The following is a 144,179-nucleotide window of genomic DNA, read 5'->3' on the forward strand; positions in this document are numbered from 1 at the left end:
GAGAGAGAGAACCCTTTTTGCTTTATATTAGGCAAGGGTTCAGAGAGAGAGGAAAAGCCTCTTTTGCTTTATTTTCAAAGTTTTTAATTTTCAGCTTTTGGGGGCTCTGCTTTTAGCATCCCTTTGTAACCTTTAAATACGCGGGTTGGCCTCTCACAACTCAGAGCATCTGGACGCAGAGTGTGAATGTGAGCGCCTGCCCGCACTCTTGTACTTTGAACATAGATTATTACAAAAAGAAATACCGAAAGGGGTGCTAGTCTTTGGGGCCAATATCTCTAGGCACGGAACTCCGCCGGGCCAGTGTCGAATCAATAAGTGAACTGTGAAGTGATTATTTATGGTGTCGCGGTAGATTCTTGACTTGGAGTATCCAAGTCTGTTCTGTGGTATCAGAGCGTGGCCGATTTTTCTCCTACAGGAAATCCGATCCTTTTTACACGGCACCTATGGCTTCAGGAAAAGATCAATCGACTCCCTCTACATCCGGAGATGCGGGAAGGGATCACAACAAAGATTCACGCAAGGAGTACGACCCACCTTGGCCTACTTAGGCGGAGCGTCAAGAGATGGAGCGTCGACAATTGATCGGCGATGCAACAAAGATGATGCTTAATTTTGCCAAGGACCTGAAATTGGCAAAATATATGAACCAGACTTCTTTCAATGAGGTGCACACACAGTGGCAGAAGACCACAAAACCACCCCAAAAACCCGCTCTCAAGAAACCTCCTACTCCCAAGAAGTATACAGAGAAAGAATTATAAGAGTTGGTTGATGCACGAATTGCTCAGCTTTTCGACGCGCAGAACAAAGCTAAAAAGCATGACAAGAAGTAGAAGAAAGACACGGACTTCCTGGGTTATTTGGGTCATCAATCTACTTTTGAGAAGGCAAGAAAGCAGAAGAAGCGTGTTCAATTTGAAGGAGTACCCAGTTCTTCTTCTTCTTCTGACAGTTCTTCTAGCTCATCTGACTCGAGCGAAGAAGACAGAAAAGGCAAAAAGCGAAGCAAAAAAGCAACGCTTCGAAAAGGGCAAGAAAAAGGCAAGAAGTGTAAATCTCGCCCCGTGGTTGACAGTTCTATAGAGTACTCGTTTAGTTCGGACTCGGATGACAGTAGCTTTACGCAAAGAAGAAGAATTTTTACAAAGCCAACGTTGGAGAGGGGGAATGGGGAACACACCCGACACACAAGCAATGGCCCCTATATAGCTCAGGGTATTCACAACATCCGTGTCCTCTCAAAAACACCTTCAAAAAAACCAACTCACACTAGCAGGGCCTCGCCTGCACTTCGCCCAACGCACCAGCGCTCTGCACAATCCTCCGACAGAGATCACACTGATATTGCCCGCTTTCAGCTCTTCCACAATTGAACACCTCTCTCTCTCTCTCACACACACACACACATAGGGGCCCGGGGGGCGCACACGCTCACACACGCATCGGCACCACACACCTTGGAGACGAGCAAAGAAGAAAGGGGGGAAGGGAGAGAGATGACGCCAAAACCAGTTGTGAAAGCTTCTCTTTCAAAAGAAAACACCATGTACAAACTCCATGAACCGTGCTCAAAGCTACACCACGGCCATCGCTGCTTCATACAGAGAGGCACACACCTCCCTTGACAAACCAAATCCGTCGGCACAAACCTCGACGGCAAAATTCACCTCTAGCTTTGCTCCGGCAATTGCTTTTCCTCTTGGTAGCCTTCACTGGCACATTCTCCTGCAAAGCCCTTGCTCTTCCGAGCCTCTTCGTGAACAACGCGTTCCGACCTTGATCGCCGAGTGCACGAAAAAACTCCTCCCTCTCCCACTTCACCTCCTTTTCCAAGCCAAAGAAAAAAACCCTTCCTTCGAAAACCGCAGCCTCCCTTTTCTTTTTACCTTTTCTCTTTCTAAATGAAACTTCTCCAGCAATAGCGCCGGCGCTGTTGCCTTTTGTAGCTCCTCATAGTTTTTTTTCTTAACTTTTGTAACTTGGCCATGGGTTTTGAAGCTTAACCTTCCTTTCCTTTCTTTTTCCAACTCCAGCCAAGCTTTTTGCTTTGAATTTGTAACCAGGGGGCTCGTAACACCCATTTCCTATGCAGTCGGTGCTTACAACACACACAAGGCTTGCCATATAGACTTTTCGACCATGTTGCATCGGAGCTCCACTTGAGGTGTTATTTGTTCTTCTTTCTTCGTGTTTGTTAAAACATTTACGCTTTGTTGTTCAATGTTACTGTCTTTTTACATTGCTTGTGCAAGAGGGTTTTTTTGATGAGTAGGACATTAAGCTTCTAAACCCACTCATCATTGAATTTATTGCTGCTATGTTGTGATTGCATTTTTGCTCTTACTTTAGACCGAGGATCAATTTAAGTTACTGCGACTTAAGAGTTTGCTGTTATGCTCACCTGTTAGTTTTTGGTGGATTGACCAGGGGCTTAGTGGAAGATAAAGACACTCTTGGCCCTCTGTCCTTGCAGGTACTGTTCAAGATGCCAGTAATGTGTCAGTTGATTAAGACTCGAGACTGATCATGTGGTGCGTTGTGCAAGCAATTCAGGCATTATGATGGTAAAGCTGCAGCAGTTGAGAAAGGCTTTTGGAATTGTCCTTGTGTGTGGATGCATGAAAGGTGAGTTTGGTTACCATCTCAGAAATGTCTTTATGTTCGTATTGATGGTCGGTCTGACTAGTTTTAGTCTTAAGCTTTGCAAGTACATGCAGCATGCTGCATGTTGTATCAAGTACCCGATATCTAGGGTAAAGGTTTAGCCTCACTGTGGTCTAATTTGCCAACGACTGTGCGTTGTCTCTTGCCCTCATCGCCTGCTTTGTATGTGCAAGAGCAGTTTTAATTTTGTGTTCTATGGTCTGCCTTCTATGAATAGACACTGTAGTTCTGGTGGGCAGCTTAAGTGCATGCCAGGTGTGGTAACCATGCAAGGCACGGTGGCTAGGAGGTCGAGGAGTTGTAAACATTTCACACTTAGTTTGTCAGCATCATGCACAGTCTGAGTCGAAGAATAACATGTCTGCACTTGAATTTCACATCCCTGAGATGTGTCTCGGCATTAAGGTAGGGTCAGCCTATGGCATTTAGCGAAGAAACCTATCGACCTAGATAAGGCACTCTCTTTGTTGCAGTATAGCCTAGGCCACGTTCATTCGTAGATTGTACAGTTTTAGAGCAGCAGACTGGAACAAGTTTAGCAAGTAGTTGTGTGACCACAGCTTGCAAGAAAGCCGTTGGTTCTCTTTTAGCACTAATAGTTTGATCTTAGCTTGTGGGCATGCTCTTCAACAACGTCTTGGCATCTTCTTCATACCGTCGGTGAACTTTGCCCATTTCGTTTTTTTTGCAGGAAAAGCATAACCAATGATAATGACTGGGCTGGTGAAGAACAGGTGTTGTTAGCTGGAGCTTTCTCTTCCGTGACTTGAGTTCTCTTTACTCTTGCAAGGTACTGATCATGGTTTGTCGATGCCATTTGCATGTGCAGACAATCTCCCTCGATGAAGTCAAGGAGTTAGTCCCTGTGAGTGGACAAGTGTGGGTTGTTTGCAGTGCATGACGTTGAGAGGTGCAAATGATACTGCGACATTTGCTTGCTGGAACTGTACGTCTTTGGGAACATGGCAGCTGCCGAATGTAGGATGCATGAGTTGCTTTATCTTGATCGAGCAGCTCCGGGGAAGTGATTCTTCCGTATTCCTTGCATTGAAAGCCTCCTTGGATGTGGCTTTTCGGTAGCCTGGATATATTCTTTGTGTTTTCGTTCCCCCCATTGACACTAAGCAGCGTTAAGTTATGCTACACAGGCTTCTCTTTCAAGTTTCCTCGCAGAAGGACAAGTCATTCACCAATACCTCACAGCTGGGTTTGCCTCTTGCAGCCAAAGAGTTGTCTTAACACCTATGCAGACATATATAGGTGTATCCTCGTCACTATGTGGCACGGCTCCAGCTAGGGGGGATCGATGGTGGGAAAGAGGGAATCGCAATGCAATCTCAGCCGTCCGTCGACACGGTGAACTAGGGGTGAACTAAGGGTGAACTCGGGGCAAAAATGGCGCCCCGAGTTTACCCCTAGTTCACTCGCCTCGTGGGGTGTGGGTCGATCTCGGTTGCCACACTAATGCCCTACCACCACGTTAGCGTGTGTCGCTGCCCATGTTGGCATGGCACATGATCACACCCTAGTTCACCGGCCCCTAATTCACCCCTAGTTCACCCCCAGTTCACTGCATGATCCGACGGCTAAGATTAAAGCCGCGTCGCCCCCCCAAATTTGGGCCCTAGATCCCTCTGAGCCTAGAGCCGTGCCAAATAGTGACGAGGATGTAAGTGCATGATTGTGTGTATGCGCGCACTTCGGTTGCTTTTTCCTTCCGGCACTTTTCACAGACGCTTTTGGCTTTTTGGGGTGCTCCAATCACCGCAATCTCAATTTGCGTTGTTCTTTACTTGATCAGATTGTGTTCTTTACTTGGTCAGATTTTGGACTCTGTGGGCCATCTAGCACCATAGGAACTCCTTAATGTTCCAAGGCACTTATGTTGACCCCTTTCCCTATTTCAAATTATCTCTTGGTCGAGCATTGCATTTCGCTCATGATGCTGGGGACATCACTCTTGATGCCTACAGGATTTACTTTGATTGTTTCTAGCCTTCGGAGCCTCATAGTGCTCCGCTTTTTGTATCCCTTTCTTTTTAAAAATCACATGATGGGACTAGATGGTTTGTAATTTTAAAAAGCTTGTGAAGCTCACCATTTTTATGAGAGTTTTGGTGTTTGATATGACTATTGGATACCTAAGTTGTTATTGCATAGTGTATTGAGGTGCGCTATTCCTTGATCAAAGATGATATATGTTTTTATCTAGTGATTGTGAGACCGAGGAACACAAAGTAATGGATGAGATCTTTCTATTTAAGTAATAATCTTTGAAGAAGTTATTGTAGTTCTTTATCTTTGTGGTGTGCTAGAGGTTTAGCCTCTAGCCACCATATTTCTATCGAGAAAAGTAACATGGTGAAGTAATGAAGCCAAAAAGGCCAACCAAAAAGCTGGCAACAAGAACGCTTGATCAATGAAAAGTAGTGGGATGTGGGGTTAGTCATTGACTATTATTTAACATAATATTATCATTGAATGAATTCCAAAAGATTATAAGTTCTCCCTCCTCTTGAAACTTTCCTAACTCTCCTATCATGGTGGTTAGCATTGAAGATGATTTTCACCCTTGGCCATTGGACACGTTCAAGAAGAATGAGGCTATGATATGTTTTCAATACGTTTTTGAGCTTTGTTCCTACCTTAGAAAGTATACCATCTTCTCCAAGAGCCAAGCTTGCACAAGGAAACTCTTTGGTAGCAAGGAGCAATTGCTTGAAAGCACATGTGTCACTAACTTGTTGCACGATAGCTTGTTCATTGGTAAGGCATATTTCCTCATTGCCATGGCAAATCTTTGATTATTCTTGAAATTAAACTTAGTACATGAAAAAGACCCTTCTAAATTGATCCTTGATTGTTTCACGACATGAAGAACCTCTAAGAGCATAAACTGACATTGCACAAAAGTGCATCTTGCATTGATTATAAATTGCGTCACTTGAAGGAACCTCGGAGTAATGCTATCCCTCTCAACCAAATCAATTATTAGGGAAGTGTCAAAAGAACACCACAATTTGTACAAAATCATTAACATCCCGGGAATCTTCATTCACATATGGCCAATTGTCTAAGTCTTGGAAACATCACCCAAGCTTGCAATCATAAATAATGTATAATGATGAACTACTTGCCTCCACACATTAGCCCACATCCACGAAAACTTGTTTGTTCATGTGTGGCATATATATATATAGCTTGCATTTATATAGGACATCCATATAAAAATGAGTCGAAGGCTTGAAAGAATAAAACACAAACTAGTCATATCAAATATGTAAAAAAAGAGTGACAAACATTTAAGCATGTACATTAGGCACGAACAAACCAATAACTACATAGTGATCATGTATAAAAATATGCTAATTCATCTCAAAACTTCAGTAAATATGCAGTTCACTCTTAAAATAGTTAAGCCTAACAAACATTTGTAGGCACTACAATAAAAACCTATCCGATTTGAAGTAGGAGTAGCAAATGTTAAAATCTCTCTCTTTCTCTCTCTCTCTCTCTCTCTCTCTCTCTCTCTCTCTCACTCACACACACACACACATATGCGCACACACATAACCACATAAGGAAGAAACACTCAAAGTAGATAGAGCCACATAGCTTGGACAATGGATAGAGGCGAGTCAACACACATGAAAGAAAACATGTGCCATGGGTAACTAAGGCACGACATTCTAAGCGTTTGAAACTTGAATTGCTCGAGATATGTCTTTCATCTAACGGCTAATTAAATGTCCACCCAATTCAGCCAAACCTCTACAATCGTGTGTGGCCACAAAGAGACAGCTATAAAAAAAAAATACATCTGATAAATGCGACTTTTCAACTTGAAAATTAGTGGAAATAACACTCCAAATCCAAAGAAAAGTTTGATAAAGTAGGTAGTCTGTAGGTACATGAAATTACAAAATCATATACAATAATCAAGTTCTCATAATCTAAATTACATGTAAGATTCAATGAATATACAATTAAGCTTAGCATACTTAACTACGTGGGCTCAAGGAACAATAATAAAGAAGCTAGGAAAATCATTGGTTTGAAAATCCTGAAAAAGAAGGAGTCACTATTTGAATAAAAAATGATAAGCACTTCAACTTGTAGATCGTGTAGCTGCATAAAAGTCACGAAAATGGAGCACTACGTGCCAGTGGAAAAGAACAAATTTAACAACTTTAAGCACTTTAAATAACATCTGAACTGAAAGAGATGCACGACACACGAGACAGGGAGTGGCAGAGTTCCACCCCCTGAGAGCACTAGCCCCAAACCTTGGTGTCCCTTTTGGTATTTCTTTATATTGTTTGAACTCAATACAATGCTGATACTCCATCCTCTGCTCTACGTCGGAGAGTGCCAGAGAATGAGCCCTTGGCTCATATTTAGAGGTCCTTGTCCATGAAAATCAGTTACATGAAAAGCTTCAAGTTCTAAAAGCATTTGGCCCATTGTAAATGCAAAAATCCATACACTTGTCACTCCAATAGTCTAGTGTAAAAAGAAAAATTTCGTACAGGCTACCATAAGTCATTGCAAAATGCGAAACGTTCGTACTGGCTTGCCACATCATCTGATGGGCACGCATGTCTTTTGTGTATATGCTGCTTTATTTAATTTAGCTCTAGGAACTTGGGCCCCATCGGACGAGGTCTTATAAGTTTGTGGGAACTCTTCTTTAAAAAATAGAAAACTCGACAAGACTTTGCAAGTTGGTAAAACTTCTTCTTCTTAGGGTTTAGGCCCCTTGGCCAGGATCTACAAGTTGGCTCTGTTCTTCGGGGGCTTGACACATGAACATTTTGTGACATCCCCCCTTCTTGAAAAAAGTAATCGTCCGCGATTATCGTATATCTACAAAACAACTCAAGTTAGCTCAAAAATTTCCGAGGGTCATTCTGAGGGACAATCCGAGACTGCAGCCTGCATCGCTTGAAGTTTTCAAGTATACAACAAAACGCTCCCGAGACATTTCATTTGTGTCGTTCAGAGGTTTCAAACATACAAACAAATGCTCCCCAGACATCCCATATGTGTCGTTTGGAGGTTTTAATTATACAACAAAACGCTCCCCATGCATACCGACCTGAAAGACATTGGTCTTGAAGTATGTCAGCATAGGATACCACTGAAGCCTGATGCCAGACAAGTAAGACTGCAGAGATATATAATGAATCCCAACTATGCTAAAAGTTCAAGGAAGGGTTTATCACTGAGGTTGCAAGCAGTGACTCGCTATTTTTTGTAATGGGAAGTTAAGGGTATGTGTAGATTACAAAAAATATTAATTCTTAGATAATTATGGATCCCTTTCCACTCCCATTTCTAGATATGCTACTTGATGAGATTACAAGACACGAGATTTATAACTTCATGGATGGATATAGTGGCTATAATCAGCTGAAAATCACACCTGAGAACATGGAGTTCATTAATGTGATCACAAACACATCTTGAAGTATGCCAGCATAGGATATCATTGAAGCCTAATGCCAGAACTGTAAGACTGCAGAGATATATAATGAATCCCAACTATGCTAAAAAGTTCAAGGAAACCTTCTCAAGGCAGGGTTTATCACTGAGGTTGCAAGTAGTGACTTGCTATTTCTTGTAATTTAAAACATGTGATCACGTTAAATTTTCACATGACCTTCCTAAACCTGCAAAAACTGTCAAAAAGGGTAATCCTTCCGGGCTTTTTCCACATCCTAGTAGGCCTAATGGTAGTTTTTTGCCATATCCCAGCAAGCCCACTGCAAAAAAAATAATAGCAAGATGGGTTTTTGGTGGGTTATCAGGTCACCATTTATTGGCTTAAATATGATCCTAGAAAGTGTAATTATGTAAATATGATAATAATACATGGTAATTACAAAAATTTTACGTGATCACATGAATCAATTATTAAATCTCTACCTGAGAATAGGACCAAGACAATGTTTATCACGGGATGAGGAGTATTCATGTACCTAGTCATGCCATATGGACTCTGTAATCCATCTACGTTTCAAAGGTGTATGATAGTGATATTTAGCCAATTCTTGCGCAAATTTTTGACAATCTTTATGGATGATTTTACTATCTTCTCCAATGAGGAAATTCCTGCTTTTCTTAGAAATAGTCTTTGTCATAAAATCTAATATCTAACTAACCCAAATGATTTTCTCATATTAAATTGATCACTTAATGTGGGAGAATAAATGGGAACAAGTGTTAAGATATAGGTATGTGCTTATAGATCTATCTCAACACGGGGCCAATGGTAAAGGGGCCCAAAAGGGAGATGGTCTATCAAAGAGCAAGGCTAACCAATGGAGCATAAGACCTTAGGGTTAGCTTCATTGAAGACCTCCAATAAATGTGTGTAAAAGTCCTTTGACCTTAAGTAAGCTAGGGCTGAGCTTGAGGTGGGAACCCGGCCCAAGCTCGAGGTGCTTGTCCTGCTTGAGGTGCTTGTCATGCTTGAGGTGTTTTTCATGATTGAGGTGCTTGATTAAGATGCTTGAGGTGCTTGACTGGCTCCATGCTTGAGGTGCTTGACTTGCTGCATGATTAAAGTACTTGAGGTGCCTTGAGAAGCTTGCCTGAGATGCTTGTGGGAACACCCCCTAGTTCAAGGGCTTTGTCATGCTTGGTGAGTAAGGTGCTTGATCACCTAAAAGTCAAAAGCATTCCTACAAGAGGGGGGGCGAGCCCTTTTCCTAGGGGCTAGAGAGAGAACACCCACTCACACACACAAGGGAAGCCCAACTTGAAGAGGCAGCAAGGACACATGTCAGGCCCCTACCCATGTTACCTTCATGTGTTGCTTGAAGCCTATTGGCTAGGCTTCAAAGGGGTCCAATGATAAATTACATGAATTATCTAATTGTTTTAGCATTTATCAAGTCCTCTCTCTCAAAGGGGAAAGGGGGACACTTGTCCCAAGGCTACCCATGTTGCTTGTAATGGCTCCTGCTTGTGATTGGCTAGGCCTGGAGGGGTCCAATGAGCTTCAGGCATGAGCTACAAGGGGGGGTCGACCCAAGCAAGCTAGGGGGGTGCCTAGGGGGTATACTCACCCACACACACTGACAAGCACTCTCATTGTGTGATATGCAAAGTGCAAGAGCTCCCTCTCCAAGCAAGTAGAGGTTGAGAGCCTACACCAACACTCTTGGCTATGGAGTGCAAATCCAACCAAGAGCCATGCTTCAATGCTTAAGCTTGCCATCTCCTTCTTCTTCATTACTATGCTATTATGTATGCTAGCAACAAGAGTATGATAAGTGAGGAACTAATTCTTTCTCCTACGAAATGTTTCTTCTTCCTCTTCCCTACCCTCATTCCCTGCTAGCTCTCTCCACCTTCGAAGGTGTTTGAGGTCTTGGGACTGAGGCTTGGGATAGTTAAAGCTTTCTTCAAGTTTATGTTATGTTTGTGGTGCATGAAGCCTTCCATCTTCATGGCATCACCTAGGTCACAAGGAACACAAAGACTGTATTGTAACAAGTCTCTCTTTATGGGAGAAATCATAATACAAATGCTTATTGGAGGGGGGACCGGCTCCACATAAATCCGGTCCTCAATTGTTGTCATGTTCTCTAAACTCTCTCTCTTGCAAAAGTATTGTCTATGCCAAGTTAACTAATTGCTATGATTATGTTGCTATCTTCAATTATGTCTACCCGCTATGCTCACAAAATCATTTCTTGAAAGTACTCTCATTAAATTCCGCTATTCTCAAATTGAATAGGAAAATTCCATTACATTGGTATTAGAGCATTTGGTTTCTCTTTTCTTGCTTAAGAAGAGAGGTCCTTAAGTAGCCTATAAATGGTTGATGTTGTTAATTATAATAGAGTAAGTGGAACTGGGATCTAATACCGGTTTTGTTAAGCCCACTATGTGGGGGATGGTGCACACCTCGGGAGCTTTGGACTTAATAATGGAGTCTTTTTAGACTTTCCTACGGCTTTACCATTATTGAGCCATAAGAAGTCCGAAAGGAGCTAGCCCTTGGCAACTCTGCTATGTTAGACCTACTCCTCTACTCTCTATAATTAACCACTTTGAGCCGTGGGTGTAGATACTTAAGAGCCGATTTTCAAAGGCTAAGAGGAGTGGCAACTAAGGTTTTGAATTGCCAAAGCATACACTAAGTACATACATAAAATTTTGTTAACATGGCTGACAATAATCAAGAGAGTAGAATGAACATTGATAGCTTTGACTTTGCACATGAAGGTGCTAATGATGATGCTCCCATGTTTGTGAATTATCTTGTGACTAGGTTGCAACAAGCTATGGGCAACCCTACCTTGCAAGCCGAAGTTACTCAACAACTTCGTGCCTATGGAATTTCCCTTCCTCTCCAAGAGGAGAGAGAGCTTAGGAGGCCTCTTGAAGAGACCCCCAAAAGAATACTCTCTCCCATTCGAGAGGAGGAATCCAAAGAGAAAGAAAGCAATGAAAGTCTAAGTTCTTCTGAAGATGTGGCTCCACGAAGAAGGCGGTCTAGACGATCACCTACTCCTCCCAAGAGGAAAAGAGCAACCCATAGTCCTTCTCCTCATCATTCTCAAAGGCAAGAGAGGAAACAAAGGAAGAAAAGGGCTAGGAAGAGGTCACCCTCTTCTCCTTCTTCTTCACCTTCCTTCTCTTCCGATGAAAGTTATGGCTATTCTCCTAGAGAATACAAGAGGGGAGGACATCGCAAATCATTTCCTGCATGGCGAAGGTCACAAAAGCTAAAGAAGTTCAAGGAGGGAGGAAAGAGTATCTCTTTTCTCACCTACGATGGCACCTTTGGTGCTACCGACAAAGTGTTGGCCTTCATCCAGCAATTTGATGCGGCCTTTGGGGACGAGGGCTTCACAGAGTCCTCCAAGCTACGCCATGTAGCTATGCACTTCCAAAAATCAGCTCTTCAATGGTGGGCTAGCCTTCGTGGCAATGGAGAAGCCCCAAAGACATGGAAAACTCTACGAGTTTCCATCATGAAGCAATTTCTTCCAAGCGATACTAAAGATAAAGTTCTTACCGAATGGTGCGGCTTGAAGCTCCTCTCTCATGAGTCTATCAACAAGTATGTAGATAAGTTTTGGGATTTACATCTCAAAGCTACTGTCTTTCAAAAGATAGACTTTGCCGAGCAAAGACAGCAATTCTGTGCGGGATTACCTGAAGAGATGGCCGAATATATCAACTCTCAACGGCCCGGTACTATTACCGAAGTAATCCACCACACCATGGTTGCTTCACGCATCAATTTCCATCAAGGGGCTAGACGTAATGTCAAGCCCATGGAAAACAAAGATAAAAATGATGCAAAGGGGAAATCCAATGCTCAAAATAATTCCCAAGGCACTTCCAACAACAACAACAACAACAATCGGTCCAAGGAGAAGGGAGTTTACAAAGGTAAAAACAAACTCTCTCCTGAAGAGCTTGAAGCTTTTCGCAAGGACCATAAGTGTTTCAAGTGTGGGGAGCAAGGACATGGCTATCGTTCTTGCCCCAAGAAGAATACTCGCAATGAGACTCCTAGGGCTTCCACCATCGAAGCTCCAAAAGAGGATGCTCATTGCAAAGGATCATCACTCTCCTATACTTGGGGAAAGGTAAGAGAGCATGATGCCTTCATCTTGTTTGACCCTGGCTCTACTCTCAACTTCATATCAATAGAGTTGGCCACCAAGTTGGGCATTCAAGCTTTTGAGATGGATGATATAGTAACAGCTGATGCAGCTTTCAAGGGACAACAAGCCTCCGTTACTCCCTTGATTGGGAAGTTGAGGCTTCATGTCCAAAGCTATGTCGACAAAGAAGACTTCTTCATCTCTCCCCTCCAACATCAGGATGTTATCCTAGGGGCACCATGGTTTGATCGCATGGCTGCCAACATGAAGTTCCCTGAAAGGAGAATTTACTTCACCTACAGGGGAAAGAACATGTATATAGATGCTAGTGAGCGTGGTCGCACTATTCCACTTGTAAATCCTCTTTCTTTTGATAAATCAATGAAGAGCTCAGTTTCTGCGTACATGATTTATGTCAAAGAGTCTCTAAAAGCTAATAATGTTTTATCAAATGAAAATGATAGGAATCAAGAAGAGTTAGACTTGTCTACTTTTCTAAAAGGATTCCAAGATGTGTTCATCGATGATATCCCTATGGACCTACCTCCAAAACGAGGGGATGATGACCATCGTATTGAGCTCCTTCCAGGAAGCTCACCGCCTAACAAACCTCCTTATCGAGTCTCACAAGCTCAACATGAGGAGATCATGAGGCAAGTACAAGAGCGGGTAGACAAAGGGATGGTGAGGCCTAGTTCCTCTCCCTTTTGTTCTCCAGTCCTTTTAGTGCAAAAGAAAAATGGTACATACCGTATGTGTGTGGACTATCGAGCACTAAACCATATCACTATCAAAAACAGATTTCCCGTACCTCGGGTAGAAGATCTGTTTGATAAGCTACAAGGCTCTACCTACTTTAGTAGGATTGACCTTAAGAGTGGCTATCATCAAATAAGGATAGTGGATGAGGATATCTTAAAGACCGCGTTTCGCACAACATTTGGTCTTTATGAATATCTAGTCATGCCTTTTGGCTTGACTAATGCACCAGCTACGTTCAATCGTTTGATGGAGAAACTTTTTAGACCATATCGAAAATTCACTGGAGTGTTCTTCGATGATATCATCATCTACTCCAAGTCTTTGGAGGAACATAAGCAACATCTCCAAGTGATTTTTCAAGCCTTGAGGGAGAACAAACTTTTTCTCAACCAAAAGAAAAGTGAATTCTTCCTTCAAGAGATTCAATATCTAGGCCATATTATCTCTCACGATGGTATTCGTATGGATCCATCAAAGTTAGAGGTAATAAAATCATGGCCTAACCCAAGGAATCTACATGAACTAAGAAGCTTTATTGGTATGTGTGCATACTATAGACGCTTCATAGCAAAATTCTCTGAAGTAGCAGGACCACTACACGACTTAACCAAAAAGAACGTTAAGTTTGTATGGACTACTAAGGAGCAAAATGCTTTTGAAAAACTCAAAGAGAAGCTTACTTCCCAACCAGTCCTCGTGCTTCCGGATATCTCAAAGCCATTTGAGGTCCAATGTGATGCTTGTGGTGATTGCCTTGGAGCGGTTTTGCTTCAAGAAGGGCATGCCATAGCATATGAGAGCCGAAGGCTCAATGGTGATGAACGAGTCTTGGGCATTTATGAGAAAGAGCTTTTAGCTGTTCTACATGCCCTAGACACATGGAAGCACTACCTATTGGGGACTCCATTTATCCTACGAACCGACCGCCAAAGTCTCAAGTATTTCATGACGTAAACCAAGCTTTCCGACAAACAAATGAGGTGGGCAAATTTTCTTTCGCAATTTAATTTCCATATTGCTCACATAGCTGGTAAGCACAATCAAGTTGCCGATGCACTTTCACGACGACCAAAAGTTAATGCGGTGTCTATAGCTACTCACAATGATCTATCCTCTATGATAGATGAGTATGCTACTGACCCTGACTTTAGAGACATAATGTCAGCCCTTGCTTTGGGGAAGAAAGAGGAACCATTCACCTTGCAGGATGGTTATCTTCTCCACGGCAATAGGCTATGTGTTACCCATTCCCTTCGTGAAAAGGTTATGTATGAATCCCATGCTCCCCCATATGCAGGGCATAGAGGTATTCAACCTACTCTCCGAGGAGTAGAGACGTATTTCTATTGGCCTACCATGAAAGTGGACATACAAGAGTATGTTTCAAAATGTGTAGTATGCCAAAATACCAAGTATGATAGAGGGACGCAACCTGGATTACTCCAGCCATTGCCTATTCCAAATTCACCATGGGAGAGTATATCCATGGATTTCATCTTTGGATTACCCAAGTCTATCCATGGGAATACAGGAATATGGACAATAGTCGACAGGTTTAGCAAGCAAGCACATTTTATTCCTGTCAAAAAGACTATTAAGGCACATCAAATGGCAACTCTCTTCATATCTCAGATTTTCAAACACCATGGATTACCCACATCCATCGTGTCAAATAGAGATCCTAGAATGACCAATAATTTCTGGAAAGGTCTCTTTGAAAATCTAGGAACAAGATTGAATTTCTCTTCGGCCTATCACCCACAAATGGATGGCCAAAGTGAGATAGCCAATCTTACGATACTCGATCTACTCAAGACTTATGTTACCGAAGTAGATCAACGATCACAATGGGAAAAGTATTTACCGCTAGTAGAGTATGCCTACAATAATACTGTACATACTTCTACGGGCAAAGCACCTTTCGAGATCATAGAAGGAAGACCTAAAAGTCCCTTGCTACTGAAAGTACATGGGAAGATCTTCGCCGCCGATGAGTATAGCCGTGACCTACAAGAATCTTTTCAAAAGATTAAGGAGGCTATAGCCATCTCTCAACAAAGGCAAAAAGCTGCTGCTAATAAGCACAGAAGAGCCTTAATGTTCAAAGAAAATGATTGGGTCTTACTCAAGTTTCCTAAGGCTCGATTAAGGCAAATGACGGGCAAAAATCCTACGGGCCATCAAAAGTATTATGCTAAACTAGCAAAAAGATACTATGGTCCTTTCCAAATCTTGAAGCCTATCAATGAGACGGCTTATCAACTCAAGTTGCCCAACCATTGGCTTATACACAATGCCTTTCATGTAAGCTTACTTAAGCCCTACAAAGGAGAGCCACCAGTTGAACCAATTATTGAAGACCCTCCCGAAGTTGAAGACCAAGAAGAGGTGCTACAACCCGAAGCTATCCTTCGGCATGAAGACAAGGTACTACGACATGGTAAGATTATCCGACGGTATCTTATTAAGTTCAAAAATTATCCTTTTGAAGATGCTAAATGGATGCAAGGAGTACAACTTAAGGGTAGTATGAACCTTGTCAATGCTTACAATGCTACATTAGAGTAAGCAAATGTACAAATTTCTTTTAAATAACTCATGTTTTTGTCTTATATGACTAGTCCTCTTTTTAATTGTGCACAAATTTAACTAGTATGCATGCTTAGAATCATGTTTGTGATGACGTCGTCTCTCAAACACCAAGTAGAATTTGTCACTCTACTTTGGGAGAACGAAATGGACTAAAGAGTAGACATGCTTGCGGCAGCTATGTCTCCCAAGCACCAAATGGATTAGTCATCCATCTTGGAAAGATGTCGTAGGGTAAAAAGGAATCCTTTACCCGCTAAGTACGATTGACTAATGAGTTAGACTTTATCTCTTCTACCTCATAGTCGAGGACGACTATGATTTCAAGAGAGAGGTAATGTCATAAAATCTAATATCTAACTAACCCAAATGATTTTATCATATTAAATTGATCACTTAATGTGGGAGAATAAATGGGAACAAGTGTTAAGATATAGGTATGTGCTTATAGATCTATCTCAACACGGGGCCAATGGTAAAGGGGCCCAAAAGGGAGATGGTCTATCAAAGAGCAAGGCTAACCAATGGAGCATAAGACCTTAGGGTTAGCTTCATTGAAGACCTCCAATAAATGTGTGTAAAAGTCCTTTGACCTTAAGTAAGCTAGGGCTGAGCTTGAGGTGGGAACCCGGCCCAAGCTCGAGGTGCTTGTCCTGCTTGAGGTGCTTGTCATGCTTGAGGTGTTTTTCATGCTTGAGGTGCTTGATTAAGATGCTTGAGGTGCTTGACTGGCTCCATGCTTGAGGTGCTTGACTTGCTGCATGATTAAAGTACTTGAGGTGCCTTGAGAAGCTTGCCTGAGATGCTTGTGGGAACACCCCCTAGTTCAAGTGCTTTGTCATGCTTGGTGAGTAAGGTGCTTGATCACCTAAAAGTCAAAAGCATTCCTACAAGAGGGGGGGCGAGCCCTTTTCCTAGGGGCTAGAGAGAGAACACCCACTCACACACACAAGGGAAGCCCAACTTGAAGAGGCAGCAAGGACACATGTCAGGCCCCTATCCATGTTACCTTCATGTGTTGCTTGAAGCCTATTGGCTAGGCTTCAAAGGGGTCCAATGATAAATTACATGAATTATCTAATTGTTTTAGCATTTATCAAGTCCTCTCTCTCAAAGGGGAAAGGGGGACACTTGTCCCAAGGCTACCCATGTTGCTTGTAATGGCTCCTGCTTGTGATTGGCTAGGCCTGGAGGGGTCCAATGAGCTTCAGGCATGAGCTACAAGGGGGGGTCGACCCAAGCAATCTAGGGGGGTGCCTAGGGGGTATACTCACCCACACACACTGACAAGCACTCTCATTGTGTGATATGCAAAGTGCAAGAGCTCCCTCTCCAAGCAAGTAGAGGTTGAGAGCCTACACCAACACTCTTGGCTATGGAGTGCAAATCCAACCAAGAGCCATGCTTCAATGCTTAAGCTTGCCATCTCCTTCTTCTTCATTACTATGCTATTATGTATGCTAGCAACAAGAGTATGATAAGTGAGGAACTAATTCTTTCTCCTACGAAATGTTTCTTCTTCCTCTTCCCTACCCTCATTCCCTGCTAGCTCTCTCCACCTTCGAAGGTGTTTGAGGTCTTGGGACTGAGGCTTGGGATAGTTAAAGCTTTCTTCAAGTTTATGTTATGTTTGTGGTGCATGAAGCCTTCCATCTTAATGGCATCACCTAGGTCACAAGGAACACAAAGACTGTATTGTAACAAGTCTCTCTTTATGGGAGAAATCATAATACAAATGCCTATTGGAGGGGGGACCGGCTCCACATAAATCCGGTCCTCAATTGTTGTCATGTTCTCTAAACTCTCTCTCTTGCAAAAGTATTGTCTATGCCAAGTTAACTAATTGCTATGATTATGTTGCTATCTTCAATTATGTCTACCCGCTATGCTCACAAAATCATTTCTTGAAAGTACTCTCATTAAATTCCGCTATTCTCAAATTGAATAGGAAAATTCCATTACAGTCTTTGGGAGATGCAATGCTTGAGCTCATTCAGATTGGTTTTCATGGTATGGAAAAGCCAGTTTTTGGGACACACTATTTTTAAAAATGGTATTGACATGGACAATGATAAGATTAAGTGTGTTCAGCAAGCTAGAGCTTCGACAAATATATCTGAACTGAGTTCCTTTTTGGGATATGTAAATTTCTATGGAAGGTTTATTCATATGTTTGCAACTAAAGCCCTTTCCTTATATGAGCTAACTAGAAAAGGGAATAAGTTTATTTAGACTGATGTGAGCAGAGTTTCTAGTGCTTAAAGGAGGCAATGAGCAAGAAGCAAGTTCTTCGTCAACCAGACTGGTATGTAATCTTTCATGTACATGTAGATGCATCTAGAATGGTGATGGGATCTAGATGGGAAGATATATTATCCAGTCTACTTTACCAATCATTGATTCAGTTCAGTTGAACAAGGGTATTCCACTATAGAGAGGGAAGCACTGGGAATGGTGTTCAGTGCCATAAAGTTTAGACATTATTTGTTGGGGAAGGTGTTTCACTTTTGTGTGGATCATCAACATACACTCCTCTTTCTAATCAACAAAATGATTATTCAAGGTAGGTTAATTGAAAGGATGATTTTCTTGATGGAATTTGGATTCAAAATCTTCCATAAGCCAGGAAAAACCCTTTGTGGTGTTGATTTCCTTTCAAGAAGCACAGAGGGTAGCTCAAAAACATCATCAAGAGATGAATTAGTTGATGTTGAACTTTTTCTTTGCCTAGGACCAATCCTTTGAAGATCCTCCCAATTGAAGGAAGTCATACACGTCTTGCCATTCAAGAATATATCTATAAAAGGACCATATCTTGAATGGCAAGACGTGTATGACTTCCTTCAATTGGGAGGATCTTCAAAGGATTGGTCCTAGGCAAAGAAAAAGGAATTGATAATAAAAAGCCTGAAGTTTACAATCATTGGAGGAGCTCTCTATAGGTTGGGTAATTATGGTGTACTTTGAAGATTTGTGCCTATGAAAGAGAGGATGCAAGTAATTAGAAAGGCTCATAGTGGATATGTAGGTGGACATTTCTCTACTGACATTACCTATTAGAAAATCTTGCAAGAAAGTCTCTAGTAGCAAACAATGACGGCAGATGTCAGAGCATTTTTCAAAACTTGTGACATTCGTTAGTGAGTGGGAAGACCAACAACAGACATAACACCTCTGACTCTAGTTCAACCACTACGAGTATTTATGAAATGGGATTAGACTTTATGGGGCCATTAAAAAAGATTACTCCTAGGAAAAACAGGTACATCATAATGGCTACCTGTTATGTGAGCAAGTGGGTTGAAGCCAAGTCCCTACTAGATAATACTGCCAGATCAACAACAATATTCTTGTATGAAAATATCATTTGTAGATATGGATGTCCTATTGAGATTGTCTCAGATCAGTGTACACACTTCATGAATGAAACAATTCGGATATTGATTGAGTTATTTTCAATTAAGCACCAAAAATCCATGCCATATTATCTGCGGTGCAATGGCCAGGCAGAGAGCAGCAACAAGACAATAAAAACCATTTTGACTAAAATAGTCTAGAAAGAGTGACATCAATGGGATGCAAAACTCCAAAAAACATTATGGGCTTATAGGACTACCTACAAGCTCACTATTAGAATGACATCCTTTAGAATGGTAAATGGCATAGAGGTAGTGGTTTCACTAAAGTTTGCCATCTCAAGCCTTCAACTAGCAGTAGAACATGGAATGGATTTCAATAAGAATCTGAAACAGTGGTTGAATAAAATAATTACGGTTGGATGGGATTAGGCAACATGCTATGCTAGAACAAGAGGTAGTCCAAAAAAGAAGGAAACTTGTCATGATAGTAAAATTAACGTTAGGGAGTTCAAGAAAGGTGATGTGGTACTAATATACTAGTCAAATCCTGGACCAAAGAAACCTTATTTAAAGATAGCATGGTCTCGACCCTATGAGGTTGACTGGGTATTCTCTAATGTCACATAGAAAGATTAAGAGATTTATCAAGATTATTGTTGCCCGAAGTCTATAATGGGGCCAAGATTAAATTTTATTATGTTCGGCCAGATGAGATCTCAACAACACCAGTACCAAAAACACATTTTGAGTCAGATTATAAACCCCTTGACTTGTTTTATATCAGACCAGTGGAGGAAGGGGACCATGGTTTGCTAGAATGAGTGGAGTGTTTGGAAGTAATTCTAGATCATCTCAGATACATATACAACCATACAATCTGTAACATTTAATGGCCTAAAATCTTATGTGTAGCGGAAATTAGCATGAATATAGTGGGCATTTCATTAGAATAGATTCCTAATGAGAACTACAAGAGTGCTTGGGTGGAGAGAGCAACAAAAAGCATAACACCTAGTTAGATAGCATCGACAATACTTTCAAAAGAGAGAGCAATTAAGCTATTGACAACAGTTGAGGACCGGATTTGCATGGAGCCGGTCCCCCCTCCAAAAGGCTTTGTATTATGGTTTCTCCCATCAAGAGAGACATTGTACAATACAATTCTTTGTGTTCCTTCAAGACTAGCTAGTGCAATGAAGATGGAAGCTTCATACACCAAGCAAAACACTTAATCAAACACAAATTGAATTATCCCCGTTCTCAGACCCAAGACCTCACACACCTTCGAAGATGGTGAGAGCTAGCAGGGTATGAGAGTAGATTGAGAAGAAAAAGAAGTATCTTACGAGAAAGATGTACATCTCCTCACATAATCACTCATATTAGCATAGCTTAGCTTAGTAATTAGCTTGGTAGAGAAGATGAGCATGCATTGAAGCTTGGCTCTTGGTTGGATTTGCATCCATATGCCAAGAGAGTGTTGATGTAGGCTTCTATCTCACAAGCTTGGAGTAGGTGATGAGCTCTCCATTAAAGCTTGGGAGGAGATAGAGTATTCTTCCTTCACACATGGTCAAGTGTGAGTGTGTGTGTGTCAATGCCAAGCAAAAATCAGCCCCCCCTCTCTCTTGGGCGAGCCCTAGCTGCTAATTAGGTCTGGCTTTTGCCTCATTGGACCTCCCCAGGTCAAGCCAATAGGAATTAAGCAGCATAAGTGATAGCCTTCTGACGTGTGTCCCCCTTTCCCCTTTTGTGAGAGCTTTAGGTAATTAAATAATTAAACTAAACTCTCATTGGACCCCTTTGCCTCCTGGCCAATAGGAATCAAGCAAGCCATGGGGCTCCTGAATGCTCATTGGACCCCTTGGGAGACTGCCCAATAGTCTTCTAGGAGACTTAATTCTCATTGGTTTCTTTTATTAAATGTTTTTAAATTAATTAAACTAGATTTACTCTAGCTTAATTCTCATTGGTCCACTTCAAGGGTCTTCCAATAGGAATTGGGCACACCTTGTGGGCATCTGGCCTAGGGAGCTGACATGTGTCCCTCATTCCCTTTGTGTAAAGGGAGCCTGTGTGTGTGTGTGTGGCTTTCTCTCTCATCCCCTAGCTTTGGGGCTCGCCCCCTCCCATGTAGGGATGTGCAAAGACTTTTTAGGGCACACACTAAGCATCCAATTTTCCCTAGGGTTGACCTTTGGACACAACCTTTGAATTTTGGAACCTTAGCATTTTGGAAGTCTTAATGGGCTGAACCTTAGGGTCTTTTTGGCCCATTGTTTCACATGGCTCTTTTGCAGATGACCCCTCCTTTGGATCCCTATTTTCCCTCCTTTGGATCCCTACTGTGGCCGGTCTGCTAGCTTAACCAATATTCTAGCTTTTTCTCCCTTGGCACTTCCCCACATTAAATGATCAGTTTAATATGAGAAAATCATTTAGGAGAATTAGATATTGATTATTATGACACAATCTAACATAATTAACGATCTCGTGTAACATGTAATTAAGGGAAAAATCTGGCACGTAATAAGTGGACAGCTAGACCAACATACATCACGCAACATATTAGATGGTAGAACAGGTTGAAAAAGTTGAACGGTTATGTTTAGTGCTCCATAACAACATAGGAGAATATGTCCTCCGTCTCAATGAAAGGATACTTTTGAAGTAGTGGGACTTAGAAGTTGTTTTGGAGGCAACCAAATGGACTGTGGTGCAAGAATCGTCCAGTAGGTAGTGGACACCTTTGACCTAGATAGATTAATGGAAGAGAAGTTCAAGCCACAGTAGAAGCTCTTGGCCATGTGTTGAGGTTTCCATATAATGTTAAGGCCAAAACTTGTTCATTTGAAGAAGCTAGCAAGCATCTAAAGGAGGATGTAGTCTACCAAGAAAAGGAAGAGGGGAGATCATGAAGTCCTAGTGGCCGCTTTGCAGTGTAAAACAGTGCACAAAATCATTGTGTAGAGGCTAACAACCTAAAAAAAAATCCTATCTATGTTGCTAAGAAGTTATTTGGGATGTTACTGGTCCGACTCAAAGATCCCAAGGAAAAGATTAATTTGGCCACATTTTTGCATAACAACATGATTCATCAGATAGCTAAGGTGAACACCCAACACTAGCATGTTTTCAAAGCTTGGTATGCATGGCAATTTTTGTACTGGGCAACATGTATTCCAACACACCCAATGAAAATAAAGTTTGGGATAAAGCTACAGGGAAAGTGGTCAGCACCAATCAAGTTACTAAGCAATAGGACACCGAAGGTCAAAAGATAGAGTAGGACATTGCTTGTGAAAGCACTGATTTAGCTATCGTCACTTATAGGAGCAATGCAGAGAATAGCACAAGCAAAAGTTAGCACATCTAGAGCTAATACCAGTGACAACACCAAGCCTCCAGGAAAGAAGTAGAAGAAAATTGCTTTTCTAAACCAATCAAAACTGAAATAGATGACTCCAGGTAAGACTGGTGTAGAGGTACAAAGTAAGGGTGATTCAATAGATCAGCCTATTGAAGTGGCTCAGACCTCGCCCGCATCAACTGAGAAATAGAAGACTACTAAAGTTGAGCAAGCTCCACCAAATGACACTTAGAGCAACGATACGTCACAATCCCAATTAGCTTTGGTTGTCCCTCCTCTAGTACAACAAACTCGAGTGGACAAACTATATAGGCTCCAAAAGAAACCCCTTCATCGGAGAATGATTACTTAGCATGCAAATAAGGCACTTTTACCTTATTCCACCCCTTTTGTTGTATATGAAACCTCTCAAACTATTGTTGATAACATCATAGACATATGTATAGGAACAATGATGTTTGGATTGAACACCATTGTAAACACCATGGGATAGATGATAGAAACTCACCGAGCAGCTCCTAGTTTGGTAGTAACATCCCTATAGATAGAACTTCAAGTAACCAAAATAGAGTTGGAAAAGGAAAAGAGAGAAATGGAGCAACTCACGACCAAAATGGTGGAACTATCCATCGAGAATAACAAAGATGCAAGGGTAATGGCTTCACAAAAACCACAAATAGAAGCCCTCAAGAATGAAAACAAAGTACCGATGGAGGAGAAGAAAGTTGCAAAAGAGGCAAAGGAGGAGCTTCAAGGGAGGTTGGATGAAAGGAAAACTTCTTTGAAATGATTATACTTTCCAATCATAACACCCTGAAGCAGGTTATGACAAAGAAGCATATCTATCAATCCCTCGTAGATATTGTTGATTTTAATGGCAACCTTACTTTGAATATAGAGGATAACAAAACTTAGTGGAAACAATGAAATCTAGTCTTGAAGATAAATTTGAACAATACACAATAGCCTTGGTAAATCAACTACTGGTGGAATATATAAAGAACCAGGATGTTGATGATGATGAGGAAGAGAATGATCACAACCAGGAGTAGGAGTATGACACTGGAGCATGCCAAGAAGTGATGATAATGATGATGATAAATCAACCTTCTCCAGGCTCATCAAGACTGGTGGGTACCAAGCAAACACTAGCACTAGATCAGACATCCAAGATAATCAACCTAGTAGCTAGACTCAACAGCACAATGAGATCCAATCGGGTGAAGTTCAACAGTAGCAACAAGAACAGACTCGGTCTAGAGAACATATACAATTTGGCTCCCTTAGTAGCATGCACAACATGCTATTATTTCATACAAGCCAGGAATCAACTTCAAGATAAGGGTAAAGACATTAGGTTTGACTCTAGCCGGATTTGGATTCGGATATAGACCCACATCACTCTAATGCCGTGCTAGCATTAAACAACAATTTGAGGAGGCAAAAGGCTCTTCAAATTCAAAAATCTCTCCATGATAAATAGTATATACAGATTTTAGAGAGATTTTAGGTGTTGTTTGTAGGAGCTTGTGGAATGGTTCAAGACAAAAAAATGATAAAATACCATGATCAACATGTCTGCAAATTACCACCTCATCCTAGTTGTGTCCAAGTTTTGGACTGGGTACCTAAATGAGTTCTAACAATTGAAGACATTATGGTCATGGATGAGCTAAGGGAATGGTATGAAGGAGCTATGATCGATGAATGGATCAAGTAGATGATTTGTTCAAAACATCAAGCTGAGAATGGGACAATGGTGCATTTAGATTTTCCAGGTCATAAAAAGATAACTAATTAGCTTCTTCAGCTCACTAGTGAAGCCTCCAAAATCCCAAAAAGGAGCTAGCCAATAGAGCATCCTCTGAACCTCAATTCAAGGAAACTGGCTAAAATCCTCTTTGAAGTCAGAGTCAACTGCAATCAACCACTTCTTAATTGTGGATCTTCCAATTAGATGGTAGATCTAATCGGAAGGTCACACCATTCACTTGGTCAATTATCTTAAATGGCCCATAATAACGGTTAGAAAGTTTTACCATCTTCCCTTTATGGGTCACTTGTTTCTTTAGTCTTGTCTTCTCAAACTTGAGTAAGACTAATGGATCAACTATTAAGTCCAAGTTCCTTCTATGCTTGTCCGCAGCTTTCTTACATTTTTCCTGAGAGCGCAAGATTGCTCTCTTAACTTGAATGTAGGCCGTGTCCAAATCTCGGACAAACTCATCTGCTGCAAAAATCTTATCCTTAGTGACAAGGATCGGTGGAAGAAAGGGATTACCATAAAGAATCTTGAAAGGTGCTTTCCCCATAGATGAATGTATATTATTGTTATATGCGTACTTGACAAGGGGCAAATACTTCTCCCAATCAAACTTACTTTTTGACACTTAAGATTTCAACATATCCAATACTATGGAATTATCGATCTCACTCTGCCCATCCGTTTGAAGATGATATGCATAAGAAAAATTCAACTTTGTGCCAAGGTTATCAAACAAGGCATGGAAAAAGTTTTCTTGTCATGCAAGGACAATCACTCACAATAGACTTGGGCATGCATCCCATCATGCTTAAAGATCTGTGCTAGAAGATCCTAGCCATATGATCTAATTTGATTGTTTTCTTGATTCGAATAAAGCAAGCTTGCTTGATAAATTTTTCCACAATGGTACATATCGCATCATTTCTAGTTTGAGTCTTTGGGAGATCTATAATGAAATCCATCGCAACACTCTCCCAAGGTTGATCAAACACAGGCAACGGCTGGAGTAACCTAGGTGTCTTATGTTGATTATACTTTACCTTTTGGCAAACCAGACATTCCCTGACATATTGATCAATGTCTGCTTTAAGGCTTGGCCAAAAGAAATACCTTTCCAATGTTAAAGTTGTAGGGAGAGTTCGCTCATGACCCGCATAAGGCGAAGCTTGTGCTTCTTCCATGATTTTCTTGCTCAATGGTTCTGCCACATAAATTGGTGGTGATAGAGGTAACCGTTGCAAATGGAATAGGGATATTCATTCTCTCCATTTTGTAACTTACTCCAAATGAGGAGAAGTGTGGGTCATTTGGATGCAACCTGCAATTCACCCTAGGCCGTCTAGACAGCCACATTCTTACTTCCAACCGTATGAAGGATCTGCAAGTGAAACATGGACAAAAAGTTAGCCCATCTCATCTGATTCTCAAATAATTTATGTTGCGTAAGGAAATATCACACACTCTGATGATCAATTTTGATCACAAAATTCGCTCCTAGAAGGTAATGCTTCTAGGTAGACAAGGCGTGAATCACATGCATAAGCTCCTTCTTTTAGATCAAGGCATACGATTCTACATCCTTAAGTCATTTACTTTCATAAGCCATTGTATGGGCTTTTTTGTTAATCACTACATTGATCCAATCACCTGAAGTATCACAATGGACCCGGAATGGTTTTCGTAGGTCTGACACTATCAAAATAGGTCCATGGCTTAATAGATACTTAAGCCTCCCGAGAATTTGTTCTTTGTTACCGAGAGTTTTGGTTAGTGGTCGGAGTTGCTTCTGTGGTAAACTCCAGCTTTCCCTTCACCAGTTTGTAGGCAAATGCGGTGTGGTCGATAAGCTCTTGCATGGTTGAGCCTTGCTTGGACAAACAATATTCTTGCACTGGTGATGGTAGTCCAATGGTGTATCTGTTGCATTGGTCCTCCAAGGAAATGAACTTAAACAAGGACACCCGAGGTAGACGTCAAGAAACCTTTGGTTATAGTTTTCCATGGTCTCTGTGGCAATCATTTTCAAGGTGCCCCATTCTTCCAAAATTCGGACTTCAAAGAGAGAAGTCATATAATTGTGTGCAAATATTGTCTTGAAAGCTTGCTATGTCCTTGGAGCATACGGTTCAGTCGCAATTGAACTCCACCACTGCATAACATTATCTTTAAGAAATCCCCCTGCTCAAGAAATCTTGGATTCTTATGTAAAGTTTTCCAAAGCATAGATGTTGTCGAATTGTTGTAGGAATTGCAATGCTTTCTCCCAATCTTTTACCCCAAAAACAATGAAAAATTTGATTGTCGTACCGCCATCCTTGAAATATTTATTGGTTAGTCTCGTGTATCCGTCGGGGTACAGATAATAAGAGTATCCATATGGGCTCCAACCATTGTAGCGTGGTGGCGGTGGTGGTGGTGGGGGCAACGGTGGTGGCAAAGGCGGTTGCACTGGATCAGGGTCAAATGGTTGCACCTTATTCTGGAAGACTCCCTTGATCAAAACAAAAGGATGGGAAGGTTGCTGGTTGGAAGCTCTCGTACTTTTTGGTGCTGAAGAGGAGGAGGTATCACCTGGGGCATCAACAAATTGGCCAGGGCTAGACTCACCAGAGGAAAGAGGACCTTGATGTAGAACCCTGAACTTCCCTAATATGGTATGAGTTTGAAATGAAAATGGAGTGCAAGCACGAACTAGAGCAGGAGGCTCTCTACCATTTGATCTAGAAAAAAAATTAAAGGGGTTCCAACGTGCCACCAAAAGTGCTTTACAGGCCTCCAAAGAAGAAGGCTCTTGACAAATGGAAGAAAGTCAGTTGGACTGACACTCCTTGACTGATCAAAGAACTTTACTTTATTTTGAAAACATTTCAAAATTCAAAGAAAGGGGGGAAGGAAATGTAAATGGTGGGAAAAGACTCTAAACGAAGATTCAGATGGGCGGTTGAGTTGGTTGTCTTAGTAATTACCAAGGCCAATTATTGTGATAATTGATACAATGCATAGTCAATCAGAGGCCTAGTCTGAAGGCTATAAATTGGACACATTGCTCAATTTAATGGGGATCTCTGATCAGTAGGAATTCTCACTATCACTGTTTTGTATCTTCGAGTTCTTTATGCTTTTGTATCTTGTAACTCTAATTAAGCTCAGAGCTGACTTGGCTCACATTGGTGTACTTGCTACACTAATCAGAATCTATTCTAGTTTCATTCTCTATTTCTAGTGTTTAGTCTCAATTTCTAGTTTAGTCTTTTCATTTCATTCTAGTTTTTTTTAATCTAAAGCTGTCACTGACCTAAACTAACTCTAACCAACCAACCTAGAATAGTTGTCGCATAAGTGTTCAGCTCATTACATCCCTATTGTTGAACCCACATGATAATCAATTTTCTTATCATAGTGACCCCCAAAGGAGTCAATGACCCCTACAATTTTTTTGATTAAAACCAAGGAGCACAAATATAGAATTTGAGTTATCAATAGTCAAGATGGTAAGTTGACACTACATGCAACCAATTGATATGCTCTGAGGAAAAGTAGTGGTCATTTCAGGGTTTCTTTTGAATTTTATAAAGGTTATGATATTGAAACTTCAAGCGAGGCGATGCAAACATATGTATTAAGGGTGCCACAAAAACTATGCACAATTGAAAAGCGGTTCATGTTATTTTTGAAAAAGAAGAAAATTGTCTAGTTGCATGAGAATACATAGGCATTCAATGTTCTGATGGTCAACTTGGGCAATCATGTAGCAAGAATGAAGAAGACGCATTGTTGGGTGATGTGAGTGGATATCAACAGATGCATAGCTTTTGGTCACACATTGTTGGATGATGTGGTTGAGCATGAGATATAAAAATCTTTGGATGTATTCTCACACTTTAGGCATACACGCATAGCAAAAGAGTATCTCTAGTATGTCTGGTATATGGCCTTTGGCATGTGCACCAACATATGGTGTGTACCTTGCCTTGTTTTTTCACTAGCTTGTGTGACTTGTCACACGACTTCCATGTGATGTGTATGAAGTGTACTATCATCTGAATGAGTTGTAAATAGATTGAAACCAACTCCCTAGTCCCATGGGTTTCTCTCACATTTATATGGCTGATATGGGTTGCTTCTTAGGGCCAAATGCATTGGTACTACTAAATTATACTACACTAGCTACATTTATAGGGCTGATTTGGGTTGCCAAGATTCATTGGTACTACTACATTGTCCTATGCTAGCTACTTCTATCTAAGTAGCCCATATAGTACACACTTTTTGTGTGTGTGTTTATGGTCAATACTTAGCTCTCTACATCTTGTGTGTTGTGCCATTGATCATTGGTTAATTACCATTATCAATACTTCACTTATCAACCCACCCTAATTCTTACATTTGGCACCATGAGAAGTAGTTAAATTTTGATGCTTGTAGCATTCTAATTCCTTGTCACTCTCACTAAAAAAATACATGATTAATCATGTGTAGCATGCCGTTGGAAGACCCAAGTGACCCACTACCATCCATGGTTAATTAACGATTGATCAAGAAGAACATGGGCACATAATCTAGTAGGAATTTTGCATGTTTGCATGTGCCAACAATCCCATTGGCTAATTCATCAATTAACATGGACCAATTCATTCCACCTACTTCGGTTTGGAATGGAAAAATGGATGGTATAATTATTTGATGACATCTTTGAAGGATTAGAGTTTCTCTTTAAGCATACATAGCACCATTTTTCTTGATCTTGCATCCAAAACCAATTTTTTTGACATTATTATCACCATGTATTGCTCACATCACTCGGGGGGGGCGGGGGCGTGGGGGGTCACTATGTGTAAAACTACCATACCATGTGCATTCAAAACATGTTTGTAAAAACCCTTTATCTATGAATTTTTTTAGGAATATAATGTACCCTTTTCTTTCAAAATTTGTAAGTTTTTTTTCAAATTTGAAAAAAAAAGCATCATGATGTATATATATTTTTGTAAGTTTTAAGAACATTGAATACCCTTCTATTGAACTCACGTGATAGGTTACATTTTTCTTAGGTGACCTCTTCGAGTCACATCATTTTGAAGCTCTTCTTGCAATCTCTCCAAAGAAGCGCCAATCTAACCATTTGAGCATCATGAGACCGGTTAATTAACTTATAATCCTCTTGCTAAAATAAGGTGTGTACACACACACACACACACACACACACACACACACACACACACACACACACACACACACACACACACACACACACACACACACACACACACACACTTGGTCATGGCATTGGAACTATGCTGCTTCATCCAACTATACACACACACACACACACTCTTACTTGATTAGATTTATCTGATAGTGATTGATGCATCTAGCTACACTGATACTTATTCTTAAGCTATTGTTGTACCTTTGATGGCTGTGTTATCTTTTGGATAATTACCTCAAATAGTTATTCTCGCTCCATGGGTTATTTTGGCTCATGGTGTATTGGAGCTGATAATATAAGAGGCTGATGTGGTTCACCATGCTTCCTTACCATTTAAAGATAAAATGGTCAGGGATTACTCTAATTTATGCTTATAGTTCCCTCTCCAATGCGGGGTTAATGCACGCCTCTATCGAGACCGGTCAATTTCCCCTTTCACTCATGGCTACTTCACAATATCTATTGCTTGGCTTGATTGTGGGCGGATGTGCGCAACATTAAGCCCTTCCATTTCTTGATGTCATATTGCTGCGCTCCAGTAGACTGACAAGTTGATGGGACAATATGGGGTCACATCTCTAGGCTACAACTCTACATACTGGCATGCTACTTATATAGGTGAGTGCTTTATGCCCCCTCACTTAGACTTGGGTTTGGTTTGTTTCAAAACAGAGTGGAGAGATTGGAAAAAGAATTTTCTCTGCATTAATCTACTTCTGCTTCATGACTGATTAGTGGGAAGGCTTCTACTTCATAGGTGTTATATTTTGATGTCCATTGGCTTTTGATCTGACTTGATCTTTTTCCTTTTAATCTACCAATAAAAGAAGAATTGGTTGATGTTTTGTTGCATAGTGTTAATGAAATAACTCACTTTATGACAGTGAAGATTTGAAAATTCTATTTTGGTTATGAATTTCATTAAGAGTACGTTTTGTAGATAATACCATGATTAACTGTCTATTATCTGATTTACTCTCTTCACTATGGTGGTAGAAGTAATGGACACCAAGTGTTAAAAAAAAAGGGGGTAGCTCTAATATATGGTCCTAACACACGAGGGCTCCTCATACATGATCTCTGATTTTCAGCTTGGGTACCATACTGGCCGACTTTGGTTATACATTAATGGGAAGACTTGGACACAAAACTGGATGAGGTTTTTCATTGGCTATTGCTAGTCTCTTGACTAATAAGGTTGTTATTTGTTACTGTGAACGCCTGGCATGTTCACTTTACTGAGCTTGAGAGTTTTTGGGGGAATTGGGCTATTGGTATACTAGTCTAAATCTTTGTATTACCTTATGGTTATCATTAAAGATTTTGGTTGCTTTTTGTGGGTGCTTATGGAGAAGAAGAGGGTGGATTCTAGCAGTAGATTTTTCGGTTTGGATTTTTTCTCTACTACCTGGGATTTGGCATGAGTAAGACAAAAAATGGGTTAAGAGGATTCGATATGGGAGTTGTGATATTTTGGACAAAACCCTTATGTTTACATGAAGCCTACTTCAGATATAAATATTGCTCTCCCTAGTTGGGGTTTGATATTTAAAGGATTTCTCGGTATGATGGTGGCTCATTGGGATTTGATCTTTTCTTGTGTTTCATTAACTTGTAAATTATGTTGGCTGTGGTCTTGATTGGAGGTTTGGTTTACAGCTTATTTGTTGGTTGTTTAGTCACTGTCTATGGCTGTTGGTGGTCTTTTTTGGCTAGTCTTTCTGCTGGGACTGAACTCTATTTGTTTGCTGGTTAGAAGAATTAATTTTTGAGCTTATTTAACACCACCTAATTATGGATCTGCTAGTTTTTTACTTATAATATTGTTCATTGAAAAGTCTTGATGGGTCCTCTATGTGGCAGTCCTTATTCTGACAGTTTGGAGTTAAACTTGGCTAATCCTAGGTGATCTTGGCTTTGTTCACTATCTTGCTGGCTTGGTGTGCTGACTTGGCTGGTAATTTGCTGGCTTTGATAACTTTTAGGCTAGCCTAGCTCTTTTGACAACTATAGATGGTCCAACATTGTTCTTTTGTTGTATCTGGATGATGTTATTCTAGTGTTCTGATCAAACAAGATAGACCTTGGAGGAATTCCATAATGGCTTTTTGGTAATTTGGGTCTTGACAACTAATTGTCAAAAATTTTGAATTGGTGTTAAGCTAACCTTAATTTGTTGTGGTCTATACTTCTTACTGCTAGGGTATAACCCTACTGGTTACCGGTCTTTGATTTTGGGATACTTTCACTTGTTTGGCAGAGTTTGGTTCATCTAGTTAAAGGGTTCGACTTTGAGCCATACAAAGCGTTTCTAAACACTTTGAAGATGTAATTACATATCTAGGTTTAAATTAGGGATGATTGAACAAGTTGAAACTCTTTGATATGGTAAACGGCTCTTGTAAAGGTTGGAGCATAGAGTGCTACTCTGAGGATGAGGTTTTGATGAGGATATTTTTTCAAAACAATATGAAAAAATTAGAAATTACCAGTTTTTTTTCTAATCAAGTACTATAAAGAAATACTTTTCAATAAGCATGGATAAACTACTTAGAGTTTGCAAGTCTTTGCTTGGACATTACAATTTGGAATGAAGAAGAAATCTTAATTTTACTTGCTTATATGTTTACATTTTTAGCACTATTTAAGATGATATTTAGGCATATTTGTTATCTTACTATATGGATGCAGGTGAGAATTCTATCTTGACTTAAAAAGGTTTAGAATGTTGGAGTCCGACTCTGAAGACCATACCTCAATAGTTTTACTACTTTTGGTATAAAATCATTAGAATGATACCTCTTTCTTATTATGTTGTACATTAATGAATCAAAGAGTGAGTCATTTTTGTACAAGTCCTTGCCTAGTCATCTAAAGACAATCGTCTTTTGAACGTATGTTCCTTTGTGCATATGTATTTAATTTAATACTACAACACACATGTCATGTACATAAGGCCATGAGTGCAGTCTTCCTTAAAGACTCTATCAGATATTGTGTGGAAAAAACTTGTTTTACTTTCTTCAGGAGCATTCGGATGGGGTACATCTCCGCTAAAATTCATACTTGACTATTTTACTCTCATCAACCTAATGAGGCAGTAGGCCCATACCCAATGGGCCTATTGCCTTAACATTAAGTATGGTGCCTTGATATGGGTGGGCACACACACACACTTGGTCACTGCATTCGACTTGGGCTGCTTCATTCAACTATACACACACACACACTTGATAAGTTTTATATGATAGTGATTGATGCATCTAGCTGCTCTGATACTTACTCTTAAGCTATTGTTGTAGTTGATGATTGTGTTATCTTATGGGTAATTACCTCGGACATTCATTCTCGCTCCATGGGTTATTTTGGCTCATGGTGTAATGGAGCTGATAATATAAGAGGCTGATGTTGTTCACCATTATTCCTTACCATTTAAAGATATGATGGTCAGGGATTAGTGTAAATTTTTATGCTTATAATAAACATTGTTGGTAATATTCTGTACTTGAGGAGGTCCACCATGAAGATTATATCATGTAATTACCTCATAGGGGAATTTTTGAATGGATTTGAGTTACCTACTATTTCTTATAGTGCAGTCCTTGTAAGTGATGTGGTCTTGATTTGAGATCTGGTCTATGGCTTATTTACTGGTCGTTTAGTCCTAGTCTCTAGCTGTTGCTGTTTTTTTTTGGCTAATCTTTCTGCTAGGATTGGACTCTATTCTCATGACCTGATTATTTTTGGGTATGTTCTACTGGTTAGAAGAATTAATTTTGAGCTTTTTTAAAACCATCTAATTATGGATCTGCTAGTTTTTTACTTATAATATTGTTCATTGAAAAGTCTCGCTAGGTCCTCTATGTGGCAGTGCTTATTCTGATAGTTTGGAGCTAAACTTGGCTAATCCTAGGTGATTTGGGCTTTTTTCACTGTCTTGCTGGCTTGGTGTGCTGACTTGGATGGTTATTTGCTGGCTTTGATCACTTTTAGGCTAGCTTGACTCTTTTGACAACTACATGTGGTTTAGCAATGTTATTTTGATGTACCTAGTTGATGTTATTCTAGTGTTCTGATCAAACAAGATAGACCTTGGAGGAATTCCATAATGGCTTTTTAGTACTTTGGGTCTTGAAAACTGATTGTCAAAATTTTTGGATTGGTGCTAAGCTAACCCTGATTTGTTATGGTCTATACTTTTTACTGCTAGGGTATAACACTACTGGTGGTTACTGGTCTTTGACTTTGGAATACTCTCACTTGTTTGATAGAGCTTGGTTCATCTAGTTAAAGGGTTTGACTTTGAGCCATACAACATGATTGTTGTTACTATACAAAGAGTTTCTAAACACTTTGAAGTTGTAATTACATATCTAGGTTTAAACTAGGGATGCTTGGACAAGTTGAAGCTCTTTAATATGGTAAACAATTACTATAAAGGTTGGAGCATATAATGATACTCTGAGGATGAGGTTTTGACAGGGATATTTTGTAAAAAGAAAATCAAAAAATTAGAAATTATTGGGTTTTTTCAAATTAAGTACTATAAAAAAATACTTTTCAAAAAGCATGTATAAACTACTTAGAGTTTTCAAGTCTTTGCTTGGACATTACAATTTGGAAAGAATTATAAACATTTAAGTTCACTTGTAACATTTAATGGCCTAAAATCTTATGTGTAGCGGAAATTAGCATGAATATAGTGGGCATTTCATTAGAATAGATTCCTAATGAGAACTACAAGAGTGCTTGGGTGGAGAGAGCAACAAAAAGCATAACACCTAGTTAGATAGCATCGACAATACTTTCAAAAGAGAGAGCAATTAAGCTATTGACAACAGTTGAGGACCGGATTTGCATGGAGCCGGTCCCCCCTCCAAAAGGCTTTGTATTATGGTTTCTCCCATCAAGAGAGACATTGTACAATACAATTCTTTGTGTTCCTTCAAGACTAGCTAGTGCAATGAAGATGGAAGCTTCATACACCAAGCAAAACACTTAATCAAACACAAATTGAATTATCCCCGTTCTCAGACCCAAGACCTCACACACCTTCGAAGATGGTGAGAGCTAGCAGGGTATGAGAGTAGATTGAGAAGAAAAAGAAGTATCTTACGAGAAAGATGTACATCTCCTCACATAATCACTCATATTAGCATAGCTTAGCTTAGTAATTAGCTTGGTAGAGAAGATGAGCATGCATTGAAGCTTGGCTCTTGGTTGGATTTGCATCCATATGCCAAGAGAGTGTTGATGTAGGCTTCTATCTCACAAGCTTGGAGTAGGTGATGAGCTCTCCATTAAAGCTTGGGAGGAGATAGAGTATTCTTCCTTCACACATGGTCAAGTGTGAGTGTGTGTGTGTCAATGCCAAGCAAAAATCAGCCCCCCCTCTCTCTTGGGCGAGCCCTAGCTGCTAAGTTAGGCTGGCTTTTGCCTCATTGGACCTCCTCAGGTCAAGCCAATAGGGATTAAGCAGCATAAGTGATAGCCTTCTGACATGTGTCCCCCTTTCCCCTTTTGTGAGAGCTTTAGATAATTAAATAATTAAACTAAACTCTCATTGGATCCCTTTGCCTCCTGGCCAATAGGAATCAGGCAAGCCATGGGGCTCCTGAATGCTCATTGGACCCCTTGGGAGACTGCCCAATAGTCTTCTAGGACACTTAATTCTTATTGGTTTCTTTTATTAAATGTTTTTAAATTAATTAAACTAGATTTACTCTAGCCTAATTCTCATTGGTCCACTTCAAGGGTCTTCCAATAGGAATTGGGTATACCTTGTGGGCATCTGGAATAGGGAGCTGACATGTGTCCCTCATTCCCTTTGTGTAAAGGGAGCCTGTGTGTGTGTGTGTGGTTTTCTCTCTCATCCCCTAGCTTTGGGGCTCGCCCCCTCCCATGTAGGGATGCAGAAAGACTTTTTGGGTACACACTAAGCATCCAATTTTCCCTAAGGTTAACCTTTGGACACAACCTTTGAATTTTGGAACCTTAGCATTTTGGAAGTCTTAATGGGCTGAACCTTAGGGTCTTTTTAGCCCGTTGTTTCACATGGCTCTTTTGCAGATGGCCCCCCCTTTGGATCCCTATTTTCCCTCCTTTGGATCCCTACTGTGGCCGGTCTGCTAACTTAACCAATATTCTAGCTTTTTCTCCCTTGGCACTTCCCCACATTAAATGATCAGTTTAATATGAGAAAATCATTTAGGAGAATTAGATATTGATTATTATGACATTACCTCTCTCTTGAAATCATAGTCGTCCTCGACTATGGTGTAGAGAAGATAAAGCATATGCATGAGTCCTTTTCTTAGCGGGTAGAGGATCCCTATGTTACCCTACGACATCATTCCATAATGGATGACTAGTCCATTTGGCGCTTGAGAGCCTGAGGCTGCCGCAAGCATGTCTGCACATTAGTCCTATCAATCTTCCATAGTAGAGTGACAAGCTCTACTTGGTGTTCGGGAGACGTCGTCTCTGCAAACTTGATCTAAGCATGCATACTACTTCATTTTTGTGCACAAATAAAGAAAAAGAGAGTCTTATAAGACAAAAATTTTTGTTCATTTTTAACATTTTGTACATTTGCTTACTCTTGGGAAGCATTGTAAGCATTGACAAGGTTTAGGTTATCCTTTAATTGTATGCCTTGCATCCATCTAGCATCTTCAAAAGGATAATTCTTAAACTTAATAAGATATCGTCGGATAGTCTTACCGCCTCTTAATACCTTGTCTTCATGTCGGAGAATGGACTCGGGCTGCAGCACCTCCTCGTGGTCCTCGATCTCCGGTGGGTCTTCAATAGTTGGTTCTTGAGGTGGCTCTCCTTTGTAAGGATTTAAGAGGCTCACATGAAAAGCATTGTGTATGAGCCAATGATTGGGCAACTTAAGTTGATAGGCCATCTCATTGATTGGCCTAAGAATCTGGAAGGGACCATAGTACCTTTTTGCTAGTTTAGCATAGTACTTTTGGTGGCCCGTAGGATTCTTGCCCGTCGTGTGCCTTAATCGAGCCTTGGGAAACTTTAACAAGACCCAATCGTTTTCTTTAAAGGCTTGGGCTCTTCTGTGCTTGTCAGCAGCAGCCTTTTGCCTTTGCTGTGAGATAGAGATAGCATCCTTAATCTTTTGGAAAGATTCTTGTAGGTCTCGGCTATACTCATCTGCAGCAAAGATCTTCCCATGTACTTTAAGTAGCAAGGGACTTTTTGATCTTCCCTCAATTACCTCGAAAGGTGCTTTTCCTGTAGAAGTATGTACAGTGTTATTGTAAGCATACTCTACTAAGGGTAAGTACTTCTCCCATTGGGATCTTTGATCTACTTCCGTTACATAGGCTTTTAGTAGATCGAGAATAGTTAGGTTAGCTATTTCACTTTGGCCATCAGTTTGTGGATGATAGGCCGAAGAGAAGTTTAGCCTTGTTCCTAAATTCTCAAAGAGACCCTTCCAGAAATTACTGGTCATTCTAGGATCTCTATCCGACACTATGGACATTGGCAAGCCATGGTACTTGAAAATTTGTGAAATGAAGAGGGTTGCCATTTGATGGGCTTTGATAGTCTTTTTGACAGGTATAAAATGAGCTTGTTTACTGAACCTGTCTACTATCGTCCATATTCCCGTATTCCCATGGATAGACTTAGGCAATCCAAAGATAAAATCCATGGATATGCTCTCCCATGGTGAATTAGGGATTGGCAAGGGTTGAAGCAATCCAAGTTGCTTCCCTCTATCAAATTTTGTCTTTTGACATCACACATTTGGAAACATACTCATGTATGTTCACTTTCATGGTAGGCCAATAGAAATATGTTTCAATTCCCTTTAGGGTAGACTGAATCCCTCTATGCCCCGCATATGGGGGAGCATGAGATTCATACATTACTTTCTCACGTAGTGAGTTAGTAACGCATAGTCTATTGCCATAGAGAAGATACCATCTTGTAAAGTAAATGGTTCTTCTTTCTTCCCTAAGGCAAGGGCTGAAATCACATCTCTAAAATCGGGATCAATAGCATACTCATCTATCATTAAAGATAGATCATTGTGAGTTGCTATGGAAACCGCATTCACTCTCGGTTCGTCTTGAGAGTGCATCGGCTACTTGATTATGCTTGCCAGCAATGTGAGCAATATGAAAATGAAATTGCGAAAGGAAATTTTCCCACCTCATTTGTTTGTCGGAGAGCTTGGTCTGCGTCATGAAGTACTTAAGACTTTGGTGATCCGTTCGCAGAATGAAAGGAGTCCCCAATAAATAGTGCTTCCATGAGTCTAAGGCATGTAGAACTGCAAGGAGTTCTTTTTCGTATATGCCTAGAGCTTGCTCAACAGGGTCGAGCCTTCGACTCTCATAGCCTATGGCGTGCCCTTCTTGGAGCAAAACAGCCCCAAGGCAATCACCACAAGCATCACATTGGACCTCAAATGGTTTTGAGAGATCCGGTAGTGTAAGCACAGGTTGAGAGATAAGCTTTTCTTTAAGCTTTTCGAAAGCATTGTTCTCCTTAGCAGACCACGTATACCTAACATTTTTCTTTGTTAGGTCATGTAATGGTCCCGCAATTTGTGAGAACTTTTCTATGAAGCGTCTATAGTATGCACACATACCTATAAAGCTTCTTAGTTCATGAAGATTCCTTGGTTTAGGCCATCCTTTTATTACCTCTAACTTGGATGGATCCATTTGGATTCCATCTTGAGAGATAATGTGACCTAAATATTGAATCTCTTGCAAGAAAAATTCACTTTTCTTTCGATTAACATAAAGTTTATTCTCTCTTAAAACTTGAAATATTACCTGGAGGTGTTGCTTATGTTCCTCTAATGAATTAGAGTAGATGATAATATCATCAAAGAACACTCCAGTGAAGGTTCGATGAGGTCTGAACAGCTTCTCCATCAAGCGGTTAAATGTGGCTGGTGCATTAGTCAAGCCAAAAGGCATGACAATGTATTCGTAAAGACCAAATGTAGTACGAAATGCGGTCTTTACAATGTCTTGATCAACTATCCTTATTTGATGATAGCCACTTTTTAGGTCAATCCTACTGAAGTAGGTCGATCCTTGTAGCTTATCAAATAGGTCTTCTACCCGTGGAACGGGAAACCTATTCTTGATAGTGATCCTATTTAGTGCTCTATAGTCGACACACATACGATATGTGCCGTCTTTCTTTTGCACTAATAGCACAGGTGAGCAAAATGGAGATGAGCTAGGCCTAACCATGCCCTTCTCAATTAACTCATGCACTTGCCGCATAATCTCCTCTTGTTGAGCTTGAGAAACTCTATAAGGAGGTTTGTTAGGCGGTGAACTTCCTGGAAGAAGTTCAATTGCATGGTCGTCATTACCTCGTTTAGGAGGTAGCTCACAAGGGATGTCGTCAATAAAGACATCTTGAAACCCCTTGAGAAAATTGGATAACTCTAATTCCTTTTGGTTGCTTTTATTTTCTTTTGCTAAAGCATTAGGTTCATTTTGAGAATCTTTAACAAAAATCATGTACACGGAAATAGAGCTCTTTATTGACTTGTTGAAAGCTGGTGTATGTACAATGGGGATGGTGTTACCCATCTCCCTAGCATCTATATACATGTCCTTTTCCCTGAACTTAAAGGAGATTCTCCTTTCAGGAAATTTAACATGGGCAGCCAAACGGTCAAACCATGGTGCCCCTAGGATTACATCCTCATGCTTGAGAGGAGAGATAAAGAAATCCTCTTTGTCCACATAGCCTTGGACATGAAGCCTCAATTTCCCGATTAAGGGAGTGACTGAAGCTTCTTGCCCCTTGAAGGCACTGTCTGCGGGTAGGATATCTCCCATCTCGTAGGATTGTATGCCTAGCTTGGTGGCTAACTCCATAGATATGAAATTGTGAGTAGAACCAGGGTCAAAGAGAATAAAAGCATCATGTTCTCTTACCTTTCCCCAAGCATGGCATAGAGGAGATCCTTTGTGGTGAGTTTGGTGAATCTCCTCCTCTTGGATTTCAACCAAAGAAGCTCTAGGAGGATCTTGGCGGTTGTTCTTTTGGGGACAAGCGCGGTACGCATGCCCTTGTTCGCCGCACTTGAAACACCGGTTATCTTTACGATAACGCTCAAGCTCTTCAGGAGAGAGTTTATTCTTTCCTTTGTAAACTCCCTTCTCTTTAGCTTTGTTGGAATTGCCCTTAGGAGACTTTTGGACATTGTCCTTCCCCTTAGGCTCATTGGAACCTTTGTTTTCCGGGGGCTTATTATTTCTTTTACCCCCCGTTTGGAAATTGATTCGCGAGGCCACCATAGTATGGTGTATTACCGCCGATATGGTACGTGGCCTTTGGGAGTTGACATACTCCGCCATTTCTTCGGTTAAGCCCGCACAAAATTGTTGCTTTTGCTCTCCAAAATCCAACTTTTTGAAGACAGTGGCTTTGAGTTGTAGGTCCCAAAACTTGTCTACATATTTGTGGATGGATTCATTGGGAGAGAGCTTTAAGCTTCGCCATTCGGTGAGTACTTTGTCTTTGGCATCGGTGGCCAAAAACTGCTTCATAATGGAAGCTCTTAAAGCCTTCCATGTTCGTGGAGCTTCACCGTTGGCTCGTAGGCTAGACCACCATTGTCTGGCGGACTTTTGAAAGTGCATAGCTACATGGCGTAGCTTAGAGGACTCCGTGAAGCCCTCATCTCCAAACGCCGCATCGAATTGCCAAAACTTTGTCTGTAGCACCGAAGGTGCCATCATAGGTAAGGAAAGAGATGCTCTTCCCTCCCTCTTTGAATTTCTTCAGCTTGGACGACCTCTTCCATGCGGCATAGGATTTCCTATGGCCTCTTCTTTTTGATGGTTCAAAAGTTCCACCATCACTTTCTTCAGAAGATGAAGAATTTGAAGAAGGTGGAGAAGAGGGTGACCTCTTTCTTGCCTTTTTCTTGTCTTGATCTTTGTCGTCTTCACCATAGCTTTCATAAGAGGAAGAGGATAAAGAAGATGGAGAAGAGGGTGTCCTCTTTCTCGCCTTTTTCTTCTCTTGCTTTTTATCATCCCTCTTTGAATTATGGCGTGGAGAAGAGTGTGATGGTCTTCTCCGCTTTGGTGGTGATGGAGAGCGTTTAGCCCGCCGTCTTCGTGGAGCCATCTCCGCCGAGGTGGCGGGAGACTCGCTTCTTTCTCGTTCCTTCGGTGGAGGCTCTTGAGTTCTCCTTTGGGAAGGAGATGCATCATCAAGAAGTAAGTTCTTGAGCCCTTCATATGGATTCTCTTCTTCTTCCCGAATCGGAGAGAGACCTCTTTTGGTAGTCTCACAAGGAGGCTTCCTAGGTGTTCTCTCGTCATGGTGATGAGCTTGGAGAATCCCGTGAGCACGGAGCTGCCGTTGCACTTCACTTTGGAGAGATGGATTGCCCATGGCTTGTTGAAGCCTAGAAACAAGATAATTAACAAGCATTGAAGCATCATTAGTAGCTTGCTCATGAGCAAAATCAAAGTTATCAACATTAATTTCACTCTCTTTAATATTGTCAGCCATTCTAACAACTTTTAGGTGTAAACTTTTTAGGTGTACTTTGGCACTTCAAGCCCTAGTTGCTACTCCTCTTTACCCCTTTAGAAAAAGCACTCAAGCTACTGTACCCGCGGCTCGAATACCATTAATTGCAAGGAATAGAAGAGAGGGTCTTTCGACACCAAAACAGCACCGGCTCCTGTCAAGCTTCTAATAGCTCAATAGTGGTTAAGCCGTAGGCAAGCCCCGTAGGACTCCACTATTAAGACCATAGCTCTCGACGGTGATGCCCCGTTAACTGCACAAAGGCAGGCGCACTGAAAGGCTGAAAAATCCCTATTCTACTTACTCACAGGCAATTAATAATACCAACCATTTGTAGCTAGCTTGAGGACCTCCCTTCTTGAGCAAGAAAAGAGAAACCTTGAGCTCTGATACCAATGTAACATTTAATGGCCTAAAATCTTATGTGTAGCGGAAATTAGCATGAACATAGTGAGCATTTCATTAGAGTTGATTATAATGAGAATTACAAGAGTGCTTGGGTGGAGAGAGCAACAAAAAGCATAACACCTAGTTAGATAGCATCGACAATACTTTCAAAAGAGAGAGCAATTAAGCTATTGACAACAGTTGAGGACCGGATTTGCATGGAGCCGGTCCCCCCTCCAAAAGGCTTTGTATTATGGTTTCTCCCATCAAGAGAGACATTGTACAATACAATTCTTTGTGTTCCTTCAAGATGAGCTAGTGCAATGAAGATGGAAGCTTCATACACCAAGCAAAACACATAATCAAACACAACTTGAATTATCCCCGTTCTCAGACCCAAGACCTCACACACCTTCGAAGATGGTGAGAGCTAGCAGGGTATGGAGTAGATTGAGAGGAAAAAGAAGTATCTTACGAGAAAGAAGTACATCTCCTCACATAATCACTCATATTAGCATAGCTTAGCTTAGTAATTAGCTTGGTAGAGAAGATGAGCATGCATTGAAGCTTGGCTCTTGGTTGGATTTGCATCCACATGCCAAGAGAGTGTTGATGTAGGCTTCTATCTCACAAGCTTGGAGTAGGTGATGAGCTCTCCATTAAAGCTTGGGAGGAGATAGAGTATTTTCCCTTCACACATGGTCAAGTGTGAGAATGTGAGAGTGAATGCCAAGCAAAAATCAGCCCCCCCTCTCTCTTGGGCGAGCCCTAGCTGCTAAGTTAGGCTGGCTTTTGCCTCATTGGACCTCCTCAGGTAAAGCCAATAGGGATTAAGCAGCATAAGTGATAGCCTTCTGACATGTGTCCCCCTTTCCCCTTTTGTGAGAGCTTTAGATAATTAAATAATTAAACTAAACTCTCATTGGATCCCTTTGCCTCCTGGCCAATAGGAATCAGGCAAGCCATGGGGCTCCTGAATGCTCATTGGACCCCTTGGGAGACTGCCCAATAGTCTTCTAGGACACTTAATTCTTATTGGTTTCTTTTATTAAATGTTTTTAAATTAATTAAACTAGATTTACTCTAGCCTAATTCTCATTGGTCCACTTCAAGGGTCTTCCAATAGGAATTGGGTATACCTTGTGGGCATCTGGCCTAGGGAGCTGACATGTGTCCCTCATTCCCTTTGTGTAAAGGGAGCCTGTGTGTGTGTGTGTGGTTTTCTCTCTCATCCCCTAGCTTTGGGGCTCGCCCCCTCCCATGTAGGGATGCAGAAAGACTTTTTGGGTACACACTAAGCATCCAATTTTCCCTAAGGTTAACCTTTGGACACAACCTTTGAATTTTGGAACCTTAGCATTTTGGAAGTCTTAATGGGCTGAACCTTAGGGTCTTTTTAGCCCGTTGTTTCACATGGCTCTTTTGCAGATGTCCCCCCCTTTGGATCCCTATTTTCCCTCCTTTGGATCCCTACTGTGGCCGGTCTGCTAACTTAACCAATATTCTAGCTTTTTCTCCCTTGGCACTTCCCCACATTAAATGATCAGTTTAATATGAGAAAATCATTTAGGAGAATTAGATATTGATTATTATGACATCACTTGCTTATACATTTATATTTTTAGCACTATTTAGAACAATAACTATGCTAATAATTTTTAAGTTGGACATGGATAACAACTGATAGGTTGTTTGAAGCCTGACATACGTAGCCAGGTCTAACATATCTGTTGTCTTGACTATATGGATGCAGGTGGGAATTCTATCTTGACTTAAAATTGTTTAGCATGTTGCAGTCCGACTCTGAAGACCATTGAGGTTTCCATCGGGATGACCTCAACAGTTTTTATACTTTTGTATAAAATCATTAGAATGATACCTCATTCTTATCATGTTGTACATTAATGAATGAAATATTGAGTCATTTCTGTACAGATATTTTCCTAGTCATCTAAAGCTAGTCACCTTTTGAACGTCATGTTCCTTTGTGCATATGTATTTAATTTAATACTACAACATACATGTCCTAAACATAAGGTCCTCCTAGGAAACTGGGTGGACCAGGATGTTGGCTTTAGATTATTCCTGTTTATAGGATTTGATTGACCCACTGTCTATAATTCCTTGATGGGTTGACAGATGTTAGGTGGTCTTTCCTTGACAATAAACTGGGTTCGTGCTCATAGCTATTGTAGTCTTTTGGCTCGATTGGTTTTAGGTTGTAGGTTAATCCAAATTTACTCACCCATGCTTAATTAACCCGATTCTTGTGATTTCAAGTACATGCTATTATCAAAATGATTGGTCTGATGTGATTTTTCCATGATCCTAGGCATAATCATGACTACATCATTTGAGATTTATGCGGGACAACCATACTTTTTTCTGTTGGCTGTCAAAGCCTTAAAACTCCTACAGGAGTACGAAGGCTCTATCAGATATTGTGTGGAAAAAACCTATTTTACTTTCTTCAGGAGCATTTGTATGGGGTAAATCTCTGCCAAATTTCATACTTGACTATTTTATTCTCATCAACCTCATGAGGCAGTAGGCCCATACTCAATGGGCCTTGATGCATCTAGCTACTTTGATACTTATTCTTAAGCTATTGTTGAAGTTGATGGTTGTGTTATCTTATGGGTAGTTACCTCGAACAATTATTTTTGCTCCATGGGTTATTTTGTCTCATGGTGTACTGATAATATAAAAGGCTGATGTTGTTCACCATGATTCCTTACCATTCAAAGATATAATGGTCAGGGATTACTATAAATTTTTATGCTTATAATAAATATTTCAGGTAATGTTATGTACTTGAGAAGGTCCACCCTGAAGATTATATCATGTAATTACCTCATAGGGGAGATTTTGAATGGATTCAAGTTACCTATTATTGCTTATATTGCAATCCTCGTAAGCATGGTTTAATATGACCAGTTTTTTTAAAAAAAGGGCTCAGTGGGAGAAATCCCTTAATGACTCAACCCTTAAAGGGTGCATGATTGAAGGGTTACTCCCCTTTCCCACTATGTTTCCCACTAACATGTATCTGGTGCCCACACCAATGTGGGGTTAATGCACCTCTATCGTCGCGACTTGTACATTTCCCCTTTCACTCATGGTTACTTCACAATATCTATTTCTTGGCTTGATGATGGGTGGATGGGCCCAACGTTTGGCCCTTCCATTTCCTGATATCATCTTGTTGCGCTCCAGTAGAGTGGCGAGTTGATGGCACAATATGGGGTCACATCTCTGGCCTACAACTCTACATATTGGCATGCTACTTATACAAGTGAGGGATTTATGCCCCCTCACTTAGACTTAGGTTTGGTTTGTTTCAAAAGAGAGGGGAGAGATTGGAAAAAGGCTTTGCTCTGCGTTAATCTACTTCTGCTTCTTGGATGATTAGTGGGAAGGCTTCTACTTCATAGGTGGTATATTTTGTTTTCCATTGGATTCTGATTTGACTCTCTTTCCTTTTAGTCTTCCAATAAATGAAGGATTGGTAGATGTTTTGTTGCAGAGTGTTAATGGAATAACTCACTCAATGATAGTAAAGATTTGCAAATTCTACTTTGGTTATGAATTTCACTGAGAGTACATTTTGTAGATAATACCATGATTAAATGTTTATAATTTGGTTTAATCTCTTTACTGTGGTGGTAGAAGTAATGGACACCTGATGTTAAAAAAAAGGGGGGGTAGCTTTGTTATATGGTCCTTACACACCTTGTCTCCTCATACATGATCTGTGATTTTCAGCTTGGGTAACATATTGGTTAAACTTGCTATGGACTTTGGTTATACATTAATGGGAAGACTTTGACACAAAATTGGATGAGGTTTTTCTCCGGCTACTGCTGGTCTTTTGACTAATAAGGTTGTTATCTAGAATTGAACGCTTGGTGTATTGACTTTAATAAGCTTGAGACTTTTTGGGGGAATTGGGCTTTGATATACTGGTCTATATCTCTGTATTACCATATGCTTATCATTAAAGATTTTGATTTCTTATTGTGGGTGCATGGAGAAGAAGAGGGTGGATTCTAGCACTAACTGGCTTTGCTGCTCTACTACCTGAGATTTGGCATGAGTAAGACAAAAATTGGGTTACGATGCTTTGGTATGGGAGTTGTAATATTTTTGACATGACGCTTATGTTTACATGAAGCCTACTTCAGACATAAAGATTGCTCTCCCTAGCTGGGGTGTGATATTTAAAGGGTTTCTAGGTGTGGTGGGGGCTCACTAGGATTTGATCTTTTCTTGAGTTTCATTAGCTATTAAATTTTTATGGTTGTGGTCTTGATTGGAGATCTAGTCTATGGCTTATTTGCTAGTCATTTGTCCTGGTCTCTGGCTGTTGCTGGTCTTTTTTGGTTGGTCTTTCTGCTGAATTTGGACTCTAATCTCATGACCTAGTTATTTTTGGGTATAGTCTTTTGGTTAGAAGGATTAATTTTTTGAGCTTGTTTAAAACACCACCTAATTATTGATTTGCTCGTTTTTTACTTATAATATTGTTTATTAAAAAGTCTGGTTGGGTCCTCTATGTGGCAGTCCTTATTCTGACAGTTTGGAGTTAAACTTGGCTAATCCTAGGTGATCTTGTTTTTGTTCATTGTCTTCTTGACTTGGTGTGCTGATTTGGGTGGTAAGTTGCTGGCTTTGCTCACTTTTAGGCTAGCCTATCTTTTTTGACAACTACATGTGGTCTAGCATTGTTCTTTTGTTGTACCTGGTTGGTGTTATTCTATATTTTGATCAAACTAGATAAACCTTGGAGGATTTTCATTATGGATTCTTGGTAATTTGGGTCTTGACAATTGATTGTCAAAATTGCTGAATTACTGTAAAGCTAACCCTAATTTGTTGTGGTCTATACTTCTTACTGCTAGGGTATAACACTACTGATTACTGGTCACTGACTTTGGAATACTCTCACTTGTTTGGTAGAGTTTGGTTCATCTAGTTAAAGGGTTTGACTTTGACTCAAATATTGCAAGCCCTTTTAAGGAACGTGGTTGGATCTCAAATTCAGCCTCAATCGGGCTCATAAAGAAGAGGTGGGTCCAAAAGGGCAGCTTTAGGTGAGGCTGGTTTTGAAGAAATCTCTAGAGGCCAAACCTAACAAATAGATCTCTATGTTCCCTTTGGGTCGGCTAAGGTGCTTTTTCGTAATTACTTGAGCTCCAAGGGCCCAAAACCTCAATTCCCTTTATCTTGGCGGACATTCTCACAAGCAACCACAAGCACATGTGCCATCTCTAAAGAGGGGAAGATTCTCGTCGTGCAAAAGAAAAGTCACTCTATGTTTAAGGGTATCTCCTCACCTTGGTAGAAGAGAGCTATAAGGTCTAGGAGAGGCCACACCTCAAGTAAATCTTTGACTTCAAAAGGATTCAAGTGTACTCACTTTCATTGAGAGGATGACATATTTATTGTGCTATTGTAAAGAGGTAGACACGGGCCTTGGAACATCTAATTGCATAATGGATGAAAAAGGTGTTGAGAAATATAATGGCAAAAGATTCCACACATGGAAAACCAAGATGAAAGGGCATCTTATGAAGAAGCGATTGTAATTTGTTGTGAAGATTAGGCCATTCAATGGATCATCCACTAGCAAGGCCACTCAAATTAAAGCATTACATGCAAGCTCAAGCCAAGGATGAACAAGTCTTAGGATTAATTATCAGTGCATTACAAATAATTATGTGGATTTCACTGACACTTGTTCAATTGCAATTCAAGCATGGAACATTGTAGAGGAGAAGTTTTTGTGGAAAGACAAATCAAATCAAAATCAGGTCGATTTTTTTTGTTTACAAGCTAGTCTTGCTTCAAGAGCAGGATGTCTCTACCTTCTTAAATAGACTAGTGAGCATCCTTACCCGACTCACATACATCAATTGTGAGGTTCTTGAAGAAGACAAAGTGGCATTGATCTTGAGTGCATTACCGCTCTCATTTGACCACATTTTTACTATCTTGGAAGAGAAACACCCTACACCAACTTTACAACATGTGGTTAGCTAATTGCTTGAGGAAGAGAGGAAGCAATTGAAGAAGGCATAACCAAATGGAGCAAGTGTAGGAGAATTTGTTGCATCATCATCAACATTAGCAATTTCATCTAGTTTATCAAATAAAAAGAAGTGATACAAGTGGACACTTATCCAATGATTGCTACCGAAAAAAAATTATGCATTGTGCCAAGAAGGGACATCCACCATTTAAGTGTCAAAGTAAAGGTAGCAGCATTAATAGTGGAATAGATGGTCCCAAGGACAAGCCAACTTTGCCAAAACCAAAGATTGAAAAGATAAGGAAGAAGTGGGAAGCAACCTCCTTGTTCACTACGAGGAGAATGATTATGATGGTGTACAATAAAGGACATGGGTGATCCTTGGTATTTGTTTAAGGGGAGGGATCTCTAGTGTATGTGATATCAAGATCCATTGAAACACTTTTGTAGCCTATATGGCATAGCTTGTGTGGTTTTAGTCTCTCTGAAGTTTGTTCACTAGGCCAGAGTCCAAGGGGATGATTAGTGGGTATATGGCCTTTGACATGTGCACCAATATATGGTGTGTATCTTTCCTAATTTAGTTAACAGTCTGTATGGTGGTAGCTCATCACATGAATTCCATGTGCTGTGTATGAGGTGTACCAACATTCAAATGAGCTCTACATGAATCCAGAGTAGTCATGCTTAGTTTGAAGTTTGTTGGACTTGTTTTTTGTTAAAGAAAAATGTAGATAGTCATAATAGGTAGAAACAATACTTCTGTCTATCGAACATACCTAAATGTTGACATCAAATATTACTATTGATGAAAATTTTTTGAAGAAATTTATAGCAAGTGATATCAAAACACATAAATAAAAGTAGGCTGGTGATATGTGAAGCATGAAGGTGTGTCCTCCTTCGTGAAAAACATCAAATATTTTGTATTGACAAGCTACAACGAGAACCATGAGACTAATAAACTTTTCAGCATGCTATCAAGTAATAGAGGAAAATTGTAGTACACAATGTTCAAAACATACGGAAGATTCATAGAGATCACTGATAATCATCAAGTCAAATTAAATCACATAACATCTAGAGAATCCATACAGAATATCATGACTAGTGCACAAATTTGTATTTAGTTGTTATGAATTTTATCAATATGAAAGAATTTAAAACCATATGAGATATCAAAGCATCGAAGAGTGTACCAGGGAGAGGGAGAGAGAGAGAGAGAGAGAGAGAGAGAGAGAGAGAGAGAGAGAGAGAGAGAGAGAGAGAGAGAGAGAGAGAGAGAGGAAGAGGTTAACAGAAGTGTTGAGTACATTGACTATTTTGATATGATAATCAAGTGACCAAGAGTTTGAGCATGAAGTGAATATTGGAATTGATTGTTTTTCTAAAGGAGGTAGTAAATTTAAATTTTATGTTGTGCTTCAAGAAATGATTATTGTTGACATTGTCTAAGGTGACCTCGGAGGAAGTTGTACCTCACTTTCCTATGGTTTTAAACGAGTTCTACCAAACATCATGCGAACTTATTCGAGCAAGCTCAAAACCGAGCAAAAAGTTATTAAATGAGAGAGAGAGAGAGAGAGAGAGAGAGAGAGAGAGAGAGAGAGAGAGAGAGAGAGAGAGAGAGAGAGAGAGAGAGAGAGAGAGAGAGAGAGAGAGAGAGAGAGAGAGAGAGAGAGAGAGAGAGAGAGAGAGGCAGAAGAGGAAGAGAAATAAGAGGAAGACAAAGAGGTGTTTTGATGTCATAGGAACATTCCAAAAGATATTTCATATCTCTATTGACAAGTCTTGAAGTGCTACTCTAAAGGGAAGGGAAGGGAAGGGAAGGGAAGAGCCTGAGAGAGAGGTGCCTTAAGATGAAAACTATGAGAGATTTAATGCACAATCATATGATATATGTGTTAGTAAATTTTGTGTCTTCTTTCACACATATTCGAAAGTGTGATATGTGTGAAAGAAGACAGAAATTTACTAACACATATAGCATATGATTGTGCATTAAATCTCTCAGAGTTTTTCATCTTAAGGCACCTCTCTCTTAGGCCCTTCCCTTCCCTTTAGAGTAGCACTTCAAGACTCGTCAATAGAGATATGAAATATCTTTTGGAATGTTCCTATGACATTAAAACGCCTCTTTCTCTTCCTCTTCTCACTCTCTCTCTCTCTCTCTCTCTCTCTCTCTCTCTCTCTCTCTCTCTCTCTCTTTGAATCATTGCTCAATCAACGATTAATTGGTAAACACAAGTAGCCATTAAAGCCTTCAAGTCTTTACTATACATTTTTTCCCTTATTTCTTCATCAATAACACAACAGTGTGGGAAACAATGCTACGGTTCTCTCCCAAGCTATCGGCCTTTTCATGGGTTATGTCCTTAATATTAACTACTAAAGGATATATGCCAAGAAGCTCATAGAGGCTCAAATTTATGGCCTTCTTATGGGGACTCCACTTTGGCCTCTGCAATATGAGGATGGCATCCAAATTGCCCATAGTATATATCGCTTCATGCATCAATTTAACAACTTCTTTCACAAAGATTGAAGATGCGGCTCCTCTTCATTTTGAATCAGTGTTTGGAAAAATTTGGCAGATGTTATGAAGTACATAACATCCAACACACAATGGACAAGCATATAATTATTGGAATATGCTTCACATCCTTGGTCATGTGGAATATTCATGCTGCCTCCAATTATTAGAGGTAAATTTGGCTCCAATCTGTGAATATCAAAGCCATGCCCTACTCTAAAAGGTAGTACAAGAGCCTTCTTCACACATTAGGACTTGTTTGGGGTCTTCTTGAGCCCTTTAATCTGCCCCAAGCCTAATGACAATGATTAAGTAGTGGAGCAATAGGAGGAAGCCATGTGGACAAAAATGTTGGGTTTGTTAGCCCCTAAGTTTCTAGGGGTCAAACTTGGAGTAGGCTTTTTTTTTTTGTAAATGGACATGAAAATTGAAAAATATTCAAAAATAAAAGATTTTGGCCTATTTTTTATTATGAATATTGCTGGTTGGAGTAAATGGGCCACCCTCAAAAAGTGGGCTAGCCCCAAAAATGCCCCGTCATCATTTATTTGACATTCAAGTCTACTTTCCCCTCTCTTAGTCACTCCTTTTTGCCTCACTCAGCTACATGAGGCAAAAAGGATGAATGAGGAAAAAAGGATATTGAATCATCATAGGTTACAAAAAAGAAATCATGTTCTACATACCAGATATGACCCCTCCTCTCTCTAGAACCAAAAATCTTGGTTTTCACTCTCTTTCCTATTGAAAGAGTATCTTTTTGGCCTCCTCTCTCTCCAATCTGCCTTCCCCTTTTCTCCCAAGCCTAGTTTTTTGTTTTGGCTCCTTTCTGGCTATGGAGAACTTGTAATACAATCCATTTTCCCCTTCTTGGAGGCCTTCCTCTCATGCTTGCACCCATTCTGCACTCTCATCTTGTGGGCTCACATACATCTTGTAGGGCTTAGTAGCTTATCTGCCCAAGCTTAGGGTTTAGGAACCTTCAATTTTCAAAGCTTTAGGGTTAGAGAGCTTCAGCTTAAAAGGCTTTAGGCTTTATGAACCTTCAACTTGCAACGATTTAGGGGTAAGGGAGCTTCAGCTTGCACAATGCAAGAAGCTTGGATAGCATGAGTCGTAGAACTCATTCAAGGGTAGACTCATTCTGTTGCAGCAACGAGCAAGAAGATAATGGCCATTGGGTAACCACAACCTTTGTGATAGGAATGTGGATGACAATGTAACCAAGCACAAAGGGATCCCACAAAGTCTCTCCTCAATTCATCAGATTAAAGTCCCATCATTGGAAGGGTTGTATATCGAAGATGAGGTATGTGGCCAATGGAAGCAAGCAAGTCAAGCTACAACATGTCTACAAATATTCTCAACTACAGATCAATGACACCAATTGCAAGCACTTTCCTACTAATTGTAAGTATTTCTAGTGTCGTTTGTAGCAAACACTATGATTTCGCATGAAGCCTCTAATGAGGAAACTGTGTGGGCATGGTGTTTGGCTTGTGCAGATATTTTTCCATCAATATTTATGGAAAGGGAGCCTCTGGAGGTGCTCTACAAAAATTTTAAGTCTCACACTTTGAGTTCAGCTCATTGCTTTATTCCAGATGCACTGTGTTGGAGCTTGCAGAACGGTCCATCTTCTTCTTTGATGTAGAGTATGGAGTCCCAACGACAAGGAACGTCTACGGGACCTTGAAAACACTTAGTCCACCAACTGTGATGGATGGTGATGGGTGGATTAAAAATGAAATTTTCAATGCAATGAAGTGTACGTACGGGTCACATCAAGTAGCGCTAACATCTTTTATGCCTCTACATCTTTTTGTTTTTTTGTTCAAGGTAGATGATGTTCATCGCATGCCTACCATGTGGATTGTTAAGGATGGAACAACAATGAATGCCTTTCTTTCATGTGCTTGGGACTTAAAGATTGTTCATCACAATGGAAATACCATAAAGTGCATGGTTGTAACAAAAAAAAAAAATCCGATACCACATTGCAAAGCAACAAATCTCCATTATATTCCTTTATCGACGGTGGAAGCAAACACGAGGTGAATGGGAAGAACTCAATTTGGACATCACTGATATGGAGCAAGTTGAAGTGCATGTGTGCAAGCAGGAGGAAGTGTGGGAGGTGGCCTTCACTGCTGATTGAAATATGAAAAATCTAAGGGAGTACTTGGCGCTTAAGTTTGAGCTCAAAATGGACTACATGTTTGTAAATTGGTGGCAACCCTCTGTATAAGAGAAAGGAGAGGGTCTTTCTTTGTAAGGGCATCTCCTTCCCTAGTTGTATCCATATCAAGCAAGCAATTGTCGTTGCAATGTAATACTCTCATATTAACATGATACATTTTTGTCTAATTTTGTGATGCAAGAAGGTCTAATTTTCAATTCTAGAAGTATTAAGTGAACTTAGAGTTGTGGCGGGTGATATAGTTACGGTGTTTCAAATTGTGGTGTTTGGATGGAAATACTATGCATTATAGCTCGAGCATTTTGCTGAAGAGAACGCTTAAATTTTAATCATCACTGAATTTTTAGGTTTTATAAAAGTGTCCTATTTTTAATTGTCTCCTTTATGAGTCACTTGCAAGGCCCATTTTAAAGTCACTTTCTTGTTTTTCAGCTTTTTCATCTTCTCCACTGCTTCCTTACTCCATCCATCCCCAAGCACATGCCATTGTCCCTTGCACTCCGCCAGTAAGAATGGCTACTGCTAATCAAGACCTCGTTTCCCAACTCCTTGCGTATGACCTAGGACACATGATGGAGAAGCTTAGCGTCATGTTCCAGGTATCTGTCGACATGGAGGCTACCACTGAACTGCATGCTAATGCATTTGAAGCGCTTACATCCTACATGGATACACATATAACAAAGTACTCCATCAATTTTGAAGATGAAGAAGGCTTGTGGGTGCCAATTGATCTCCTCAAGAAAACTTTCAAAGAAGAAAATAGTTTTCGCTTTAGATTGGGTAGGGTATAAATGCCATGTGAGTTGACACTATTGTCTCTAGTACATGACAGTAAGGACTGAACAGAATCTTCCACATACACAACATCTCGCGAGACCAAGATACACTTTTTTTGCGGATGATATAACCTGTAACCTTTTCTTTCAGCACTATATATAACCAACAAAAATACATTTGGCACCTTATCATCCAATTTTCTACCTGGTATTTGTGGCACAAAGAATATAAAAACACGTATGTGCTCAATAGAAGGCTTTCTATCATTCATGCTTCATATGGAGTGATAAACTATAAAGCTTTTGTAGGACACCTGTTAAGTACATAAGTGACACACATGATGGCCTCAAGCCAAAACAAATGCGGCAAAGCTTGACTTTTGACCATACATCGTGCCATTTTCGTAAGTGACCTTTTTGCCTCTCAGCAACACCATTTTGTTGATGCGTATAAGGCAATGTATATTGGTGTTTTATCCGCAATTAGCCAAAAATGCATTCAATACATGAGACATATACTCTCCCCCTCGATCGGAATGAAGGGTGCCCATAGTACATTTCGAGACATTTTCAACCATAGCCAAAAACTGGTTGAAGCACATAACTACTTCGGACTTTTCTTTAAGCGGATATACCCATGCATGCACTGTAGTAATCATCAATGGAAGCCATGAAGTAAAGGTGATTGCCCAAGGACAGAGTTTGCATGGGCCCACAAACATCACTATGCACAAGCTACAACCTGCATGCGGCCATTACTGAACCATCCTTTGGAAATTTTGAACGCTGCATCTTACCCAAAATACAGCCTTCACAAACGTGTTTGACACGTATTTCAAGAGGTGGCAAAGAAGTAATCATATCAGATTTTTGCAAAAGCAACAAACTGACAAAATTCAGATGCCCAAAATGTGCATGCCAAAGTTTTGCATATGAAATAGCCTTAGAATCCACATTGCATTTGCAAAATCTTGCCCACACTTGTCATACAAAGTAAGCTTATACATACCATGACATAAAATGCATGATGCAACAATCTCATCACCAAAATTGAGATCATGAACTGTACATCTATCATCCACAAATTCCACAACAAGACCAAGTCTAGCATATGCTATTTTCCGCTACACACAAGTTATTAGGCCATTAAATGTTACATTGGTATCAGAGCACAAGGTTTCATAGCATTTGAAAACCATGAGAACATAACTTAATTTGCTATTCATAGAAAACCTGAACTTCACAATCCAAAATGTGTGTAAAAAAGGCCTCCTTTTATATCAAAAAGAGCAACCCTCTCTCATGAGAGGCAAGCGTGTGTAGTCGCCCTTGTGTAGACAAGTCCAATTTGGACTCTGCAATGCACCCATGTGTGGCTGTCCTTGAGAAGACAAGTCCGTCTTGAATTCAGTCACCGGCCATTAGCCAACCAATTGGCCATTTTTTGACCACTTTCTGACCATCGTACAACCATAATATTCTAGCAAAGCTCGAGACTAGCCGTTGAAATTTTTGGTTTTCGATGAGTGATTTTTCTTCACGCACGATGGCTTCGCCTCATAGCGGGGGCCTTACATATGTGTGTTTTTAATACTGAAAATTACAAAGGGTAAATCAAGCTCCATACTTAACAGTCTCCCACTTGGAGACTGATCTCCACACCAAACCTATGACGAATTTTCATCCTGGCTTCTTATCTTTGAATGCCAATTGAAGACGAGCAAAATATCAAATTTTCTTTGTTGACTACTTTTGTAAACATGTCTGCGCATGATTTTCACTTGTGTGCACCTTTCCTAGCTTTAGTTGTTCCTCTTCCAAAAGAGTACGTATGAAGTGATATCTCACCTCAATGTTCTTTGTCCTTGAATGAAAGGCTGAGTTCTTTGCAAGATGAATGGCACTTTGATTGTTACTCTACAAGACACAACTGTCTTGCTTGTATCCAAGCTCCTCCAAGAATCTTTTAAGCCATATAATCCCTTTGCTTGATTTTTGTCATGCTACATATTCTTCTTCTATGGTAGAAAGTGAGACGACTTTATGCCCAACTTATTGTTGTGCCTCCATTTGTGAAGGTGTAACCAGTAGCACTCCTTTGAGTGTCTTTGTCACCTACCATATCTGCATCAACATACCCTTGCAAGAATATGTCAGTGCCTCCAAAATACAAAGCATTTGTGGTTGTCCCCATTAGATACCTAAGTATCCACTTCACAACTTGCCAATGCTCTTTACCTCGATCATTCATGAATATAATCACAACTCCCACTGCTTGCACAATATCTGGCTTTGTCGAGACCATAGCATACATTAGAGAGCCTACTGTTGTAGCATATGGAACTTTAGACATATAGGCTATCTCCTCTTGTGTCTTTGGACACATATGCTTGGTTATTTTTGAAGTGACTAGCCATAGGTGTAGAAACCAATTTTGCATCTTGCATTGCAAACATTTCTAGTACCTTCTTGATGTAATCCTCTTAAGATAGCTTTACTATCTTTTTCATTATAACCCTTGATATCTTCATACCAAGTATCCTCTTTGTAGCACCTAAATATTTCATTGAAAAAGATTTAGACAGCTCCTCTTTTAGGTCTTTGATGTCCTACATGTTAGCACTCGCAATCAGCATGTCATCAACATACAACATTAGGATGATGAACTTTCCATCTCCCAAATTCTTTGTGTAACGTGGTGATCTCAGTTGCATCTTCTGAATCCATGATCCAACATCCATCCATCAAACTTCAAGTACCATTGTCTTGATGCTTGCTTTAAACCATACATCTCTTCTTTAATCTACAAATCATTTTCTCCTTACCTTTTACTTCATATCCCTTTGGTTGAAGCATGTAAATTTCTTCCTCCAAATCACCGTGAGGGAATGCCATATTTACATCCATTTGCTCAAGATTTAAATCATGAGCACCCACGAGGCTTAAGATAAGCCTAATTGAGTTCATTTGTACAATAAGTGAAAATATTTCATTGAAGTCAATACCTTTCTTTTGAAAAAACCCTTTTACCACAAGCTAGACTTGTACCTTTTCTTCCCACCTTCTTCTTTCTTCAGCTTATACACCCATTTGTTATATAGTGCCCGCTTGCCTTTAGGCAACTCAACCAAATCCCATGTTCAAGGTTTCGATGTAATAAGTCCATATCCACTTGCAAACTCTTCATCCATTCTTCTTTGGATTTGTGTTGCATAGCTTATTCGTAGGATTCCGGCTCTCAAGAATCTAAGACCAAGAGATGGTTGAAGGAAGGAACAAACCTTTCTGAAAGTCTACTTTCTCTTGTGGATATTTGGGGAATAGGTTGAGGGTCCTCATTTGGTTGACGTTGTTGGACGTTGTCAACGTTGTTAACGTTTTCACTCCTTGAATCTTCATCATCCTCAAGCTCCATGTACTCATCATCTGCTTATTTTTTTTGTTTCCTTTCCAAGTAATCTTTGTACATATTTTGTTCATTGAAAATTACATCCCTATTTCTAAAGATTTTACCATCTTTATGATTCCATAGGTGATACCCATAGTCAACTTCTCCATAGCCAATGAAGAAACACTTTGGACTTTGAATTTAGCTTTGACCTTAGGCTTCTATCAATGTCCATGAAAGCCACGCACCCAAACACTTTGATAAATCCATAATTCATCGGTTTACCTATCCATGCCACTTTTGGAACTCCCCCATCCAATTCCGTTGAGGATGATTGGTTGATTAAGTATACAGACGTACTTACTGCTTCAGTCCAAAGCTCAAGCGGTAGGCCTGCATGTAGCTCCATGCTTTGTGCTCGCTCCATGATTGTCCTCTTCATCCTTTCCAAAATTTCATTTTATTGAGGTGTCCTTGGGGTTGTCCTTTGCCTCCGAATGCCATTGCTAGCATAAAATCTTTCAAAAGCTTGGCTACAATATTCACCTCCATTGTTGGATCTGAGGCATTTAACCTTGGTACCTGTTTCATTCTCCACAAAGGATTTCCACCTTTGAAATATGAAAAACACATCGGGATTTATTTTGCATTACATAAACCCATGTTTTCCTAGCCGCATCGTCTATGAATGTTACATAGTACAATGAGCCACCAAGTGATGGTGTACTTGCACGACCCCAAATATCAGAATGGACCAACTCAAGTTTTTTATTTTTATTTTTATTTCTTGATTTTTGAAATGTTACCCTCTTTTGTTTACTGTATACAAAATCTTCACAGAACTCTAAGTCCACTTCTTTCAAACCTGGTAGAAGCTTCTTTGATTGAATGATTTGCATTTCTTTGGCACTCGTATGCCCAAGCCAGTAGTGCCACACCGTACTGTTGACTTTTGTAGTTGTTGCACAAGTTGAAGATTGTGTGTTGATAGTACACAAGGAAAGTGTACCAACCTTTTCTCCTTTGGAAACCAGCAAAGATCCCTTTGGGATCTTCCACCGTTTGTTTCCAAATACAATGTTGTGACCTTCATAAAGTTTTGACACAAATTGTACCTTTGCCGACAATTTCACAAGATTCATCATCTCCCAAGTATACATACCCAAAATTAACTTTGGTTTAATCTTGGAAATGCTCCTTGTGCAGTGTCGCATGGAATGAAGCTCCAAAATCTACTATCTAGGAATTAGACACATGGTCCAATGAGAGAATTAGAGCATTTTTCTCTACTTTACTTACCACATTGGTCTCCAATTTTGGCTTGTTGTCTTGAGACTCCGAATCCTTCTTCTTCTTAGACTAGCAATCCTTCTTGACGTGGCCCTTCTTGCCTTAATTACAACATTCAAGAACGAACTTTGTGTGTGACTTGCTCCACCTTGAGAGATCACAACCCTTTTCATTTTTGAACCTCTTCTTAGGTCTAGGCTCTTGCTTCTATTGATAGTGCAACACTTGATTATTCACTTGTGCTTCTTCTTCGCATTTCCTTCCTTAGGAGAACACCCAGAATATCATCAAACTTAAGAGTATTTCTGTCAAAGATAGAGTTACGTACAACCATCACAAGGTTGTCCCAACTATTCGGTAGAGACGATAGTATAAGGAGAGCTCGCACTTTGTCATTGAAATTGATTTTCACCAATCAAAGTTGACTTATGTTGGTGCTAATGTCTTAATTTATAGCTTTACATAACGTTTGTGCTTGTCATCTTTGAAAATTGGTACAATCCAATCCTTTCTTAATTATATATATTACCCCTCCCCCTCCTTTCCCTCTTCATTGCTTGAGATTCTTTGAGCACATTAATGAATGTAAATTATAATCCTCCAACCTATTAATTCTTTGTGTAGCTCCCAAGTTTCAACAAAGGGTACAAAATCAGCTTTGCTTGTTAGTTCATCTATGCCAACCCCTGCATTTCATGGGTATCCATTGCAATTCCAACATCATACTTTCAATTTTAACATGGCCTCAGAGGTCGCACATTCCTATTTTCTCAATGGATGTGCGTCCTCCTTGGGCACGTTTTCTTCATGAGCGTTCCTTGAAGTGCATATTTTGGTTTTTAACATTGCGATCTTCACATAGAAAACATTTTGTATCCCTCAAATAACTTCAACTATTATCAATGATAAACTTTAGTTTGATGTCATTCGGCATAGTGCATATGATTGGTCATTCTGTTGAGCGAGGAGCTCCTTGCTTATCCACTCTATGTGCTCCATAAACCATAACACTTGACATGCCAATGTGGGTTTTGAAGAAATTTTCCATAATACTGGAAAGAGAAGGAGGTGTCTCTAGCTTCTCTTTGGGAATTTCACTAATGACAATGCTCTTGGATTGTCGCTCTTGTTCCTTCAACTCTTCTATATCCACATTCTCAACGTTCTTTGTTTGGGCCATAGCTTGCATATAAGAGAGGAATTCAGAACCATATTGCGACCACATACATCAGCCCAAATGTTTGTATATGTTAAGTATTGAGCCTGATTTATCCCTTGTAATTTTTAGTATTAAAAATGTACATATGTAAGGTCCTTGTTATGAGGAGAAGCCATCGTGCATGAAGATAAATCACTCGCCAAAAAACCAAAATTTCCACGGCCCATCTCGAGCTTTGCCGAAATATTATGGCCAGACGGCAGTCGAAAAGTGGTCAAAAAATGGCCGGTCCGTTGGCCGGTGGCTAAATTCAAGATGGACTTATCTTCTCAAGGGCGGTCACACATGTGTGCATTGGAGAGTTCAGCTTGGACTTGTCTACACAAGGGAGGCTACACACGGTTGCCTCTCATGAGGGAGAACAGTTCTTTTGGACTATAAAAGGAGTCCTTTTCTACACACATTTTGGATTGTGAAGTTGATGCAACAAGGTGCGTCTGAGGTGGTGAGAGTGAAGCAAGGTAGGAGTCTATTAAGGGTAGCAAATTTATGCATAAATATAAAAAATGAGAGAGATGAAATGCTTCTACATAAGCCAACTTTACAATTTTTACAATCTCTCATGCATGATTCAAAGTTGATTAGTTTCTAGCTCAATGAAATATGGAATAAAAAACAAGCCAAGAGCTGAAAATAATGCAACTTGATGAAATGAAGTGGTTCTTCAAGCCAAATTTTACATTTTTAAAGCTTTTCAAAGAGTTGGCTAACAGCTAGCTCACATGAAATTTTCAATTTAAGAGAAATCTATGAGCTAGAGATGATTGCAACTTGATGGAATGAAAGTAACCAGCTCTCAATAGAAAAACTATACTTGAAAGCTCTTAAATAATTTGGGTAAACACTAGCTCAAATGAAAACATTTTCACTTTTAGACCAAGCTATGAGCTAGAGTATATACAACTTTTAATCCAAATACTTGGAATGGCTCTAAATAGACAAGCTTTGCAATATTTTGCAATGATGACTCCTTCTTGGATCATTTGAAAGCACACTTCACCCACATCCCTTCAAAACAATTCAAATCGTTAGTGCTCTTAAGCATTTGAACATCTAATACAAGCATTAAAAGCATGCTCAATCATAAGCCCAAAATTTTATTGCTCTCTCTTGGCCATCAAACAAGCTTAATTTTAGTGTTATAAATTCATTGCAAACACTAAAATTCATAATCAATACCAAGCCCAAAATGTACAATGTCACCCAAGCATCACAGCATTGGCAATGGTAGCTCTAGGAGTTCATATGCTTGCCAAAAATTAACTTCCCTTTTAGTGCAATGAGAACTTCAATCAAGCCCAAAATAGAACCATGCACAAATCCAATCAACACACACATAATGAATGTCCAAATTCTTGCTCTTGCATAGCACATGTAGCATACATAGCAAGGGAGAGAAGAAGATTAGGATCCATGAAACGACCTCAATAGAAAATTTCAATCACTTTTAGTTGTGATGACACCATGAGAAAAAAAACAAAACGCTCAATCAAGCTTAAAGGCATACACAAAAAATTCCACACCGTTCTTCATGCAATCGTTCTTGATTTTCCACATGGACAAATCCGCTTTAGGCTAAAACACTTTTTTTTCTTTCTACTATTGGCTTCAATGGGGGCTCTTTCCAAATTTCAAATTTTTTGCCAAAATTTGTGGCACAAGGGTGGGAACTCATTCTTGGTATGAGAGCTTTTACTTTTATTTTTCGTTTATGTTTGCTCATTTGATTTGATGGTGGCAGTCTGTGAAGGTGACAGCAGGAAGAAATCAAATCCTCCAAGGTTCATGTGTGTGTGTGTGGGGGGGGGGGGGGGGGGGGGGGCATCAGCAGGCCAGACACATCGTAAACAAAGTACCTGCAACTTGCTAGCAATGAACCAAAGAATACTTGCAGAATGGGTGTGTGTGTGTGTGTGTGTGTGTGTTGAGTCTTTATGCACCTAATTGGCATGTGTGGGGTCAATGATGGTGGCATGAGCTGAGCCTGCTGAGGGGAACGTGCTGAGGCATGGTTGGTTGATCTCGAAGACTCTTTAGTCTGTATTGTACTGCAGGCAGTGCAGGTGAATCAGAAAAGGCAATTCATTGCAGGCGAGGTTAGTCAATAAAGGCGAGGCCAGAGCAGGGAAAAATGTAAAACTTTGGCATGCACGTTTTGGTCATCTGAATTTTGCCAGTTTGCTGCGTTTGCAGAAATCTGATATGGTTGCTTCTTTGCCACCTCTAGAAGCACCTGTCAAACATGTTTGTGAAGGCTGTATTTTGGGTAAAATGCAGCGTTCTAAGTTTCCAGAGGATGGTTTAGTTAGGGCCACATGCAGGTTGCAGCTTGTACATAGTGATGTTTGTGGGCTCATGCAAACTCTATCCTTGGGAAATTACCTATACTTTGTGACTTTTATTGATGATTACTCCAGGCATGCATGGGTATTTCCACTTAAAGCGACGTTCAAAGTTTTTATGTGCTTCAAACAATTTCTGGCTATGGTTGAAAATGTCTCAAAATGTACTATGGGCACCCTCCGTTCCGATCCAGGGGGGGAGTATATGTCTCATGAATTTAATGCATTTCTGGCTAGTCATGGGATAAAACACCAATATAGAGTGCCTTATACACCTCAGCAAAATGGTGTTGCTGAGAGGAAAAATAGGTCACTTACGGAAATGGCACAATGTATGGTCAAAAGTCAAGCTTTTCCGCATTCATTTTGGCTTGAGGCCATCATGTGTTCCACTTATGTACTTAACAAGTGTCTTATAAAAGCTTTGTAGTCTATTACTCCATATGAAGCATGGCATGATAGAAAACCTTCTATTGAGCACATGCGTGTTTTTGGTTGTTTGGCATATGCTTTGGTGCCACAAACACAGCGCAGAAAATTGGATGATAAGGTTGTCAAACGTATTTTTGTTGGTTACAGTGCTGAAAGCAAAGGTTACAGGTTATATCATCCGCAAACGAAGCATATTCTGGTTTCATGGGATGTAGTGTTTGTGGAAGATTCTGTTCAGCCCTTACTGTCATGTACTAGAGACATTAATGTAAGCTCATAGGACATTTATGACACTTTGTTGCCTCTTTTCAGTGGTGAAAATACGAGTGTAAGTTCCAATGAGCCAAATGTACAGTCTATGGGGGTTTCAAAAAATGTTACAGATCAGCCTATTACTGATGCAAATGTACATGATGTACTTGATGAGGAAAGGGCTGAAAATGAGCAAGCTAGAGATATGCCAAAATGGTTGGTGCACACTTTTCATGACAGTAAATTGGATGCACCTTTGTCTAGTCGTACTCGTTCAGGCTCTCTCCATGCATCTTATGCATCAGATTGTTATGCTTTGGTTGTGTCTAGCTTACATGATGTTGAGGAGTCTCTGTCTTTTGATGAAGCACATAATTTAGAAAATTGGATGTCTACCATGCAATCAGAATATGATGCACTTATAGAAAATGACACATAGACTTTATGTGATTTGCCTCCTGGCAAAAAGGCCATTGGTATGAAGTGGGTTTACAAGTTGAAATGAAAGCCGGATGGTGAGATTGATTGCCATAAGGCTCGACTTGTTGCAAAGGGTTATGCACAACAAAAATGCATAGATTATGAAGAGACTTTTTCTCCCACTTGTCATATGACTACTATGCGTTTTCTATGTGCATTGGAAGCTCATTTTGGTTGGGATGTACATCAATCAAACATTGTTACTACTTTCTTGAATGGCGACATATTTGAGGAAGTTTATGTAACACAGCCTCGCGGTTTTGTCATAAAAGGACAAGAGGACAAAGTGTGCAGATGTAAGAAGGCTTTGTATGGGTTCAAGCAATCTCCTTGTGCTTGGTATGATAAAGATGACACTCATTTGGTTAAACGAGGCTTTCGTAACAGTCCAACAGAAAGCACATTGTATGTAAAGCGTGAGGGTGATGTGATTCTCATTGTGGTTCTTTATGTCGATGATTTGCTGATCATTGGACCAAATGAGAGACATATTGCTGAATTTAAGGATAGTTTGAATGCTACTTTCAAGATGAAAGATTTGGGGCTGTTGCATCATTACTTGGGTATACAGTTTAAGCAGTGTGATTCTGGTATTGCCTTGTGTCAGAAAAGTTACATAGAGACATTGCTATGTAAGTTTGGACTTAAGGATTGCAAACCTATTGCCACTCCCATGGAAACGGGTTTGAAGTCAAGTCTACATGATGCTGGCAATCCTGCTGATGTCACTCTTTAACAAACTGTTGTTGGCTGCCTCATTTATGTATGCAACACGAGGCCAAATATTCAGTTTGCAGTCTCACAGGTCAGCAAATTCATGCATAGCCCAGGGTCTAAGCATTGGTAGGCTGTCAAGAGGATTTTCTGCTATCTTAGTGGCACTTTACATCTTGGATTGTTTTATCCCAAGGGGGGATCATTGCCGCCAGATTTACATGCTTTTTTGGACTCATATTGGGCTGGTTAATTTGACACGCGAGTGTCCACAAGTGGTTTTTGTTTCATGCTTGGCAGTTCATGTATATCATGGTTGAGCAAGAAGAAACCTACTGTGGCCACTTTGAGTTGTGAGACTGAGTATAGGGCAGTCTTCACAGCTACGGTTAAGTGTGTATGGCTCAGACGCCTTATGGCTGATTTGGGTGTTGGATAGGACACTACCAACACTATCTACACTGACAGTTAAAGCGCATTGGCATTTGCGAGGAACCTAGTTTTTCATGCTCGCACAAAGCACATTGAAGTGCATTACCACTATGTCAGGGAGATGCTCGCAATAGGAGAGATCATCTTGGTTTATATGCCAATATAGGACAACCTTGCAGATCTTTTCACAAAGGCATTTTCTTGTGAGAAGCTTGAAGCTTTCCACAAAGCTTTGGGCTTACTCCCTTTTGTAGACTGATCATGTCCTCAAGGCATGGCACTTCCCTTTACTCATGTGCCAGCTCTTGTTCACCCCATCACTCCAGGGGGGATTTGTTACCATATACATGTGGTAGTGATGTGTGTGAACACACTAGGACCGCCGGGGCATTTTTTCCCTCTTTAGGAGGTTTTCCCCCCCGAGCATTGTATATAGGCCCATCACTCTAGGGCTATCTATCTTTCCATCGCACACTAAGTAATACACTCTCTATTGTGTACCTTGAGCCTCCTTCATCTTCTCCACGCTGTGTGCGTTTCTCTGCAACCCTAATTCCAACAATTATTGATCCCCGACAATGGTGCCAAATGTAGGGAGGCATTGTAGCAATGACCTAATCGCAACCCCCACAGAATTATCAATCCGTGGATCAACAACTAGGCTAGGGCATGATAGCACGAGCATCGGATGAATAAAAATAGAGGATTCAAGAGAATACCTCACCAATGTAAGTAGAGATTAGCCATGGCAAGACTAACTCTAAACATACTCTAATCACTAATCAATCAGCTCCTACACACATCAAGTCCACCGAAGTCCAACTTGCCAATCTTATGGAGTCACAAGAACAGGGTCAACACAAGCATCCATGATCAAAGCACAAACTAATTGCATTGAATCTGGCTTTCCCAATCATCATATGCCAACCAAATTACTCTAATCATATCACACACAAGTGGCATTGAGCTCAAGGCTCTTAAACCTTCACACACTTAAGCACACAATTAGGCACAAACTATAATGACATGACCAAGAGTGCACACACACTACACTAATCAAGAGAATTAGAGAAGTAATCAAATAATTGAAATACTTAGGAAATAAGAGTGTTAAGATCAAATCAAGAAGTACATACCTCTCTCAAATCTAGAATAATGAGAGTGTAATACTACTCTATGACATAATGAAATGTAGAGAAGATAAGACTAATGAGTAAAATAGGAATTAGATTAATCAAGCTTCTCTAATTACAATGGATTAGTACTAGACTCTTTAGCATGGGGATTAAGCTCAAGGCTAGTCCATCCATAGAATGAACACTCAAGAGAGAGAGAAAGCTCTCAAAAGTGGATCCTCAAGAGTGGATACTCAAGAATGAAGCCTCCCTATATAAGGCTTCCTTTTAAAGTCTTTCACCACAATCCCTTCTACTATGAGTTTAAGTTTGAGCCTCCTAGCTGACATATACAACTTTGGACCTCCCGATGAGCCCAAGACTTATACAAAGTGAGTTGGAAATATTATGCACATCCATAGCATATCTCCTGCTTGATGCATATTTTGTGTAACCTGTGTTAGGTGCTGCTAACACATGGATAGAGATCAGGCATTTGTTGATTTAGAGGAGGACATTTCTTATTTTAAAGACAAAGGTGGTGTTATTGTCTTTGGGGATATGAGTGTTGCACAAAAAGATTGCAATATGATACTCAACAATTCAATATGCTATACATTTCAAGGGAGTTTGAGGAAGTTCATTTGTATGATCGTTCTTCAATGGATAAGAAAGAGAGAGAAGAAAGATCCAAATCACTTAAAATTTATTTTTTTACACATGTATATCTGTGCTATTACTCATTGGCGATGTGGTATCTTTATGGAGTGGAACTAATGGATTTTTATGTAGAATACACAATGGGGATAGTGTGATTGACTATAAGCTACTCTCTGAAGCCATCATGTATCACATAAATTTTTGTATCCCTGGCCAATGGACCCTAGAATCACACTATCAAACCTTATGTATGTGGAGAAATAACTAACCATGATAATCTCAACCAAAGAGAAGAGAATTTATCTCTTTGTATGGATTTCAAACAGACACTAATTTATATTGAAATGGTTGAGCAAAATTTATGGGTGACAAAGCTTTAATAGGACGCACCATTGGAAACTAAATAGGAATCTTGTTCCAAAGAATGTTTTGCCATAGAGCATTTCAATGGTATCAACAAAGGTAGATCACACAAAAGGTGGTTTGCTAAAGAATGTCAAGATGCTAGAAAATCCTTCATAAATCTAGATGCAATGATGGACAAAGACAACTATCAAAGTCATTTGCATACATACAAGGCATTGATTCAAAAGAAGATAGAAACATGGAAAGTCAAGCATCAAGTTTTTCAAGTCCAAGAGAAGGCACGTACATGTGGAAGATTTTGGAGAAACTTGAAGGGCAAGCGGATTGAGAATTTTGGTAAGTTAAGTCTTATGGATATGTATACACACTGTAGGCAACTATATGAGAAACCAAATGCTGGGAAGGTGCCATTTTATGGTTCACTTCTACTTATGCCCTCTTTTTTTGACTATTGAGGATGTATACGGCAGGCTCAAAAAGTTTCCCACTCACAAAATGGGAGATCTTCAAGGTAACAAGCCAGGAATGATTAAATGACTCGAAGATGTTACATACAACTTTGCACTTCAACATTGTATGCCTTGTGATTGGATCACTACTTTGATCAAGCCTTTGCATAAAGGAGGGGATGTAAAGAATGTAAATAACTACCATACTAAAATGATTGGGTCTCTTATGGCAAAGTTATTTGGATGCATAATGGATATAGAAGTGAGTGATTGGACAAAATAGAATAGCAAGTGTGCAAAAGGACAAGCGGATTTTGATCGATGCCATAGCACCATTGACAAGCTTGTCACTCTTTGTGGTCTCATGGAGGAAAATTGGTTGAAAGGAAAGTGACTGTATTGTTGCTTTGTGGACTTTAAGAAAGCCTTTGATACAATTCCACAAAATAATTTTTGGAGAAGGATGGAAGAACTCCAAGGACAAGTGAGTTTATGCTTGTATTTACTCGAATCTATGAGAAGGTGATATGTCAATTGTGCATGGGAAGAGGAATTTCAAAAAAAAAAAGCAAAAGTGCAAAGACTATTAGGGTTAAAGAAGGATGTCTGTTGTCACTACCTCTCTTTGTTCTATGCATCGATCAATTGGAACAAATGGTGCTTGAGTTTATGAAAGAAGAAGGCATTCAAGAAATCACTATTTGCAATGTGGTAGTGATGATTTTTCTATATGCAGATGATGTAGGCTTCTAGCACACACTTTAGAGGATGCACAAAATCTTATGGTTGTCCTTGAGAACTTTTTCTTGCATAGTGGGGTGATTGTGAATGAATACAAAAAAAAAGTTATGCTTGCAAAAACCCACCATAAGGAGAAGCCATGCATTGTGTACAACAATTAGACACTTGAAGTTGTTGAGAGCTTTTAAGTACCTTGGCCTTAAGGTTTTGGTCATTCACAAGTGGCATGAATGTGTTATGCATCCTTTGGGAGCCAAAAAGAGAGCATACTATGCTTTTGAGAAAATGTGCAATGCGGAAAACATCAAGTGTTGGGTTCTCAAGAAGTACCTTTTTGACACATTGGTGATACCGGTTCTTCTATATAAAAGTGTGTGGTGGGAGCATCTCAAAGTCTACTTGGAAAGAGTTTGAGAATTTTCAAAAGTGTTTTCTTACAAACTTTCTCCAAGTTAAGACACAAACACCATATATGCTCCTACTTCTTGATTCGGGATCTCTTCCAATTGAGGTTATGGCCATGAAAAGGGTTATGGAGTACACAATGAAGATGCATCAAACCCCCTCACATCCACGCCCTACAATTATGTGGGAAGCAACAAAAAGAGTTCACAAGACACATAAAAGCGAGATCTTGAGCACGGGGTGGATGCAAGACATAAAGAAGTGGCTTGGGAGATGGGATGCATTACACTTGCTACATGATGCCTAAGTAGACTCCTAAGTGAATGAAGCTTTCTTCAACGCCAACGTATAACGGATTGGGAGGGTTTGGATTGGTCATGATTTATACATTACACCACCCATATTGCCCCTCACGGGGGGTCATTATGTATAAATTGTGTATATCACTTGCGTTCAAGGACTATTTATAAAACACCTTACCTGTGATTTTTTTACAAATAGAATAGACCCTTTCCCTATTCAATCTTTAAAAAAAAAAATCCCAATTCCATTTAAGGGTATCCTTCTGTATGTAAAAATGTGAGAAAAAAATGAAATTTAATAACCCCTTCTGCTGCACTCACATGATAGTCACATAATAATTGAGTGACCCCCCCTCCCCCCCGCCCAGAGTATTGCCCCCAAGTACAAAACCATTTCTTTGCTAAAAGAGGAAACCGTAGCCACACTTATACTCTTGAGCCTATCCCCTTGTTAGTGATACACACTATCACAACCATTTGGCTTATCTTCCAATTCCTTCGATGCAAGACGGCGCATTGGGGCAATGAAAAAGAACTAGATTGATTGTGTACATTATGCTCATTGCAAGTTTGATAGTTGTAAGTACCACACACTACTAGAATTCTCAGCTTTTGGTCACATTTGAACTTGATTGCCTCACATTCTTAGCCATGACTTAGACCTACACAGTTTCCTCTCGCAGCTACAATGTGGGCTCTCCATTGACACTCTCATCACCACAGTTCTAAAGTATTGAGAATCACTAATCATCCCCATACCATTAGGAAAAATATGAACCCTCTAGGGGCCCTTTGGGATTAAGGTTGATTAGAGGCCATCCAATGAAAAGAGGGTGGTGGACACACTCTATGCCCTCAAAAATGTAGGGGGACAAAGTAGTCTTACACTTCTTAAATGGGCTCTTACCTAGTGAGAAGGTGGGGTGGGGGGGGGGTGGGGGGGGTGGGGGGGTGGGGGATGGGTGGGTCATATGGAACCTCCAACTTCCCTCCTTTTTGATCTGGTTCTGAAAAAATCCCAAAAATTTGAAAATTTTCAAAACTCAAATTTCATCTTCTTAAAACCCCTCATAAAACTATTTTATGGTAAAAAAAAGCATTTTTTGACCTCAAAAAGTCAAAACGTGCACCCAAAAAACCTAAAATTCAATTTTTTTAAAAAACTTTTGAAAAATCTTTTTTTGCTATCCAGAGCTCCCCAAAAGTAGTTCTTAGGCAAAAAGTGATTTTCTCTCTCTAGAACCCCTTTTTCAACCCCTCCTTGGTTGCAACCATCACACTCATCCTCTACTCCAACACACTCTCTCTCTACACCATCTCCATTGCTGCAGCAAGGAAGCTCCTCTCTCCTCCCCTACCACCTTCCATTGCCACACCAAGCAAGGATTATCCACCTTCTCCTCCCATTGCCACACCAAGCAAGGGTTATCCACCTTCTCCTCCCATTGCCACAAGGGTTAACCACCTTCTCATATCACTTTATCCCACCTACATTGTAGCAACAAGCAAGGTCCTTCTCCTCCTCCTAGTTTTCTTTGCTCAACCATGGCCAACTCTACTTCGCAAAGTGGCCAAAGGATGAGGTCGCAACACTTGCATGCCACAACACTAGAGGTGTAGATGATGAGTGAGTGCCACAAGAGCTCACCAAAGGTGCTTGGGTATACATGCAACCATCTGCTATTGGCCCTCATCGCGTGGGGAATCGTGCAAACTTGGATCTTCATTGGAAAGGAAAGCTCCTTGGCTTCAAGAACCGCAAAGACAAGGGGACCATAGCCATTGTGCAACATGTTTTCTCAATGTCAACCATGCATTTGCAACAACCACCTCGATTTCCAACACATTGTAAGTACATGTTTTGATAATACAAAGCTAGGTGTGAAATCACAATGTAATGTTATTATGGATTCATACTTAAGATTTGTCATGCATTTATAGTCATATTTTCATCCACGTTGGTGGAGGAGCAGCCACTACATAGTCTCTCCGGCACATTCAATGCTATACATGTGGATATTGGAGCAATAATGTTCCCACATCTTTGCCCAACCAAACTGGTTCAAAGGAGGATTTTCTTCTATTCTCACTCCTATATTGTCCCTACTTCTACACAAGCATTTGGAACGCTTGAACCCATCAAAGTAACTTCCTTATTAAGTATGGAGTGGCCGATGTCAGATTTGTGGTCGGTAGCATTTTTGAAGCAAAAGATGATAATGGATGTCCAAAAATCTTTGAAATACTCTAAAGGTTCTAGGTCTGTGGGCTTGAGTTGGTGTTTGCCTATTCATTGTTTTGTGCACATTTTTAAAGAGTTTGGATTTGTGGAGACTATCACAATGCTTGTATGTAAAGATGCGCATTACGAGGAATTTGGAAGGCTTTTAGAAGAGGACTGGGGTTTTGTGGAGGGCATGCACAACGGGGACCGATACCATTGTAAGGTTGGAGCTTCAGGTATTGGAATGCGCTATTTGAAATCCCGCACCTCCTTGTACATACGATTTCACTATGATCGTTGGATGTGCAAGCTTGGAGTGTGGACTCCGTTACAGAGTGTAGACGGCGCTATTGCAAGATTTGACATTGCAGTGAAGATGCCCAACGATGCTTTGGAGGCATTCCAAGTGAACAAGCATTGGACTCTTAGTAATGTTCAAGAACATTTGGTTATTATGGGTTTTGAGGCCCTTCAACAAGCACAATTCTGTTTACAAGGTCACAAGGTGAGAATCCTTCCACCACACTTTCAATACATCATGGTTTGTCGATCATTGGATGCTTATTGTAATGAATGTCCGCAGATTGGGAAGAGAATGGAAGACAAATTGACGGTCGAGGAGGACTGGGGGATGGATGGAACTATGCTATCGATCTTATAACTTTGTAACTCTTGCAATTTTCAAACTAATCCCCGATGTAATCAACACAATTTGCTTCGGCAAATCATGCCTTTGAATATAATTTTTTGCATTGGGATGAGAAATCATTTTTTGGTGAAAGTGTCTTTTTTTTAAACATCTTAAAAAAAGGGTCAATTATAAAAGGGGGACCACCTAGCTCATTCACTATTTTCACTTTTACAACTCTTGAGCTCCTCCACTCTCTATCTACACCCCAGGTTAGACATGGATGATTCCACAGCCTCTGCATCTGCAGCCACATCCTCCCCTTTGTCACGCTTCATCCTCTTCCTCGAGGAAACCAAATACAAAGGGAAGTTGGACCTCCACACCTTTTTTACTCGTTTCCCTGACCTTGACGCCACATTTGCCCTTCACATGGATGCATTTGCCGAGATTTATGCGTTCATGGAGGAGCACATCATAAAATATTATGTATCTATCCCCCTACATGCAGGGATCTGGGTGCCTTGCGATCTTTTGCGCTATATACACAAAGGTGATCGCCCATTCTCCAAGCGGTTGCAACGATTCCAAGAAATTGCAACCGATGCAGGCCATTACTCGGACGAGAAACCCCCAAGGGTGTCAGTGCTCAAGAAGCGCAAGTTGGGGGTGGAGTACCTTTCTCGGCTCGCAACATTTATCTTCTTGGTGAGCGAGGAACCTAATTTGGAGGAGCTCCGCTTACCACACCTTCAGGTTGGGTCCTTTATCAAGGACACCAAGGAGCAGCAGGTTATCCCCATGAACCTTGCAGCGGAAGGAAAGGCACACTGGCTCGAGTACCCTAGGGGTCTTGAGGAAGTGGTTGAGAAATCCATAGTTGCGGCTGGCCCTAGTGACACTCCAGTGCCACTACCATTGACGGATGTGGCTATCCCAGAGGTAGAAATTAGCCGCTTCTCCTCAGTGCTAGTGGATAGGGAGGAGTATGTGTTTCTGCATGATTTGGAGAAAGCATTTGGCCTGCACATGGATGAATGCTTGAGCGTGCTATGCAACAGCACCAAATGTCTCTTAGACAATATGCCAGATGCCCTAGAAAGAAAGCTCTTGCCAGATGGGGACTCTGTTGCTGACACTATTGTAGTTGTATGTGCGGAGGTCCTGGCAGTAGAGCAGTTGCACGTGGCTGATGAATAATTCCAAGCCACGCAAGCCAAGGTTGAGGCTGCTAGGATGCCTATGCCATTATGAAACCTCCCATCTGATGATCCAAAGCTCGTATCTGTGGTGCATGGGAGCATTGACTTGGATGCAAAGGGCAACAGGGAGGAGGACGACAAGGAGCAGGAGGTAAACTGTATCCTAATTTTCATGTTACTATTTTATCCTTCATTGTATTTTTTCTCAACCTTCATCGGTTTATGACAGGATTTTGTGGAGGTTGATGATTTTGCTGCAAGGACGGGTGGCAAGCAGACGGGCTTTGGACCTCAAGCTTCCCTTGCGCATTACCTAGGACAACCCCCCCCCGGGCCATGTGGCCATTACCCATAATGAATTTACTCCCCAAGCCCATTTTATGACTTGGTCGTTAAAAGCTTTGAGCAAGTTTTTGTGTTTGAGCACCATTGCTCAAACTGCGCATCAAGTGTTCCTAGTGCGTAGATCCCTTGTATGCACAACGTTTGGCACTGGCTTTCGTGGTAAAGTGCTTGCCCAGATAGGGATACATGCTTCCATTGGCTCAACTGACCCAAAGGCCATAGCGCAGTCCCTCTTGACTGAGAAGTTGCCTTACGCGCAAAATAAGCGCCAGGAAATGGTCAAAAAAATTATGAACTCCTCAGATACATGATGTAAAATCACCGTTTTGGAAGTAATAAAAAATATTTGAAATTGTCTCTCTATCTTGCAAATTATTTTGAATGTGATTTGTCAATCTTGAAAATTGTTTCAATTGGTGATATGAAAATTGTTTTGATTGGTGACTTTGTAATTTCAAGTTTTGTATGTAATTTCATTCAATTTTAGTAAATTTAGGTATTTTATGTTCCCTAGGGGGTTAAGCCTACCAAGGGCCAAAAAAAGCCTGGCCACAAGGATGCGCAAATGGACCATCCATCAGTTTTGGATGGGCCATTTGCGTGCCCTTGTGGCTAGGCTTTTTTTTGCCCCTGGTAGGCTTATCTACCCCCTAGGATACTTACAAAGCACAAATTTATTGAAATGAATTGGTTTTGCATCATTAATTTAGATGCACCCTTTTTATGGCAATTCTAGCATATGTTCACACTCAAGGACACTAGAAAAGGTGAAATCAATTATGAAATGAAGTTTCCAGCACACTATCACCTACTTTAGCTCTACCTAGGACACCCCTGCACCAAAAAGTCCAATTACATTAGACATTTGAAAAATCCAAATTAATGTTTCATAGACACTCACAATATGTTATTTTTTTTTATATCCTATAGGGAATTCAAAGCTTGAAATGGCCAAAAAAGGGTGTCCACAAGGATCCATGTAAAATAATGTTGCAAAACCAATAGGTTTTAGTAAATTTGTGCTTTTTAAGTACCCTTGGGGGTAGATAAGCCTACAAGGGGCAAGAAAAAGCCTGGCCACAAGGGCGCGCAAATGGCCCATCCAAAACTGATGGATGAGCCATTTGCGCGCCCTTGTGGCCAGTCTTTTTTTTGCCCCTTGTAGGCTTATCTACCCCCAAGGGTATTTAAAATACCTAAATTTATTGAAATTGACAGACATTACATACAGAACTTGAAATTACAAAGTCATTTCATTACACAGATAATAGACACAACTGTTGATCATATTGTCATTGGAAAGTCAAATCATTACAAAGATAAGGGTGTGTAATAAAAAAAGAGGGGTAACTTCGGCTAATGCTCGAAGTCTCATCGAAATCGACGTGCAAGCTGCATATCTTTTGGCTGTATTGTCACTCGCTTTGCATGAATGGTGCATAGGTTGATATCTTCCAACACCGAAATGATGTGGGCCTTTGCAGCTTCTTGAATAGCCTCTAGCGCTATTGCTTGCATTCTATACTGATTTTCATAGCTTTAAAGCAGCTCCTTCACTGTGCGAGCAAAGGGGGGGCGTCGAATCAAAAGCTCCGTCGTCTTCTGGTTGTGGCGGATTTCTGCAAATGCCCTTGCTATTTTTCGGTGCCGCTGCGGTTGTCTTGGGAGCACTTGCACATTTGCTGGCGGGCGGCGTTTAGGCTTCTTGAAAAACTTAGACTTGCGCCTGTTTACATGCTTAGGGGCTGGTTCTGCAGCCTCTTCTGATTCTTCCTCTTCCCTTGGCTGCCGATCTTGTCATGTGGGGAGAGATCCCTGGCCTTGAGGCAATGTCTTCACCCCAACGGCCACCCGTTGTGTGCACGGTATTTTATCTCGCAACCATGGTGGCTCACTTTCTGATTTAGTGTCTGTATGGACCACCCGAGTCCTGGATGGTCCTGCTTGTGATTGGTGGCGTGACGGCTGCTCCCTATCAGACTCTGTTGTTTGCTGCCCCTCTTCTTATCTCCAGCGCTGGGCACGTTGCTTCATTCTCTTTCTAGGTGTTATATCTTGAGGAGGTGGAGATTCAACATTCCTCGATGACTCTCGTGCCCTACCACCATGCCCACTACCAGAAGAGTTCCTGGAACGGCTAGGTGTTTGTGGCCGTTTTCTTGTGCCTTTAAGCCATGACAGCTTCTCACATCCTTAAAGGGTGTTTTTGTTGGCAGGCGGATGCTCTTTTGCAATTTGTTTGGTGCGCGCCATTTTGTTGGTAAGAGCTCACCTGTTCTTAAGAAATAAGTGGTTTATGAGAGCATGCAATATTTATAAGGGCCCATTTAAAAAGGGCCCTGTTCACACTAGTTTTTTAAAAAGAAGTATTAATTTTCAAATAAACATGTCGCTTAGAGTTGGACCCTGCGTTCACGTTTAGTGACTCGCGCAGTATCCACTTTGATCCTTGTCGGACTCTGCATCGCGGCCATGCAGCATGCTTGGTGTGACCTTGCGACATTTGCCACTTGTTGCTATGCTCTTGACGACTCCATTTACGCACTTCAATAGCAATCTTGGATTGTCGCGCACGCTCCATTGTGAGCTTACGAGCAAATGTTGTGCGAAAAAACCAGTTGAACATCTCCTCCAAATAATTGGATTGCACCATTCCACCACCATGTCGAGTATTTTTGAAGTACACTCCCCTTGCTCGATAATGGGACTTCTCCATGCCTTGAGTGCTAAAAATTTCAAGCGATCCATACTTGTGCATAAAAAATGCACCATGCGCAAACAAGATATGATGTTCACATGAGTAAACGATCCACATTATTAAATTTAAAAAATCCCTTGTAATGAATACACCATGTAAAATGACTTACCATGTAATGTGTGATGTTATTTTCACCCCAAGAAAGGGTGAAGACCTTGGTAAAATCCGCCAAGGCTTCTTGAAATGATTGGTGTTGTTCTTCTGTTGTGCTGTTAAGGCCCATAAGCTTGACCATTTTATCAAAATGTGCCCAAACTTGCTTGTGCTTGTTTGCAAGCTCGCCATTTGAATCATTGTCAATAGTAGCTTTGCATAACTCCTTCCAAAGCTCCCAAAGGTTACCTGCCTGTTGGTTGGAGTTGTTTTTTGTTTTGAGCATCATATTGACTTGGCTTTCCTTGGGAAACTTTCTTCAAAAAGTGTCTAGATTTTTGTCCACTCATTGACACTTGTTGAGAAATTTCATGGGCCTCCCCTGTGTTCTTTGCAACAACGATAGACACATTTCCACCGTGACAGCCAATGGAATTCAAGAGTACCTCCACTCTTTCGATCGCTTCCTGGGAATTTTCCAACGAATACATTGTGAAAGCACAGTCAATGTGGAGCTTCAATAGCCTATCAAAAATGCGCATGAATGCGTGTAATGTACAAAAATGTACATTTGATAGAGGAAATAGAAATATTGGATTCCAAGCGTGGTCCTTTTGATCACGATCTGGGGCATTGAGCATGGGACATCTCAGAATAGACGCTTCCCATTCTCTACCTTCATCTCCGACATCACGACAATCTAACCCTTGTTCTCCATGCCCTTGCCATGGAAGTAGGAACCGACCTTTGCAGTGCTCTTATGTGATTTTTGTCCATTAGGTTTGTACCCTTGAGTGCAAAATGGACAAGGCATGAGAGAAGAAGCCCCTTGTTTGCAGCCAAGCAAACACTTTATGGTCTTCAAATCCCCACCTAAGTGCCACTCCACATCATAATTACCAAAACCCTCAATTTCCAACTTTTGACCTGCAATTTGGGAGTGTATTACTTCTGTGATCCATGGAGTTCTCTCAAAAATCCATGAAAGTACTCCAGTGGTCTCTTTGGGCACCTCAATAGCACCCAACCACCAAATGTCTTTCTCTGATTGCACGCTAAAAGATGGGGTGGGAGATGGCTCGACTGAATCCCTTCGCTTGGTTTGCAGAAGGTCCTCGTTCATTAGAGTGACACTTAGCCTCTCTAACCTTCGGCCTTTCACTATTTGACACTCATTGAGTTTCAGCACAAAAGAGACTTTTGTGACAAGCACTACAAAATAAATAGTGCTAAGACCTTAAACTTCAGAGTCTATGATAAGAATAATACCAAAGAAAAAAGTAAAGTGTGTCACCTTCTTCAGGTAACTGGTAAAATCTAAGCATGGCTTCTTGAAGCCTTCTAAGATCCATGAAAATATTGTTCCACATTGTGTAAGGAAAGCCCTTCTCCGAAGATCTAATGGATTGTTTCTTACCTTTTCCCCTTGTCTTTGTTGCGCACGAAGCATAAAGGGAAGTTGACATTGTGTCCTCAATGTGTAGGTATGTCCCAATGCGGGAGAACACATCTTCATTTGTGGCCTTCTTTGCGAGCTTGACCTTGTGAAGAATGGAAAATAGGTTTTCCACAATGCCATGTTCTTTGAGGGCATCCTTTAGGAGTTGGAAAATAACCTGATAGGCTTTGGTGTTGATTCCAGCCTCATCACAAGCTTGTTGAACGTCATCATCACTAACCACATTTCTTAATTTACGCATAATGTCCTTGGTGATTGCATCCTTAATGTGCTTACCTCCAGGTGATTGTAAGATAGAAATCACGTCCTGGGTATTGAGACAACTAGTGAGAAGGTTGACTCGATCATCTTGGCTTGTTCCACCACATGCCTCCTGGATGAAGTTTCTAGCAACAAATAAACAAAAATGTTAGAAAATAGTGTGAAGTAATAATGCATCATGCAAGACCAAATCACCTTGTGGCTGTAACTCGTTGTTTGCATGCTCCTCCCGAATGTTCAAGAGTTTCAATGGATGATTACGTGCGTTTGTGTTCCCTTGCACCAAGGGGTGTTTCTTTCAAGTATGTGATGGTGTTGGTAAGCTTCTAGATGTGGAACTCCTTTTCTTGCATTTGTTGTTCAAGAGTTTTAACACCCTCTCCGAAGAGGCAACACTCTCTTGTAATGCCGTCGTCTTGAGGTGAAGAGCTTGACATTCGTGCATCCACATATGCAAAGAAGCACCTACACCCATACACAACCGCTTGCAATAGCCTAACAAGCCTGCTTCTCCCCTCCCAAGAAATTGAAGAAATGTGGAAAGGCTATTAAACGGTGGATGGAAGCGTCTTATAGGATCGTAAGGGTACAAATGGCCATCCACCCAAATGTCAACATTGGTTTCACAAGCGGTGCGACGTTCCTGTGATGACCTTTGATCACCCTCACTAGTGGTCTTCGGTGCAAATGCCGTGGGTAAGCGAATATGTATGATTTTGGTGTGCGGAGTACGTGGTGGTGGAAGAAAACCATTTGTGATGTCCGTGAGCACCATGGAAGCTGTTGCGTGAGGAAGCAAATGATGAAAAGATAGAGAGGGAAGGGTAGAGAGGTTGAGGCAGATGGGAGGAGAGAAGGAGGGAGGGGGAGGAGGGAGAGATTGGGGAGTAGAAGGAAGGTAGGGGTAGGGAGGGAGAGGGAGAGAGGAGGGAGGAGGGAGGAGGAGGAGAGAAAAATGGACTTTCTAAGCTTGTGGGTTAAAAAATGGGTCAAAAAAGGATTTTTGGATATGTATATATGTTGGGAGGGAGTTTTAAGTAAAAAAAAAAAGCAAAAATGGATTTTTTTAAAAAAAGTCAAATTTTGACTCTTTGTGACCCATGTTTTTGCTGATGTGGACACACCCCTATGCTTCCTTCACTTTAAAAAAAGCTAGAGAGAGAAAGTAACCCTTTAGGTCCACATCCTACATTTGTCTAAAAAAAAGGCTAGAAAAGCCTACTCAAAACTACCTTCTTCAATGCCCTTGCCCCCTAAACCCCACACAACATTAGCCTTAATCCCTAAAAATTAGGATTCCTTACAAGACCTATGCAAGGTTCATATTTCTCCTAATGCATACTACATCACATGTAGCTTTGATCCCATAGGACATATTTGACCTCTGAGAAAAAAAAAATATCTCTCTCTCTCTTCCTTTTTCCCTCTCTCCCTCTCACTCTCTAAACAAGTAGACGCTAGAGGGAGAGAAGGAGAGGGAGGCAAGAAGAGAGAGAGAGAGAGAGAGAGAGAGAGAGAGAGAGAGAGAGAGAGAGAATAAAAAAACAAGGCTCAATCTCTCTCCCTATATATATATATCCCTTCTCTCCTCTCTCTCTCTCTCTCTCACTATGTGTGGGATAGGAAAGGAGAGAGAGAGAGAGAGAGAGAGAGAGAGAGAGAGAGAGAGTGAGGGAGAGAGGGAGAGAGAAGGAGGAAGAGAGATCCCTCATTGTGTGTGGGATAGGAAAGGGGAGAGAGAGAGAGAGAGAGAGAGAGAGAGAGAGAGAGAGAGAGATAAGGGGAATAGAGAGAGAGATTCAAAGAGAGTGAGAGAGAGGGGAGAGGGACAAAGTGAAAAAAAAAGGTCACTCCAAAATCTTGCTCCGAAAGCTTTTGGAGCGAGCTATGAAATTTGAGCAAAAGGAGGGAAAAAGCTCACTTTGTTCTGATTTGCTCTTGTCTCTCTCAAAGTTGTCCCTCATGAATACGGTCACTTGTGCCAATAATGCCTTTTATCCAATCAAGGGATTTGAAAAGATTGTGCTAACTGCTGCTACGAGTGGCAGTCACTTCACATTTGTTGATGCCTTTATGTACTAGGAATTTAAGAAAAAAAATTTGTTTGTATTTGCACTTGCAAGGCTTGGTCTTGTTGTCAAATTTTGGATGATAGATGTATCGCTCATAATCTCAATTTTGGTGAAACTATCGCATCTGACATTTTGTGACGTGGGCTATATAATCTTACTTTGTACGATAGTGGGAATAATTTTGCAAATGCAATTGTGGATTCAAAGGCTATTTTAGATTGAGGTTATTGCAGGGTTATGTGATTGTTTAAAAATGATCCTCAAGGAATTCTTTCAAGGCATGAGAGAATGTGGTACTTTGAGAATGTATTTCCACCCTTGCAACCATTATTCCGTCAAAATTTTGATGAAGAGGTCACTAGCAGAGATAACATGAGACACATACATAATCCAATGATGACACCTTAATCGCAGTTGTGGGGTGTATTCACAACTATACGTGATGAGAGGAAGAGTAAAGAACTAATGGATCTCAACATTTGGGTGATTATATTCCCTTACAATTAGCCACTCCATGTGTGCATGAAATGCAACCTCCACCTTCAATTTCCCAAGAAGGAACTGTGGGAAGGTCGTTTTGGGTGAGAGGAATTCCATCTTCTTCTAATGGAAATGCAAAGAGGATGAAGCTATTCTTTAATGTAATTTTCTATGGCATGGCATATATTCTTTGCTAGAAGCTGCATATGTAAATAGTTTATCCACAAGGTTTTGGAATTCAATTTGATATGTTATTATCACTGTCTTATCACATTTGAGGGGAAAGTGGTTCTGATTGTCCAAAAAAAGACCAAGAGTTAGAAATGAATTTTAAAACTCATGCATACTTTGCTTTCTTGCTTGTAATTGTTTGTGTGTGTGTGCGTGCGCAATCTTACTTTTTTTATTTTTGTGTGTGTTAGAGCACATGTGTGTGTATATGTTGCTGAATTGATTATTTTCTTATTTTGTATTTCAATTTAATGGAATTAGGACTACTTACATTTGTGCACATTCGAATTGTTAAGAACTGCAAATCTAAAAGATTGAGAAAGTCATTAGGAATGGGCATCTCTGATATGCCATATGATGGGTGGCATAGAGCATCACTAAGTAATTTTTCTATAAGTTTAGTGAATGAGAGACCAAGTAGTAGATACATTCAATGCATCAAAGGATCGATGATGGGAGCATTAGTTAGGGAATACTCCATGATTAGAGGAATCCGCATTGAAGATGAGTTATATGTAAGATGCAAGCACTTGAATGAAGATGGGTTCTAATAAGCTTTTAGGAAATTTGTAAATTCTTTTAAATTCTCTTCTCCACCATATTCTCCTTATTATACCACTTCTACTTTTCATAAAGTATTTAAACCCTGTCCTAAGAGGAAAGCACCTAATACTTCTCCATGTAACTCTAAAGAGAAACCCAAGTTCAAGAAGGCCAGCCGCAAGCATCACTACAAGATACGAGTTTTTAAATCTAGTGATAAGAACTCTCTAAGGACGTCAACTTTCATAACTACAATGGGTGGATGGATGTCTTCAAGGCTCTTTCTTTCATTAAATAGTCCACGGTTGCTTTTGCAAATGGAAACTTCACTAAAAAATCCAAGTTGCATCATGTTGGGATGTATTTCAAGGAGACAACATGCAACTGGTGGTTAGCAAATATTCTGGGGGGCACATAAACCAGAACTTGGAATTAATTTAAAGGTAAATATTATAATCAATTTCTTCCTCCCAAATTTGAGAAGGACATCCAAAAGGAATAAGGGTCACAAGTTATATTGAAAAGTTTTGGTCGGTTCTTCTAAAAATTACTTCTTTCACGAAGATTTCCGAGGAGGCAAAGATGAGAAAGTTTGAAGCAAACCTTCAATCGCGGCTTTGGAAGAGCATAAAGGTGATACCCTTTAGAGTATGATGGAGTCAACAATGATGGTTGAATAATTATATTTTACTTGCAATTCCAAGAAGATGTTAAGTATGGAGCCTAATTTACCCCTTGTAATTTTTGTCTTAAAAATGCACATTTGTAAAACCCCTCTTATGAGGAGAAGCCACCGTGAGTGAAGAAAAATCACTCGTCAAAAAACCAAAAATTCATGGCTAGACTCAAATATTCCTTTTCGTCATAATCTTATGGTTGAATGGCGATCAAAAACTGGCCAACCGGCCAATCAGTTGGTCGGTTGGCTGATGGTCGGAAGTTAATGGTCGATGGCCGATGGCCAAATTCAATGGCCACTGGCCGATTTCAACGCGGACTTGTCTTCTCAAGGGCGGCTACACACGGGCGTATTCGAGAGTCCAACTTGGACTTGTCTACACAAGGGCGACTACACACGGCTGCCTCTCATGAGAGAGGGCAACCCTTTTGGCCTATAAAAGGAGGCCTCTTCTACACACAAAACGTATCGTGGTGCATTGTGAAGTTGATGTGAGGTGGTGAGAGTGAAGCAAGATGGGAGCTCTATTAAGGGTATAATCCCCTTGTAACCTACTTCTTATTGAAGTACTAAAGCCATTTAGTGGCTTCTTTCCCGTGGATGTAGCCCACATTGGGTGAACCACATAAATCATGTGCTCTCTCTCTCTCTCTCTCTCTCTCTCTCTCTCTCTCTCTCTCTCTACTCTACTCTACTCTATAACCTCTCATATGTGAAAATTCTCTCTTTCCATTAAGTAAACTACTCTAATATCTACTTAGCTACATCTTATTTCCTAACAACTGGTATCAGAGCAAGGTCTGCTTGTAGCTAAAGTATCTCAAGGAAAGGATTCCTTGAATTGAGTGGAAGTAATAGCAGAGGAAGGGAAGCTCAAGATGGAGAAGTTCAATGACAAGAACTATCAGCACGAGAAGATGCAAATTGAAGACTATCTCTACCAAAAGGACCTTATTTTGCACTAGGCGGTATGGCAAAGAAGCCCGCAACAATGGAAAATGAAGCATGGACTATCCTTGAAGGAAAGGCATTAGGAACAATCTGTCTAAGCTTGGTGTTGATGGTGGCCTTCAACATTTCAAAGAAGAAGACCACGGAGGACTTGATGAAGTCACTGGACGGCCTCTACAAAAAACCATCGGCATTCAATAAGGTATTTCTCTCATAAAGTACTTGTTCAATCTAAAGATGATAGAGTATGGTTCAATTGCAGAACACCTAAACAACTTTAACACCAACATAAGTCATCTTCAATTGGTGAAGGTCAATTTTGACAACAAAGTGCGAGTCCTCCTTATATTATCGTCTCTACTGGATAGTTGGGACAACCTTGTGATGTATGTAAGTAACTTTGTCTCTAGCACAAAAACTCTTAAGTTTAATGATGTCGTGGGTGTTCTCCTAAGCAAGCAAATACGAAGGAGAAGCACGAGTCAATCATCAAGTGTTGCATTGTCATTGGAAACAAGAGGAAGACCTAAGGAGAGGTTCAAAAACCAAAAGGGTTGTGATTTCTCAAGGCAGAGCAAGTCATGCACGAAGCTAGTTATTGAATGTTGAAACTGCGATAATAAGGGTCACGTCAAGAAGGATTGCTGGTTCAAGACGAAGAAGGGGTCAGAGTCTCAAGACAACAAGCCAATATCGGAGGCCAATGTGGCAAGTAAATGAGAGAAAGATGATCTAATTCTCTCATTAGAAAATGTGTCTAATTCTTGGCAGTATTTCGGGGAATCATTCAATGCAACACTGCACAAGCAGCATTTCCAAGATTATACCAAAGGTAATTTTGGGTTTGTATACTTGGGAGATTATGAATCTTGTGAAATTGTCAGCAAAGGTACAATTTGTGTCAAAACTACTAATGAAAATGAATGGAAGATTAAAGATGTTAGGCATGTTCCTTCTCTTTGCAAAAATTTGATCTCTATAGGACAATTGGATGATGAAGGTCACAACACTGCATTCAAAAGGGAAGATCTCAAAGGGATCTTTGGCGGTCTCCAAAGGAGAAAAGGTTTGTACACTTTACTTGTGTACTGTCAGCACACGATCTTTAACTTATGTAATAGCTACAGAAGTCGACAGTACGATGTGGCACTACTGGCTTGGGCATATGAGTGCCAAAGGAATGCAAATCTTCAATCAAAGAAGCTTCTACCAGGTTTGAAAGAAGTAGACTTAGAGTTTTATGAAGATTGTGTTTACTGTAAACAAAAGAGGGTAAAATTTCAAAAATCAAGAAATGAAAAAAAAAAAACTTGAGTCGGTCCATTTAGATATTTGGGGTCGTGCAAGTACACCATCACTTGGTGGCTCATTGAACTATGCAACATTCATAGATGATGCGACTAGGAAAACATGGGTTTATGTAATGAAGAATAAATTCGATGTGTTTTCCATATTTCAAAGGTGAAAAGCCTTTGTGGAGAATGAAGCAGGTACCAAGGCTAAATGTCTCATATCCAACAATGTTGGCAAATATTGCAGCCAAGCTTTTGAAAGCTTTTGTGCTAGCAATGGCATTCGGAGGCAAAGGACAACTCCAAGGACATCACAACAAAATGGCATTTTGGAAAGCATGAACAGAACAATCATGGAGTGAGCATGAAGCATGTGGTTACATGTAGACTTACCGCTTGAGCTTTGGGCAGAAGCAGTAAGTACGTCTATATACTTAATCAACCGGTCATCCTCAATGGCATTGGATGGGGGAGTTCTATAAGAGGCATGGGCAGGTAAACCGGTGAATTATGCATTTATCAAAGTGTTTGGGTGTGAGGCTTTCATGTACATAGATAGAATCCTAAGGTCAAAGCTAGATGCAAAGTCCAAAAAATGTTTCTCCATTGGCTATGGAGAAGCTGACCTTGGGTATCACCTATGGAATCCTGAAGATGGTAAAATCTTTAGAAGTATGGATAGAATTTTCAATGAATAAAATATGTACAAAGATTACTTGGAAAGAAAACAAACAAAAGAAATATGTGATGAGTACATGGAGCTTGAGGACAAAAGACTCAAGGAGTGCAAACGATGACTACGTGCAACAACGTCAACCAAATGATGAGCTTCAACCTATTCCTCAAAGATCCACAAGAGCAAATAGACCTCCATAAAGGTTTGTTACTTCCTTCAACCATCTCTTGGTCTCAGATTCTGGAGAGCCAAAATCATACGAAGAAGCTAAGTAACACAAATCCAAAGAAGAATGTCAAGTGGAGATGTACTCATTGCATTGCAACCAAACATGGGAGTTGGATGAGTTGCCTAAAGGTAAGCGGTCACTGCAAAACAAATGGGTGTATAAGCTAAAGGAAGAAGAAGGCGGGAAGAAAGGTACAAGTTTAGGCTTGTGGTAAAAGGGTTTTCTCAAAAGAAAGGTATTGACTTCAATGAAATATTTTCTCCTGTTGTAAAAATGAACTCAATTAGGCTTGTCTTAAGTCTTGTGGCTGCTCATGGTTTAAATCTTAAGCTTTGGATGTAAATACGGCATTCCCTCACGGTGACTTAGAGGAGGAAATTTACATGATTCAACCAAAGGGATATGAAGCAAAAGGTACGGAAAAAATGGTTTGCAGATTAAAGAAGAGCTTGTATGGTTTAAAGCAAGCATCAAGACAGTGGAAGTTGAAGTTAAATCAATGGATTTTGGATCATGGATTCAGAAGATATAACTCATATCACTACCTCTACACAAAGAATTTGGGAGATGGAAAGTTCATCATCCTAATGTTATATGTTGATAACATGTTGATTTCAAGTGCTAACATGTAGGACATCAAAGACCTAAAAGAGGAGCTGTCTAAATCTTTTTCAATGAAGTATTTAGGTGTTGCAAAGAGGATACTCAATATGAATATATCAAGGGACAAGATGAAGAAGACAATATAGCTATCTCAAGAGGATTACCTTAAGAAGTTCCTAGAGAGGTTTACAATGCAAGATGAAAAATTAATTTCTATACCTTTGGTTAGTTACTTTAAACTAACCAAGGATATGTGTCCAAAGACACGAGAGGAGATAACCTATCTGTATAAAGTTCCATACGCTGCAGTGGTAGCTTGTCTAATATATGCTATGGTCTGGATAAAGCTAGACATTGCACATGCAGTGGGAGTTGTAAGTAGATTCATGGACAATTCAGGTAAAGAGCACTGTCAAGTTGTAAAATGGATACTTAGGTATTTAAAAGGGACAACAACAAATGCTTTGTACTTTGAAGACACTAACATTTTCTTGCAAGGTTATGCTGATGCAGATATGGCAGGTGACAAAGATACTCGAAGGAGCACTATTGGCTATGTATTCACAATTGGAGGCACAACAATAAGTTGGGCTTCAAAGTTGCCGAAAGTGGTCTCACTTTCTACCAGAGAAGCAAAATATGTAGCAATGACAGAGGCAAGCAAAGAGATTTTGTGGCGTCACAGATTCTTGAAGGAGCTTGGATACAAGAAAGACAATTAATTGTGTCTTGTACTATGATAGTAAAAGTGCCATTCATGTTGCAAAGAATTGAAACTTTCACTCAAGGACTAAGCACATTGAGTTGAGACATCACTTCATATGCACTCTTTTGAAAGAGGGACAACTAAAGCTAGAAAAGTTGCACACAAGTGAAAATCCTGTAGACATGTTTACAAAGGTAGTCAACAAGGAGATGTTGAGATTTTTCTCATCTTCAATCGGCATTCAAGGATAAGAAGCTAGGATGGAAAGCTGTCACAAGTGGGTGAATCACGCAAATTGTGCTCTCTCTCTCTCTCTCTCTCTCTCTCTCTCTCTCTCTCTCTCTCTCTCTCTCTACTCTATAATCTCTCATGTGTGAAAATTATCTCTCTCCATTAAGTAAACTACTCTAATATCTATTGTTGGACGATACGCCGTGACGGATGTCAGCATAGCGAGAAATCACCTAACATATAATTTCAACTGAGGATGGACCTCGACCCACAGGCACGTGGAAGAAAGCATAGGGTGTCAATCTACACTCGACCTACTACTGACTAATTCCTACAGAGGTTTCTACCCAATGTCTAAGCTACAACCTTCAAGAGTGCTTAAGAAGAGATTCCCTACAACGCTTACAAGAGACAAACACCCATCAAACAGTCTCAAAACGCCGCAGAACTTGAAGGAGACCCTACTAACAACGATAGGTCGCTCTCCCTAAGGTCCATGAACCAAAATCTCAACCCAAAACACTCGGTGCAAAATCGTGTAGGATGTTTGGCTGAAATTTACAGGTCTTCGTTTCCAAAAACTAAAGTGCCTAATGTGTAGATCTACTCAATGTGAACGCGTGGATATGCTGAAATGAAAAAAAGGACAATGTATGCTCACCAAATCACCAGATGAAGCTCGTAGATGGAGCTCGCAAAACCGGACCATACGCGCGCAATGTAGGTATTGGCACGTAGCTCTCATCGAGGGCAACACGCTACACTTCTTCGCACTTGATTCAGACCACTGGTACGTGCATAGCGTCAAGAAGAAGCTCTCACTCTCTCTCGTACACAGTATGCTCACTCACAGACAGTAGATCAGATTATTAGAAGTCTCCTTACAAAGCTTTAGGTTTTGGCTTATATACTAAGCCTTAGAAAACCTAATGTCCGACCAAAATGACCTTATTTGTTCCTAGGATTCTATAGAGCTTAATTACAACACCGTGAGCTGGCTTTGCTCATCCAACAAGCATCTGTGGCCAAAATACAATTGCCGACTTAAAATATGAAGTTCCCGTAAACATTACAAAAGTGGTCTTAATGGCTCAAAATAATAATAACGGGAAATTAGATGATGTCCATGAGCTTGTATCTTCACATTACAACATCCATCTTCGTCTTCATCACTTCATTAGCATCTTTATTTGGAATCTTCATGGAATCTTTGTGGAAGTGTTGTTGAAAGGTTGACTTGTCAACACTCTCCCCCTCCAAAGTCTTGCCGTCCCCGACAAGACCCTATGTCTGCAGTGGCCTTGATGAGTGTTTCATGTTTTGGTGTTGGTTGAAGATGTTGTTGTTGCAGTTGCTTCTACTAGATGCTTTGTATGTTGTAGAGTTACCTTTTTCTTGTACATGTAGTGTAGTTGAAGCCATAGCTCTTCCCCTCCGATTGGTTGTTGTAGCCTGAATAGGTTGAGTGAGGTTTGTTGTTGTAGAAAGTCATTATCTTGGCAGCTCTGTATTGTTTGTTCTTTGGGTGTCATCTTGCATTTGTACCTGTAATCTTAAAGCCTTTTTGAAAATTTTTTGGGCCGTTCCCCTTTGATCTTCTAGTTGATGAGCATGTAGTTGTTTGGGGATGTTGTTGGTCTGCTTTTTTGTGTTTTTATAAGAAAAATAAAATAGTAAAAATAAAATGTGGCGTATATTACAAAATGAAGGTCTTGGATACTTGGATAGGACTAAAGGGAAAAACCCAGTGGGAAAAATTTCCTTTAGTCACAATTAAATGTGAGGCTATATGTACTTATGTTTTGATGCAACCGAGTTTTTTTGAGTTAAAGTACTTATGGCCGTATGGCTACTATTATTGACTGGATATACATTGGATAAGTGTTAGTAGCTTGAAGTCAGAGCCATTGTTGTTGAGCAAATGCTCATGAAACCTGTTACGGCTTTGTCATCGTCATTTTGTTGTGTAAGTGCATGGATGGAACACAAATCATGTCAAATGCAAATGTCCAATGATGGGACATTGTATATGCTTCCACAGATAGATCCATGGGAAACAATATGTTGTGCAAGAAGAGTTTGAATGGGTGCTTCTAGGAGTGAACGTAGCTAGAGAAGCAAAAATATATTTGACTTCAAGAGCTACCGTTATTCACAAGAAGGGTTTTGGTCGACGAGGTTTTTTCCACTCTCCTCACTGTGTTCATGTGCGTGAGTGTTTTCTAGACTACTCTGCCACTCCACCATTTAAAATAGTAGACTTTGACTCTTATGCTCACCTCCTTCAGTATGAGTGACATGACGTTATGTATGCTCAACTCTCCAGCTTGAGCTTATATCTATTAGCTAGACTCATAGACCATAGAGAAAATATTAGACTTGAAGCTTGGGTCTGACACTTTGCTCATTTAGTGGCTCAACTGCCCAACTCTAGACTCTTATGCCATGTATTTTTAATGGTGACTTGGACTTACCTGATCACGTCCTGAAATCCAATTCCATATGCTATTGAGGTTTAGGCCATTCTCTTTGGTTTGGTTTTGTGATGCCATTTTCTCAAATACATTGACAAATACCTTCTCTTCATGCTTTGGTAGCACACTGATGTTGCATGGTGAGATAGGTTTTAAGGTTGAAGCAATGGTTGATGAAGTCTTCTTCTAAACTGTGTTCTTTAAAACTATGACTTCTTCTTGTATCCTTGCTTTACCTTTGTTGATAAGAGGCTGTAGACTAGTTGTGGGCCTCTATTGTTGAATTTCGGCTGTAGGTTTTGGAATCCAAGTTGTCCTTGGTCCTTGTGTGACCTGCTTTTCCACTTGCCTTGTTGCTTGTTTGACTTGATGGTCCTTTGGCTTCGGTGTCCAAATATTGATGTTACCTTTGTAAAAGCCTTGCTCCTGTAGTAAATGACAAGGGATCCACCTTGGAGTTGTAGCACTCATGGTTGCATAGTTGGGTTGTCGTTGTTGGGCATGTTGTGCTACATGAGTTTTCTTCATGATCTTAGGGGAAGCTTTAATCTTTGGCAACCAAATTTGAGTGTTACCTGTATATTATCCTTGTGCTTCCAGTAGCTTGACTGGGATCATTCGTTGCACTGCTTGCTGTGTGACCTTAGCTTGACTTTGTGGGGTATTTTCACTGCAGAGCTCTGACTTTGGTACCCACAACTGCTTCAATGTTTGTTGCTTGGAAGGTCTTTGCTTCTTCTTCTTGTACCTGTTTTTACTCCTGTATGAGCAGTTAGACCTGCGCTTGATGCCCTGTTGATCTTGTTGTGAAGAGATACCACATGGTAGGTATGTCCAAGCTGTTACCTTTGGTTTTTTGACCCATACTTTGATGTTCTTGTCATAGTAGCCTTGAGCAGTGATTGAATTGTTTGATGCTATCCAACCTGTGACTTTTGCTTGTCGTGATTCTTTTGATGTTGGTACCCAAATTGGATCTTTGTCCTTGATGTAATCCTTGGATACTAACACTTGGTTGACCTGTTTCTTTCTTTTGTGGAGGTTTTGTTGCAATGGAAACTTTGGTTGATAGACTTTGCACTTTGGTTTCCATTGTGTTGTCGAGGGTTTGGCTTTTGATGTAGAGGCTTCTTCGTGTACGTGAATTGGCTAGGCTAAAGACTTTGACTGAAGTGAAGGATTTGGGTTGCAGAACACTATTTCACTTTCTTTAGCTTTTCCTTTGTCGATAGTGGCGGAAGATCTTTGAGTTTTCGTAGGCTTAACCACTGTTGAAGATTCAGGTGCTTCTTCATACATTTTCGCCCATTGCTTGGACAAAATCAAGTGTGTACTCATTTTTTGAGAGTCCACCACTAGGAATTTGTCTTTGATTACCTTTGACCGTAGTGTAAGGGTAGCTTTTGCAATCCCTAAACTTGTGACAGCTATTCCATGTGATATAGGAACCTGTACCTGAATTTCATACAGTTCTGGTTTATCTAGAAGTAACCACAAACCATAAGACATGACATTAGTCGTGGAAGTGCAATCTATGTCTGCTGTAAAATTGAATTTCAGTTTCTCATGCACATCCAATGAGAATTTAATCTTCTTGTTGGCTGCCAAGTAACTGATGTCCTCTTTGCTTTTGGTAATTTTCTAGGACTTTTGTGCCTTGGAAGCTTTGTCATCCTCTTGTATGTTGAACTTCTTTATCATTTGACTGGTTGTAGCATGTCCCAAGTGCTTACTATCTTCTGATCTATAGCTTTGGAGAAGGTCTATAGCCTGAGCAGCTTGGTCTTCATTGCTAGTTTCTGGCTGTGATGCCTTGACTCTTGATTTCAGAAGCTCTCTGTCACTATTTAATGCTTCTAGCACTTGAAGGTAATTCAATGGTGACTTTTCTTCTTGGAAACCTTTTGAAGTTTGTGTAGCAGGATGTTGAGGTTGACTCTCTTCTTCTGATGCAATGGTCACCGTGGCCTTTGGTTTCCATTGTTCCATGGGTTTTTGTAGAGTCTCTTCTCGAAAAGATTCATTCATATCCTGTATTGCTTGTCCTTGGTAGTCAATCTTGGACTCAGTCATTTCCTGTTCTTCTGTGCATTCTATGTCTTTAGTTACATCTTCTTTTAGCTTCTCATACTCTTTGATTTGTTCAATCACCAATGAAGAGTCCACAGTAGAGAATTTATTTGGTAGATGTTCAGCTTCATCCATTGATTCTATTTGCATGTCTTCCATTTGTTACGTGGCACTAAGATTTTTTGTTACCACTGCCACCTCTTCTTGTGTTGGCTCACTATCATCAAAATCTTGGCTTCTTTTGCTCTCGACCCTTGAACTGCGAGCTTCATCTTCATCACCTTGTGGATGCTTTGACTTTTCCTCACTGAGGTTCTTTAAGCGATCTTGAATTAGCTGATTCAATTGATATTTTTTGAAAGCCTGATTCTCTATGATAATGTCGTTGACACCCTTGACATCAAGCAACTGTGTCTTGAGCCTATCTTTTGTGCTCTGCGACAAGATCTACTTCTTTTCAAGAGATCTCATTGGGGATTCTTGCTTTTGTTCCCTTGTTGTCACTGTCTAAACTTTGCTTTTGTCTTGTTGCTTCTTCTTTTCCATGTAGAGCTTTGTTGGGTAGTCCTTCACTAAATGACCAATGGCACATTGGTTGAAATATGTCGCTATCTCAACATGTACACCCTTTGGACGAGGCAGCTCTCCATAATACTGCTGATAATGGTTTCCTATGGTATCTAGATACAGATATGACCTCTTCTTTGCTTGCATGAACCTGTAGATTACGACTGACTTAGGTGTATCCACTGGCTTCGTCTCTTTATCCTTCATCGTCTTGTCCTTGAGAAGCTGAAAATAGCTTCCATTATTGCTTGCATACAAGATCAAATCACTATCCATGCTTTCTAGCAGTTGTAATGCTAATTCTTCCATCAGTATATGGTCTTTGTTGTGGGGCTTCTGCATAGCCTTAGGGATATGTTTCCGAGTTGATTTTGGCGAGGTTTGCACCGAGGGTGAGGATCGAACCGAATCTTTGTTTTTCATTTCCCTGGATGGTGCTTTTGGACGGGGTCCAAGTATGTGACTTACAGGTTGCCCACAAATGCTAAACTCATCCATATTTTTCACATCGGCTATTTCATAGTGCCTATCGTATTTGTCGACCACAATGGCATCTTGACCTGACCTTCTACATTGGGCATTGTGAATTTCTAGTGGTTTCTCCTCCGGCTCGGCATCTTCCAATGCTTCTTGAAATTCCACTTGGGATCCTGAAAAGGACACTGCTTCTTGTAAAGCTGGACTTCTTAATCCCACTCTTGAAGATATAGGGTCTCTTTGTTGAGTTTGAACTCCTCCCATCCGAGAGGGTTCCATATTTGATGTTGGCATCTGTTCAATGCCTGATGATATGACTTGTTGTGCTCTGTTAAGTAGCTCTTGAGACCACGCTAGCTCTTTTTGAAGTTGTGCTATCTTCATAGCCGGTACTTCTGGCGTATTCCCTGTTTGCGCGATTTGGTGTGTTTGTGCTTGTCTTGTGCTGGTGCGGTGCACAAGACTTGTGCAGTGTCTTTCCATGTTGTGCCACCCATTTGTGTAGTGACAGCTGTAGTTGTTTACTCTTCTAGCTGCGCATCAAGAGGTAAAGCCATGACTAGATGATAAACATTACCACCTTCAGATTTATAGTCTTCCCCTCTTGATCCAAGTATTTCACCTGCAAAATATTGGTTACTCTCTGTAGGAACTTCATGATTTGTGGTAGCTTTGTATTAGCGACCGTCCTCATCTACATAAAGGGTACCAATTTGTCGTTTCCTATCTTGAGCTTTGTACAGAAAAATACTTGGAGGATATGCGTAGAGTTTTGTAAGTTGATCCTTGTGCAACATTTCTATCTCATTGTCGATGTATTTTCCGTGCCTCATGTAAATTGATCCCAGACAGTCTTCCATGAAATGTGGATGTGGGTGTAGTACATTCTTCGCTGTTTCAACTTCCACATATTGAGATGTCCGAGTTTCCTCTGTATCTTTCTTTGTCTTGATGTAAAAATTCCGATTGACATCCTCATAGCATGGCAGTCCTTTGTAGTGGCCAATCATATAGATCCAAATTTTCTCTCTTGTAATTTCTGTGGATGTACTTGAAGCTTCATCTCGGCTGGTCTGGTTCGTTTGAGACGCCATTGCTTTTGTCTTGACTCCCTTTTTGTACCTGTTTAGTGATAGCTCCTATATCTTGCCTCAAAGCTAATAAAAATTATTAGCACCCTTGTGTCGGTCTTTTTCGCTTGAGGTCCTTCAGCTTTTGTGGATGCCTTAATGTCTGAGTTTTCTGAACTGAGCTTTGCTTGAACTTCTTAGCTCCCTTTCTTGCCAAGGCTGATACTATCTTGTTTGGCTGCTTGCTTTGCCTAGAGCTTTTTAGCAGGCCTTGATCTATTGGAAGCACTATGATAAGTTATGCAACTTACCACTATACTGCAACGACTGCTCCCTTTGTAGTGATTCTTGATTCGAGCTAACTTGTGTTCACTTTAGCACACAATCTGCAAAATTCTATTTAGCTGGCAAACTTTTTCACAATGAATGTAAAAATTCTTGATGTGCCTTTTACGGCCACACTTGTTCCATGGGCTCGGAAGTGACTTTCAAGTTTGCTTTTAGCTGAACTAAACTTAAGCTAGCACAAGAGAATTATGCACAAACTGCAGTGATTTGCTAGCAAAAATCTTGTGCAGTAATTTTGCGACTGTTGTTGCAAAATCAAGAGTCCTTGTGTATGGTCTTCCTGCTACCAGATTTGTGTATGGACGTACACTAGGCCGTAGTTAACTTTTACACCTTTCCGCGGGTGACCAATGATTTTCCCAAAAGATAATTTTAATCTGCTAACTTAGCAGTTTTCAATACTGTGACCGTTTTCTCACAATTCCTCCGAATTATCAGTTTTAGACACTCCTAACTTCCGGATGCATTTTGAGACCTTAAACGATGTTTTTTTTAAAGTTGACCTAAATGGATGCCTAGGTCAAGTTTTGCTCTAACATCTGTAGAGTCGCTCTCAGGCTATGTTTTGATGTAAAAACTTTTTCGATCCGATACCGTTTGTGAAAGTTGTGGCCAAAATAGTGAAATGCAGTTTAGAATGGTCTAAACATGAGTCCAAATTCAATTTTAAAAGAAGATTTGGGATCTCTTTGACACTGTGAACACTCCTGTATGGTCAAAATTATAGTTGGACCCTAAAACCAGCCTAGAGACATCCTACGCGTAGATGTCTATATGCTCAGAATTTAACAAAATTTGGTCCATAGACTCCCCTTAAGTCCACCAACACAATGGTATGATCAGAATTTTATTTGGAACTAAAAATGGCCTTGAGACATCCTACGCGTAGGATGTCTTTTTTCTCAGAATGACTTGAAATTTTCACCCCAGCTTCTCCTTGATGTGCTGATCACAGTGGTGTGCTCATAGGTTGGTTTGGAGTCCTAAATCAAGCTGGAGACATCCTACGCGTAGCCTTGTCTAACTGCTCAGATTTTGTCCAAACTTGATCCCAAGATTCTCCTAGTGCTCAACAACCCAATGGTATGCTTAAAGTTGAATTTGGATGCCAATAGGTCAAGATTTGGGATGCATAAGCTTCTAGTGCACTCCAAGAGTAGGATGTCTGACAATTCTTGTCTTTGCTTGGTAAATAGGCCAAACAAGGTCCAAAATTCACTTTTGAAAAAAAGATCTCGAATCCTTGAGACACTTAGAACCTCCCTATATGGCTACAATAGAATTTTGACCACTTTATGACCCTGGAGACATCCTACGTGTAGGATGTCTTTTTGCTCTATTTCAGCTCAAACTTGCATTGTAGCTTCCCCTTGATGTGCTAAACTCACATCTATTTTTACTTTTTGATTCTGACACCTATAGGTTGGTCAAATGATCAAGAATCTGTTCCAAAATCCTGATGTCTGTTCTGATGAGTTCCCAAGTCAAAGCAACTCCAAATTGAACCAAATTTGCCTAGGAGGCTTATCTAAGGCTATATGACAGCATGTTATGGTCACAGGAGAATTTTGGTCTCAGAATCATGTAGTAGACATCCTACGCGTAGGATGTCTTTTTGCCCAGAATGAACCCAAACTTGGACCAAAGATTCCCCTAGTTTTCAGCAACCCACTGATATGCTTAGATTTGAGTTTGGATGTCAAAAGACCCCAAAACTAGCTATTCTTGCCTTTTGTCCATCCAAAAATGCTAAAGTCTGTTCAATCTTCACTTTCACTGACCCAAATGAGATGAAATTTATCACATGCACTCAATACACATTTAGAACATGCCTATGGACTCATCTTATGGTTTGGTCTCAAAATTGGGCCTTGGACACAATTTGGGTAGGATGTCTGGCAATTCTCGTCTTTTGGCTTTAATGTGTCAAAATTTGGTCAAATTTCCACTTTCTAGGTGAAAATAGGGTAGAACCTACCTTCTAAACACACTGGTAACCTCAGTTTTTCCAAAAAGTGCCCAGATCACCCTGTAGACATCCTACACGTAGGATGTCTACTGCTTATTTTTTCAGATTGAAGTGTCTCTGATGCTTCCTTATGCTCTCAGCAAGTGCAAGTATGTTTCACATTTGCAAAAAAAAGCAAAAATCACTCAATTTAAGCCTTTTATGAAATTTTACGTTTTCTAACTTCGCCTTTTGGCTTTTGGTCAACAAAAATAGGGAAAAACACTCAAGTCAATATGTTACTAGGGTAAAACCTACCCTCTAACCCACTGGTAACCTCAGTTTCCCCAAATTCCCTGCCAAAAGTGCCCTGGAGACATCCTACATGTAGGATGTCTACTATCTTAAAATGCAAATTTTTTTCTGGTAGTAGTACTCCCTATGCTCTGTAGAGCTCTCAGCAATAATCACAGAAACTTTTGGACTTCAAATCAGCTTCCAAACACAATTTACGGTCTTTCCTACTTTGCGTTTTCCACTTCTCTGACGAGCCTAACAACAAATAAGACATGTATAAAGTACTCTAGATCATCAATCAAGATATCCTACTTACCCTACTCCTACTCATCATGTGAGATGGTGATTTTGATGTCTTGGTTGCTTCCTGGCCTCACACGAACTCTCAAGTCAACCTACCACCACATCTTCCACTCCAACTCCTACTCTCTACACCACAACCTACTACTACCTACTACTACCTAAGACGGAAGATCTAGGCTAGACACACGCTCCCTAGACTCCTCCTAAGACCTAGAGAGTCCACCACCCTCTGATCCCATCTAAATGTAAAATAGTACTCTGGCAAGCTAGAGGGACCTCTATCCTCAAGGACTAGTCTTGGTCACCTACTTAGGGCCCTCGTCCCCGGCAACAGCGCCAATGTTTGACAGATACGTCGTGACGGATGTTAGCATAGCGAGAACTCACCTAATATATAATGTCAATTGAGGATGGAGCTCGATCCACAGGCGCGTGGAAGCAAGCATAGGGTGTCAATCTGCACTTGACCAACTACTGACTAATTCCTACAGAGGTTTCTACCCAATGTCTAAGCTACAGCCTTCAAGAGTGCTTAAGAAGAGATTTCCTACAATGCTTACAAGAGTCAAACACCCATCAAACAGTCTCAAAACGCCAGAGAACATGAAGGAGACCCTACTAACACCAATAGGGCGCTCTCCCTAAGGTCCATGAACCAAAATCTCAACCCAAAACACCCGATGCAAAATCGCGTGGAATGTCTGGCCGAAATTTGCAGGTGGTCGTTTTTGAAAACTAAAGTGCCTAATGTGTAGATCTACTCAATGCGAATGCGTGGATATGCTGAAATGCAAAAACGGACAATGTATGCTCACCGAATCACCAGATGAAGCTCGTAGATGGAGCTCGCAAAATCGGACCGTACGCACGCAATATAGGTATTGGCGCGTAGCTCTCGTCGGGGACAACATGCTACACTTCTCCGCACTCGATTCCGACCACTAGTACACGCGTAGCGTCAAGAAGAAGCTCTCACTCTCTCTCGCACACAGTACGCTCACTTACAGACAATAGATCAGATTATTAGAAGTCTCCTTACAAAGCTTTAGGTTTTAGCTTATATACTAAGCCTTAGAAAACCTAATGTCCGACCAAAATGACCTTATTTGTCCCTAGGCTTCTATAGAGCTTAATTACAACACCGTGAGCTGGCCTTGCTCATCCAACAAGCATCTGTGGCCAAAATACAATTGCCGACTTAAAATATGAAGTTCCCGTAAACATTTCAAAAGTGGCCGTAATGGCTCAAAATAATAATAACGGGATATTCGATGATGTCCATGAGCTTGTATCTTCACATTACAACATCCATCTTCGTCTTCATCACTTCATTAGCATCTTTATTTGGAATCTTTAGAGAATCTTTGAGGAATCTTCATGGAATCTTTGTGGAAGTGTTGTTGAAAGGTTGACCTGTCAACATCTACTTAGCTACATCCGATTTCCTAACGGAAGATGGACTAGAGCACTTATTGTGCGAGGCAACGAGTAGTTTATGAAGAGACTAAAAACCAAAATATAAAGTGCCCCCTAATTTGGGGACTCTAATCAGTGTAAGAAGCTAGAGGGCGCCATCAAGAGAATCAAATATCTCTCACCCATACATGTTTAGACTTTCAAGGAATAAGGAATATGTTTATAATGTGGAGAGAAAGGGCATATGGCCCTATTCAACAATAGTGGCAGACACACAAGTGAAAATCTTGCACGCACGTTTACAAAGATAGTCAACAAAGAGAAGCTGGGATTTTTCTCATCTTCAATTGGCATTTGAGGATAAGAATCCAGGATGGAAAGCATTCACAGGTTTGGTGTGGAGATCGGTCTCCAAGTGGGAGATTGTTAAGTATGGATCCTGATTTACCCCTTGTAATTTTTTGTATTAAAAATGCACATTTGTAAGGCCACCCTTATGAGGAGAATCCATCGTGCATGAAGAAAAATGACTTGCCAAAAAACCAAAAATTCATGCCCCGTTAGAATATTCCTTTTCATTGGAATATGGCCAAACGGTGGCCGAAAACTTGTCAAAAAATGGCAGGTTGGTTGGTCGGTTGGCCGGTGGCTCATAGTCAATGGCTGGAGGTTGGAAGTCAATGGCCGGGGACCGGTAGTCAATGGCGGTGGCCGATTTCAAGGCAGACTTGTCTTCTCAAGGGCAGCCAAAAATGATCGCATTGGAGAGTCCAACTTGGACTTGTCTACACAAGGGCGGCTACACACGGCTGCCTCTCATGAGAGAGGACATCTCTCTTGGCCTATAAAAGGAGGCCTCTTCTACACAAAAAATATATTGCGATGCATTGTGAAGTTAATGTGAGGTGGTAAGAGTGAAGCAAGGTGGGAGCTCTATTAAGGATATAATCCCTTTGTAACCTAGTTCTTGTTTGAAGTACTAAAGCCATTGAGTGGCTACTTTCTCATGGATGTAGCCCACATGGGGTGAACCATGTATATCATGTGTACACACTCTCTCTCTCTCTCTCTACTCTATAATCTCTCATGTGTGAAAACTACCTCTCTCCATTAAGTATGCTACTCTAATATCTACTTAGCTATATCCTATTTCCTAACAAAGTCCACCTCTAACAATCTTGTTGTGCCACTTATCCCTTTGTGATTTGTGTGCCTGGTACATGGCTTTGGTGAATTTCAAAAGATAGAATTCCTCACTGCCTTCAACTGTCTTCACTACAAAGTTGTCCCCAACGGACAACATTCCACACATTGTCCGTGGGTTGCCCTTGTACATTGGAAAGTTGATGTCCAATCTCATTGCTACAGTTGTCATGTTGCTATCATTCTCCATGGCTCCCTCCTCTTCCTCACAATCCTCATTTTCCACCTCTTGCACCGATACAATGGATACTTCACCAGTGCCCTGTCTAGTTTCAGCTCCTCATGATGACAGCACCAGCTCCATCGTGCTCCCCTTTTCCATGCCCCAATGCGGAGAAGTTCCACATCATGTGCAAGCCTGTCAATTGATGGTACTTGGCACCACAAAGTAAAAAGGTCATCGTGCCTTGAATTGCGATGTTGCATCATCTACCCACACCCAATGTTATCGCAAGCGGCAACCTTGATTTTTTAGCCACCTTTCATGAATCATAAAGCAATGTTGCACAAACAAATTATCATGCTGCTTATCATCAGATATGTATACACTCCGTTTATTCTATACGGCACCTCCCAAATTTCTAACATATGTAATATGCACAAGGATTGTACTAACCAATGATACTAACCAATGCATCGATTGTATTTAATTTTATACTTTGAATGAAATATTCTCTGCAAAGTCAATTATGGATACAACAACATTGTTAGGAGATCTAAGCATGCTTTCATTAAATTGTTGTGCTTGCCATCAAAAGATGAAGTCGTGCTTGATGAAATATTTTAGATGCTTTGCAAAAAAGGCCATGGAAAGAAGCACCTAACTTTGTTTGTAAAACCATCATCAGCCACATGTCCATTGCTGACGTCCATGAACACCTTGGCAAACACCTCCTTGTTTCTATCATTGAAAAACTCATCTGGGCCAAAGGGCAATGTGGTTATGCCACATTGAGAACATTCCCCAACCAAGCATTTCTTTGCATGGAACTCGTTGTCAACCGGCTTTGGACACAAAATGGATTCCCACAAACTACTTGTGTGTTGCCATACTACCTAGTTTGCAGAGCACTGACTTGCATCATTATTGCTACAACACACAGAACATGTCCAGGTATGAGCTTTTCCATGATGCCTAAACTTATTTTTCCGCATGTGTCTGAAAGACTCCTTGTGTGAAAGAACTTCCATTTGTAGCAGTAAGCACAATCTTTCCAACTCATGAAACCGGATAAGAGGCATTGTTAGCACAAGTAATTGAATTTTTATGAGGGGTAGACTCAAGAGAGGTGAACAAATCACGATGTGAGGTGATTTGTAGCACCACTGTCAAAATACCACACATGTGAATCTACAACAACTGACATGCATGCATCATGGACAACAGGATTATAGGTACACTCTGCACTAAAAGCCCATTCTACATCATTATCAGCAGCACAGTCTCCTTTCACAGAAGAATCAACAATAGCTACATTTGTAGTGGAACCAGCATTTGTAGTGGAACCACCCTCGTTCTTCTTAGCCTCTTTGGGCTTCAACTTAAGATACTGCTTGATCAAGTGATCACTAGCTTTACAATAATGGGAACGCATCTTCTTTTTTCCCTTATCGCTAGAATTTCCATACAAATTGTTGCCAACAAAAGCATTAGGAACATGTGATTTTCCACTCGCAGAAGAACCATAAGAAGTGGTTGCATTATTGTTATTGCCACCCTTTCTTTGAGTAGGAAATAAAAGCCTATTCAACTACACATTGTCTAGTCCCGTTTTCTTTGGGAAAGTGACTCTTGTAGCAACAATGTACACCGTGCATCAAACTTGAAAACTTCAAGATTTCCTTGGGTCATAAGTCTCCAAGTATTAGCAAAAGTCTGGTAAGAGTCTGGCAAGGCATCAGGAATAGTCTACACAAGGGAACTGTCTAAAATGACTGCACCTGCAGAAATAAGTTGCTCATTGATATCCTTGACACCAGTAAGAAAAGTGTCCATATCACCTTTATCATGCTTTATCTCTGACTCTATCTCTTTACCCAGCAATGCAATTTTTGCCTCATTGCGGCTTGCATAAAGACCAGCCAGAATATCCCAAGCCTATTTTGCAGATATCGTTTAACGAATGTGAGGAGTAATGGTGCGCTTCACAGACAATGCAATCAAATCATGAGACTACGCATCATTTACATCCCAATGAGCTTGTTCTATCGTAGGCAAAACAACTCTAACAGCAGCAAGACCTGCAACATCGCCTACATCCTTAGAACTAGGATGTACATCAATGCCCTCCACGATATTCTAAACACTCTTTGACACAAGAACATGTTGCATCATGTAAGCCTACATAGGGTAATTGTTCCCATCCAATATGTCCTCAACAGCAAACATCTTCAACACATCTGTGTTGTTGTTAGCCATGGTAAATGCTGCACCTGATGTGAAAACTACCCAAAAAGAGAAGAAACAAAGTGAGAACAACACGTGATATACAACACAACTTCTAGAAGATTGTAAGGACCTATTATGGAGAAAATGGCAGTGACAAAAATTTGCACAAAATGATAACATAGCCTGTGTAATACTACTTGCAGTGGAAATGGAGGCCGAAATGAGCCCGAAGCAAAAACTTGAGCTCTACGAGTACACCCAAATTTTTTGTCGACCTGCTAATGCTCGCCAAAGCTCGTTGAAATCTGAGAAAATGAGTAGGGGTGTTGTGGCCACGCTAGCGACTAAGCTCAAGAGAACGTGACCTACTTTGATACCAATTGTTGGAATTAGGGTTGCAAGGAAACGCATACAGCTTGGAGAAGACAAAGGAAGCTCAAGGTACACAACAGAGAGTGTATTACTTAGTGTGCAATGGAAAGATAGATAGCCCTAGAGTGATGGGCGTATATACAATGCACGGATTAAAAAACCTCCTAAAGAGAGAAAAATGCCCCGGTGGTCCTAGTGTGTTTACACACATCACTACCACATGTATATGGTAACAACTTCAAAATTTTTAAAAAATGCATCTTTGGCTAGGGGTTTGACTTTTTTTTCTTTAATAACCCTTAGCTTGTATTCTCTCGTAGCCTCCTGACAAAGTGTGGCTTGATTTGGACTTGTATTTGGCTTTACAAGCTAACTTTTTGGATTTCAGTCTGGAGAAAGGATGATGGACATCTTTGGCACGTTTTGGCTGCCAACCACCTGTAGAATCAATGAGGATGACCAAAATTTGGCTTGATCCCTGGTTGTTCGTGTAAATATCTATCACACAAGATGACTGAATTGTCATTCCTACCCCTTTTGTGCTTGTCATATTATTGTTAGTCCCTTTTGTTTTGCTAGGATTCATTAAGTCACATACAAGATAGAAGATCTACAGTGTAGAGATCTACTTCATGTATACAGCCTTGTAGTCCCATGAAATGTTTGATGGAAACTTTACACTTGATGGGTGCTTTTGTTTAGTTGCATCACTAACTTTCTTTGTCCTTGTAGTATGGCCCAGATTTTAATGACCATCCTCATTCATTTTTGGCCTTATGTTGGTGTTGAAGACTATTCAACATTCCTTTCTTACCTTTGACATTATCCATTGTGCATATGGCTTTTGAGGCATACCTCATGAGGTTTTGTCATTTGCCTTTACCTTCTTCTGTTTGTACTACTCAGGCATCTCTTCAATGTTTTCTTAATCTCAATTATGGATTTTTTGTCTTCTTTTTTTTTTAATTCAAAGAAAATCTCAAAAATAACAAAATAAAACCAAAAATCAACTCAACAAAAAGTAAAATCTTTCTAATAGAATTATAAATGCTATGTACATTGTACAATGTCCCTAGGGGCTTATATATGGCTTTTGTCCCTGTATCCTCTTGTAATGCTATTATGAGGGCATATACTTTGAATTTTGTCAAAAAATTATTACAATCAAACGGCAAAATTCAATCCAATTCACAAAACATTTTCGTCTAATATTCATATTATTAGGTCCATATTTAGAATGCCTCTCCCCTCCAATTTGGAGTCCTCTTTGGTGATAGGGTATCACCAAGGGTATGTGTTGCGCTTGGGCAATCAAAAATTGTGCCTATGCAAGCCTTGTAATGTAGCTCTATTATGCATACACAGTGAATGCATGGAAAAATTTATACTGTGCAAGATATGGGTATAAGCAATTTGCCTTTTGGCATTTGCTGGTGAGGCTTCCTATTCTAAGCAATGTGATATTCTGTGAAGCTCATGTGCCATTATGCTTGATTGAAGGTTGTAGAGCTTTTTCAAAGGCTTACTTATCTGTTCGATGCTTCCTTGGGATCCATTTTAGCTCTGTGGTTGGTTGTCGTATTTGGCATTGTTCCCTAGAGTGGGTTCTATTCTAATTGTACTATAACTGTAGGAGAAATTGAAAGAACTCAAGCGATGGTGCATTAACAATAGTTTTATTGGTTTCCTTTAAGACCCACTTCTTTGTGATTACTGGTTGTTTTGTTGATGCTGCTTGTTTGGGAACCCATACTTGTCCTTGCTTCATTTATGTTTAAAGAGACTTTTTTGGGATCCATCTTTTCTTTGTGAGAGTATTCAATGGTCTTTGCTTCAGCCCTTGTGCGCTTGGTTGAGGACAAGATTTAAACTTTAGGACGTTGATGCTTTATTTGTTTTGGAATCCAAACAAACTCTTCATCTTTGTGCTTGAAGCAACTTCTTTGAGACCCAAACCTGAGTTGTGAAAGCTTGGGACTTTGTACTTTTCTTATATGTTTTTGCAAGCTTCGACTATTTTCCTTTTGGCATTGGATCTTGTGATTTTTCATCTGAGATCTTTGTCTTCTTTATCCATACTTATTTTTGGCTGAGCTGGCTCTTTGGTATCCAGATTTGTCAAATTTTTTTGACTCATTCTTTTCCTTCGGCCTTCCATGGTTATCACAAAAGCTGCTAGTGATGGTGATGACTTCAGTTTCTGGTAGAGGGTGTCATAAGAATCATCATTGTTGCTACTTTCCTTAGCAAGCTTACATTCTAGCACTTTCCCCTTGTGGTTTGGCTGGTTATGGAAAGTTACTATCTATTTACTCTTGGATTGTTGTTTCTGGGAGGGCTTTTCTATCCGCTTGTTTAGCGCGTTGTTGGCTCATTGACATGGCTGTGTTCTTCTTGGTTGAATTTTATCTTCATATATAGGAGCCAAGTATGAGTATGCTTGTTGCAGTTGTGTTTCCACCGAGGATTTTGGAATCCACTTTTGATGCGCTTTATTTTTGTAGTGATCATATTGGTTCTTGGGTCTCTTATTTGGACAATCACAAAACCGTGCATTTGTTAAAAGTGTTGTTCATATCACCTATAGGGTTGTCTGGATTTCCATTATCGGCATCTTCTTGAAGCTCCAAGTGTTCTACAGAGTCATAGAACTTATCTTCTTCATCATCTTTGTTTTCTTGGATCACACTCACTGCAAAATAAGGAACAACATCATAGCCATCTTCATCACAAAACTTGGTTTTTGGATAGTCTTGAATGGCGCACACATCTAGAGTAGCCAAGACGTATTCCCATTCAAGTGGCTCTAAAGCTTCCTTAAGAAAGGGTTCAGGCATATAAACCTTATCTTCAATTTCCCTTTCTAGGATGCATTCCTCGTGCTTTAAACTTCCGCGTTGTGAAGCTCCACACATCCAGTGTTCTATAGGCTTACCCAATCCCTGTAGCTATGGTCCTTCAGGTTTATCCTTGTAGTGGTTTCCATATGTCTCTGGTAGATATGGTCATAACCCCAGTCTTGGACCATTTTCAATTGTCGCATGAATGGTCTTCCTAGAATGATATCATAATTGTTCTTCTTGTCGGAGTCAACAATATCAATTGTTTGCTCATATTTAATGCAACAAGAAGTAACAATTGATTTTTCTAGCAATCCTAGGGGTCTTTCCGTGTGTCTGTCTACAAGCTGCAATTTCAACCTGGTAACCCTCACTACTGGTTTTTCCCATTTCTTCCAGATCTCTTTTGTTGCATGGAAACACTAGCTCTATTGTCAAGGATTGCCATGGTTTTAACACCTTGAAATTCCACAAGAAGAATGGTGTTCCCATCTTCTCCCTCATAGTACTCTCCTACCTTGTTTAGTGGCACTAGTTTAGTGTTTAGCTGCGGCATTTCTAGCTCTTTGATCCCTTCCTCGAGTTGAGTCATTGGTTTTTTAACAGAAAATTTCTCTAGGAATTTCCCACAGTAGCCCACATGTTTGGTCGTATTTTGAGCAACTCGGCTAACGTTATCATACAGTTGATTGGTGTCGACAAAATGCCTATCAACCCTTTTGAATCAATGACCTTGTTGAAAGACAGTCTTTGTTATGGGACTGCAACAACCTCTGACTTGGCCTTGTACTCTCCCGTATAGGATGGTAGTGTTCTTAGCAAATGGGGTTGACTGTCCATAGACTATACTACTTGCAATTCCTCTTGGCTGTAAAGAGGATCTAACCTAGCTAGGTCTATAGCAGTACCCGCTTTGGTTGTTATAATACATTGTAGCTGGTACTAGCGCTTGTTTATTAGATGCTTCCATCATTGGCATGTATCTCATATCTACAGGCATTCTAGCACCTGGCAGTGTAGGTTGTTGTCCTAAGACAGGTTGTGGTCTTGAAACTTGTATTGGACCTAGTGCATTCCCCGTAATGTATCTGGTAGAGTAGGTGCTACTGGAACATGTTGTACATTCCTCTCCTTAGCATATGCCATGCTATAGTAACACTCTTTTGTCGTATGGTTTGTCCATTTTCTCTCAATTTTGCACCACTTAAGCTTGCTCGGATCAAAATTTACAAGAGGAGTTAAACTCTTGACCATTTCATCGCGATAAAGTTTTCTTGATTGATAGGTGCTGTTGGTTTTGCAATGGTCTCACTCATTTGTGGATCACTGTGTTGAGAGGATGTGTCATCCTCTAACTATCACAATCCTTTTCTTTATATTCCTCACAATTATCCACCAGAGAAAAAGAGCTTCTTTGATCAATTTGTTTAGCGTCTTGCTCCTTTTCATATGCAAATCCTTTTGAAGACCCACATGTCTCATCCCCTAGATGAAGATCAACATCAATCGTGTCTGCGTAGGTAGTTCAGGTCTTGAATAGAACTTGATGTATTTCTTGAGTCGTAATGCCACTTTGCATACTGATTCAAATTTGTGACACCGTATGTGAGCTATGCCTTTTTGCAAGAATTCTTCAATGAATTCCTCAAACAACTCATCCACACTCTCAAAATCATGTCTTTCTACTGAGTCGAACCATGTAGCCGCATCATCTTCTAAAGCTAGCTGAATCCCGCAAATTGTGTTGCAAAATCCAAAACTTCCTCTGCTCTAATCACTTTTCTGAAAGCCGCTACATGATCTCTTGGATCTTTATCTCCGATGTATTTACTGTTTATCCATTTGTAGATTTAGGATGATCTAACTCGTCGATTGTCTACAAGTCTAACCATAGCCTCTCCCAATTCTATTGTCGCTTCAGGTTCTCTACTATGCCTAGATTCTTCTTCAAAGGGATTGGTCGTTCTCATGGAGATTGGTCCATTAGGGAAATTCCCTTGAGGAGGCATGTCTGCCATTTCTGTGATCACTTCATCTCTTGTTATCACTCTAGAAGATAATCCAGGTGGCTCCCTTTTTGGAATTATTGTAGGAATTATCATGTTTGGTAGAGATATTTGTGATCCTTCATTGACCAAATTTCCACCTCTTTATAATGCAGTCTATGGGTTTGTGCTTTCTACAGCTCTGTATTCTTGTACATACTTGTCAACAACTATATACTTTCCTTGATAGTCGACTCTGTATGTATAGACATATAAGAGCTTGTAATCTTTTAGCTCTTTTGGGTATGGCTTTGTGTGGGACGCATGTCTAACCTCACCATCCTATCTTATTGCAGTATTAGCGAGAACCACAATTAAATTGTCAATCCATGGGACAAAGCTGACTCGACTAGTGCATAGAGGCTACAAGAGGTTGTCAATCTCTTGAAGAACAGCTAATAACTCACATCTAACTCAAGCTACACTCAAGTGACTGAAATCACCAAAAGCCAACCGCTAATCGACAAACAAATCACATCCGTTACATTATCAAATGACATCCAAATGTAACGAAACTTCTAAAACATGTTTATAAGACCTAAGCACACATGCTTATGGTCTCAAACCCCACTTTAGGTCATATGAAAAGTTACACTTTGAAAATGTGTAATGTTCGGCGCCCAAGACCTTTGAGGCTCCACACTTATGGTATCTGCAACCCACGTACACTAACTAACCTATGCTTTGCACCTTGGAACTCATATTGAGCCCGTAACACGTTACAATTATCACAATGGCTAAATAAATTGGGAAATTACAATACATGGCCATTTTGGAAAAATGTGAAAAGTGTGTAACTCCAATCTTCACTGCTTCTTCATACTCATCTTCAATGTGTATTCATAAGGCTTCGATCTTTAGCAGCTCTTGTTAGCTGATGTCAGCTTAGTTAACACTTTGAACACCTATAAAGGTTGACCTCACTACCATCAATATAAATGTACATTCCTTTACTCTTATGATATGTTATCCAAACTCTTTCAACAAGCTTGGTCATTATCAATTGCAAGTTTGGAAGATCCACATGCAAAAATGTTCTTAGAATCACAAGTTTTTCTATTTCCTGTTTTTGACACTCCATCTTTTGTCTTTTGGGTGTCAAGAGTTGATCAAAACTCTAGTCTCAGTGTGCCTTAGGGTAGAACCCCCCTTTTGAATACTCTGGTGTAGTCAATTTTTTTAGATTTGGTCTCCAAGTGCCCCTTGAGATTTCATACGTGTATGATGTCCAAGTTTATAGAATTTTTTGTCACAAAACCCTTGCACATGCCCTCTTATATGCTCAGCATCAATCAATCATGCAAAAATGTCAACAAAAATATTTTTATTGCATTTTTTTTCTCAAAAGAAGACTTTTTAGAGATTGTGAATGAAAACAAGCACTTTGGCAAATAAATTAGTGATGAATAGCTCTAACCTAATGCATACCTAAAGCTACTCCTACACATCATATGGGGTTTTGCATCTATGAGCCAAAAAACACTTCAATGCCACACATCGACTAGCAAACGCTTTTATTACCTCACAAAGCACTCAACCACCCACAACTACTCTAATCTACCACTAATACTACAAATCTTAACTAAATATATCTAGTCGTAGACAAATTTTCAAAATTGAATTCAAACCAAAGCTATCCCCGAATCTTTGCCAAAAGTTTTCATGGTCACTTCAATTAAATTAATAAACTAGAAAAATTTAAAGATAATTATTCCACATGGCCTAGAAGATATTTAGTCACATGGCCTAACAAATAACTACCAGATATTTATAGAAAAAGAAGAAAATATGTTTAGAATGGTAAAATTGGTCCTCAAGCTGGGCAGATGGCTCATAATGACACCCATGCTATATCCAAGGTCAAGAATAGTAGCAAGGGGCGTCCTGTGTAGCTGGGTGACTTCTCGGGTTGTAGGAAGTAGCCAATCATAGGCCCTGTGTGCCAGAAAAAACTATAAATAGGCCCTAAGCTTCACATTTTCACTTAGACTCAGATATTCTCTCTAGCATAGAGAGAATCTACACAAAAATCACTAGAGAGAAAAAACTCTAGTTGATTAATCAGGTAATTAACACTAGGTTGGTAACCTAACAGGACATAAAAGTGTCCTTTCAGGGTTTTGAAAAAAACCTCCAAAACCATAGTAGATCCACTCATTTTGTAAAATCCTTTCATAAGGTTATAGTTCAAGGCCTACTACACATGGAAAAAATAAGAAACTTGTAAAATTTCTCATCTTTTGGTCGCACCAAGCCTCCAAAGTTGATGGACCAGTACATTTTCATCAAAACAGTCATTTCTTATGTTTTGCTACATAAAAATAAGATTAGGGATTTTTGTAGGACTTGAGATAAATTCCCTAGTTATCTTCAATGGGTTCATGATTAGAACATATGATTGCTTCTCAGTCACTATTTTTTGTTTTGCCAAAAGAAATAGGTACAAAAAAGTTGAATTTTTACCATTCTGCAAACCTATCATCAAAGTTTCTATAGCCACGCTCAATACAAATAATATATCCATGTTTTCTTAGTTCCCTATTGTCTTTTAGGTTCATAAGGATCCATGGAGCATGTCAAAAGAATAATACATCTCTTACCAAGGGGAATCTTGGGGACAAAGATGAAGTGCCAAATACAGCAAACATGAAAAAACTGGGTTCAACATTATGAGTTGTAGAATCCCATAGAAACTATTCAATATCTAGCCAAATTTGATCCTTATGACTAGATATGGTTACTACCTACAAAATGCATGTATTTGTCACAAGAAACTAACAATATTGAAAAAGCTATACTTGATATACTAGAATGTGTCGTTTTCTTCTATAATTGAAAAAATCAACCATCGTTGTCTACTATGCAAAATAGGGTATTAGGTGCCCCAAAACTCAAGTAATATTAGCTTTATGTTACAATATGCGACATAGAAAATCAAAACTGCATTTGGATATCATGAAAGCCACAAAAAAAATCATAGAAGAGCTAAAATTGGCTAAAAAACAGGTTTTGACAATTTTTGTAATTTGGTCATAACTTACAACTTTAACATTTATTTCTCCCTAGAAGCATCAGGACATGTTGAGGACTACTAAAGATAGTTCTCTAGCATTATAGACCTCACAAACATGAATTCTAGAGTGGTATAGTTGCAAAATGTTGAAAAAAGCCAAAAACAGGACCCATTTTTTCACACAGTTTAGGTTGTGAAATATTGTGCAAGGACAAGGTTAAAGATCGAATTGATATTCCAAAAAAATGTCGAGTTTTTTTCAGCTCATGAGACAACTTTCTAGACAGATAGCACCTCAAAATCCATTTTGAAACTCTTGACATAATTCAAGGAAAATGGTCACTTAACAGGACATAAAAGTGTCCCATTACCAACCTAGTGTTAACACTAATCTTGTTTGATTAGTGTAAGGTATATCAATTTTTATCTTTTTTTAAAATTATCTTATAGATTAGAAAAAAATAAATCTCTCTCTATTAATCATTACACTCTTAAATGTTATTATACTATTCAATAGTACTTCTTCCTTAAAAAATAATGAGTAATTTAATTAGTTATTAATCCATATTAAGAATGAAATTACCTAATTTTGATCTTAATTAATAGAAATATATCAAATAAACTTAGATAATTATGAGTTAATTTTACAAGCTTTCACACACTATTAAGAATCTATTAAAACTATATCAAAATTTCTTACTTAATTTTGCTATTCATTTAGGTAGAAATTATCTATTTCTATCCTAAAATTGATGAGAAATTTAGAAATATAGTTTAATAAATCATAGGATAACTTTCAAAGGTAGAATATAGTGGTAAAAATTGGTGGTAATTATCTCATAGCTATTTAACTAGTTTTGCTAAATATTATTTTTTAATTTCTATATTTCTAGGAGAAAGATAAGTAGGATAATTAGTAAATCAACTTAGAAGTAAGTGAGATAATTTTAATAATTATATAATAGTGTTAAAAACTAGTGATAGTTATCTCATAATTAGTTAACTAGTTTTACTAATGACTTTTGCTTAAATTATTTGCTTTTAATAGAAAATTAGGTAAGATAGTTAGTAAATTAGCTTAGAAGTTGAGATAATTTTAAAAGGTATATTATAGTACTAAAAACTTATGACAATTATCTCATATTTAGTTAAATAGTTTGTAATAATCTCATATTTAGTTAATTAGTTTCACTAATTATTATTGCTTAAATTCTTTATTTTTTAGTGAAAAATTAAGTAAGATAACTAATAAGTCAGCTTAAAAGTTAGTGATATAATTTCTCAAAGATATATTATTGTGTGGATAATTTGTTATAATTATCTCATAGTTATTTAACTAGGTTTGCTAATTACTTTTTTTAAATTCTATGATTTTATCCAAAATTAAGTAAGATATTAAGTAAATCGGCTTAGAAGCTAGTGAGATAATTTTTGAGAGGTATATTACAATGTTAGGAATTTATGATAAGTATCTCATAATTATTTAATTAGTTTTGCTAATTAATATTTCTTAAATTCTTTGATTTTACCAAAAAAATTAAATAAGATAATTTGTAAATCAGCTTAAAATTTAATGAGATAATTTTAGAGATAGATTATAATGTCAAAAATTCAAGATAATTATTTCATTATTAGTTAGCTAATTTTGCTAGTTGAAATTGCTTAGATTATCTAATTTTAGCAAAAAATAAAGTAAGGTAGTTAGTAAATCAGCTTAAAAGTTAGTGAGGTAATTTTTAAAATATATTAAAGTGTTATAAGCCCATGATAATTATCTATAATTTGTTAATTAGTTTTATTGCTTAAATTATTTGATTTTAAGAGAAAATTAAGTAAGATAATTGGATCAACTTAAAAGTTAGTGAAATAATTTTCAGAGGTACATTATAGATTAGAAACTTGTGAAAATTATATCATAGTTAGTAAACTACTTTTGCTAATTACTATTTCTTAAACTTTTTGATTTTGAAAAAAAATAAAGTTGATAATTAGCAAACCCACTTGGAAATTTCTAGCATAATTTTTAGAAATATAATACTTTGTTAGATAGTTGGAATAAATATATTGTCTTTAGATAATTATTTGATAATTATCACAAAAAAAAACTATTTTTAATCTTATTTAAAAGAGAAAACTAGAAAGTTAATTCAATAAATTATAGGATAATTATTAAAACTTAAGAGACTCACAAGGAAGCCAAGATAAAAATAGCTTGCTCATATAAGTAGTTAGAAAACTATTGTGTCAAAAAGACTACTATTTTGGCTACAAATTAAAGTAAAAAATTAGCAAATTAATTATTAAAATTGAGTGTGTATTTCTATAGCTAAATTAAGGTAGAAAAACACCCCAAAAATGATATCACAAACCAAAAGAAACTATTATAATACTATAATCCAACGAACAACTTCAGGCTCTTAGAAAAGTGAAATTTAAGTAATTGATAGAAATATGTTATGAAATTCTATGGTAAGTTTTGAGTTTGGATACTTTACCTAATTTCAAGCATCCTTCTATAAGGATAAAGACCATGGCTCCCAAAAGGACCCGTGCAAATCAACAAACCGAAGAGGATGATAGCAACATAAACAGGGCGAGGCCCACACATGACCATGAGCCTAGAGCGAGTAGTAGACCGATGATGAGAGTGTTCATACCTCGAGCCTCATCAAAATCCCGGATCACTCATAGGTGGGTCTTGGTTAAAATAAAGTTTATAAGTAGCTTAAGTTTTTCCTTTTAAGTTTTAACATTGCATCCGTTATGGAGAGGAAAGGTATGTAGGAGTTATTAAACTGGCCGAAAACGGAAGAATACCTTCCAAGGAACATCATGCATTTGTTGTAAGCTAGGAAAGAAATGCTTGGGTTAGCCTGGTTGAACTAGGAAAGATTTGCTTGATCATCCTTAACACTAGTCTGTAATTGGACACTTAAGTGTCCCAAGTGTCTTGTTTTTCTACCATGTTTTGGTAGTTTATTTGTCAAGCTAGAAAGAAATTTTTTACACTTTGCTTCTACCAAAGGTTGGTTATGAGGGAAAGAAAACACTGGATTTTTTTCCTTGTCAAAGTACAATCTCTATGGAAAGAATTATGGTAAGTTGTAAGTCATAAATTTCAATAAAATTTCAAGCTGTTTTGCCAAAAAAAAAAAAGTTCTTATATCTTTTTGTAGAGATAGCCTTTTTTATGTTTATAAAAGAAAAGTGTTACTACTTAGTGTTACAAAACAATGTAATGCCCTTCAAAGACTAGTTTCCAAGTCACTTGCAAGTTATAGACATAGATTCATACTTGAGCATGTGTTGAATAAGAGCATAATTTTGGTCTTACAAAGGTCCCCTCATGGAATTGGGACTATTCTAGTGCAGTTTGACAACTACAAATGCTTTATATGTTGAATCAAAGAAACGACGTATTTTTTTTGGCTCCCTAACTCAGTTAAATCTTGTTGCTTGAACTCTGTCGTGAATTTTTTATGAGGCAAAAACTCTTGAAAATCTTTAGTCTCCATAATAACATTGAAACCTAGGTTTTGGGCGCCCCTATTGTGTACATACCACATATTTTGATACATTTAGTTTATCTACAACAAAATTTTAATATTATTTGAGGTTTTGAATGCTTATGTCTCAAAAATGAAAATATCGAAGGTTTCTTTAATGCATTTTTGAAAATTTAAAACGATCCAAAAATGGTTGTATACCAAAGCCCTTCTACTTGCTACCTTGAGTCCTCAATGGAAAGGGTAAGCAACGTATCACTTTCTAAAACTCACAAATACATCAAAAACATATTTTTATTTGTATACAACAATATGCTTGAAATGGCTATATCAAACACATTGCATTAGGAAGAGGATGAGGTCAAGGAGGGCCTCTTTATTTGCCATGAGATTATGGAGGTGATTAACATTTTTACAAATAGGTGCATGCCATGTGTGCAAGAATGGTGGGTGTGTAAGAGAGGTGTAAGAATGGTCAAAGGATGCACTTTTTCTCCCAAAAAAGGGAGGCACAACTTTATGATTTTAGGCCTTCCATAACTCCTACATATGATCTCCAATTTGAGCGGAGATTATAGATCTATAATCTACATGCCGATCTCTTTTTGTAGATATATTACATGATATAGTTTTTCTCGCTAGGTTTTGAATTTCATTTTGGGGGGAAATTTGAATTCAAATAAACTAGCCATTTTGCTTGTTTGAATTCAAAATATGTCCTTTGATTGCTTTCTTAATACTAAAGATTTGACTCCCTTAAACTGCCAAATAAAGGGGCCCTTCTAGACCCCATTCTCTTCCTAATAAACTTTCCATTATTTCATATACTCTAAAATGATTTTTTTTGCATATGAAACTTTCAATTATCTAAGCACAATTGTGGAAACATCATGTAAAATTTTCTAGAAAGATGCTTCATTTTTTCTTGAGATTATAAAGTCGATTTCTTCAAAGCATCAATCACAGTCTTATGAGAGTCAACTTGATGAGTATAATTCTTGATGATGGTAGATTTTAAAATGCAAGTTTGTATTTTTAAAAGACCCTCTAGCTAACATATTTAAGAACATCAAGAGGGTTTTTTAAATACATCGTCTATAGCATTTAATTTAAATTTGTTCAAAAGGGACACTTAAGTGTCCTGTTTGGTACCAAACTAGTGTTAAGACAGCTTAGCTCAAGACACCTCTATTTCCTTAAAATATTTCCACTTCAAATGATGAGCAATGAAGGCTTTTTAGCCAATGATAAGTCAATTTCCCCCCTGTACGAAGAGTTTTTACTCCGTGCATGTGTATGTTTGTATATATCTTAGGATACCATTTTAAAATCCTAGGGGAACCATCCGGTTGTGTGGGCAACTGGCTTGACGTATGGGCACCCCGAACTTTGGGTGATGTCTTTTTCACTCCAGACTATGAATAAAGAAGGGTGCCATTTTTCACCCATGTATAGGTGTTCTTGAGACAAGGTGAGTACTTCTAAGTGACCGTACCTTGACTTAAGTTTAAAGATGTTTTTTGTTAAAGAATGTTTTCCAATGTTGTTTTCAATACTTGTTTTAAGGAATCCTTGTTACCAAAAATTAAAAGGAACCATTATTTTAAGTGTCAAACGAATGCCGTATTAATTAGAAAAAAAAGAATCATGTGTGAGTGTAAGGTGGTAAGTGGAGATTGACTAAGGATGTCGGTCATGGATGAGTGGACCCACATGGTCGAGTAATCATGCATCTCTCTGCATTAATATTAGAAGACTTCTTCAGAGGAAGAGGACTCCACCAATAACTATATCCTCACTCAGGTAGAGGAAAAAAAGTGTTGGATGAGGATACCTTAGCCCATTTGCAAAGTTATAGAATCGACTTTTTTTTGGAGATTTTATATCTTATCGCATTTTTGCATGCGAGATAGGACTAGGTATTTTTTCTTAGGGCTATAGTCCCAAGCCATTGCCAACAATAAATGTCTATTCAACCCAAATTTTTCCTACTTAGAGACTTTACATATTTTTAGGCCTAGAGACCTGCCAAGGACCCCATCTCTAATTTATTGTTAGCGAATTGGGGACCTCTCATGGGTATTTTGATTGTGGATGTCCTTTAACGCTTCATGTTCTACAGAACTTGTTGTTGTAGTAATCTTTTGAGAAATACCGTGGTTTGCTGTATTCGTAACACTTTTTATTTCTGATCTAGTTGATGAAGATGCATTCCTAGATGATAATGAAATGTAAACTCCTCTATTTATTGACACCTTCTTTGTTTGCTTCTTTTCTTCTTGTATTAGGCATTTATGACTTGTTGCAACATGGGTGTTGGTTCTTTTTGTTCTAGCATTGTGACTATGTTGTCTGTAATGGAAATGGCCTAAGAACATTGAGAATAGCGGAATCAAGAGTATTATAGTGAGCATTTTTATGAGACTACTTTGAGAACATAGAGAGTGAAGTTAATTAGCGGTAGCAACACAACCATTATACTTAATTAACTTGGCATGAACAATACTTTTGCAAGAGAGAGAATTAGAGAACATGACAATAGTTGAGGACTGGATTTATGTGGAGCAGGTCTCTCCTCCAATATGATTTTTTATTATAGATTCTCCCATTAAGAGAGACTTGGTACAATACAATTTTTGTGTTCCTTGTGACCTAGGTGATGCAATGAACATGGAAAGCTTCATGCATCCCGAGCATAACATAAACTTTAGCACAAAAAAATTGAAGTGCTTTATGAGATACAATTACAAGAAGGAATAACAATGCCACTCATAGATAAAGTATTTCCAAACCATTTTTGAAATGGTATGATGAAGGAAACATCTATTCAATATTTTAGAATCTTGAAATAGAATTATGAGAAGGCACATCAATGCCACTCACCCTAAAGTACTTCCGAATGCTTGTTGAAATGTTATGAGAAAGGTAACTATTATTAAAATCTAACTAAATGAAATCTAAATATGTCCCTTTTTCTTTGCTACTCTCATAGTTTGATAAAATGTCTTTACTAGGGAAACCAACATCCTTCTTACTATATGGTTCATATTCTTCAAATTCATTGATAACTAGCTATAGAGCTATTTACATGGTTGTCCTTCTTAACACGTTGGAGAAATATTAAATTTTTGATCATAGTAGTATATTCAATCCCCCTTGAATGGATGTTGCAAGCACTTAAAGGCTTTTTAATCAAGGTTGATGTTGTTTGAGGCCCTATTGGCATGGATAAAGAGAATTGCATCTTAGCTTAATCCTGATAAAAAATGCCCATTGGTGAGGATACCAAGAATAAAAGGTCGATAGAGGTTTGTATAAAGATCACAAGTAAAATGATAATTTTTTTTATTTTCTCTTAAATATTAGACCCATGCTCCCTATCAAACTAATGAAATTTGAGAAAAAATGTTGTAAATACTAATGGCATTTCACTTTTTAAAATTTGAGAGACATTGAGGGGAGTGGGTTAGGACGAGTGGACTTATTGATACACAAGTCTTTTTAGACATTATGAGCCTTGTTCAATAATAGTCAGCAACTAGCTTACCAATGCCAACAAGACATGAAGGTAGTATTTTTTGAATCAGGTAATCTTTTTGAATTACCAGCACAACATGATTGAGACTTTTACACTTGTTTATGACTCTTATAGAATCTAACATTTAGGTAAGGCCTAGTTCAATAATCTTACCAATGCTAACAAGACATAAAGTTAGGATTTCTTTGAATTAGGTAGCTTGTTGAATTACCAATACAACACGATTGAGCCTTTTACACTGGGTGATGACTCTAATAGAACCTAATGATCAATAATTTTGCACTTGATGAGGATGCTAGCAATGAAAGTTCCACTCTTGTCCTTTGGGTAGCTCCTATTTTGAAATGTCACCCAAAAGGGGGTGATGAAAACATAGCATTGTTTTTCATAGGTTTACTACCAATTCAAGATCAATCCATTCACACAAAAAACGTGCTTCATTTTCACTTTTGAGACATAGTTAATTGTCCTCACTATCCCTTTGGCTCACTTGCCAACTCACTGTCAAAACATGCTGAGTTTTGTTGAATGTTATACACACCAAGATGCCAAAAATTGCTCAGGCTTATTGAATGTTGGGCATCAATTCTTCCACCAATCAAGAAGTAATATTGAAGAGCCAATGCTTCTAATTTTTTTACAGCTAGAGCTTTGGCTTCAAATGTGTGCATTGGGTGCACTCATTAGTAGCCCATCTCATTTTTAGCGGCTTTGAGAGCTATTCAAAGGGTCTAGATTTTGTACAAGCTCAATGAGCTTGATTTACCCGTGCTTTAAAATGGAAACCAAAATAGGGCTGGTTAAGATGAAGGTTTAAGGACATACGCTGACAATTTTGAAATCTAAACGAATAGGTTTAGAGAAGAAAATGCGCATCGAGATCCCTCAACTTGCGTTTCCAAACGTAAAGCAAATAGGGTCGGTGAAGACACTAGAAAATCAAGCTCATCGAGGGTCCCCAACTTGCATTTCCAAACGCAAAGAAAATAGGGTAGGGGGGCCAATAATGGGATGCCCCCCCTTTTTTGAGACAGAGCAAGCCAAATAAACTAACATGGAATAGCACCCATACTGGAGCACGGAAGCTCAGGAGGCTCCATGGTTAAATTGAGTGAACCTCAAATCTAATTGGTCACAGTGCGCATTCAATCCTCGCTAGTGCTAGAGAGGGGGAATGAGGTCCACACCCGAAACACAACATAAAGCCTCCCTACAGCTCAGGGTATCCACAGCACCCCTAACCTCTCAAATAACACCTTCAAACTGGCTAATTTTCACTAACAAACCCACTTAGCACATAGAAAAACTATCTCATACCTTGCAGAAACACCTTTCAGCACAAACCCTCACTGCTCAATTCATCCTTTTCGGCTCACAAAACACCCCGATTCTGCCCTCTTGGTAACACACTTCAAGCTACAGGCGTACCCTCTGCTAGCACTGGCAAGTACACAAAGAGCGAGAGAAAAGGAGGGGGATGGAGAGAAGCAACACGAGAAATAGGGGCAAATGCTTAGTAGTATTGCATAGGGAGATAGTACAATCAACCATGCAGCTCCAATGGCAAGCTTACAATACACAGGCTTGCAAGCCTCCAACAACTCTCTTCTGGTAAAAAAGCCCTCAAAATTTCACTTCTATCCCCTTATATAGGGCTTGGCTAAGGCTAAAAAAGAAAAAAACAAGGAGCTATCTAGCTCATGCAATCAACTGAAGCTTCATTTTAGAATGCTTTTGCATTGCTACCACTTGGCATAGTCCATTTTGGCAACCTTTGCATGGTGCACACCTCTTGGCTCTTTGTTCTCTCAATTCGACCGCCCGACTTCCCTTGCATTATCCTTTTTTTTCTCTCTCTCTCTACCCTTGCCTCACCATGGCTCTCCACTTACCTTTGTGACAGGTAGGATAGGACCCTTGACTTGCCCCTTTGACACCTTAGAAATCTCTCTCTTAGTCCTGCTGCTCCGAACTGGCTCTCTCTCTCCACATCATGGGACTTCCCCCTTTGGTTGGCTTTGTGACTCTCTCGCTCTCTCTTTTGTCATCAGCCGTGGGACCCCTCCCCATGGGAGCAATAGCGACATCGCTATGAGGGGGGGGGGGGGGGGGGGGGGGGGGGGGGTACCCCTTTACCTCAATATTTTTTTGGGCCCTTTAGATGCGGGCACAAGACCTTACGATCGAGCCACATCATCATCTGTCGTCAACGGCCGCCGGCCACAGCCCAGTGGGCACACTCACTGCACCGCCCCCCTTGGACAAAACCAGCGCCTCCCGGAGCGCCACCGTGCAGAGTCGACAGGCTATCCACCATTGCCAGCATGCCAAGGAGCTTCTCTCCCTTCACACTCTCCACAATAGGCTCACGTTGCGGGTTATATATCCCATTTTCATGACACCAAATTGTGTCTATGGGTTTTTTCTAGCGCCACGTGGCAGCTCCCAGGCTCAAGCCTTCTAAGGCCCTTGAAAAACCAAAAAATGAATTTAAAAAAAACCTTTTTTACGCGCTTGTCCTGCCTGCCAATTGGCACTTGGTGATCCATTTGCCGAGCCACAAAGCTGTTTGCAAAGCACCCCCCAACTTTAGCCTTCAATATCTCCACCACCGCTTCTCTGTTTGGCGAGCCATCAGTTCGTGCTGAGTATGTATGATGCATACCGTGCTCTAGAACCTTGTCGAGGCTCAAAACCCGCCAGATGGCACGATTCCCCATGTGATCAGGTGGGTACCAACCTAGCCCCCGACAAAACTTCAACTGGTCATAAATTGCAATTCGTGGCTCCTATCTGCAATCTCAAAAGATGGTAGGCTCCATAAATTGAGCACTACCCGCCTTTACCTTGAAATCCACTTCGGCCACCTGTCCCCAGCTGCCCCCTGTCCGGCAAGAATCTACAACACACTGAACCTTCAAACTCCAATATATTTGGCTCCGTAGCTCGGTCTAATGAGCCATATGGACCTGCTTCTTTAGCACTTCAAGCTGTACATTCCTGGACCCAATGGCTGCACCTCGCATCTCTTTCACCTGTTCCCCAAAATAGCCCCTTATGGAGCCTTGCTTGGCTATAAACCGCATCAATCATACATCTCTGCTGCTACCTGTCAGCCCATGATCTTCCTAAGTGTTATAGCCTTTTGCCATGATTTTGCTAGCGTGCACATATCTGTCCATGCCATCTTCTATGATCGACACACTTTGGCTGTACCATCATTGCCCACCCCCTAGTTGAGCATTTACGCTCAACCACAAAAGAGCTTTATTTCACTTCTAGCTGCAAAACCTGGCACACACTATGAGAAAAGTAAAACCATATGTACACATTTTTATTCTGCCTACTGCCAAACCTTCAAGTGGGTTTCCCCACCCCCTGCATCACCTTGCTTTTGCCTAGATCAAACACCTGCCCTTGTTATCTTCCACCCATCTGTAACTGCTCACCATAGTGCTGTACCCAAGCACAAAGACCATCATGTATGTAGGCTACCCATAGCCTACCTTCAACTCCACAAACATCCCTCTGCAAACCTTCTACTCCATACCAAGCAGCACCAAGCATACCATCAAAAGAACATGTACCTGACAACAAGCTGCAACACATGTCTGACCCTCCCTCCCAACTAAATAAAGAGGAGGCCTCAAGCATAGACCCCTGTACCAGTTGAATCATCCACTACATAGCTATATCTACCACCATATTCATCAGCCATAGTTTACATACCTTCAATGGAAGAAAATCCACTACTGGGATTCTCCTTTCTCCCCCATTGGACATCTCAACTGCATCGAAATCTCCACCGTCTTTGCAACACAACCTCTTCTTTGGACGCACACTCAATTCTAGAATCATCGAGCCCTTCTTTGTCAACCGGCCCTTTAAGGTCGATCAACACTTCTTTCTCTTTAGCTTCAACCACCTGTTCTTCAATCACCTCTTCTACCACTACATCATGCTTCACCAAGGAAAAGAGAAACTTGTTCTCTATTGCATCCACCTTGACTTCCTCCATAGGCACGGTTGCTCTATCTCTCCTAGAAAAATTTTGTACATGTTGCACCGCCATGGCACATTCCACCGCTACTTTTATCAGCATGGACACTAACATGGAACCACACACCATTTTTACCTGTATATCATCACCTGTAGGCCTCGACCACTCCACTTGGTCTTCATCATGTACATCCGCTTGCTCTGTTCCGTGATCTTCTTGCACATGGGCTACTACCATACCATCAAACACATAATAAGGTAGCTTTACCTTTACCAGCTCCGCTTCATGAGACTATGTCTCCTTGCCATATGATGTGGAATCATCCGCTCTATTCTCCTCGCTTGTCTCCCTGCAATTGGAGCTTGTATCATCCTCATCACGGCATCATATATCAACTCCATATCTGCATCTTCATCTGCTTGCTGCTTCACAAAAGGTTGACCATCTTGACGGCTTTGCTCACTTTCTCCATCAGCTTCTGAACCCTCGGTATCTGCAACCCGATTGCATTATGCTACCTTTCCATGCAAACTTTCCACAAGAATAGGATTTACCTCTTCAATCCGCACCGGAACCTCCACATCTGCTATCGCTTTTCGCACCTTTATTCACCTCAATATGGAGCTTCTTCTCGTTGACAAGCTCTTCCACCCTTGGCACATGCACTTCACAAACTGGAAACCTCCAAGGAACATAATCAACAGTAGGCCTTACCTCAACAGGCTTTGCACTTTGAACAGTTGGAGCCGCGTTTGGTCGGACCAAAGAACACTTCGCTACCTCCGCAACAGGCACATAATCTACTGGCTTCAACATGCCTAGCTCCAGCTTCCGCTTTACCTTCCTGCTCTTCATCTTTTCCAGATAGACCATGTCTTCGTATGTATCCGCACCATCCTCCACCTTTTCTCTAATCCTCGGATGCAAGTACTCTAGCAGCTTCGACAATTTCAAGTATTGATTGATTTTGACCCCACTAGCAACCTCTAATTGCTTTCAGCAAGCTTCAAACTGCTCAATGAAAATAGAGATATCCTTGCCTTACTTACATCCTGGCGTACAGCCTTCAGCTTCGCACCAGCTTCTTCCGGCGTAATCACCTCTTGAAACCGCTCTAGAAAATGCCTTTGCAATCATTTCCATGATTCTCGATCACCTCTCTTTAGACCATCAAACCACACCTTGGCTCCTCCTCGCATTAACAGCGGCACCATATGCAATTTTTTGCATCGAGAGCAGCCATAACTCAAAATCTGCTAACCAATCCTTGGTATCTTCAACGCCCATAAATATGGGGCCAAAACCTGGCTCCACCATCTCTACGAGCTTCAAATTCGACCATCAAACACCTCGACCATCAGACGACTGCTTTGTCGGCTAAAAAACACCGCTTCAAACCTCAAATTGGAGCAGCAGACACCTCCTCCGTGGGGGCACCAGAAGATGGAGAGGGGGAATGAGGTCCACACCCCTGACACACAACACAAAGCCTCCCTACAGCTCAGGGTATCCACAACACCCCTAACCTATCAAATAACACCTTCACATTGGATAATTTGCACTAACAAACCCACCTTAGCACACAGAACAACTATCTCATACCTTGCAAAAACATCTTTCAGCACAAATGCACCCTCACTGCTCTATTCACCCTTTTTGGCTCACAAAACACCCTGATTCTTCCCTCTTGGTAACACACTTCAAGCTGCAGGCATACCCTCTACTAGCACCGTCAAGTACACAAAGAGCAAGAGAAAAGGAGGGGGATGGAGAGAAGCAACACAAGAAATAGGGGCAAATGCTTAGTAGTATTTCATAGGGAGATAGTACAATCAGGTATGCAGCTCCATTGGAAAGCTTACAATACACAGGCTTGAAAGCCTCCAACAACTCTCTTCTGGTAAAAAACCCGCACTCTAGCAGCTTCGACATCTTCAAGTATTGATTGCTTTTGTCCCCAGTAGCAACCACTAACAGCTTCCAACAAGCTTCAAACTACTCAATGAAAATAGAGAAATCCTTACTTACATCCTGGCGTATCGCCTTCAGCTTTGCACCAGCTTCTTCCGGTGTAATCACCTCTCCAAACCGCTCCAAAGAATTTGCAATCTTTGCCATGATTCTCGATCACCGCTCTTTAGACAATCAAACCACACCTTGGCTTGTCCTCGCATTAACAGTGCCATAACTCGAAATCTGCTAACCAATCTTCAGGATCTTCAATGCCCGTAAATATGGGGCCAAAACTTGGCTCCACCATCCCTGCCAGCTTCAAATTTGACCATCAAACACCTCAACCATCAACCGACCCCTTTGTTGGCTAAAAGAACCGCTTCAAACCTCAAATTGGAGCATCAGACAGCTCCTCTGTTGGGGCACCAGAAGATGGAGAGAGGGAATGAGTTCCACACCCAACACACAACACAAAGCCTCCCTACAGCTCAGGGTATCCACAACATCCCTAACCTCTCAAATAACACCTTCAAATTGGCTAATTTGCACTAACAAACCCACCTTAGCACACAGAACAACTATCTCATACCTTGCAGAAACACCTTTCAGCACAAATGCACCCTCACTGCTCAATTCACCCTTTTCGGCTCACAAAACACCCCGATTCTACCCTCTTGGTAACACACTTCAAGCTGTAGGCATACCCTGTGGTAGCACTATCAAGTACACAAAGAGCGAGAGAAAAGGAGGGGGATGGAGAGAAGAAACACGAGAAATAGGGGCAAATGCTTAGTAGTATTGCATAGGGAGATAGTACAATCAAGTATGTGGCTCCAATGGCAAGCTTACAATACACAGGCTTGCAAGCCTCCAACAACTCTCTTCTGGCAAAAAAAGCCCTCAAAATTTCACTTCTATCCCCTTATATAGGGCTTGGCTAAGGCTAAAAAAGAAAAAAACAAGGAGCTATCTAGCTCTAGCAATCAACTGAAGCTTCATTTTAGAATGCTTTTGCATTGCTACCACTTGGCATAGTCCATTTTGGTAACCTTTGCATGGTGCACTCCTCTTGGCTCTTTCTCCACTCAATTCGACCGCCCGGCCTTCCTTGCATTATCCTTTTTTTTCTCTCTCTCTACCCTTGCTTCACCATGGCTCTCCACTTACCTTTGGGCGGGATAGAACCCTTGGTTGCCCCTTTGACACCGTCGAAATCTCTCTCTTACTGTGCTGCTCCGAACTGGCTCTCTCTCTCCACATTATGGGATTGCCCACTTTGGTCGGCTTCGTGACTCTCCTGCTCTCTCTTCTGTCATTGGCCGCGGGACCCCTCCCCATGGGAGCAATAGCGACATTGCTATTTTGGGGGGGGGGTACCCCTTTATCTTGAAATTGTTTTTGGCCGCTTAGGCCCGGAAACAAGCCTTACGACCAAGCCACGTCATCATCTGTCATCAACGGTTGTCGGCCACAGCCCAACGGGCGCACTCACTGCGCCGCCCCCCTTGACCAAAACCGGTGCCCTGCGCCTCCTGGAGCGCCATCGCGCAAAGTCCGCATGCTATCCACCATCGCCACCACGCCAAGGAGCTTCTCTCCCTTCACACTCTCCACAATAGGCTCATGTTGCGGGTTATATACCCCATTTGCATGGCATCGAATTGTGTCTATGGGTTTTCCAGTGTCACGTGGCAGCTCCCAGGCTCAAGCCTTCTAAGGCCCTTGAAAAACCAAAAAACCACTTTAAAAAAAACCTTTTTTACTCGCTTGTCCTACCTGCCAATTGGCGCTTGGTGATCCATTTGTTGAGCCGCAAAGCTGTATTGAATCTCCAACGTGTCGACTACAAGCCGTGACAACCTTACCCCCTTTGGACTCCTCCGAGTTTGTTATCTGAAGCCACCAAAACCTGAAAAAACCATCTGTATCCCAGTCTGCAAAGCACCCCCCAAATTTAGCCTTCAATATCTCCACCATCGCTTCTCCATTTGGCGAGCCGTCAGTTCTTGCTAAGTCCGTATGATGCATACACTGCTCTAGAACCTTGTCAAGGCTCAAAAGATGCCAGCTGGCACGATTTGCCATGTGGTCAGGTGGGTACCAACCTAGCCCCCAACAAAACTTCAACTGGCTATAAACTGCAATCCATGGCTCCTATCTGCAATCTAAAAGGATGGGTAGGCTCCATAAATTGAGCACTATGCGCCTTTACCCTGACATCCACTTGGGCCACTTGTCCCAAGCTGCCTTGTCTGGCAAGAATCTACAACACACTAAACCTTCAAACTCCAATATCTTGGGCTTCGTAGCTCGGTTTGATGAGCCGTCTGGACCTGATCCTTTAGCACTTCAAGCTCTACATTGTTGGACCCAAAGACTGCACCTCGCATCTCCTTCACTTGTTCCCCAAAATAGCCCCTTTTGGAGCCTTCCTTGACCTATAAACCGCATCAGTCATACATCTCCGCTGCTACTTTTCAGCCCATGATCTTCCTAGTTTCTATAGCCTTTTGCCATGATTTTGCTAACCTGCACATATCTTCCCATGCCATCTTCTATGGTCGACACACTTTGGCTGTACCAACGCTTTCGTCTTGAATACCCCCCGCGTTGTTCTTGCACTGGTACCCAATATTTTAACAAAGGAAATTCTTTACGCTTGTCGCGCTCGTTGCTGGAGGTTGCCATTTTACCCAAGGTTTTTGCTACAGGGTGCCCTTAGTCCTGCCTACGTTTTGCACTAGATAGACTTGCTAACACTGCAACACCCTAGACAAGCGGCCGACATCCTTGTAAAGGTGCTTAACATGGCCCCTTTACCCTAGGGTTCGTGAAGATATTGCTCACCAAGGGTGTCTAGCTTGTGTTTCTAAAAGCAAATCAAATTCCTTCGGTGAAGAAAAAATGTTTCAAATCAAAATCTTAACTTGACGCCACCAAAGGTGACAGGGTCTCATTTGCTTGCACCGCAAACCGTCCCATGCAAAAACATTTTCTTGCACGACATAACAGTTGTACGCACATGCAAGAGCTCCGATAGCGACATTGATGAGTACCTATGATCCGCACCCAAGAGCTTTTGGAATTGTGGCCTTTTGAACTAAGAATTATTATCAAAATTTAACTGGTTTTGGCCATGTTATTGCCCACGCAGGTTAGTGTAGATTGAGTCATCAGCAAGAGTAGTTGGACTCAATATACGAAGAGCGACCGAGTGCTCATGCAAGCAGATCATGAGGGCCAGAGAGAGAGAGTTTCAAATAGTAGTACTAGTAGGTCAAAGGCTCCTGTTAGAAGCATGTAAGAGTGGATCGCCAGCAGTTTGACGAGGTTTAATAGTGAAAGAGATTCGTGAATCTTTTGACTCAAAACAATGAGGCTGAGTAGGAGATCTATGCCTCAATTGGGAGGTTGCCTCCTCATGATGTCATGCAGGAATTGAATAGGGAGTTACTAGCTGCCAAAATGATTAGCTGCCTTGCTAGCTGCTGGATGATTGGTCGTCACCAGGCCCTTCCACATTGCGTCTTGAAACGCAACCCAAATGGGCCTAGTGAAGACATACAAAAAAGTTACCAAAAGACTATTGGCGCCATGGCACATGGTTTATGGGCTGGGCCAATTTGGGAGCATGAGAGTCCCAACAAATAGTGTTCGGGAAAAATGTGTCTCTGGCTCACCTCTGGCCTTTGAGTCTTACTATCCTTTAACAACATTTGCATTCACTACAACTCTAAGGAGCGTAGTCAAGGACCATGGGCCGCTGTATGACCATGCAGGTGTGCACGACTGCAATACACCGTCAATTGGTAAGTGATTATGAAATTAATGTCTTGGAGGCACCTTGTTAGACCAAATAACAAGCAACTCCCTTTGGATATCATCCTCATCAATTGTCGGATAAATAGGTCTTCATGGCGACTATCTGCATGGATTGGCAGGCTTTGACATGATTCTGAGCACCCTCAAGAAGTCCCTATCGCAGTGGCAATCAGTCACAACACATGACGGCCTACATCGTAAAGCTGCTATCTTCTGCTGTTGGCCGACCTACAACAAGGGAGTTGTAGATGCCGGTGGAAAAAGAGAGTATCTCTGTAGGTGGCATGGGCGGAGGAGGTATGAGAAAGCCTGGATTTGCCTGTCTTTTTGGCTTTGTGAGAGCAAAGCTCTCCTTGGACGTAACTGCATGCATGGGCCTTTATTATAACAACAGACAACGGCCTTGGACGTATCCGCATTCACGGGATGAGTGCCAGCTGGCTGATGGCTGATGCTCCTCCTTGTGGCGGGCAGCCTCTCTTGCGTCATGGAAGTCGGCCATTATTGATCCTTTATTATAACAACAGACAACGGCCTTGGACGTATCTGCATGCATGGGATGGGTGCCAGCTGGCTGATGGCTGATGCTCCTCCTTGTGGTGGGCAGCCTCTCTTCGAGCTTATGCGTCATGGAAGTTGGCCATTGTTGATCCTTCACAAGTTGGCGTGATGGGGTAAGGTTTATGAGGTTCGGTGGTTAAATATCGGACTGCCTCACTACGTGGCAGTCTCGATGACCTGCCCAGCCGATGACGAGCATTGTTGTTCACACTACCTGAAGTTTAATCATAAGTGGTTTGAACACGCCAGCTTCAAGAGTCACACGCAGGCGACCTGGTAATTAGAGAAGGTCACTCGCACAAAGCTGGTCTCAAGTTCAAGGTCCCTGCAATTGGCCTAGACTATAACCTTTTGAAATGATCAAACATTTTCATTTTCAATAACCGGGTGACCTGTTGGAGGTGGGCTCCCATGCCGGCTGGTAGTCAGGATATCTATCTCAAAATCCAATGGTTAGGGGTACTAAATTAGTTTAGGGATTCCGAAACAAGTTTTTTAGTAACCTTTCTTTTTTTTTTCAAGCGTAAGTTTGTATTGAGCTTCAACTTCTCATCGCAGTTGACACCATCACCAACACCGCTCGCCCCGGCTGCCGCTACTTCCATCACACTGCATACACTCGGTGCTCCACCTCGTGATCTCCCATCACCTTCACTACCGGGCTCACCTTCACAATCATCATCTTTTTTCCGCAACTCCCATGAAGCCTTGCCATGCACTCCCATCCCAGCAGATGTCGACGAAGTCGAGCCCCATAGCTCTACTTTTTCCACTTTGCCATCGCAACACACCTCGGCTATACACTTGGACCAAGCTGCCTCTAGCTTGCATCGCCGCACCTGCTCTCTTTACGAGATCTATGAAGCCAACAATTTCTCTGTTGTCCTTAGTGATGAAATGATACTTAAACATCCACCAGAGCCTCTTGAATATGCCATTCCCCTCTCCGTTCTCGATGCCCTTGCTTCTAGCGAGAGGAAGGAGTGGCATTCCACCATATTGGATGAGCTCCAAGCCCTCAAAGAAGCTAACACTTGGGAGTTTGTACCACCTCCTAATAATCATAACATTCTCTTGCAAATGGCTATTAAAAACAAAATACCACCCCAACGGCTTAGCTGATCGCTACAAGGCACGCCTTGTCGCTCGCGGCTTCACTCAACAATAAGGTGTGGATTACTTCGACACCTATTCGCGTACTGGGTATGACTGCATTTCGGATTCTTATTGCACTTGCTGCTAAATTTAATCTTCTTTTACATCATCTTGATATAAAAACCGTCTTCTTACATGGCTTGCTCCAAGAGCTCATATATATGCTACAACCTTCTCATTTTGAAGACTCTCACCACCCTGATTATGTATGTAAATTGAATAAGCCCATTTATGGCTTAAAAGAGTCTACATGGGAGTGGTACATCTGCACGCACCACTACTTGCTCAAATGTGGCTGGGAGCGTCTTATGGCAGACTACAATATCTACATATGACAGACCTCTAAAGGCATGGCTATCTTAGGACTTTTTGTGGATGTCAGGTCCTCTTCTTGGCACATTGGAGTACATGTTGCTGCAAGCAATTGAGTGATCTCTCATGAATTCCCAGTAACCGACAAAAGACCTATGAATTATTTTCTCTGCCCTGAAGTCATAAGAGATCCAACAGGTAAATTTATTCAATTATCCCAATCCAAATACATTGAAGAACTCCTCCTCTTCTATGGTATGTCTGCTTCAACCCCTGAGTTTACCACTTTGCCTGTTAAGCACAAGCTTGTTCTTGAATTTTATGACTACACTCTACTGCCCATCCTTTTGTTTTCCAAAATTATGTGGACAATTACGTTATCTTATCTCTTGCATCTTCTTTGATCTTTGCTACATAGGCTATATCCTCTCTCGCTCTATGTCAAAGCCCTGTAAAGTGCACAACCAAGCCGCAAAGCACACCCTTCGCTACCTATGCACCACTCAAAACTATGCCCTCACTTACTATTACGACCCCTCTAGCTCCCATTTCTATTTCAAGATATGTTGATGCCAACTAGGCTGGCAACGACCCTCGATGTTTTTCTACAAGGGGCTATGTGTTCACTTTGGCTGGTGGTCCTATCTCCTGACAAACCAAATGACAATCTTCTATTGCAACCTCTTCTACAGAAGCGGAATACGTTGCTGCTGCTCTTGCCTTCTGCAAGGCTCTTAATTTTGATCTCTGAATTGATCAATGAATTGAAGCTACCCTTCAATATCTCTAGTAATGCAATCAGTCTTTTTTGTGATAATCAGTCTACTATCGCACTTACAAAATCACCCAAGATAAGCTTTCATCTTTTGAAACAATTAGTCGTAAATGGCTTTATCAAGTTGGTGTATGTACCATCTACAAACAATTGGGCAGACTTTCTCACCAAGTCTGTGCCCGCCTCCAAACAAATAGTCTCATCTCGTAATTTGAGTTTGATCCCTACTGTATGAACTTCTCATTGATGGAGGATAGCATGTATCTACGATGTGGCTACTTCAAAAAGTTTTTTTTTTCGTCAATCTCAATGCGTTACAACAAAAAGTCCACCCTTAAGGGGGGATGTAAAAGTTATTTAATAAATTATTAAGTGTGAACTTCTTTCCACCTACCTCTATTCCCTAATTCTCACATGGACTCCTTCCACCTATGTAAGTTTGAACATGTGTCTTTTCCCACCTACCTATACTTCACATGTGATGGATATTCTCCCATGCCTCAACTTGTATATAAAGCCCATAAGCTACCCTCATTTGTAACAAGGTGTTCTTTCTCCACTCAAGTGCAATCTAATGTCATTGCTCTATTTCTATCTTACACTCCCTTATTTCTTGACATTAGTATATTAATTAATAGTGATATTAATCACATTAAGTTAATCTCTAAGTTCTCACAGAGGTGTTGAGCGATAGGTTGGGCAAGGTGAGCTTATAGATGCAAAGGCAGATGGCGTTGAGACCCATCCTATGCCCAAGTGGTTTGGTGGAGGAGAGAGTTTGCAACATAGGTGGGGGTGAGCTCAAGGGAAAGTGCAAGGAAAAGAATTGGCAAGCCGAGTAAACCAGGTTGAGCATGGGCGTGCACTACAGATCCAGAGCACGAGGCAGTATGGTGGCACCGATCAGTGCTACCACCACAACCATTAGGAACAGGCATGCTATGACTGTACGTGCATTTTCTGGCAGCCATCTCTCTCTCTCTCTCTCTCTCTCTCTCTCTCTCTCTCTCTCTCTCTCTCTCTCTTTGCTTGGGGAGGCCGATTGTTGTCTAGCCAGAGGTGTTAGCAAGTGGTTTGAGGTCAATGGATCAAAAGTGTTAGCAGACATAACAACATTCCTGGAATGAGCAAGGCATGCTTCAATGCTAGGCCGCGATAGAAGAAGAATCGGCTGGACGAAAACAGTAGTAGGCAATGAGGAAGACGTGAAAAGCGGAGCGGGCTGATTCGGAGTGGTTGTTGCAAGCGCACATGCGGTAAAAGCTATTTCCACTTGGTGTGCTAAGTGAAAACAACAACTGAGGAGAAGAATGTGTGAGCATTGAGCACCAACGTGATCTGGTCCTGCTCAAAGTACTCTCTCTCTCTCTCTCTCTCTCTCTCTCTCTCTCTCTCTCTCTCTCTCTCTCTCTCTCTCTCTCGTGTGTGTGTGTGTGTGTCTTTGCTGCACCTTAATTTGAGCGCACGCTGAGCGTGCACTTCTATTTTGTATTACTTTGGCAGATCATGAGCTTATAATATAAAGTAATAACTTTATTAAAATGCGAAGGGCAAGCCTGTGGCAATTACATCAGCACCTCGACGGAGGCCATAGAGAAATGCCCCATCCCTTTGTGCGCATTTGTGCAAGAGACATGAACCCTACACACACTCAAGGGTGATGAGAGAGAGAGAGAGAGAGAGAGAGAGAGAGAGAGAGAGAGAGAGAGAGAGAGAGAGAGAGAGAGAGAGAGAGAGAGAGAGAGAGAGACATACTGGCGCACCACATCACACTTGCCCGTGGTACCGGGCGGCCCGGGACACTCAAGATGAACACCTTCACCTAGAGGCCAAGGGCCCGCAACTTGGAGTGCGCATGCTGGGAGGCTTGCATCCACTGACTTGAGTCCCTTTGGCCGCTAGTTGATGGGTTCGTCCAGAAAACGGCCCAAGATCACGTCTTGCTTGACGCGCGCGCGAGCCTTGGTGGTACCGCACGGAGTTGAAGTTTAGTTGAGTGCGGAAGCATCAATAGGATCAATGTTAAGCTAACGAAGCTATTCAAGCCTTGAGCGCATATCTAAGAGGCCATCCTGGAACTCTCTCAGGCCACTTTGGGCTAACTTGGAAAAATGCCGAAAAGTCCCCAGACTGCCTCGGGTCGGGGTGGGCTGAACCTGCCAGCAGCCCGTCCGTTGAGAACGAGGAGCGCCATGGGCGCGTGTTCATGAATGTGCATGGCTAATCTCGAAGAGGAAGCCGAGGTCTCCGCGTGGAGTCCTAAATGTACAAAACGAACATGCCGTCTGCGTGTATCATCAAGCCGATGCTCGTCGAAATAAACCGACTATGAATTTGCCGCAGCCTTTGTTGCGAATGAGGAGCGCCTCGGGTGCACGTTCGTGAATGTACATGGATGAGCTCGAAGAGGAAGTCAAGACCTCCGCGTGGAGTACTTGAACGTCCAAAACGGACTACCCATCCGCATATGGCGCCTTGCCAAAGCTCGCCGAAGAGACCCGCCGGCTACGAGCCGACGGCCCTGAAACTGGGTCATGGAGTCCCCGTGCATGGCGGGCTCCCCCGATTACCTCCACGTGATGAAGTGGAGGGGGACACTCTTGTTACCGGGCGCTCTCAAACCCTTGCACGCGTCCGTAGTACCTAGACGGTGAGGTGAGGAGAAAAACTAGGTCAGGAGTATGTCCCATCGTCTGTCGTCCCCAAACGGGTCCATCGCGCGTCCCCGCAGCACCGAGCCGTGGCTAGCCAAGATTGGGTGGTCACCGTCCCACCGTCACCCCGGGAGGTCCGAATCAACGAGAGCCCAACAGCCCGTGCCTCAAGCCAACAAGCTCACTGCTACATAGCTCTAATGCTCCCAAGTTGAGAGGTTGAGAGAGAGAGAGAGAGAGAGAGAGAGAGAGAGAGAGAGAGAGAGAGAGAGAGAGAGAGAGAGAGAGAGAGAGAGAGAGAGAGAGAGAGAGAGTCCGTTCACCCCTCTACAATTGGTTTTCAGCTCCATCGACAAACAAAAAGAAAGAGAGTAGGAGCTATAGGCCAAAAATTGAGAGAGAGAGAGACAGAGAGAGAAACTTTCCTTGCAAATATAAAACCAAGGGATCGTGGTAAATTCCTATTTAAAAAAATTATGATAAGATGCAGGCACCCTGTTTAGAGCTTGAGCTTGCAAAGACGTGGCATGGGAAGAACAATGGAGCCAACACGTTGTCATAAGACAATAAAGACATCAGCTTCACCACAGACCTAGCGCTTGCGTACTCTGGGCCGGGGGGGCAAGAGAGAGAGAGAGAGAGAGAGAGAGAGAGAGAGAGAGAGAGAGAGAGAGAGAGAGAGAGAGAGAGAGAGAGAGAGAGAGAGAGAGAGAGAGAGAGAGAGAGAGAGAGTAAAACAATGCCTCATCATCCATCCTCCACGCATGAGGTGCAGCTCCGTTTGTCGGGATCCTTCACACACACACACACACACACACACACACACACACACACACAGAGCAAAACAATGCCTCATCCTCCACCCTCCATGCATGAGGTGCAACTCTGTTTGTAGGGCTCCTTCGTGCAGACACACACACACACACAGAAACAATGTCTCATCCTCCAACCTCCACGCATGAGGTGCAACTCTGTTTGTAGGGCTCCTTTGCACACACACACACACACACACACACACACACACACACACACACACAGAGAATTACTCACTAGATGTTTCCAAAAGTCGTCAACTTTGTTCCTATTGGCTCTTTGAAGCCTCTTTCTTGATTGGCATATCTCGTCAAAGATTCCCTGTAGTTGTCCTTTGTGCTTACTGCCCTTGCTTCCTCATGATCACCTCACCCTTGAATCTTGCAAGATACTCATGTTCCCTAATTTTTCCTTTCAATTTAAAAATTGAAAGATGACGATCTAGATTTGGTGTTATCATAACACCCTTAAGTAGGATGTGAATGATCTATTAGAGCTTGAGCTCATATGCAAAGACAATATAATAGCAATAGTGATTGAGCTTGGGAGACATAGGTTGGAATCATTGAGCAGGGTTTTGCCGATAGGAGACAATGGCCTAAGCACAAATAGCCGGCATGACAATTATGTAGACAGATCCACACCGTATAGGGGGGGATTGGCAGAAACCTATGGTGAGGTTATAATCAAGGCTACAAAAGCCTTGTGGTCAGGCGAAGGGGCTTCAGTAGTTCTGAGCAAAGGATTGTGGAGCACAGATGATGGTTTTTCTACGTAGGCTAAGAGGGGGTGTGCAGGCAGGTGGTGGAGTGCAAGCTGGTGAAAAGGGGGGGCGGGGGGAGATCTACATAGTAATAGATTTATTTATTTTCAAGTCTATTGATATTAAAATCTTCTCTCATTATAATAATCATCTAGTTTATTTTGCTTAGACTTAGGTTTGCTAAAAAAATCTCTCTCAATTTTTTAAATTGCTTGATCTTGCTCAGTTTCTTCTTTGCTCGAAAAAGTTCACTCGATGTATGGGATTCTTCATCATCGCTAAATGGTCTGAGCTATACAAACTCAACCATAGCTGTAAATACTACCTTGTACTCAACCTCACAACTGGATGTGGCCAGAGTATGTTTCTTCTTTTTCAGCCATGACATGCATGATTCGCCCCAGCATGAAACAAAACCTACTCATGGACACTCGCGTGTCAAAACAACCTGCCAAATTTGAGTCCAAAAAAGCATGTGAATCTGGAGGCAATGATCGCCCCTTGCGATAAAACAAGCCAAGATGTAAAGTGCCACTCAAGTAGAGAAAACTCCTCTTGACATCCTGCCAATGCTTAGACCCTCGGCTATGCATAAATTTGTTGACCTGTGAGACTGCAAACCAAATATCTGGCCTTGTGCTGCATACATAAATAAGGCAGCTGATAGCAGTTTGGTAAAGAGTGACATTGGCATGATCATCAGCATCACGAAGACTCAATTTCAAACCTATTTCCATGGGAGTGGCAATAGATTTGCAATCCTTAAGTCAAAACTTACATAGAAATGTCTCTATGTAACTTGTCTGACACAAGGCAATACCACCATCACACTGCTTAAACTGTATACCCAAGTAATGATGCAACAGCCCCAAATATTTCATCTTGAAAGTAGCATTCAAATCATCCTTAAATTCAGTAATATGTGTCTCATTTGGTCCAATGATCATCACATTATCCACATAGAGAACGGCAATGAGAAGTAAATCACCCTCATGCTTTACATACAATGTGCTTTCTGTTGAATTGTTACGAAAGCCTTGTTTGATCAAATGAGTACCAGCCTTCTCATACCAATCACGAGGAGATCGCTTCAACCCATACAAAGCTTTCTTACGTTTGCACATTTTATCTTCCTACCCTTTGATGAAAAAACCACGAGGTTGCGTTACATAAACTTTGTCAAAAATGTCACCATTCAAGCAAGCAGTAACAATGTCTAACTGATGTACATCCCAAAAAATTTGATTTGCCGATGCATATAGAAGATGCAGAGTAGTCATATGACAAGTGAAAAGTATCTTCATAATCTATGTCTTTGCAACAAGGCGAGCCTTATAGTGATGAATCTCACCATCCGACTTGCATTTCAACTTGTAAACCCACTTTGTACCAATGGCCCTTTTGTGGGAGAAAAATCACATAAAGTCCATGTGTCATTTTTTATAAGTGCATCATATTGAGATTGCGTGGTAGCCATCCAATTTTTTGAATTCTGTACTTCATCAAAAGATAGAGGTTCCTCAACATCACACGGTGTCAGGGGATAAGTATGTGAAAGGTGAGCCAAGAAGGCACCGGGCCCCTGGCTATGAGAGGTGCGGGGAAAAGAGGTGCAACAGACACAATTAACGGAAATAGAGCTCAAAACAAACAGTTCACTTTATACCAAATAATCAACAGTATCCATGATTAATCAATCGTTAATGGAGGCGTTTATGCTCATTACAAGGTTGCACCTGTCTTAATCCAGGTGCTAGTCGAGACAATCATTACTGATCAAATCCGTTCCCTCTTGCTGCTTCAAGATTGAAAGAGAATCAATTTACCTTCCGCTATGGCTATAGGAGCTTCGGTTTTGAACGGCCTTAGGAATTTCGATCTGGCTTACGATTGTTGCTCAGGTTTATGGCTTAAGGTTATGGTGGCTAATGATTAGGGAAGTTTGGTTTTGAGAGTTTAGCTTTGAGAGCTTTAGGTTTGCCTTAAGGAGATTAAGGTTTAAGCTTGGCTAATGAGAGCTTAATGAATAGAGATTAGGCTTTTTTGGCTTGGCAGAAGAGCTTAAGAGTAGGCTTAAGGATTAAGGTTTAGGCTTTGGCTTAAGGGATTAGAGATTAGGCTTAAAGATTAACAGATTAGAGAGCTTGACATAGGATTTAAAGCTTGGCTTATGAAAGATTAGTGATCATCAAGGCTTAGGGTTATCTTAAGGAGATTAAGTTAGGCTCGAAAAATGAAGCTTATCAAAGATTAGCTTGGGCTATGGCTTATGATCTCAAGGCTTTTCTTCCCCGCGAGAGAAAGCTCAATGAGAAGAGGAGATGGCGCAAAGAAATCACATGAGTCCACTCAAAAAGAATCCCCCCTTCTCTTTTTATACCTTGCATGAGCTTTTTCTTGCTAAAAGGGGCCTACTCATTAGTGATGTCGCTAATGAGTACCCCTCGATGACGTGGTAGGCGGGTTCCGGAGTAGCACAAAAACCGGCACGCCTGGTACCATATCGATGCGCGAGGAGCTCCTGAGCGCATTGCGTTTCTACGGCATCCTCAGTGGAGCACCACACAGCTCGGTGCGAGTCGTTCTTGTCCTTCCTGCGCTCGTCAACTGCAGCAGCCCGCCATGGGTTTCCTTTTCTTTATTTGCTTACACATTTAAGATTTCATTTGAATTGAATGGGCGCCCTCTTGGCTGGCTTGGGCGGGCGGCCAATTAGGTTAAATGGGCGGCCCTTTTCATTAAGGCTATTGAGAACACTATTTTTGGCATACTTATCGGCCAAGCTTGCCCATTGGCGGCCATAATTTGTTTAAGGGCACCGCATTTGGTATACATTTCGGCCGAGCAATGCTTGCAAGTAGAAGGCATCACATTTGGGATGCATATCAGCCAAGCAATGCTAAGCTTCTCCATGGTGCGGTCACGGCCATCGCAAGGGATGATATGCCTGCCAAAGCAAAGCCGCTCATTTCCAACTAGCAATATCACTTTGTTGCCCGTTCTGGTGCTTTGAATGGCATCATAGCTTCCAAGATGCAAGCATCAGTGTCCGTCAAGGCTAGGCATTAGATATATTATAAAAGATGCTTCCGCATTGGCCCACATTTGGCATACACATCGGGCACCGCACTGCATTAAGCCATATGAATTTGACTGATCAAGGTGACCAGGGCGGTTCGGAACCGGTCCCTAGGGATACTTAAACTGGCCATATCTTGCCAATCGAAACCCCGATTGCGACGAACTGGAAAGATCAGCATGCTCCTGGAAGTGAGCACTTTGGACCCGTGCAATCCTTTCATCTTTGACCTTTTACCAGCAGGTGCTCAATCTAGTACGGATCTCATTAGGAGAAATATGAACCTTGCATGGGCCTTGTAAGGAATCCTAATTTTTAGGGATTAAGGCTAATGTTGTGTGGGGTTTAGGGGGCAAGGACATTGAAGAAGGTATTTTTGAGTAGTCTTTCCTAGCCTTTTTTTAAGACAAATGTAGGATGTGGACCTAAAGGGTTGCTTTCTCTCTCTAGCTTTTTTTAAAGTGAAGGAAGCATAGGGGTGTGTCCACATCAGCAATTCCGTGGGTCAAAAAGAGTCAAAATTTGACTTTTTTTAAAAGAAAACATTTTTATTTATTTATAACTTAAAACTCCCTCCCAACATATATACATATCCAAAAATCATTTTTTGACCCATTTTTTAACCCACAAGCTTAGAAAGTCTATTTTTTCAAAAATATTTTCCCCCAAAAGGTAATAAACATTTTGTTCTCTCCTCCTCCTCCCTCCTCCCTCCTCTCTCCCTCTCCCTCTCCTCTCCCTCTCTGCCCCTACCTTCCTCCTCCTCCCCAATCTCTCCCTCCCCCCCCTCCCTCCTTCTCTCCTCCCATCCTGCTCGGCCTCTCTACCCTTCCCCCTCTATCTTTTCACCATTTGCTTCCTCACGCAACAGCTTCCATGGTGCTCACGGACATCACAAATGGTTTTCTTCCACCACCACGTAATCCGCACACCAAAAGCATACATATTCGCTTACCCACGGCATTTGCACCGAAGACCACTAGTGAGGGTGATCAAAGGTCATCACAGGAACGTCGCACCGCTTGTGAGACCAATGTTGACATTTGGGTGGATGGCCATTTGTCCCTTACGATCCTATAAGCCGCTTCCATCCACCGTTTAATAGCCTTTCCACATTTCTTCAATTTCTTGGGAGGGGAGAAGCAGGCTTGTTAGGCTATTGCAAGCAGCTGTGTATGGGTGCAGGTGATTCTTTGCATATGTGGATGCACAAATGTCAAGCTCTTCACCTCAAGACGACGGCATTACAAGAGAGTGTTGCCTCTTCGGAGAGGGTAGTTAAAAGTCTTGAACAACAAATGCAAGAAAAGGAGTCCCACATCCAGAAGCTTACCAACACCATCACATACTTGAAAGAAACACCCCTTGGTGCAAGGAAACGCAAACGCCCGTATTCATCCATTGAAACTCTTGCACATTCCGGAGGAGCACGCAAACGACGAGTTACAGCCACAAGGTGATTTGGTCTTTACTTGCATGATGCATTCTTACTTCACACTATTTTCTAACATTTATATTTATTTGTTTCTAGAAACTTCATCCAGGAGGCATGCGGTGGAACAAGCCAAGATAATCGAGTCAACCTTCTCACTAGTTGTCTCAATACCGAGGACATGATTTCTATCTTACAATCACCTGGAGGTAAGCACATTAAGGATGCAGTCACCAAGGACCTTATGCCTAAATTAAGAAATGTGGTTAGTGATGACGACGTTCAACAAGCTCGTGATGAGGCTGGAATCAGCACCAAAGCCTATCATGCTATTTTTCAACTCCTAAAGGATGCCCTCAAAGAACATGGCATTGTGGAAAAACTATTTCCCGTTCCCCACAAGGTCAAGCTCGCAAAGAAGGCCACAAACGAAGATGTGTTCTCCCGCATTGGGACATACCTACACATTGAGGACACAATGCCAACTTCCCTTTATGCTTTGTGCGCAACAAAGACAAGGGGAAAAGGTAAGAAACAATCCATAAGACCTTCGAAGAAGGGCTTTCCTTACACAATGTGGAACAATATTTTCGTGGATCTTAGAAGGCTTCAAGAAGCCATGCTTAGATTTTACGAGTTACTTGAAGAAGGTGACACACTTTACTTTTTTCTTTGGTAATTTTCTTATCATAGACGCTGAAGTTTAAGGTCTTAGCACTTTTTATTTTGTAGTGCTTGGCACAAAAGTCGCTTTTTGTGCTAAAACTCGATGAGTGTCAAATAGTGAAAGGCCGAAGGTTAGAGAGGCTAAGTGTCACTCTAATGAACGAGGCCCTTCTGCAAACCAAGCGAAGGGATTCAGTCGAGCCATATCCCACCCTATCTTTTAGCGTGCAATCAGAGAAAGACATTTGGTGGTTGGGTGCTATTGAGGTGCTCAAAGAGACCAATGGAGTACTTTCGTGGATTTTTGAGAGAACTCCATGGATCACAAAAGTAATACACTCCCAAATTGCAGGTTAGAAGTTGGAGATTGAGGGCTTTGGTAGTTATGATGTGGAGTGGCACTTAGGTGGGGATTTGAAGACCATAAAGTGTTTGCTTGGCTGCAAACAAGGGGCTTCTTCTCTCATGCCTTGTCCATTTTGCACTCGAGGGTACAAACCTAATGGATAAAAATCACATAAGAGCACTGCAAAGGCCGGTTACATGCTTCCATGGCAAGGGCATGGAGAACAAGGGTTAGATTGTCATGATGTCAGAGATGAAGGTAGAGAATGGGAAGTGTCTATTTTGAGATATCCCATGCTCAATGCCCCAGACCGTGATCAAAAGGACCACGCTTGGAATCCAATCTTTTGATTTCCTCTATCGAATGTACATTTTTGTACATTACACGCATTCATGCGCATTTTTGATAGGCTATTAAAGCTCCACATTGACTATGCTTTCACAATGAAACCGTTGGAAAAGTCCCAGGAAGCGATCGAAAGAGTGGAGGTACTCTTGAATTCCATTGGCTGTCACGGTGGAAATGTGTCTATAGTTGCTGCAAAGAACACAGGGGAGGCCCATCAAATGGCTCAACAAGTGTCAATGAGTGGACAAAAAGCTAGACACTTTTTGAAGAAAGTTTCTCAAGGAAAGCCAAGTCGATATGATGCTCAAAGCAGCTCCAACCAGTAGGCAGGTAACCTTTGGGAGCTTTGGAAGGAGTTATGCAAAGCTACTACTGACAATGATTCAAATGGCGAGCTTGCAAACAAGCGGAAGCAATTTTGGGCCCATTTTGATAAAATGGTCAAGCTTATGAGCCTTAACAGCACAACAGAAGAACAACGGTAATCATTTCAAGAAGCTTTGGCAGATTTTACCAAGGTCTTCACCCTTTCTTGGGGTGAAAATAACATCACACATTACATGGTAAGTCATTCATGGTGTATTCATTACAAGGGATTGTTTTTATTTAATAATATGGATTGTTTGCTCATGTGAACAACATATCTTGTTTGCGCATGGTGCATTTTTTATGCACAAGTATGGATCGCTTGAAATTTTTAGCACTCAAGGCATGGAGAAGTCCCGTTATCGAGCAAGGGGAGTGTACTTCAAAAATACTCGTCATGGTGGTGGAATGGTGCAATCCAATTATTTGGAGGAGATGTTTAACTGGTTTTTTCACACAACATTTGCTCGTAAGCTCACAATGGAGCGTACGCGACAATCCAAGATTGCTATTGAAGTGCGCAAATGGAGTCTTCAAGAGCATAGCAACAAGTGGCAAATGTCGCAAGGTCCCACCAAGCATGCTGCATGGCGGCGATGCAGAGTGTGACAAGGATCAAAGTGGATATTGCGCGAGTCACTAAATGTGAAATCGGGGTCCAACTCTTAGCGACATGTTTATTTAAAAAATAATACTTCTTTTAAAAAAATTAGTGTGAACAGGGCCCTTTTTAAATGGGCCCTTATAAATATTGCATGCTCTCATAAATCACTCATTTCTTAAGAACAGGTGAGCTCTTACCAACAAAATGGCGCGCACCAAACAAACCGTGAAAGAGCATCCGCCTGCCAACAAAAACACCCACCAAGGATGTGAGAAGCCGTCATGGCTTAAAGGCACAAGAAAACGGCCACGAACACCTGGCCGTTGCAGGAACTCTTCTGGTAGTGGGCATGGTGGTAGGGCATGAGAGTCATCAAGGACTGTTAAATCTCCACCTCCTCACGATATAACACCTAGAAAGAGAATGAAGCAAGTGCCCAGCGCTGGAGAGAAGCAGAGGGCCAGCAAACATCAGAGTCCGATAGGGAGCAGCCGTCGTGCCCCCAATCACAAGCAGGACCATCCAGGACTCGGGTGGTCAATACAGACACCGAATCAGAGAGTGAGCCACCATGGTTGTGAGAAACACCGGGTGGCTGTTGGGGGGAAGACATTGCCTCAAGGCAAGGGAGCTCTCCCCACACGAGAAGATCGGCAACCAAGGGAAGAGGAAGAATCAGAAGAGGCTGCAGAACCAGCCCCTAAGCATGTCAACAGGTGCAAGTCTAAGTTTTTCAAGAAGTCTAAACGCTGCTCGCCAGCAAATGTGCAAGTGTCCCCAAGACAACCGTAGCGGCGCCGAAAAATAGCAAGGGCATTTGCAAAAATCCGCCACTACCAGAAGACGACGGAGCTCTTGAGTCGACGTGCCCCCTTTTCTCGCACTGTGAAGGAGGTGCTTCAAAGCTATGGAAATCAGTATAGATTGCAAGCAATAGCGCTAGAGGCTATTCAAGAAGCTGGAGAGGCCCACATCATTTCGGTGTTGGAAGATACCAACCTATGCGCCATTCATGCAAAGCGAGTGACAATACAGCCAAAAGATATGTAGCTTGCACGACGATTGCGACGAGACTTTGAGCATTAGCCGAAGTTACCCCTCTTTTTGTATTGCACACCCTTATCTTTGTAATGATTTGACTTTCCAATGACAATATGATCAACAGTTGTGTCTACTCTGTCTATTATCTTTGTAATTTCAAGTTCTGTATGTAATTGCAGTCAATTTCAAGAAATTTGTGCATTTTAAGTACCCTTGGGGGTAGATAAGCCTATAAGGGGCCAAAAAAAGCCTGGCCACAAGGGCGCGCAAATGGCCCATCCAAAACTGATGGATGGGCCATTTGCGCGCCCTTGTGGCCAGGCCTTTTTCTGCCCCTTGTAGAGTTATCTACCCCCAAGGGTACTTAAAATAACCAAATTTACTAAAACCTATTGGTTTTGCATCAATATTTTACATGGATCCTTGTGGACACCTTTTTTTTGGTCATTTCAAGCTTTGAATTCCTTATAGGATATCAAAACAAATAACATATTGTGAAACCAAGTGTCTATGCAACATTAATTTGGATTTTTCAAATGTCCAACGTAATTTGACTTTTTGGTGCAGGGGTGTACTAGGTAGAGCTAAAGCAAGTGATAGTTTGTTGGAAACTTCATTTCATAATTGATTTGAGCTTTTCTAGTGTCCTTGAGTGTGAACATATGCTGGAATTGCCATAAAAAGGTTGCATTTCAATGAATGATGCAAAACCAATCCATTGCAATAAATTTGTTCTTTTTAAGTACCCTAGGGGGTAGATTAGCCTATTAGGGCCAAAAAAATGCCTGGCCACAAGGGCGCGCAAATGGCCCATCCAAACAGTCCATTTGCGCGCCCTTGTGGCCAGGCATTTTTTTGCCCCTTATAGACTAATCTACCCCCTAGGGTACTTAAAAAGCACAAATATACTAAAATTGACTGCAATTACATAAGAACTTGAAATAACAAAGTCACCAATCAAAAAACAATTCATATCACAAATTGAAACAATTTTCAAGATTGACGAATCAGATTCAAAAGAATTTGCAATATAGAGAGACAATTTCAAATATTTTTTATTCCTTCCAGCACGGTGATTTTACATCATGTATCTGAGGAGTTCATAATTTTTTTGACCATTTCCTGGCGCCTATTTTGCACGTAAGGCAACTCCCCAGTCAAGAGGGACTGCGCTATGGCATTTGGGTCAGTTGAGCCAATGGAAGCATGTATCCCTATCTGGGCAAGCACTTTACCACGAAAGCCAGTGCCAAACGCTGTGCATACAAGGGATCTACGCACTAGGAACACTTGATGCGCAGTTTGAGCAATGGTGCTGAAACACAAAAACTTGCTCAAAGCTTTTAACGACCAAGTCATAAAATGGGCTTGGGGAGTAAATTCATTATGGATAATGGCCACATCGCCAGGGGGGAGTTGTCCGAGGTAATGCGCAAGGGAAGCTTGAGGTCCAAAGCCCGTCCGCTTACCACCCGTCCTTGCAGAAAAATCATCAACCTCCACAACATCCTGTCATAAACCGATGAAGGTTGAGAAAAAAGACAATGAAGGATAAAATAGTAACATGAAAATTAGGATACAGTTTACCTCCTGCTCCTTGTCGTCCTCCTCCCTGTTGCCCTTTGCATCCAAGTCAATGCTCCCATGCACCACAGATACAAGCTTTGGATCATCAGATGGGAGGTTCCATAATGGCATAGGCATCCTAGTAGCCTCAACCTTGGCTTGCGTGGCTTGGAAATTTTCATCATCCATGTGCAACTGCTCTGCTACTAGGACCTCCGCACATACAACTGTAATAGTGTCAGCAACAGAGTCCCCATCTGGCAAGAGCTTCCTTTCTAGGGCATCTGGCGTATTGTCTAAGGGACATTTACTGCTGTTGCATAGCACGCTCAAGCATTCATCCATGCGCAGGCCAAATGCTTTTTCCAAATCATGCAGGAACACATACTCCTCCCCATCCACTAACACTGAGGAGAAGTGGCTGATTTCTACCTCTGGGATAGCCACATCATCAGTGGTAGTGGCACTGGAGTGTCACAAGGGCCAGCCGCAACTATGGATTTCTCAACCACTTCCTCAAGACCCCTAGGGTACTCGAGCTGGTGTGCTTTTCCTTCCGCTGCAGGTTCATGGGGATAACCTGCTGCTCCTTGGTGTCCTTGATAAAGAACCCAACTTGAAGGTGTGGTAAGTGGAGCTCCTCCAAATCAGGTTCCTCGCTCACCAAGAAGATAAATGTTGCGAGCCGAGAAAGGTACTCCACCCCCAACTTGTGCTTCTTGAGCGCTGACACCCCAGGGGCTTACTCGTCCAAGTAATGGCCTGCATCGGTTGCAATTTCTTGGAATCGTTGCAACCGCTTGGTGAATGGGCGATCACCTTTGTGTATATAGCGCAAAAGATCGCAAGGCACCCAGATCCCTACATGTGGGGGGATAGATACATAATATTTTATGATGTGCTCCTCCATGAACGCAGAAATCTCCTCAAATGCATCCATGTGAAGGTCAACTGTGGCGTCAAGGTCAAGGAGACGAGTAAAAAAGGTGTGGAGGTCCAACTTCCCTTTGTATTTGGTGTCCTTGAGGAAGAGGATGAAGCGTGACAAAGGGGTGGATGTGGGTGCAGATGCAAAGGCTGTGGCAGCATCCATGTTTAGCCTGAGGTGTGGATAGAGAGTGGAGGAGCTCAAGAGTTGCAAAGTGAAAATAGTGAATGAGTTAGGTGGCCCCCCTTTTATAATGGACCCTTTTTTTAAGACATTAAAAAAAAAAGGCACTTTCACCAAAAAACGATTTCTCATCCCAATGCAAAAAATTATATTCAAAGGCATGATTTGCCGAAGCAAATCATGTTGATTATAGCGGGGATCAATATGAAAATTACAAGAGTTACAAAGTTATAAGATCGATAGCATAGTTCCATCTATCCCCTAGTCCTCCTCGACCTATAATCATGTTAATCCCCGCTATAATCATGTTGATTATAGCGGGGATCAATATGAAAATTACAAGAGTTACAAAGTTATAAGATCGATAGCATAGTTCCATCTATCCCCCAGTCCTCCTCGACCTTCAATTTGTCTTCCATTCTCTTCCCAATCTGCGGACATTCATTACAATAAGCATCTAATGATCGACAAACCATGATGTATTGAAAATATGGTGGAAGGATTCTCACCTTGTGACCTTGTAAACGAAATTGTGCTTGTTGAAGGGCCTCAAAACCCATAATAACCAAATGTTCTCGAACATTACTGAGAGTCCAATGCTTGTTCACTTGGACTGCCTCCAAAGCATCGTTGGGCATCTTCACTGCAATGTCAAAGCTTGCAATAGCGCCGTCTACACTCTGTAAGGGAGTCCACACTCCAATCTTGCACATCCAACAATCATAGTGAAATCGTATGTACAAGGAGGTGCGGGATTTCAAATAGCGTATTCCAATACCTGAAGCTCCAACCTTACAACAGTACCAGTCCCCGTTGTGCATGCCCTCACAAAACCAGTCCTCTTCTAAAAGCCTTCCTAATTCCTCGTAATGCGCATCTTTACATACAAGCATTGTGGTAGTCTCCACAAATCCAAACTCTTTAAAAATGTAAGACTACTTTGTCCCCCTACATTTTTGAGGGCATAGAGTGTGTCCACCACCCTCTTCTCATTGGCTGACCTCTAATTAACCTTAATCCCAAAGGGCCCCTAGAGGGTTCATATTTTTCCTAATGTACTACTAACTTGACTTAAAACTATCATAACTTCTTATCCATAGCTCCTATTGACAAGCTGTAAAGAATGGCATGTAGAGCCCTTCAAGTGCTTCAACTTTGATTAATAAAATCCCAGCTATGACCACTTCAAGCATACTCCCTATTTAGCATATCCAAGGCATCTTTTGGCCCTTTGAGCCGCATCTGGCACACTTTTAGCTTAAAAATTGGCTTGTTAGCAAGCCCTTATAACTGATGAATAATCATGTAGGATTCAAATACACCTGATTGGTGTTCCTTTGCTCATTTTCTTATCATGGAAGCGGAGCAGCATGACATCCACCCCCTCTGAACCTGCACAATCTCCGGTCTGTGCCAATTGCACTTAATCAGCTTCATTAAAATCATCATCAAACATATCATCTGATGTATACATAACATGATCCTCTGGAGGCGTATCTGAATGAGAATCTTGAAGAACCATCTCGCCTTCTCGCTTCTTGAATAGCTTGATCCGTTTTCTTGCAATAGGCACCTTAAGCATAGTTCCATCTAGTTCGCATAATTGATATGTCGCATTATCAAAAACATGTTGCACCACATATGGTCCAAACCACCGTTTAACCATTTTCCGCATAGCAGTGTATTGGTTCTCCAAGCTACTGTCATAGACAAGTACCTTGTCACCATCTTTGATAGCATGTGGCCGTAGTCTATGCTTTCCATCAAATGCTGCCTTATTCTTCAATCTTGCCTCCTTAAGCTTCTCTTTAGCCTGTTCAATATCCTCTTGACGCCTCTCAAGCTGG

At 40.7% G+C, this 144,179-nt stretch overlaps 1 protein-coding gene and 1 pseudogene across 1 annotated transcript; one reads left to right on the forward strand and one right to left on the reverse strand.

The window, feature by feature from the left end:
• The first annotated feature begins 1,979 nt into the window (after positions 1-1,979).
• On the forward strand, positions 1,980-4,788 carry LOC147428787 (uncharacterized). The gene is made up of 7 exons (XM_086497212.1): positions 1,980-2,170; positions 2,434-2,479; positions 2,560-2,631; positions 3,362-3,404; positions 3,500-3,535; positions 3,640-3,746; positions 3,819-4,788. The coding sequence occupies exons 3-7, from the start codon at positions 2,621-2,623 to the stop codon at positions 3,907-3,909; spliced, it is 288 nt and encodes a 95-aa protein (XP_086353338.1). The 5' UTR covers positions 1,980-2,170; positions 2,434-2,479; positions 2,560-2,620; the 3' UTR covers positions 3,910-4,788.
• Positions 4,789-49,617: 44,829 nt separating this feature from the next.
• Positions 49,618-118,683, reverse strand: LOC147428788 (2-C-methyl-D-erythritol 2,4-cyclodiphosphate synthase, chloroplastic-like; annotated as a pseudogene).
• Between the last annotated feature and the right edge of the window lie 25,496 nt (positions 118,684-144,179).

Source organism: Adiantum capillus-veneris, chromosome 23 (genome assembly GCF_014529385.1).
Source record: "Adiantum capillus-veneris isolate H3 chromosome 23, ASM1452938v2, whole genome shotgun sequence".
In the NCBI taxonomy this organism is placed as follows: Eukaryota; Viridiplantae; Streptophyta; class Polypodiopsida; order Polypodiales; family Pteridaceae; genus Adiantum; species Adiantum capillus-veneris.

What these genes read in the sequence shown, in the direction of transcription:
- LOC147428787 (XM_086497212.1), top strand. An exon ending in AAGTCAAGGAGTTAGTCCCT is followed by an intron (nt 3,536 to 3,639) that starts GTGAGTGGACAA and finishes GGAACATGGCAG; the next exon opens with CTGCCGAATGTAGGATGCAT. An exon ending in TCCTTGGATGTGGCTTTTCG is followed by an intron (nt 3,747 to 3,818) that starts GTAGCCTGGATA and finishes TATGCTACACAG; the next exon opens with GCTTCTCTTTCAAGTTTCCT.